Consider the following 144,179-nt stretch of genomic DNA (forward strand, 5'->3'; position numbering starts at 1 on the left):
AATTAATATCTTTCCTCTTTAATAAGCTGCTTTTAAAAATAAATTTATTTTTTTGGATTCAGAAATTCCAAAGACTTAAGAACTGAGATTTGATAGTCTGAGGTGGCCAGGGGAGGTCGGGACTAAATGGAGGTTGGGACTAAATCAGACATTCTTCCTGCTGAATTGAAAGGTCTTCATCTGCAAATCACTAGACCTCGTTGTCATTACAATCACCTGGACTCTCCACCTTCCCCACCCAAGTCTTAGCTTTATCTGTCTGGTCTCCATACCAATTAGAATAGGGTTTTTTTGTTGTTGTTGTTTTTAAGATCCTCAACAGTTTTTAAAATCCTTTTACGTACAGCATTCTTTCCTCAACATTGATCTACAGCCTGGAGGTGAATGGGTGGTAATCCTGTTTATTCAAAGGATTCCTACCGTGTACTGCTTTGTGATGAGGTTAAGAAAAAAAGTGGGGGGATGGAAGGACTGTTTCCAGACTAGATGAAATGCTTCTCTTGGGTGCCTACTTTGCTTACGTGTGTGTCTGACACCTCTGAGACATAATAGGCATCATTTAATATACCTTGAGCACCTAAGATGTACTGTTCTTAGTCCTAAATCCTCAGTCCTAAGTGCTGGGGATAAAATGCCATCTAAAAAAGAAAGAAAATCCTGACCCAAGTGGAGTTTACATTCTAACAGCGAAGAGAGTTGACAATGAATTTAATAAACCAATAAAGTAAGCGGTTATGTTAGAACATCACAGGCTATGGAAAAGACAGAGAGGAAGATTGTGAGTGTTGCAATGATGCAGTGGGTCTACTTGTCTGGAATTTTCTAGCTATTTAATTGCTTACTTCCCTGATTTCATGCAAGGCTGTCGATCACATCATGCCTCCTCATGGACACCTCCTCCAACCAGCTTTTCTTTTCTTTTTTTTTTTTTTTTTGCAGTCCGCGGGCCTCTCACTGTTGCGGCCTTTCCTGTTGTGGAGCACAGGCTCCGGAGGCGCAGGATCAGTGGGCCCAGCTCTCCGCGGCATGTGGGATCCTCCCGGACCGGGGCACAAACCCGTGTCCCCTGCATCGGCAGGCGGACTTTCAACCACTGCGCCACCACGGAAGCCCCCAACCAGCTTTTCTAAAATAGCAATTCATGATATTCACCTCCAAGCTGTGTCTTTATACTTAATATGTACAGCGAGCTGACATTATAAGCTCATTTGCTTATTTCTTTATCATCTGTCTCCACAACTAGAATGCAAGCTTGGTGAGGGAACGACATTTTCTGTTTTGTTCAGGGATGTGTGTACCACTGCCTGGTCCACCACAGACGTTCACACAATAAATGAATCAGATGTTCACACAGTAAATGAATCTGTCAAGTGAAAAAAAAAAATGATCAAGTCTGGGAAAACGCTAGAAACGGAGAGAAAATCCCTGTGAATGTGTATCTGTGTTATGATAATTTTACATTTGAAAAACGAAAACAGGACTTCCCTGGTGGCTCAGGGCCACAACTATGCAAGCCCACGCGCCTAGAGCCCGTGCTCCGCGACAAGAGAAGCCACCGCCATGAGAAGCCCGCGCACCGCAACAAAGAGTAACCCTTGCTCGCCACAACTAGAGGAAGCCCGCGCTCAGCAACAAAGACCCAGCGCAGCCAAAAATAAATCAGTAAATAAAGTAGTTTTTAAAAAGATGAATTAAAAAAAAAAAGGAAAGAAAGAAAAGCAAGAGCAAACCTCTACTTTTAGTAACACCCATTGTGAACCGAGCAGAAGCCTTTGGGAGGCATTTCAGAGGTTAATCACAGTCGCAGAGTGCTTGGGGTAGAGTGGGCTTGGAGTGACACAGCCCTCTTTGGGAATATTTTCTCAGGCATCTTTGTGAGTTCTGTCCTCGTTTTCTCCTTGATTATCTTGTATTTCCTTCAGGGTTCGGTACATTGTGTGGATAAGAAATCCAGTTAAAAAGTGTGAGTTGGGCTTCCTTGGTGGCGCAGTGGATGAGAGTCCGCCTGCCCATGCAGGGGACACGGGTTCGTGCCCTGGTCCGGGAAGATCCCACATGCCGCGGAGCGGCTGGGCCCGTGAGCCATGGCCGCTGAACCTGCGCGTCCGGAGCCTGTGCTCCGGAACCGGAGAGGCCACAACAGTGAGAGGTCCGCGTACCGCAAAAGAAAAAAAAAAAAAAAAAGTGCGAGTTTGTGTTTTTTTTGCCTGACCTACCATCTACATTCAAGCTTTTGGAGGATGGCCATTCCTTTTTTAAAATAAATTTATTTATTTTTGGCTGCATTGGGTTTTCGTTGCTGCGCACAGGCTTTCTCTAGTTGTGGCCAGCGGGGGCTACTCTTCATTGTGGTGCATGGTCTTCTCATGGCAGTGGCTTCTCTTGTTGCAGAGCATGGGCCATAGGTGCGCGGGCTTCAGTAATTGTGGCTCCTGGGCTCAGCAGTTGTGACTCCCTGGCTCTGGAGCGCAGGCTCAGTAGTTGTGGCGCAAGGGCTTAGCTGCTCCATGGCATGTGGGATCTTCTGGGACCAGGGCTCAAACCCGTGTCCCCTGCATTGGCAGGCGGATTCTTAACCACTACGCCACCAGGGAAGTCCAGTATGGCCATTCTTAATAATATTGGTGATGGAGTGTACATGATAGAGAAGAGAGAGGAAGGTATGAAAGATGAGATTCCAAGTGTCAGGAGTGTGCAAATGTGTGTTTGGAAGTGCTGTTGATTCACATGGATGAGAAAACATGCATGTGCCTTTAGGGGGGAGCGGAGTCATGAGTTTTAATTTTGAGTTTCTGAAGGCACCTTGTAAAATCTTGGAACCACCTAACTAATTGAATTATTCAATACACTTTCCCGAGTGTCTGTCAAGCTCCAGGGTCTGCCTGGGCTCTGAGGACACACATATAAACCATTCAGTACATATATATTTTAATCATGCCACTCACATCCTGTGTACTACTCCAGCCTCTGTTTTCCCATCCAACAAATCCCTCGGAAGGTTGAAGAAAGGGGATTGTTTCTATATCTGGGTAGCACTGTCTTTATGTCAGAGACTGTTCATCTCTATTTCCTTTTATCCAAAAGAGCAATTCAGCCTTACAAATCACTACTTTATTGATGGATGGTTAAAAAAAAAAAAATTCCATGTGAGAAAGAAAAAAAAAAGTAAGGAATTGCAATAGGGATTGTAAGGGAAGCAAACTTTTATGCTTTTAAAGTTCTTGCTGGCGGTTCCTGAGAGTTAAATTGACATAAGTTTGACCAGCAGGAGGAAAACATACACATTAAAAAAATACAGAATGCTTCATAATGTTGCGTGTCATCCATGCACAAGGCCTATGCTAATTACTCTGTATCATTCTGTTCCGATTTTATTACCCATGCTGTGGAAGCTAGCTCCATGCATATTTATTGAATACAAGTTTTACATGACACGGGAGCCTTCACAAGGACTCAAGACACAAGGAGATGGCAAGACTTATTTGCTTTTTTTTTTAAATCAGTAATCACTTTTTTAAAAATTGGAAAGTATAGTTGATTTACAATGTTGTGTTACTTTCAGGTGTACAGCAAAGTGATTATACATATAGCGCTGGCCAAAAAGTTCGTTTGGTTTTAAGGAAACAGACACATTTTTCATTTTCACCAAGAATTTTATTGAACAATGTATTCACTAACAGAATGAACTTTTTGGGCCAACCCAATATCTATATATTCTTTTTCAGATTCTTTTTCATTATGGTTTATTACAAAATGTCAACTATAGTTCCCTGTGCTATACAGTAGGAACTTGTTGTTCATCTATTTTATATATTGTAGTTTGTATCTGCTAATCCCAAACTCCCAATCCATCCCTACCCCCCTTTCCTCCTAAATTTTTCTGTGTCTGAGTCTATTTGTTTTGTAAATAAGTTCATTTGTGTCATTGTTTTTTGATTCCACATATAAGAGATATCATATGATAAAGCCTACTTGCTTTTACATTGGGTTATATAAGAGACATGTCTAGAACTCTCTCATTTACAACTTGTATTAAATAAATGTACATGGTTTTCTCAGCTTCTCATCCTTAATGACAAGAATGTGACTTCCTTCTGAATAAGAATCATCTGTCATCTGGGAATTTCACCTTCCACTTTTAGGAAAAAGAAGGAAGGTCAGAGTGTTTTTCCTGTATTTGCGGTTTCGGGTGCCTTTCACGCTAAATAGTCAGTATGCCAGAGCTGCATAGTTTGGGGTGGCCTGTAGTAAACTCCTTCAGGGTGAAGACTTTCTCAATAGGGGAGACGGACTGAGCGCATCTCCAGTTATAACAAGGAGAAATGGGGATTTGCAGCCACAGTGTATAGTGAGGGGATCAGTGGATGGAAAATCACTGAGAGCAGTTCCAAAGGTGGAATTCTGACTTAATGAGTCTAATAGGATTCTCGTTGAGGCAGGTCAAGGACTTAGACATTAAATGGAGGGATGAGAAACTTGATCAGATATCAAGGGTGGGGGAAATGATTTAGTCGAATTCTTTGCTAAGAAGGGGCTTGGGCATGTGGAAGGCAGGCCCAAGACCAAGGTCAAGGTCGTTATTCCCTCAATTACAAATGCGACCTGGGGGGCGAACGGAAAGACTATGGGGCCAGAGCTGGGGAAATTGATGCAAAAGTAAAGGGCAATGGAGGCGGGAGTGGGGGTGGGAATCTGAAAGGGAAACGGGGACTTGGAGGCAAGAATTCCTCCCTCCTCAGCAGGAAAGACATTCACACCCTCATTCAGTGCAAAGAATGAGATTTGACAGCTGCTTCAGAGAGCATTTTGAATATCAACAGAACACAAAGAGTAGGCATACATCTGTTAACAATGGTAAACAAACTTAATTCTATTTACTATGAAAGCCCTAGGGGTGGGGATTTGGGGGGGATGGGACATACTCTCATTCTTCGGATTTCTAAGAAATTACCGATCCAGAACAGTAGTTTTTTTTTTTAATTTAATTTTATTTATTTTTTATACAGCAGGTTATTAGTTATCTATTTTATACATATTAGTGTATATATGTCAATCCCAATCTCCCAATTCATTCCACCCCTCCCCCCCAACCCCCGCCGCTTTCCCCACTTGGTGTCCATATGTTTGCAGTAGTTTTTTTAAATAAACTTATTTTCTTTAAGACACTTTTAATTTTACAACAAGTTTAGATGTACAGCAAAACTGGAAAGAGTACAGAGTTCCCATCATACCCGCGACCAGTTTCCCCTGTACTTTAATACATTCTTAGTCCAACAAGGACCTGCTCTATAGCCCAGGGAAGTCTGCTCAATACTCTGTAATAGCCCAAATGGGAAAAGAATTTGAAAAAGAATAGATACATGTAAATGCATAATACCTGAAACTGCTGAAAATGCTGTATACCTGAAACTAACACAACATTCATAATCAACTATACTCCAATATAAAATAAAAATATTTTAAGGAATAAATTTAAAAATACATTATGAATACATGAGTATGGCAAATTTGTTACAATTGTTACCAATATTATTATTATTAGCTGCAGTTCATAGTTTATTCAGATTTCCTTAGTTTTTTTCTTTGTTTTTTCTTGTTTTAACCTAATGTCCTTTTTTCTGTTCCAGGATCCCATCGAGGACATCGTACTACGTACAGTTGTCACGTTTTCTTGGGCTCCACTGGGCTGTGAGGCTTTCTCAGACTTTCCTTATCTTTGACAACCTGGACAGTTTTGAGGCATTCTGGTCAGGTATTTTGTAGAATGTGTGCTTCAGTTGGGATTGGTCTCTTGTTTTTCTTATGATTAGATTGTAATCATGGGTTTTGGGGAAGAAGACCATACATTTCAGTGCCTTCTGATCACATTTCAAGGGTACATCCTTTTTTTTTTTTTTTTGGCCTCTCCACAAGGCTTGTGGGATCTTAGTTCTATGACCAGGGACCGAACCTAGGACCTCGGCATTGAAAACTCGGAGTCCTAACCACTGGACCGCCAGGGAGTTCCCTTAAGAATACGTACTGATCCAAGACGCTCTCCTTGACCAAACTTCAGTCAGGCTCCCCTGAGGCCTGTAGGGAAACACAACTGGCCATCCCGATATGCGTCTCTTTGGCACGCAGGTTATTTGGAGCTGAAAATAATCAAGGCCCCAAAGACTCAGGAAGAACATTTGACCTTCCCCCTAACTGCTTAAAGAATTAAAATGGTGGGTCTGTTCCCAGAATAGAGCTACGACCAGAGATGTCTGCAAAGAATATGAGCTAACAGTGGGGGAAACTCGGCAGGACCTGGAGATCAGAGTCCTCTTTGTTGCGTTGTCCCTGCCCGGCCCAGCAAATCTTTGCCTACCAAGGATTTGCTTTTCCATCTCCATGTGAGTTGTCTTCCTCCCCTTTCAGGTCCCAAACCACCAGCCCCAACATCCTCTCTTGTCTTTAGCTGAAGTTGGCATTTAAGATGACAGTGTTGGCCATTTTGACAAGTTACTCAGTTTTCCTGGGACTCTCCCATGTATCCAAGCTATTAAATGTTTGTTTCATTTTCTCTTGTTAATCTGTCTCATGTCAATTGAACCCTTAGATCAGCCAGAAGAACCTAGAAGAGTAGAAGCACACTTCTTCTTCCTGGACAATACTGACCAAGACTTTCTCTCTCTTTTTAAAAAAATCTTATTTATTCATTGATTTATTTCTGGTTATGCCAGGTCTTAGTTGCGGCCCACAAACTTTTAGTTGCAGCATGCATGTGGGATCTAGTTCCCCTGACCAGGGCTCAAACTGACGTCCCCTTCGTTCGGAGGCAAATTCTTAACCACTGCGCCACCGGGGAAGTCTGTGAAGACTCTCTCTTTGACCGAACTTCCGTCAGACTCCCTTGAAGCCTCTTAACTAGGCCTTGACCTTGGCCTTTGACCTGTCTGTGGCCTGCCCGGTCCAGTCTTAGCAAAGAATCTGGCTGCCTCCACGCCCATCCTTGATATCTGATAATTCCTGATATCTGATCAAGTTCCTCATCCTACACCCTTGATGTTTAAGTCCTTGGTCTGCCTTTAGCAAGAATCCTGTTAAGCCAGTTAGTAAGAATCCCCCTACCTTGATGTCTCCTCTTAGTAATTTTCTATCCACTGACCCGCGTTTACTCTGCTGTTGGCTCCGAGTCCCTGGATTTTAGCCCAATCTCAATCCCCTGTGGCAATGGTCACAACTCCTATTTATTTGTCTGAAATAGTCTTTACCAGTTCTTAAAATGTATTTTATTTTATATTGGAGTATAATTGATTTACAATGTTGTGCTAGTTTCAGGCCTACAGCAAAGTGATTCAGTTATACATATACTAGTATCTATTATTTTTCAAGTTCTTTTCCCATTTAGGTAATTACGGAATATTGAGCAGAGTTCCCTGTGCTGTACTGTAGGTCTTTGTTGGTTATCTATTTTAGATATAGTAGTGTGAACATGTCAGTCCCAAACTCCCAATCTGTCCCTTCCCCCCACCCCACTGCCCGCCCGCCCTCCCCAGCCGTAAGTTCATTCTCTAAGTCTGTGAGTCTGTTTCTGTTTTAAGTCTTTACCATATTTTTTCTTTTGTTGCCCACGCCATGCCACTTGTGGGATCTTAGTTCCCTAACCAGGGATTGAACCTGGACCCTCGGCAGTGGAAGCGTGGAGTCTTAACCGCTGGACTGCCAGGGAATTCTCAAGGCTTTACCAATTTTACAAGTGTCCAGTGGATAATTTTGTTTTCTTTAACACTTGTTCCAGAAACTTCACTGTCAAACACTCAGAGCCATACCATTTATTCCAGGATTCCATGCTCAGATGGGGTTTACTGATGGTGTACTTGTTTAAAAAAGAGAGTACATGCCAAAGCGATGAAGGGTTGGAGACAGGAGAGGGGAGAGATGGGCCATGAAGGACCTCTCTGGTCAGCATTGGGAAACTAACGTCTCAATAACTGTGTCCTGTTATTCGCCCTCTGGACTCATTTGTACCAGCCACTCTGTGCTGTCCAATACAGTAGCCATGTGTAGCTTTTTAAAATTAAATCAATTAAGAATTCAGCTCTTCACAACAAGGTCCTACTGTATAGCACAGGGAACTATATTCAATATCCTGAGATTAAACCATATGGGCAAGGATATAAAAAGGAATCTATAAGGAATTCCCTGGTGGTCCAGTAGTTAGGACTTCATGCTTTCACCACCAAGGGCCCAGGCTCGATCCCTGGTCAGGGAACTAGGGTCCCACAGGCTTCGCAGTGTGGAAAAAAAAAAAAAAAAGAATGTGTATATATATGTGTAACTGAGTCACTTTGCTGTACAGCAATTAACACAGCATTGTAAATCAACTATACTTTAATAAAAAAATACAATTTAAATTTTTTTTAAAAAGGTAGGGAAAAAAAAAAGAATTCAGCTCCTCAGTCTGGAGTTGCCAGGCAAAATACAGGATGCCCAGTTAGATGTGAAGAGCCGATGAAAAATGAGTGACTTTTTTTTTTTTTTTTTTTGCGGTACGCGGACCTCTCACTGATGTGGCCTCTCCGGTTCCGGAGCACAGGCTCCGGACGCGCAGGCTCAGCGGCCATGGCTCACGGGCCCAGCCGCTCCGCGGCATGTGGGATCTTCCCGGACCGGGGCACAAACCCGTGTCCCCTGCATCAGCAGGCGGACTCTCAACCACTGCGCCACCAGGGAAACCCCCAAGAGTGACTTTTGAGTATAATTTTTCAGTATGTAACAGGGAAGAGCTAAATCTGACTACACATTGAAACTGTATCTTTTACTTTAAACTGTGCTTCCCGTTGCTTTTGTTCACTAAAAGGATACTGTCTATACATAATGGCCTGCCTCCGGGAACCCTACCCATCTGCCTGAAGGTTAAACCAAAGTGCCTTTGTTCAGGGAAGTATCCTGACCCGGTCCACCTGTGGATGGCTGCAAGAAAGAAGAAATTAACACATCCCCTCCCCGAGGCTGGCCATTCCAGGAGATATTTGCAAACTTTATGGCCTTTTTCTTTACTTCCTCATCTCCTCCCCCTTTCTGTTCTATTTTTAAAAACTGGCATTCAAACCCAGATAAGATGGTTATGTTGAGACTTTAGTGTGCCGTTTTCTCGGTCTGCTGGCTTTTCTCGCCTCAACGCTTCGTCTCCCGATTTATTGGCCTGTAGTGCGCCGAACAGAGCGAGCTTGGACTCGGTAACAAGTATAAGTATGTCCCAAAGAGTGCGTGTTTATCTGAAATGCACATTTAACAGAGAATCCTGTATTTTTTTTGTCCTAAATCTGGCAACTCTCCCTCAGCTGCAGGAACCACATTTCAAGTGTTCACAGCAGATGCTGGACCCATGCCTACCATTGTTGGACAGCACAGATATTATATTATATATCTGCATCCTCACAGAAAATTTTACTGGACAGTGCTGATCTATAAAATGGCTTTTATGGAAAGAGTCAGGTCTGGGAGATGGGGAAGGACATCACAGAGGGAATGGAAATTGCAGTCAGGGCAAGCATAGGGGTGTGAAATAAAATTAACATTTTATGGCAAGACAAGACAAATTTAAACATAAAAAAAATTCTTCTCTGCCTCTTGTTCCCTCTCCCCCCACTGTGCATTGTATATCTGCATTACGCATCACCAAACCTAAAAGAGCAACGTTCTCCTAGCATCAAAGACAGCTCCTTAAAAGATAGGATTCCTTCTAGAGCTTATAAGGGGTCACATGACCCACCACGAAGTTGCTTAGATCTGGATTATGTAGACTGTCAAAAATACATCATATAATGTACAGCCCTCTGTAGCTAAAAACTCATATAACTGTGCCTTGTCTTCTAAGGGGCGGAACAGTTCTCAGAGCTTTCTGAGATGCTCTTCCCAGGCTATGATCCTCTAATTTGGAAATTTCCATTTCTTTCTTAGACCGACCAATTAATTTTTTGTTAAAAAAATCAGAGGAGAGGTCTAGAAATTAGGGGAGAGGTCTAGAAAATATGATTAGATTCCAAGGCATTGCAGCTTCTGGAAAAGAGATTTCAGGTGTCCAGGTCATTTCAAAGAATGGGTTCTCATGAGCTTGCTGCAAAGAGATATTTTCGACATAGAGCAATGACAGCTCACTTAGGGAATTCCTCTTGGATTACTGTAGAATCCTGAAGAGGATTGGGGTGGGGCATAATCTCATTTTCTTTATCTGCTTAGGATCTGTTAGGACAGTCTTTTAGTTTCCAAAATCCAGTTTCGCTGAATATTCCTGCAGATTTTTATTATTTTTTTAAATTTTATTTATTTATTTTTGGCTGCGTTGGGTCTTTGTTGCTGCGCGTGGGCTTTCTCTAGTTGTGGTCAGCAGGGGCTACTCTTCGTTGTGGTGCGCAGGCTTCTCATTGCGGTGGTTTCTCTTGTTGGCGAGCACGGGCTCTAGGCATAGCAGGCTCAGTAGTTGTGTCGCGCAGGCTTCAGTAGTTGTGGCTCGTGGGCTCTAGAGCGCAGGCTTATTAGTTCTGGTGCACAGGCTTAGTTGCTCCGCGCCATGTGGGATCTTCCCGGACCAGGGCTCGAACCCATGTCCCCTGCCGTGGCAGGCAGATTCTTAACCACTGCCTCACCAGGGAAGTCCCTTCCTGAAGATTCTTGTGAACAATTTATTTGTTCATTAGGTATTAGTTGAAATCTATTTTCCAGGTCCTAATTCATTGGTAAGAAAGGGAGATGCAATTCCTTGGTACTTGGAGTCCATGTCAAGGGTTCAGAACTTGAGAAGGCCAAGAGTTATAGTGGTTGGGTAGAGGGGTTCAGTTCAAGGGCAACTCCCTGTTGATTTGGGATCCTAGGAAAGAAATTCTAAAGAAAGCATCAGGAGGAAAACCTTTTCCTATTCCAAATCAGGTCTTGTAGTTGGAGGCCTGAAAATTAATAGGAGAAAAGACGTTTAGTAACAAGTACATGAAGGACCTCCCAGTAACGAGAAACTTTTATATATCAATTTAACTGAAGGAGGGGGCATTAGGATTTCAGTGGGAGGGTATGGAAATTTCTTTCGGGCTTTTTTTTTTTTTTTAATGCGGTACGCAGGCCTCTCACTGTTGTGGCCTCTCCCGTTGCAGATCACAGGCTCCAGATATGTAGGTTCAGCGGCCATGGCTCACAGGCCCAGCCGCTCCGCGGCATGTAGGATCTTCCTGGACCGGGGCACGAACCTGTGTCCCTTGCATTGGCAGGCGGACTCTCAACCACTGCGCCACCAGGGAAGCCCTCTTTCGGGCTTTTTGATGCTAAGAGAATGGGCAGTCTGTCTTGGCAGCAGAATTTGCAGGAAACTTCCCTTGGAGGGAATGGTTAAGGGCAGCTGTTTTTTGAGGCGGCAGATGAAGGAAGCTTATCTAAAGATTTATTTTTGCATCTTCAGCAGCTGAAATGTTTTCACTTTGGGATGAAGATAGCTTGGGGATAAAAGGAACTTCCCTGGCGGTCCAGTGGTCGACTCCACGCTTCCACTGCAGAGGACTAAGATCCTGCATGCCCCACAGTGTGGCCCCCGCCGCCCCCCTCCCCCCCAAAAAAGATAATTTGGGCATGAAAGATTGTTTCATAGAAACTCTGAGGGTCCATGTGGGCCCCCATTTAAAAAGGAGGTAAGACAGGCAAGCATAGTAGGGTGGGGAGGTATGTAAGAAGACGCTGTGAGAACCCGCATTCATAGGATAAAGAGTTTAATCTGAAAGGCTCTTGAGTGCTTTTTTTTTTTTTTTTTTTTTTTTTGCGGTACGCGGGTCTCTCACTGTCGTGGCCTGTCCCGTTGTGGAGCACAGGCTCCAGACGCGCAGGCCCAGCGGCCATGGCTCACGGGCCCAGCTGCTCCGCGGCATGTGGGATCTTCCCGGACCGGGGCATGAACCCGCGTCCCCTGCATCGGCAGGCGGACTCCCAGCCACCAGGGAAGCCCTTTGAATGCTTTTTTTTTTGGGCCACACTTGCAGCTTCCTTGGCCCTAGGCAGTGAAAGCGCAGGAGTCCTAACCACTGGAGCACCAGGGAATTCCCTCCTGAATGCTTTTCGAGGAACTCTTATGAGGCTGGAGGGTGGAATGGTGGTGCCCATGAGTAAAGCTGAAACTTCACAAATAGTAAGGAACCTGATCTCTGAAATAGAAGCTTCATGAGAGCAGAGAACAGGTCCGAATGAATCAACTGGTGTCTTTCCAGGGCAGTTGCATCTGTGCACGATATTTGAGTCAGTTATAGTGTCTTAAGTTTGATTTTTTAACGTGGGTGATTGGAAGTCAATAAAATGTTTTTCTATACAGGCTGCCACTGTACCCATTTCACAGATGGGCACACTGAGACCCCGGCAGAGTGTGGTCCCAGCTGCCAACTCAGGTAACTGGACCGGAGAGCACATTTTGGGTGAACATGGAGAAAGAAGAGGGGTTGAGTAGATGAGAAATAAACTTTGAGGAAGTGGTGTAAACCCCCAAGAAGACAAATGTCTGCAGTTACCCAGGACTTTCTTTTGGAGTGAGGACTCCTGTTTAGTGGGTGAGATCTGTGACTCCACACATGAAGTCCCTTGCTTGGGCCACCTGGGCTGTGACCACCTTCTGCATCAGAATAGAAGCACCTCAAGGGCAAAGCGTTAGGCAGACACGTCTCTCGTATCATTCAGCTTGGGTGCTGGCCTGCAGAAAGCTTGTTGAGTAGCTCAATTAATTATGGCTCCATTTAGCAAATCAGCATGCCAAGTGCTTAACAAGCATGCTTTCATTTATTTACCCCGGCCACGAGTAAGTCAATGGCTAACGCGGTTCTCATTGTGACTTGAGAACCTAGAGATGTCAAAGTCACTTGCTCAAAATCACGGAGCTTGGTTGGTACAAGCTAGGATTCACACTCAGGCAGTCGGAGTGAGACTCGAGATCTTATTCGTGTTCCTAGCTCCACCTACTGGAGGCTTCCGGTAATTTTATTTTACTTGTTGGCCTCGGCTTGGGGATCTTAGTCCCCCGACCAAGAATTGAACCTGTGCCTCCTGCAGTGGAAGCGTGGAGTCCCAACCACTGGACTGCCAGGGAAATCCCCTGGTAATTCTTAGTCTAATTCTTAGATACAAGGGCAGGCCTTGTATCTCGGTGTGATCAAAAAAAGTCCAGAAAGGCTCCCTTCCTGCCAAGATCAGAGCTAAGGGCCATGGAGTGTTTGCTTGGGGATTCGCTTTCAGTTAGTTCCCTGTGCTGTACAGTAGGTCCTTGTTGATTATTTTATATATATTAGTGTGTATATGTTAATCCCAACCTTCTCGTTTATCCCTCCCCCAACCCCAAAATTGGGATTTTTAATATCCCCATTTAAGAGATCAGCAAAATGAGGTTTGGCATAGGGGGAAATCATCTATGTAAAGTGATTAACATCATGTCTTACTTGTGATGAGATCTCATTAATTGGGAAACTACTATTATATCATTGTAGTGATAAGTAATACTATTGAAGTTTATTATTGTTTTTATAGTAATGTGTTACCATTATTATCACTATTTTTTGTTAGTATCTATAAGAATTACCACTATTATAAATATTGCTATTATAGTAATAAGCATTACTATTATAGTAATTAGTATTACTATAAATATTACTATAAGTATTACTATTATCACTATTGGTAGTGCTTAAAATGACTATTTATTGGGCTTCGTTGGTGGCACAGTGGTTGAGAGTCCGCCTGCCGGTGCAGGGGACACGGGTTCGTGCCCCGGTCCGGGAAGATCCCACATGCCGCGGAGCGGCTGGGCCCTTGCGCCATGGCCGCTGAGCCTGCGTGTCCGGAGCCTGTGCTCTGCAACGGAAGAGACCACGACAGTGGGAGGTTCGCGTACCGCAAAAAAAAAAAAAAAAAAAAAAAGAAGATGAAGACTGACATTAAAGGCATGCTGTAGCAGGACAAGTGGTGGTGCTAGGTTCTGACCCCAGGACCCTGGAACTTAAGCGGTCCCATCTGTCACGTAATACAGCCTTTAGAATTCTGGTTTCCTTTGTCTTGTCCACGTACCAGGCCAGAAAAGGAAATGTTTGCAGGGACAGCGTCTCAGCTTTGGAGGAAATGGCTTTGCTCGGAGCGCCCCCTGGTGGCCGGGGCGGGAAAGCGCGTCTCTGATGACTGCCATTTATTGTGTTTGCGAGGTACCCGCAGCATGTCGGAGAAAAGTCAATTTGGATTTAGGTCAAATTTGGCTTGTTGACCTGCATCCATAATCTTTTGTATACACTCCCACTCCTAGTAGACCACTCCATCTCCCCTACTACTCCAAGTCTATTTAAACTCACATTCCTGCTAAAACATTCACCCTGCAAACAAGTCCCTTCCCCCCACTGGCTCCCCCTGGGTGGTTACGTCTCACCCGGATGAGGAATCGGCGTCCTATGCGCTTGCCCTGCATCCACTCTGGCCTCTCTGGCATATGTTCTGAAGCTAGATCAGAATGTTCTTTTCAAAACGCAAATAATTATCCTGACATAAACCCAGGTCAAAAAAACCTAATGGACCCCAGTGTCCTTGTAAAGCCAAATTCTTACCAGCGCTTACAGGGACCTAAATAACCTTGTCTCTCTTAGTTCTGCATGGTAATTACTCTCTCTCTGCCTCATTAGATTTCAGCCATGCTGATTATCCCTTATTTCTTTTCTGACAGAGGGCTGTCAGCCTGATTCTCTCTGCCTGGAATGCTTTTTGCTAGCTAATCACCAGCCTGATTATCCCTTTTAAACGTAAATGCCATTTCCTCAGAAAATACGTTCCTGACAAGACCAAATTTCCCTCTTTTTTTGCAAAACAGACCACATTTTTTGGAGTCATACTCAGAAGCTTCTATTATAGCTATGCTTTTTTTTTCTTTTAAAGAGAGGAAATTTAAAAAAATAGGAAATCAAATGTTAAAAAATGAACAAGAAGCATACTGGGTATGCCGGTCTGAACCAGTACCTGATCCTGCTGTCAACTGGCAGGAAATAAAGACGTAGGATCATTGCACCAGGAAGGTGCAACCGAAAAAATCCAGACTGTGGGACATCCTTACAGGTCAAATGGCTCAGGTTCTACAACATAGATTATAACAAAGGGAATATAATATTCCAGAGAAGGGTCTGGGTGATCGGGAAGAATCAGAAGAGAAGGGAAAATTATTTCTGTGACTTTATTATGGCGTTTCATCAGTCTCTTTATTTAATGATGTATTTCTATATCTTACTGGGAACGTAAGATCCTTGAGGACAGAAGTTATTCTCGAATTCACACATCCAAACAGCAGTACAGTGTTTGGCATGGAGTACTGCCCCCAAATATTTTTCTCAATTAGTTCACTAAAAAAATGAATGATGGGGGTTTCCCTGGTGGCGCAGTGGTTGAGAGTCCGCCTGCCGAAGCAGGGGACACGGGTTCGTGCCCCGGTCTGGGAAGATCCCACATGCCATGGAGCGACTAGGCCCGTGAGCCATGGCCGCTGAGCCTGCGCGTCCGGATCCTGTGCTTCACAACGGGAGAGGCCACAACAGTGAGAGGCCCGCGTACCGAAAAAAAAAAAAAAAATGATGAGACTTCCATGGTGGCACAGTGGTTAAGAATCCGCCTGCCAATGCAGAGGACACAGTTTCGAGCCCTGGTCCGGGAAGATCCCACATGCTACAGAGCAGCTAAGCCTGCAAGCTACAACTACTGAAGCCCTCACACCTAGAGCCCGTGCTCCGCAACAAGAGAAGCCACCGCAATGAGAAGCCTGTGCACCGCAACGAAGAGTAGCCCCCGCTTGCCACAACTAGAGAAAAAACCTGTGTGCGGCAACGAAGACCCAACGCAGCCAAAAATAAATAAATAAATTTATATTAAAAAAAAAAGGAAGAGAATTTTAACACATGCTACAGCATGGATGAACCTTGTGGACATCCTACTAAGGGGAATGTTGCCAAAGTCTGGCTCCCTGTGCACCGTTGCCAAATAAAAATATGGAGACAGAGAATTGGAAGATAGGAGATAGAGAGGCTTTTTACTTTCTTTGCTAGGCAAAGGGAAGACACAGTAGGCTAGTGCCTCAAGAACTGTGCTCCCCCCCTTCCTGGGGAATTGCAGGGATTCTTATAGGGAAGTTCGCAGTCCGAAGCGAGTGATAAGGATCAAAATGGTGAAGGTCTTGCATTCTCATTCTTCTTGCATTATTTCAAAACAGTCATTGCTGGAGTCAGGCAACCCGGTAATTGGGTCCATTAGTCTCTGGGTTATCAGTCTGCAGACCTCCTTTCTGAAATGCAAACAGCTACAAGGGCTGATTTGCTACAAGAGTTTAGTAAAGAATAAATACCAGGTGCAGGATGTTAATTACCTAAATTACACAGGATTAAGGGGGACAGGTTAGCTTTGTGAAGGAGAAATCTAACTACAGACACTACAGATTAGTAACAGTTAAAACTAGGAAAAACAAAACAAAACAAAACTAGGATTAACTCAGGCCAGTTTATGTTCTCTAGCCTGTTCACTGCTCCCTTTATTTTCCTGTTTGTCAGGAGAGGAAAAAAAACCTCATTTCTATTTTTGTTGCAACAGAAGTAAGCCTGACAGGAAAGGACAAATATTATATGATTCCACTTAAATGAAGTACCTAGAGTCATCAGATTCATAGAGACAGAAAGTAGAATGATGATGGCCAGGAACTGAGGGGAGAAAGGGGGAACTGTTGAATGGGTACAGAGTTTCAATTTTGCAAGATGAAAAAAGTTCTGGAGTTGCATTGCACAAAATGCGAATGTACTTAACAGGACTGAACTGCACCCTTAAAGATGGTTAAAAGGGTACATTTTATGATATGTGTACTTTACCACAGTAAAGAGCATCTCAGAACCATCCCCTGAGGGTAACCATAGAAGAGTCCAGGGTTGATAGCAACACTGCAGGTACTCCCCACCCACCCAAACCTGTCCTGTTTTACTGAAAGCCTGCTTTCGGTTTTAAGGTTTGTTGGATTTGCTGGCAAAATAACCACTCGTCTCACACACATAAACAGCTTTTATCAATTCTTTAACGAAAGGTGATTTCACTTAATTTTAATATACAATCATTAGAAGGAAAAGAATAAGAATATTAGAAAAAACGTAACAGGGTACACATCACCGAATTGGGCCGACACCTACATCCAGATACAAACAGCAGCTGGGAACTTCTGAGTAACAGCAATCTGGAGCCCCAGGTGGGAAGGGCCCCAGGTTTGTGCGTCCATCCTACTGGTTAGATTTCCGATTGGCGTTCTCAGGGCTTCTGTTGTTTATAATTCCAGGCCTCAAACTGATATTATCAGTTTGCCCGCAAAAATGCAGCTCTGGTTCAATTATAACAATGCTGCTAATTTCACCATGCAAGTCACAAGATTTTCCAGACCCCGGGGCACTGGCCAGGTCTCCAGGGCTCAAGAAATTCTAAGACCCATTCCCTTTCTTATCATCCGTGCTGCTTGACTTGTAACAGTCGTTAGGTGTGCAGGCAAGCAGGCAGTCCAGGAAGGGTCACAGGTCGGTCAGAGGCCTGCTTCTGCTTCTGAAGCCTGGATAAGATTATTTTACTAGTTTTCCCAACACATCTTCACCCCCAGCAACCCAGGGGTTAAGGGTTGTCTTTTGTGCACAGGGACTCCCTGCTTTGGGTTTGTTTGTTTGTTTGTTTGTTTTTTGCAGTACTTGGGCCTCTCACTGTTTTGGCCTCTCCCATTGCGGAGCACAGGCTCCGGACGCGCAGGCTCAGCGGCCATGGCTCACGGGCCCAGCTGCTCCGGGGCTTGTGGGATCTTCCCGGACCGGGGCACGAACCCGTTCCCTGCATCGGCAGGCAGACTCTCAACCACTGCGCCACCAGGGAAGCCACCTGTTTTTTTTGTTTGTTTGTTTGTTTGTTTTGCGGTACGCGGGCCTCTCACTGCTGTGGCCTCTCCCGCTGCGGAGCACAGGCTCCGGACGCGCAGGCTCAGCGGCCATGGCTCACGGGCCCAGCCGCTCCGCGGCATATGGGATCTTCCCAGACCGGGGCACGAACCCGCGTCCCCTGCATCGGCAGGCGGACTCTCAACCACTGAGCCACCAGGGAAGCCCTGGTTTTTAGAAATGTATCAGCTCCAGCGCTACACAGCTTAAACTCAACGTCACTGGCTTTGATCCAGGGCTCCAGGCTCTACTCCAACGATCCAGTAAGTCTTGGGTAACCCCCTCTTCTGTAGGAAACCGGGCATTGAGTTCAGATCTTCCTAAAGAGACCTCAGCAATCCAAGTGTGCAATTGGGTCAGCCTGGCTTCTGACCCATTTTCTGCATGAAGACAGGAGCTGGGAGCTGTGGGTGTGTGTGAAAAGAGGTGTGTGTGAAAAGAGGTGTGTGTGCGCGTGTGTGTGTGTGTGTGTGTGTGTGTGTGTGTGATTGGATCAGTGTCCTGATGATCTATGACTATTTTTTGGCTCGTGTCCAACAATATTAATAATTACCCTTATACGGTGAATGTGACACGTGGACCACTGATTTCAGTCTTCTGTTTGCCCTCTGTGTCTGTGGGTTCCTCATCTGCAGATACAGGGGTGACTGTAAGGGACTTGAGCATCCGTGGAGTTTGGTATTCATGAGGGGTGACTGTACAGTGATTTACATTAAAACACTTTTGGGTTTGCTCCGCCCAGCAACTCTGAGAAGCTGGCTCTGTTATTTCTCATTGGTAGCAATTTTAAAAATGGTGGTAAAATACATATCACATAAAATTTACCATTTTAACCATTTTTAAGTGTACAGTTCAGTAATGTTAGGTATATCTACATTACTGTGCAACCAACCTCCAGAGCTCTTTTCATCTTATAAAACTGAAACCGTGTCCTCACCAAGAACTCCCCATTTCTCCCTCACCCCAGCCCCTGGCAAGCCACCATTCTCCTTTACGTTGCTATGAATTTGACTACTCTCAGTACTTCCTAGAAGTGGAATCATAACAATATTTGTCTTTCTGTGACTGGGTTATGTCACTTAGCATATCGTCCTCAAGTTGCGTCCGTGTTGTAGCATGCGTCAGAGTTTCCTGTCTTTTCGTGGCTGAATAATATTCTGCTGTATGTATAGACCACACTGTGTTTATCCATTTCTTCGTGGATGGCCATTTGGGTGGCCTTCATCTTTCAGCTGTCGTGAACAATGCTGCTGTGAACATGGGTGTATAAATATCTCCTTGAGACCTTATTTTCAGTTCTTTTGGATGTACACCCAGAAGTGGAATTGCTGGTGAAACTGTGCACCTCATATTGGGACTTGAACCCGGCCAAAACCCTGACAGGGACTTGAACCCACGGTCTTTTAATTAGAATCACTGGTCTAATTAGAATCACAAATTAGAATCCCTGGTCTCTGGACTCACTGAGGCTCAGATTCTCTGTGTCTCAGCGCAGAAGGAATTCCACGAGAGGCAAAGGAGAGTGTCTGACCTTACGAGGTCTGACTAGGACTGTCATAGCACTTATTCAACTCAGTAGAAGGGTGGTAACATTTTCCTTCCACCTAATGACCTGGGGCATATCTTGTGCTTTTATTTATGGCTTCATAGTTAAACAAGGCTGCTTCACTCCACAGTGTTCTGATAGCTTTCTTGAGCTGATGATCTCAATTTAAAAATCAGCATTCGTATCCACTCAACTCATACCAATTGAGCAGCTAGTGTGTGCCCGGCACTTTGCTGGAAGCTTTTGCTTCTGTAGGGGTGGAAAACTTGGCTTTCCATGTTCTTTGGCTGGTCTAATAATTAAATTGACATAAGGCAGATTAACAAGTTTAATTTGGTATGTATGGGAGCCCTGTATAAACTCTGAAGCTCAAAGACATTCAGGCAACTGAGACTTAAATGCTCCCCTGACCTAAGGGGAACTGGGTAGGGATCTGGGGCTTCAAAGGGAAGGAAGACATCCCACAGGAAGATGGGACGGGCAAAGGCTTGGTAAACAAATGTTTGCCACTCCTTGCAGGTGAGTCTTTTTTTTTTTTAACATCTTTATTGGAATATACAGGTGAGTCTTTCTGAGATAAAAAGTTCTCTCTGGTAATAGGTCTCTTCTTGCCATAGGCCTCCTAATGTAAATTATTTTGAGCAATTAAGTGAGAGGCAAAGAGCTTTCCCTGAGTCTGCAGGGTCTTGATTGCTTTCAGCTCAACACAACCCACGTGACAGAGTGGCAAATTGGGGGGAGACAGATTCTGCTCCCCCTCACTTCTCTTCAAGCAATCCTTCCGGTGACTTGGAAACATATTAGAAGTCTTGTTTATGTTTAAGAAACCAAAGCTGGGAGATGGAGAACTTGCCCAATGTGTCCTTTTACCAACTGCTCCCCATAACTCTTTTGCTCTATGGAATTGGATTCCCAGGGCCAAGGGTGGATGGACATTAAAAAAAAAAAAAATTAATTAACTAGGCTGTCCCAGGTCTTAGTTGCGGCATGTAGGATGTTCGTTGCTGCTTGCGGGATCTTCGTTGCAGCATTATGGGATCTAGTTCCCTGACCAGGGATCGAACACAGGGCTTCTGCATTGGGAGCATGGAGTCTTAACCACTGGACTGCCAGATAAGTCCCTCTCAGCAGCTCTTTTTAGCCTTCCCAACTGCGTCTAAGATGCTGTGTCAGAACGTCTGCCCATCTGTTCCAAAGCTGGTCTGCAGATGACTGCTGGAGCCCAGGGAGTGTTCTGAGAGTTCCACGGCTCCCTGTCTGAACACCCTCGACCTGGTGGCCTTGGGTGTGAGCAATACCTTGGGAGCTGGCGTGCACATCATGGTTGGTGAAGTGGCCAAGTACGTAGCTGGACCTGCAATGGTCATCTGCTTCTTGGTGGCCACCCTGTCTTCTGTGTTGTCTGGGCTCTGCTATGCTGAGTTTTGGACCTGGGTACCAGGTCCGTGTATTGCTACAGCTATGTCACAATGGGACAACGGTATGCTTTCATCATTGGCTGGAACCTCATACTCTCTAATGTCATTGGTGAGATGGTAGGGGTGGGGGCAACAAAGGACTTATTATGGGAAACTAGGAGGGGGGTCTTCAGTCATTCCTGAGAATTTGTTACCCACCTTGTGTGATGTAATATGTAACAGTGGCAGGAAAACCACACAACTTCATTCTACTGAGCTCTATCCTGCTTTCCTTAAATGGTGGACCAAGAACCTAGAGGGAAAGGGAGCTGTAGGGAAGGGGTAAGAGGGAGGTATGTCCCACAGGCTCATCCCCTCACCATTTTGAAGTTCTGGCTCAGCTGTTGCCTTCTTGGAATTTTCCCTTACACCTCAGTTTAAAATTTCAACACTTGGGCTTCCCTGGTGGCGCAGTGGTTGAGATGCAGGGGACGCGGGTTCGTGCCCCGGTCCGGGAAGATCCCACATGCCGCGGAGCGGCTGGGCCCGTGAGCCATGGCCGCTGAGCCTGCGCGTCCGGAGCCTGTGCTCCACAGTGGGAGAGGCCACAACAGTGAGAGGCCCGTGTACTGCCAAAAAAAAAATTTCAACCCTCATCTCCCAGACCGCCCACTCCCACTTAACCTGTTTTCTTTTCTTGAATAACATTGATCTCCTAACATATTAAATAAAATTAACCCATTTTTTTGGACCGCCTGGGTCTACTCTCACCACTCAATGAAAAGGAACTCTTTGGGATTAGGTATTTTGTCTGTTTTTGCTTTTTTGCTTTTTGGTTTCTTTGGCCGAGCCGTGCGGCTTGTGGGATATAGGATCTTAGTTCCTCGACCAGAGGTCAGGCCCGTGCCCCCTGCAGTGGAAGGGTGGAATCCTAACCACTGGACCACCAGGGAAAGTCCCATGCAGCGACTTACTTTTAATATTAAAATGTATTCACTCAATTAAATTCATTCTCAGCTTTGCCAGACCTGGTCATGAACAGAACTCTTTTCCCAGAGTTCCTTTTTCAGAAACTTTCTATAACTTCCTTCTCTACATTCAGATTTTATCCTGTGCTTCTCCCACCCTCCTCACTTTAACCTAGCTTTGGGACAAAATTAATTTCCTTTAACAAAATGCATGTCCATTCCTTATAACTTTTTAGAAACTTCCTTGCACACAAAGATGTTTTCCTTCTTAATTACATATATTAACCAGAATCTTAACCCTTAGAAAAGTTAATTTCTAGTAGAAACTAAGAAATGAGCAATTGTGAACTATTTGTTATGCTAGCATTTTTTAAGTTGAAGTACAGTTTATTTACAATATTACATCAGTTTCAGATGTACGGCCTAGTGATGCAGTATTTTTACAGATTATATTCGATTAAAAGTTATTACAAGATAATGGTTATAATTCCTTGTGCTCTAAGAGATCTCCTTGTTGCTTATCTAGTTTATATATAGTGCTTAGTGTCTGTTAATCCCAAACCCTTAACTTGCCACTCACCCTTCCCTCTCTCCACTGGTAGCCACCTGTTTGTTTTCTGAATCTGTGAGTCTGTTTCCGTTTTGCTATATACATTCATTTGTAATTTTTTTTTTTTTTAGATTCCACATATAAGTGATATCACCTAGTATATGTAAAAATACTGAGTCACTATGCTGTACACCTGAAAACTAATGTAATATTGTAAACCAACCAACTATATTTATAACTAAATAAACAAACACATCCATTCAGGAAGAAAAGCACCTTTGTGGGTGTTGTGGGATCTCGCACCATATGCCCAAAGAACCTGGAGAAGTCCCGTCTATCTGTGGATCTGGGAAACACCAGAAAGATGTCTATGTGGGCTACGGAACCTGCAGAGCCAGGGAACCTGCGCGGACCCCTCCTCTGGTGGTGAGAAGGTGGGGGGAACCTGGAGAGTACTGACTTGGGCAGATTCCCCAGCAGGAGAGAGAATGTACAAAAGTCCAATCTTCTCCAGTGGAGATTCCAACTGCCAAAAAAAACAGTCTGGTCAAAGCAAATGCGGCAGTAAGATGAACTTTCCCCTCCCCCCTCCAGGGAAACATCTCGTGGGGCTGATCTATCCAGAGGGCACCTCCCCCACCACAGAGGAGGAAAGTGGTGAGTGAGTGCGCAGCTACCCTAGTTACCCAGGACACCGCTGGAGACCCAGAGTACTGAGGCTGGACATCCCTGACAAGGGAGAGGAAGCGTATTGGGAAAGAGGCAGATAAGCATTTCAAAGGGTACTAAAGCAATTGCTTTCAACAGGGGGTCCTCTTACAAGCCTCTGGGAGTACTACATCTGGGAATCTCCCTACTGGGTCCACCAGCACCCTCAAAAGCCCTGATTGCTAAACCCACACCTCCCGCCACTCTTCGGAGGCTCCTTGTTTGAGCTTCCACCTGCAGCACCCAAGGGAGCTCTGGTTAGACAGGGCGCATGTTCAGAAAACTGGCCACCTGCCATGGGCAAGGGCGCCCACAAATTTGAGCTATAGCGCCACCTTCTGGAAAACCAAAAAGAGGCTTCCAGGAGGCTGTCTGCCGAGTTGTAAGACCAGAGAAGACGTAGAAGCTTAAGAATTCTCCACAAGAGGGAGCAAGAAGAATGGAACAGGTGTACTGATATAAAGAAAGCCGCGCAGATAACGCAGGACACCACCATGGAACACAGTACGCCAGCTGTGAAAGCACTGATGCAAAACTCCAAGGAAAGTAGAAAATAAAAATGTCATTACAAAAATAAAATAATACTTTTCCAACAGTTGAGCTCAAAGCCAGGACATTTTGTGATTTAGCAGTTAAAGAATTCAAAACTGCTGTTTTGAAGAAACTCAGTGAGCTACAAGAAAACTCAGAAAGAAAATTAAATGAAATCTTAAAAAACCCAAAAAACAAAACACACCCTATCAAAGTGGGATTTTTACCAATGAGATAGAAACCATAAAAAAGAACCAAACAACTTCTGGAGGTGAAGAACTCAGTGGATGAAATGAAAAATGCAGCAGAAAACATCTGTAGGAGAGTAGAGAAAGCAGAAAATAGAATAAGTGAGTTAGAGGATAGGAATTTTGAATAGAGGTTAACAAAGAAGAAAGAATGAAAAAGAGCAAAGAAAGCCTATGTGATCTATGGAGTTCCATCAAAAGTACTAATAGTAGAATAATTGGGAACCAGAAGGAGAAGGGAGGGAGAAGGGAGCAAATATTTATTTAAAGAAATATTAGCTTGGTGTGATGAATTGGGAGATTGGGATTGACATATATACACTAATATGTGTAAAATGGATAACTAATAAGAAGCTGCTGTATAAAAAAATAAAAAGAAATATTAGCTGAGAACTTCTCAAACCTGAAGAGAGAATTGGATATGCAAATACATGAAGCTCATAGGTCACCCTATTATCTCAATGTAAAAGACCTTCTCAGAGAAACAGTACAATGAAACTGTCAAAAATCAAGGACAAGGAAAGAATTCTCAAGGCAGCTGGGGAAAGGAAAATTGTAACCTACAAAGGAACCCCCATTAGGATATCAGTGGATTTCTCAGAAGAAGCCCAGGAGACTGGAATGACATATTCAAAGTGTTGAAAGGAAAAGATTCCTGGCCAAGAATATTCCATCTGGCAATGTAACCCTTCAGATATGAAGGAGAGAGGCTGGGAAATTAGGGTGTCATGAGGGGTGATGGTCATGACACTCTCAACTTGAAACACAGGGTAATGGTTGAATGAAAAAGGAAAAAAGAAAAACAGTGTAAGCATATCTCTTACATTTACCAAAGTCACTGTGAGATGAACTAAATATAATTGGGGCTTCCCTGGTGGTGCAGTGGTTGAGAGTCCGCCTGCCGATGCAGGGGACACAGGTTCATGCCCCGGTCCAGGAAGATCCCACATGCCGCGGAGCAGCTGGGCCCGTGAACCATGGCCACTGGTCCTGCGCGTCCGGAGCCTGTGCTCCGCAACGGGAGAGGCCACAACAGTGAGAGGCCCGCATACCGAAAAAAAAAAAAAAAAAAAAAAGGTAAATTATATTGGACATATGAGAGGGTGAGGAGAAGGAAGCAGAGGTGGAAGTGAGTTACATTCTCATGGATCATAGCAGGAAGATAATGCCTGACAGTTGGGGTCTTTTAAATTCTATATAATGTGATATTGGAGATAAACATCCTCAAGGATTAAATCTCTGTCCTTATATTATTTTAAACTCTTTGCATGGTTTCTCCTATTATGTTATGGTTGTTTTGAAAAGTTAGACTCCTTTAAGTATATGAAGTTTATTTCAGTGTAAGGTGTGTGGAATGGATTCCATATAAAGTGTCTCCAAATGTCCCGCTGTTGTTAAAGAGGGGAGTGCCCTTTACTTCTAAGTCCCTGGTGTCTATTTTAGTGCCTGGCACACAGTGGGCCCTTTGGCAGTGTTAGATGAATGAACTCTATACTCTACTTCTTTTACTTGGCCACACATTTTTTAAAATAAATTTTATTTATTTATTTACAGCTGTGTTGGGTCTTCATTGTTGTGTGTGGGTTTTCTCTAGTTGTGGTGAGTGGGGGCTACTCTTTGTTGTGGAGCACAGGCTCTAGGCACGTGGGCTTCAGTAGTTGTGGCACATGGGCTCCGTAGTTGCGGCTCACAGGCTCTAGAGCGCAGGCTCAGTAGTTGTGGTGCATGGGCTTAGTTGCTCTGCAGCATGTGAGATCTTCCCAGTTCAGGGATCGAACCCATGTCCCCTGCATTGGCAGGCGGATTCTTAACCACTGCGCCACTAGGGAAGCCCTTGGCCACATCTTATTCAGTAGCAGTGTCATAGTGTTGAAGCATTTAAACTTTGCCGCTGTTGGAGCAGAAAAACTTTCCCCCTCTATCCTCTTAGAGTCTTTGACTGGAGCTTACAAAAAAGACAGACCAAAGGCAAATTACCAGGAGAAATGATTATATACAGGACCTAACAAAAGTATAACTTGCTAAATGATTAAAGTTACAGGCTTATATACTCAACTTAGTAGGAGGAGGGGGTAGGGAGAAAAGGCTTCTATGCGAAGAACAAATGGCTTTCTTTGGGAAAGACAAATAAATTAAGAGAAGAAACTGGAGATGAGAAAGTTTGCAATAATGTTTGTGCAGATGTGAGTGGTCTTTCCACCTTCTTCAGGCTATAACACTGCGGGACAAGAGAATTACAGTAATAGGTTTATTCATATTTGCCTCTTTGGGAGTAGCCTCTCCCCAAGTGGGAGTTTCCGGCAGCCTTACTTACCAGAATTTTCTGCTGTGAGTCAGACAAGGGAAGCTCTGAGAAGTCGTTCTGCATCTGTTGCATCTCAATGTCTTCCCTTTGAAATCATCTTTCTACCAACTCTTGGGTTTTGAGCAGGTCCCCAACACAACCAACTAAAACGCTCCACAACAGCTTAAGCCAGTTCATTCCATCTTGTGTGGTTGGCCCTTCAAAAGTTAATGTAGGGGCTTCCCTGGTGGCTCAGTGGTTAAGAGTCCGCCTGCCAATGCAGGGGACACGGGTTGAGCCCTGGTCCGGGAAGTTCCCACATGCCACAAAGCAATGAAGTCCATGTGCCACAACTATTGAGCCTGCGCTCTAGAGCCCGCGAGCCACAGCTACTGAGCCCACGTGCCTAGAGCCCATGCTCCGCAACCAGAGAAGCCGCTGCAATGAGAAGCCCGTGCACCTCAATGAAGAGTAGCCCCCGCTCGCCTCAACTAGAGAAAGCCTGCGTGGAGCAGCGAAGACCCAACGCAGCCAAAAATTAAAAAAAAAAAAAGTTAATGTAACAGTCAACCATGACTGTTAAATCCCAGGTTGGTGCACAGTGTTTTAGCGTGTGTGTTATTTGATGCATGTCATAATCCTGTCAGGCCTCCACCAGCAGCCACCCAGCTGCAACACTCCCCTCTCACTCCCAGGTTTTTCCTTCCTTACCTCTTACATCCTATTTCCCTTCCCTGCCTGGGTTCTCAGCTCTCCCAGCAGAAGGGGCCCTTGAAGAAGAGGACTAAGTCGCACTCCCCTTTATCTTCTTCCGTCCCTTTGTGCAACGCTGGATGCAAGCACCATGCTTATTAAATGTTTTTGCTGCTTGAGTTAACATCAGAGATTTTAAGCTCCCCTTCTCCTGGTTGGGGCCCAGGTGGGCTTGGGGGTTCCCCACATTTGAGTGTCTCAGGCCATGGGCGGACTGTGCAAAGTCGAGTAGTATAAGAAGACTGGAGAGAGCAGGGTTGGAAAAAACAGTCGAATATTTTTAATAGAGGGTTATTTGTTTCAACCCAGTACATTCTCAGTAAATGTCTAATGTGTGAGGCCACTCTTTCTTGTTTGGGATCTATTCTGTAGTAGGCTGATAATACCACTTCATTGGTTTTCCTTTTTTCCAGTTTACTGATTCACAAAACTGCGTATATTTGGACTGTACAAAGTGAAGATCTCTTTAAGATGTCCAAAATGATGATTTAATACACATAGACACTGTGAATGATTACCACAATCAAGTTAATTAACTGTCATCTCCCATAGCTTCTACTTGTGTGTGTCTGTGTGTTGAGAACACAAGCAGTTCTCTCATACTAGACAGCAAAAATACAATACAGCAGTATTAACTATAGTCAACATGACATATATTAGGTACCTAGAACTTGTTTGTCTTTTAACTGAAAGTTTGTACCCTTTACTGATATCTCCCCACTTTCTCCACCACCTACTCCTTACAACTACAGTTCTAATTTATGGTGTTATAAGTTTGATTTACTTAGATTCCACATATAAGTGAAATCATACATTGTTTTTCATTGTCTGATGTATTTCAATAAGCATAATGTCCTCAGGTCCATTCACGTTTTCACAAACAGCAAGGTTTCCTTCTTTTAATGGCTGACTAATATTCCATTGTCTATATATACACACTACATTTACTTTTTTGTTGTTTTTATTATAATGTAAATTTTATTTAACAGTTATTGGAAAATAGAAAATGTTATTAAAAAAAATTCCATTCACAATTACATTCAAATTTTTTTTTTTTTTTTTTTTTGCGGTACGTGGGCCTCTCACCGCTGTGGCCTCTCCCGTTGCGGAGCACAGGCTCCAGACACGCAGGCCCAGCAGCCATGGCTCACGGGCCCAGCTGCTCCGCGGCATGTGGGATCTTCCCGGACCGGGGCACGAACCCGTGTCCCCTGCATCGGCAGGCGGACTCTCAACCACTGCGCCACCAGGGAAGCCCTACATTCAAATTTATATGGTACCCAAGGAAAAAAATTTAGAAAATAGTATTTAATACTTTTATAGAAGAACATGATAAAATCAAACAAGATAAAAACATTTTGTTAATGCATATACAAGCTCAATATCAGGGACATGTACTATAAATTATTACCAAAATTGACCTACAAAGTTAATATAATTCCAATAGAAAAAATCTCAATAGATTTTTTTCATGAAACTTGGTGAACTTATTTTAAAATTCCTGTGTATGAGAAGATGTTCAGGAAGAGGCAAGGCAGCTATGAGAAGAACTAAGAGAATTTGCTCTTCTAGATACCAAGAATTATTTTAAAGCTATAGTAATTAAAACAGTATGGAATTTTGTAGGGTTAAAAATAGATTAATCAGACAAACTCGAGAGCTTAGAAATAGACTCTGGCTTATATATGTATATTTGGTTTATGAGAAAAGTGGCCTCAACAACGGAAATTTATTGGAATAATTGGCTATCTGTATGGCAAGAAAGAGAATTAGATCATTGCCTCTATATAAAAAAAATTCCAGGTAGATTAAAGGCTTAAATTTGTTAAAAAATAGTTTTAAAATACAAGAGGACAATTTTATGATCCTGTGAAGAAAAATATGTTTAGATACATGGAAAAAAAGCACAAATTGTAAAGAAAATTGATTCATTTACAGTAAAATTTAAAATGCCTGCATGACAAAAGGTAACAAAGCCAAACGACAAAGATTTTTTGCAACATACATAACAGACAAAGAATCTCTCCAAAATATATAAAGAACACTTTACCACCAGTAGGATAATGAGAGTAGCTAACATTTACTAAGCAGTTACTATATGCCAGGATCTGTTCTAAGTGGTTAGTATGTATTAACTCCCTTAACCATCGGAGTAATCCTATGAGATACTATTTTTATCTCTATCTTACAGATTAAGAAACTGAGCCACAGAGAGGTAACATCCAAATACAAACAACGGTTAATGACACATTTGGAATCGAAACTAATGCAGTTCAGCGTGTCTGCTGCTAACCACTATGTAGAATTGTGCCTTTCCCCCCGCCCCCGCAAAAGAAAAGTAATTCAGCTGACCACCAGGCAAAGATGTGAACAGGTTATTCATAGAAGAGTTGCTGGAATTGCCAGTAAAGATGAAAATATGCCCAACTTCATTAATCAGAGAAATGCAGTTTATTTATTTTATTCTTATAAGTTTATTTCTTTATGTATTTATTTTTGGCTGTGTTGGGTCTTCGTTGCTGCGCGTGGGCTTTCTCTAGTTGTGGTGAGCGGGGGCTACTCTTCGTTGTCGTGCGTGGGCTTCTCATTGCAGTGGCTTCTCTTGTTGCGGAGCACAGGCTCTAGGCACACGGGCTTCAGTAGTTATGGCATGTGGGCTCAGTAGTTGTGGCTCATGGGCTCTAGAGCACAGGCTCAGTAGTTGTGGCACACAGGCTTAGTTGCTCCGCGGCATGTGGGATCTTCCTGGACCAGGGCTCAAACCCGTGTCCCCTGCATTGGCAGGCGGATTCTTAACCACTGTGCCACCAGGGAAGCCCAGAGATGCAATTTAAAATTTTAATCATGTTTCTCACCCATCAGGTTGGCAAAATTTGTAAAAGTCTGGGAATACTAAATGGTGACCAGATTTGACAAGATAGGAATTCATATATCCTGCAGAATAGAGTGTAAACTGGCACACAAACGTTGGAGAGCAAGGTGGCAATATTTAGTAAAACAGACCTATAGGTACCTGATGACCCAGCAGTTTCACTTCCAGGTAAACGCACATACAAAGAAAAATGTGTGTTATTATGTTTAATGCGTTTTTTTTAACATCTTTATTGGAGTATAATTGCTTCACACTGCTGTGTTAGTTTCTGCTGTACAACAAAGTGAATCAGCTCTATGTATACCTATATCCCCATATCCCCTCCCTCTTGCTTCTCCCTCCAACCCTCCCTATCCCAGCCCTCTAGGTGGTCACGAAGCACTGAGCTGATCTCCTTGGGCTATGCGGCTGCTTCCCACTAGCTGTCGATTTTAAAATGAAGGGAATTCTAACACATGCTACAACGTGGATGAACCTTATGGACATTCTGCTAAGTGAAATAAGCATGACAGGAAAGGACAAATATTGTTTGATTCCACTTAAATGAAGTACCTAGAGTCATCAGATTCAGAGACAGAAAGTAGAATGGTGATGGCCAGGAACCGGTGGAGGAGAAAGAGGAAATTGTAGTTTAATGGGTACAGAGTTTCAGTGTTTTTTTTTTTTTTTATTTATTATCAGAGCTTCAGTTTTGCAAGATGAAAAACTTTGGTTGCACAAAATGTGAATGTACTTAACACTACTGAACCGCACGCTTAGAAACGGTTAAAATGGTAAATAAATTTTCTGTTGTGTGTATTTTACCACACACAGACTCCAAATCTCAGAACCGTCCCCTGAGGGTAACCACTCACGCTCAACTGGCTGATAGTATCACTGCAGGCTTGCCCCGCCCATCCCCGAGCGTCCCCACCCATCCCCACCCTGGGATTGGGTTGTCTTTTATTGTGGCAGCGTTCCCAGATTTGGTTTTTAGAGATGTATCAGCTCCAGCCCTACACAGCTTAAACTCAACCTCCCTGACTCTGATCCAGGGCTCCAGTTTCTGCTCCAAGAATTTGGTAAGTCTTGGGCAACCCCTCTTCTGTAGGAGACTGGGCGCTGAGGTCAGATCCTCCTACAGAGACCTCTGCAATCCAAGTGTGCAGCTGGGTCAGCCTGGCTCCAGCCTGAGGGTGGCAAGACTCATTTTCCAGATGAAAGCAGAAGGAGCTGGGAGCTGTGTGTGTGGTTGTGTAAGAAGAGGTGGGGGAGAGGGAGGTTGCATCAGTGTCTGGAGGCTCTAAGACTTTTTTTTTTTTTTTTTTTTTTTTTTTTGCGGTACGCGAGCCTCTCTCTGTTGTGGCCTCTCCCGTTGCGGAGCACAGGCTCCGGACGCGCAGGCTCAGCGGCCATGGCTCACTGGCTCAGCCGCTCCGCGGCGTGTGGGGTCTTCCCGGACCGGGGCACGAACCCGCGTCCCCTGCATCAGCAGGCGGACTCTCAACTACTGCGCCACCAGGAAAGCCCCAAGAGTCAGTTTTTTGATTGGTGTTCAAACAATATTAAAGCTTACCCTTATATAGGGTTTATGACATGTGGGCCACTGATTTCAGTCTCGTGTATACTGTTGACCCTCCGGATCTGTGGATTCCTCCTCTGGGGGTACAAGTGGAGACGGTAAGAAACTTGAGCATTGCGGATATTGCGCCGAGGAGGAGGACTGTATGGTGATTTACATTAAATCGCTTTTGGGTTTGTTAACACCCAGCAGCTCTGTGAAGCTGGCTCTACTATTTATCATTGGCTGAACTTTTGTTTCTTTTTCTTTTTTTGCGGTACGCGGGCCTCTCACTGTTGTGGCCTCTCCCGTTGCGGAGCACAGGCTCCGGACGCGCAGGCTCAGCGGCCATGACTCACTGGCTCAGCCGCTCCGCAGCATGTGGGATCTTCCCGGACCGGGGCACGAACCCGTGTCCCCTGCATCGGCAGGTGGACTCCCAACCACTGCACCACCAGGGAAGCCCTTTTTAAAAAAAAATTAATTAATTAATTTTATTTTTGGCTGCGCTGGGTCTTCGTTGCTGTGCACGGGCTTTCTCGAGTTGCGACGAGCGGGGTCTACTCTTTGTTGTGGTGCGCGGGCTTCTTATTGCTGTGGCTTCTCTTTGTTGCAGAGCACGGGCTCTGGGCGCGTGGGCTTCGGTAGTTGTGGCACTCGGGCTCAGCAGTTGTGGCTCGCGGGCTCCAGAGCACAGGCTCAGTAGTTGTGGCGCACGGGGCTTACTTGCTCTGTGGCATGTGGGATCTTCCTGGACCAGGGCTCAAACCCGTGTCTCCTGCACTGGCAGGCGGATTCCTAACCACCGCGCCACCAGGGAAGTCCTTGGCTGAACTTTAAAAAAAATGGTGGTAAAATACACAGAACATAAAATTTGCCACCTTAACCAGTTTTAAGTGTACAGTTCAGTGATGTTAAGTATATTCACATTGTTGCACAGCCAATCTCCGCAGCTCTTATCATCTTGTAAAACTGAAACTGTGTCATTTCACAATGACTCCCCATTTCCCCCTCACCCCAGACCCTAGAAAACCACAATTCTACTTTCTGTCTCTAATCAAATGAGTTTGACGACTCTAGGTACTTCACAAAAGTGGAATCATACATATTTTGTCTTTTTGTGACTGGCCTATGTCACTTAGCATAATGTCCTCAAGGTTCTATCATGTTGTAGCATGCATCGGAATTTCCTGTCGTTTTTTTTTTTTTTTTTTTTTGGCTGTGCCACGCGGCATGCGGGATGTTAATTCCCAGACCAGGGATCGAAATGTGCTCCCTGCAGTGATATCATGGAGTCCTAACAACTGGACCACCAGAGAATTCCCTTTCCTGTCTTTTTGAAGCTGAATGACATTCCACTGTGTGTATAGACCACGATGTATTTATCCATTCCTTTGTGGGTAGACATTTGGGTTGCTTCCATCTTTCAGATCATATGGTAAATCCCTTGTTTAGTTTTCGGAGGAACCACCATACTTTATCTACAGCAGCTACTCCATTTTACTTTCCTACTAACAGTGCCCAAGGGTTCATCAGCAGCATTTGAAAAAGAAGAAAACAGAGGTCCAGAGCAGTAAATGACTTGTTCAAAGGCACAGGGGTGTTGGTAGAGCCAAGATTCTAATCGTAGTTTCTTGGCTTTTTGAATGCTTGCTCTTAACCAAAATGCAAAACTTGGAGTATCAGGTACCGAAGTGCCCTGATGATAACTTTTGTTCACTGGGTCAGCCTAGCCCTATACCCTTGTAGAGTGGAGACATTTCATGCCCCAAAGGAGCAGGAAACAGAGTTCCATCATTTCTGATTCAGAATGAAGATTAGTCCTCCCTCCCTCCAGGCAGTTGGGAGCCACTCTGGTTTGATGTTTTCCCTGGGCTGGGCTACAGTCTGTCCCTCCCTGCAAATTCCATCTCATTCTGCCCCAACTCAGAGTTCCAGTTCAGTTTCACTCTGCAAGCAATGAAAGAGGAAGCTTCAGGTTTCAGGATCCTTGGTGTAGAAATGCGTGGAGTGTGGGCTTGTTGTGGAATCCAAGTTCATGTGCCTGATGGCACAGTGAGGCCAGACAAATGGAAACGTTGGTGTTTGGAGCAGGGAAAGGTTTATTAATTGCGAGGGTGCCATGCCACCCTCTTGAGAAGGTGGGAGAAATAGGTTGATCTCAAATCCACCTTGCTGGCTGGCCGGGTTGCAAGGTTTCTAAAGAAAAGAAGAGGAAAGGGGAGGTGATCTTTGTGATTTTAGTTTCTGGATAAGATCTCAGTTGCAGACTTCCTGACGGCATTTTTGTGACTCAGTGGGTCATTGGTGATAGTGATTGATCTACGTGTTCCTGCAAAGCAAACTAGTACGTCAAGGTCCTGTGATCCCTTAACTTCTTTCTAGAAGAGAGCAAAAACAATGGTTGAGGCATTTTGTTATTTACTTAGAGCCTACGTGACAAGTTAAGAATTTCAAGCAGGTTGGTCCCTGCTGTTTTTTCCTTTAAGGCCACTGGTACTGCTTTCCCTTTGTTTCTGCATACCCTCACTTCCCTGACTAGTAAGTGCTGGAGTCTGCTCTTCGAACTTGGGAAGACCTGGGAGACAGAATCCTTTCTTTACAAACCAATGAGGGGACACGAAGAAACTTTTGTATGAGGAGGGTCCTGCAGGGTCCTGCCTGAGTTCAATCCCCCTTTTCTTTGGTACTCCTCAATCCTGAGGGGAACAGCGTTGAGACAAGAAAGGGAATAAAGTTTTGGATGGAGAGGTGAATCATAAACTCAGCAGGGGAACTCGGTTTTACAGGGACTTGGTTTCATCGCGCTGGTCACCGAGCCCCTTAAACTGTCACTTCACTCACATCAAGGAAGGGAGGGGATAAAGATGATAATAATAAATTTCCTTGTTTTATAGAAGAAAGGAGGACAAAGTGGTATATAGTTCATGCAAAATCAAACAAGCTACACATCACAGAGCTAGATTTGAACCAGCAGAGCTGGTTGATTCCTTTTCTTTTTTTTTTTCTTTTCTTTTCTTTTTTATTTTATTTATTTATTTTTCTTTCTTTAAAATTAATTTATTAAAAAAATTTTTGGCTGCGTTGGGTCTAAGTTACTGTGTGCAGCCTTTCTCTAGTTGCAGTGAGTGGGGGCTACTCTTCGTTGTGGTGCGTGGGCTTCTCATTGCTGTGGCTTCTCTTGCTGCAGAGCACAGGCTCTAGGCGCGTGGGCTTCAGTAGTTGAGGCTCACCGGCTCTAGAGCACAGGCTCAGTAGTTGTAGCCCATGGGCTTAGTTGCTCTGTGGCATGTGGGATCTTCCCGGATCAGGGCTCGAACCCATGTCCCCTGCATTGGCAGGTGGATTCTTAACCACTGCGCCAACAGGGAAGTCCAGTCTGCTGGGTCTTAATTGCCTTCAACTCAAAACAGTCCACATCCCCAAATGGCACATTCTGGGGATACATAATCTGCTCCCCCTCACTTCTCTTCGAGCAACTCTTCCAGTAACTTTGAAATACATTAAAAGTCTTCTTTATGTTTGAAGAAACCAAAGCTCAGAGACAGAGAACTTGCCCAATGTGTACTTTACCATCTGCTCCCCATAACTCCATTGTTCTGTGGAATTGAACTCCCAGGGCCAGGGCTGGATGGACATTCTTGATGGCTTTGTGTCTTGCTTTCTCAGCAGATTGTAGCCTCCTCAACTATGTCTAAGATGCTGTATCAGGATGTTTACCAATTTGGTCAGAAGCTGATCCGCAGGCGGCCTCTGGAGCCCAGGGAAGAGTCTGAGAGCCGCATGGCTCGTTGTCTGAACACCTTAGACCTGGTGGCCCTGGGCGTGGGCAGCACCTTGGGAGCTGGTGTGTACATCCTGGCTGGTGAAGTGGCCAAGGACAAAGCTGGGCCAGCGATTGTCATCTGCTTCCTGGTGGCCGCCCTGTCTTCTGTGTTGTCTGGGCTCTGCTATGCAGAGTTTGGGGCCCGGGTACCATGCTCCGGTTCTGCATATCTCTACAGCTATGTCACAGTGGGACAACTGTGTGCCTTCATTACCGGCTGGAACCTCATACTGTCCTATGTCATCGGTGAGATGATGGGAGTGGGAGGAAGGTGTGGGGCTTAATTAAGATCAGGAAATTAGGAGGTGGGATTTAGGTCTTGACTCATTCGTGAGAAATTTGTGATCCACCTTGTGGGGTGAAGTGGGTAATAGTGTCAGGAAACCCCCACAACTTCATTCTACTCTGCTCTATCCTATTTTCCTTAAATTACGGGGCCTAGAACAAAGAAGGAAAGCAAAGTGTAGGGAGTGGGTGAGAGGGAGGCATGTCCCGCAGGCTCATCCCCTCACCATGTGGAAGTCTCTCCTCAGTTGTTGCCTTCATGGGAGTCTCCTTTGCTACTTGATTTAAAATTTCAAACCTCATCTCCCAGACTTTTCACTCCCACTTAACCTGTTTTCTTTTTCTTTTTTGCATAACATTGATCTCCTAACATTAAACAGTTGACCTATTTAGTGGGTCATCTGGGTCTACTGTCCCCAGCCCATGAAAAGCAACTCTTAGAGATTAGGTATTTTGTGTGCGTCCCCCCCACCTCTCCCAAATGCACCCCATGACGCGTGGTAGGGGTTCAGTTAATGTGTGTTAATAAATATTCCTTCTGCTGCTGCAGGCACTGCCAGCGTGGCCCGGGCCTGGAGCTCCGCTTTTGACAGCCTGACTGGGAACCACATCTCTCAGGTGTTACGGGGAGCTTTCTTTCTGCACGTGCCCTACTCCCTGGCCAAGTACCCAGACTTTTTTGCGCTGGGCTTGGTACTGCTGCTTACGGGTGAGACGGGGTTCAGTGATAGGATGGGAAGAGTGGGGTGTGGGGGGAGAGCTGGGGTGGGAAAGGCTTGGGATGGAAGAATGGTGGGGGGATTATGACTGGGAAGAGGGGTCTGTGGTATGAGAGACAGGAAGGCAAGACGTAGACCATTGTTTCCCACTGTTGGCACCACTGACAATTGGGGCTGGATCATTCTTTGGTGTGTGGGGCTGTCCTGTGGAGTTTTTTTTTTTGGCCGCGCTGCGTGGCATTGCGGGATCTTAGTTCCCCAACCAGGAGTCAGACTTGTGCCCCCTGCAGTGGAAGCGTAGAGTCCTAACCACTGGACCTCCAGGGAAGTCCCAGGTTTTTTTTGGTGGTTGTTTTTTCTTTTTTTAAATCATTGTCGGATGTTGAGTAACATCCCTGGCCTTTATGTACTAAATACCAGGGTCACCCACCCTCCAAACTGTGTCAATCACAGTGTCTCCAGACATTGCTAAAAGTCCCCTGGGGGCCAAAATCACCCCAGGGGAGAATCATTTATTTAGACCAGTGAGTTTCTTCCTTTGTACTGAGATCAAAGATTTTTTTTTTTAATTGACAAGAAATTCGTATAGCATAAAATTAATCATTTTGTTATTTCCCCAGCTTTACTGACATATAATTGATACACATTGTATAAGTTCAAGGTGTACAGTGTGATGATTTGATAAAACTGTCTACTGTGCGATGACTGTCACAATAAGAAATTAACCATCTGAAGGTGTACGATTACGTGGCACTTAGTACGTTCACAATGTTGTGTCACCATCACCTCCCTCTAGTTCCAAACATTTCCATCACCCCGAAAGGAAATCCCATCCCCGCTGAGCACCCGCTGCCCAATACCCCAGCCCCTGGCAACCACGAGTCTGCCTTCTGTGTCTATGAATTTGGTTATCGTGCACGTTTCCTATTCCACCTTTCCCACAGGAGTGCTGGCTCTGGGAGCTCGCGAGTCGGCCCTGGTTAACAAAGTGTTCACAGGCTTGAACCTTTCGGTTCTCAGCTTCATGGTCATCTCTGGCTTCGTCAAGGGAGATCTGCACAACTGGCAACTCACAGAACAGGACTACAAATTGAACACATCTGGATCCAATGACACCTCTGGGTTAGGAGGGTGTCCTTGACCATAGTAATGCTGGTGGGGGCACGTGTGCAGAGCTGGGAATACGGTGGGGACTAAAGAGATCTGGGCTGAAGGATCCAGGCGATGGGGTCCTCCTGGAGCCCAGAACTTGCGGTATTAGCCAAAAAGTCCAGTACAGATGGCTGAACACAGCTCCCCCACATTCTTTCTTGCTCCTTCTCTCACCATAGATTGGGCCCTCTGGGTTCTGGAGGGTTTGTGCCTTTTGGCTTCGACGGGATTTTCCAAGGAGCAGCTACCTGTTTCTATGCATTTGTTGGTTTTGATGCCATTGCCACTACAGGTAACGTGGTCATTGTGTGTCCCATCAGGGGTTTGGTCACAGATAAGGCTGCCCTTGGGCATAGGGGTTTCTTTTGGAGGTTCAAGAGGAAAGTGAATTTTAAAAAAATTAATTAATTAATTAATTAATGGCTGTGTTGGGTCTTCGTTGCTGAGCGCAGGCTTTCTCTAGCTGCGGTGAGCCGGGGCTACTCTTCTTTGCGGTGCGCGGGCTTCTCATTGCGGTGGCTTCTCTTACTGGGAGTACAGGCTCTAGGCGTGTGGGCTCAGTAGTTGTGGCTCGCGGGCTTAGTTGCTCCGTGGCATGTGGGATCTTCCCGGACCAGGGCTTGAACCCGTGTTCCCTGCACTGGCAGGTGGATTCTTAACCACTGCGTCACCAGGGAAGTCCGGAAAGGGGATTTTGTATTTCATCACAGTGTGTTTTCCTGGCCCAATGCTTCCTCCCATCCTGCAGGGGAAGAAGCCCGAAATCCTCAGCGATCCATCCCCTTGGGCATTGTGATCTCGCTCCTCATCTGCTTTTTGGCATATGCTGGTGTCTCGGCGGCACTCACCCTCATGGTGCCCTACTACCAGATTCATCCTGACAGCCCCTTGCCACACGCTTTCCTCCATGTCGGCTGGGCCCCTGCCAGATATGTCGTGGCTGTTGGCACCCTCTGTGCTCTTACATCCAGGTCAGTGTCAGAGCTTTCTCCCCATCTACTGTCAGATGCTCAGGTATGCCAGCCCTTGGGATTGAGAGACAAGAGGGAAAGACACCTTACCCCACGTGGACTAGGGAGCAGACACCCCAGTCTGTCCTGCTTATCCACGTCCTCACACATGTTCCCATTTTCTCTTCTAGCCTCCTGGGTGCCATGTTCCCTATGCCTCGTGTCATCTACTCAATGGCAGATGACGGGCTCCTGTTCCGGGGACTTGCCCAGATCCATGCCCGTACACGCACCCCCATCATGGCCACCTTGGCTTCTGGAACTCTTGCAGGTACATAAACAGTGCCCATTCCTTCTTTGATCAGTTTTCTTAACTTGGATATTTCTACTGGATTTTCACTCCCTCTCCACCTTGTTTGTGCCCTCGTTCTAGGGGTCATGGCATTACTTTTCGAGCTCAGCGATCTCGTGGACCTCATGTCAATCGGAACCCTGCTGGCTTATTCCCTGGTGTCTTTTTCTGTTCTTGTCCTCAGGTGAGACTACGCTACACCTTGGCTGGGGGTCTTTGACTCGTGGGGGTTGAAGGGGAGATCATCGTCGTTTGCCTTCACGCTGCCTTCTAAACGTCCCGCTAGGCTTAAGTTGGGCGAGAGGTGGATTAGACCGCTTGACGCTGGATGAGTGGGGGCTGCTGTTCATATTGACTTAATACCTCTTATTCAGGTACCAACCAGACCAGAATTTAAGCGAGATTGAGAAAACAGAGAAAGAAACTGAGATGAAGCCTGTAGTTGAAGAAAGCCCTTTGGAATCTGTACCTGAAGCAGGAACCTCAAAGATTCTCAAGAGTCTGTGTGACCCTCTCCACACCATCCCCACCCTGAAATCTGGCCAGATTATCTATGGAAGTGCCTCACTCCTTGGTGAGCAGGGGGATTGCTCTTTGGTGGTCTTCTGAAATGGACAGGATAGGACGGGAGTGTGTATATTGGCAGTTGAGGCATCTTGGAGATAGGATGGCCCTTCGTGAGGTGGGCAGTTCTGGGAAGGGGCGTGACCCAAGGTCTTGAGCTATTTGACTTCCGGAGTTGAACCTGTTCTCCTCCACCCTGACCCTTGCAGTTCTCCTGCTGACGACCCTGAGCCTGATACTGGCCCAGTGGCCCAGCCACGTGTTCTCTGGAGACCCCATGTATACAACAGCAGCTGTGCTGCTGTTACTGCTCACCACTGGGCTCATTGTCATCATTTGGAGGCAGCCCCAGAGCCCCACTCCCCTTCACTTCAAGGTAGGTGACCTTACGTGCCCACCTGTCCACCTGAGTGAGTGAAGTCTGTCTGCATGCTTTGAGACCTAAACATCCTTTGCTGGACCAGGGAAGAAGGGGAGTTATTAAAACTAAGGGACCCTTCCCTGATGCACACTCAGTGCTTTCCATGCCCAACTGCAGTAGGCACTGAACACACAGCCTGAGTAGGACTGAAGTCTTCTCGGCCGTGTGGGGTAGAGGCCTGCCTTTCAGACGTCTGTGGTGTGTCCAGGGAATAACTGACTTTGCCCGCAGGTCCCTGCTTTGCCTGTTCTCCCGCTCATGAGCATCTTTGTGAATGTTTACTTGATGATGCAGATGACCTCTGGGACTTGGGCCCAGTTTGCTGTCTGGATGGTGATTGGTAAGTGGCTTTCTGGGATTAAAAAACCTCTTGAGTGGCTGAACCCAATCCTCTTTCTACTACCTCTCCCCGCAGACTGTGTCAGACACCATAATGGCAGGCCTGTTGGGCATTTGTAAGCGGGGAGAGCACCTACTTTTCCTTCTCATTGTCTTATTTCTCTACTAGGATTTGTCATATACTTTGGATATGGCATCCGACACAGCTTGGAGAAGAATAATCAACAGCCACCAGCCTCCAACTCCCAGACTTTTGACAAAAACATCCCTGGTGCTGAATCACCTTAACCACAGCAATAGACGCTGTGTGGAATCCCACCGTGCACTGGAGGTATCTTCTGGTTCAAGGGGCACTTTGAGGCTCTATGGAGTATGAAGGTGGGATGAATTTACAGCCCTATATTTAATGCCAGTGGACAAAATGACTTCTATGTTGTATAATTTTTAAGTAACCATTTCAAAGCATTATATATATATATCTACACACACACACACACACATTCAGAAAAGTGCATGCTTCATACCTGTGCAGCAAGATGAATTTTCACAAAGAAAGTACAAGGTAACCAGAAGCCAGAGAAAAAATAAAATATTAACCTGCATGTAAGAAGTGCCTTCTTGTGCCTTTTTCCAGCAAAAACACATAGATTTGCCACACGGGAAGAAAACATAGGTAACTATATATTGTGTCAAGAGTTGCACTGTATTTATTTACTTTTTTTGTGGTATGATTCTCCATTTTATTAATCTTCTTTAATGATATTCAATAACTCTTTTTTTTTTTTTTTTTTTTGCGGTACATGGGCCTTTCGCTGTTGTGGCCTCTCCCGTTGCGGAGCACAGGCTCCGGACGCGCAGGCCCAGCAGCCATGGCTCACGGGCCCAGCCGCTCTGCGGCATATGGGATCTTCCCGGACCGGGGCACGAACCCGTGTCCCCTGCTTCGGCAGGCGGACTCTCAACCACTGCGCCACCAGGGAAGCCCCAATAACTCTTTGTTATTATTTCCAAAGAGCTGAGTGGAAATTATTCCTAAATATTTTAAAATTTTGATGCTGTTGTATTATTATTTCTTTGGTTGCACCACACAGCTTGCGGGATCTCAGTTCCCAGAACAGGGATGGAACCTGGGTCACAGGTTCCCGAAATCCTAACCATTAGGCCACCAGGGAACTCCCAATGCTGTTATAATTTTTTCTCTCCTTTTTGTTACTGGTGAAATGAAAAACAATTTTGTGTGTTTATTTAAAACTTTCTTTAAAAAACTAAATATATACAATTTTTAATTTACAGTCATACCTCAGTAAAGCTGGAATACAAATAGGGACATTGGATGACTTTATCACATTCATCATTTATTTTTAAGATAACATCATACAGTGATTCTTAAACTTATTGGATTTTTGATACCTCCATATTTCCACTGGGATATTTTAATACACATCTGCTGTCTTCACACATTCATTTTTTAAAAAATGAGATATAGTTGATTTACAATATTAGTTTCAGGTGTACCACACAGTGATGTAATATTTTATAGATTATATTCCATTTAAAGTAATTATATATAATGGCTTTATTTTCCTGTGCTGTACAATATATCCTGTAGCTTATTTTATACATAGTAGTTTGTATCTCTTAATCCCTCCCCCCTATTTGCCCTAACCCTTCTCTCTCCCCACTGGTAACCACTAGTTTGTTCTCTTTATCTGTGAATGTGTTTCTCTTTTGTACACATTCATTTATTTTTTAGATTCCACACGTGATGCTATGCAGTATTTGTTTGTCTCTGACTTATTTCACGAAGTATAATAACCTCCAGGTCCATCCTGTTGCAAATGGAGAACTTCATTCTTTTTTTTATGGCTGAGTAGTATTCTATTGTATTTATACACCACACCTTTTTTATCCATTCATCTGTTGACAGACACTTGGGTTGCTTCTGTATCTTTTCTATTGTAAATAGACATGCGAACATTAATGCTGTGAACATTGGGGTGAATGTATCTTTTTGAGTTAGTGTTTTTTGCTTTTTTCAGATATATAACCAGGAGTGGAATTGCTGGGTCATACGGTAGTTCTCTTTTTACTTTTTGGGAAACCTCCATGCTGTTTTCCATAGCGGCTGCACCAACTTCAGTAGACATTCGCTTCCCATCTTCGGTGCCTCATCTCTTCTGTTTACCTGCAGGCTTGAAGCACAACTGTACTCTCTTTGTCTTCCATGCCAGTCTGGTTAATTCCAGCTAAGACTTCTGTCAAAGTATTTAAATACTCTTAATTTTTTCCATTATTTGAAATTTCACAGTTGGCTAGGTCACTCATTACATAATAATTTAAAAAAAATTTATTTGGCTGCATCGGGTTTTAGTTGTGGCATGTGGGATCTTTTGTTGTGGTGGGTGGGCTCTTTGTTGCAGCGCGAGGGCTCTCTAGTTGTGGTGCATGGGGTCCAGAGTGTGCGGGCTCAGTAGTTGCGGCATGCAGGCTCTCTAGTTGTGGCGCAAGGGCTCTGGAGTGCACAGGCTCAGTAGTTGCAGCACGCAGGCTAAGTCGCCTTGTGGCATGTGGGATCTTAGTTCCCTGACCAGGGGTTTGATCCCCAAGGCCCCTGATTGGAAGGTGGATTCTTAACCACTGGACCACCAGGAAATTCCCTACACAATAATTTAAAGAATATGAATTCTGTCTAGCAAAAGACGGCCTGTTCCTCCAGGATAACCACGTATAACCTAGATGTGGAAGTTTTCAATGCATTTGTGCATGAGTTTTGCTTCATATGGATACTGGAATAATCCCCACACCCTGCCAAAAGAAAAACGAGAAACAAAACAACACAGCAAGTCAACAATGTGATTTTCGCTAAGGAGCTCCTGAGAATAAGAGGAGGTTCTTTGGGGAAGGTGATATGTGTCTATGGAAAATTTTCTTTTAAGTGATTAAAAAAAAATTTTTTTTTTTTTTTGGGCCGTGCTGCAGGGCTTGTGGGATCATGGTTTCCCGACTAGGGATTGAACCTGGGCCCCTGGCAGTGAAAGTGCAGAGTCCTAACCACTGGACTGCCAGGGAATTCCAATTTTTTTTTTTTTTTTTTTTTTTTAGGTAAGAAGTCGATTTATTTAGAGGGAAACACACTTCCCAGACAGACTGTGGGTCATCTTGGAAGGTGAGAGAGGCGGCAGGGGTACGGGGCTGTCGGTTTTTACAGGGGTGGGTAATTTCATAGGCTGAGTGGGAGGAGTATTCCAGCTATTTTGGGGAAGGGGTGGGGATTTCCAGGAATTGGGCCACTGCCCACTTTTTGATCCTTATCAGTGTTGGAGCTGTCACGGTGCCTGTGGTTACATCATTTAGCTTGCTGATGTGTTACAGTGAGGGTATGCTGTATACTGAGGTTCAAGGTCTAGTGGAAGTTGACTTGTCTACTATCTTGGAGCGATTTGGTTCTAGTCAGTTTATGTCATGTCCTCAGGCTATGTCATTCTTTCAAAGGTTATGCCCTGCCCCTTTCCCTCCTATTTCATTCCCCTCTCAGATTTTACTCCCTATTCTTATGGGAAGCAGAGGGGTGATGGTCATCTGTAACTGCTTCAAGGCTGAGTAGGGACAATGACCCTTCCTGTCAGTAAAAAATCTCTGGATGCCTGATCTGGGGGCCCAGGGGCAGGACAGCTCCTTGTTTTAAGTCAGTATGGGCTGGAATCCTCACATAGCCATACATCTTGATGTGGAACTGCTGTAACTGCTTCCATAGCCTTTCTATGATCTCCTTGATGATGAAGCACTTTTTCTAACAGCATTAGAGCACAAAACTATCTATAAATGACGAGAGATTTTAGATGCTATCCCTTCCCAGGCAGTCTCCCAACCAGGTGTTAGAGTGCCCAAAAAGTTGTCTCAAAGAAATGGCACAGAATGTGCCCCCAGTGGTGTTGACGATGAGAGGGAGTTGGTCTAGCTTATCACTGTCCCTTCGTGGCTTGCCAGCTGAAACCGTGGAACTCAGATTTGGGACTTGAACCCACACACCGGGAATTGAACCCAGCCAAAACCCAGACTGGGACTTGAACCCAAGGTCTTTATATATTTATTTTTTTTGCGGTACGCGAGCCTCTCACTGTTGTGGCCTCTCCCGTTGCGGAGCACAGGCTCCGGACGCGCAGGCTCAGCGGCTATGGCTCACGGGCCCAGCCGCTCCGCAGCATGTGGGATCTTCCCAGACCGGGGCATGAACCCGCGTCCCCTGCATCGGCAGGCGGACTCTCAACCACTGCGCCACCAGGGGAGCCCCCAAGGTCTGTAAATTGAGATCACACACCTGGTCTCAGGACTTAATGAAGTTCAGGTTCTTGATGTCTCATCACAGAAAGAATTCAGTGAGAGACACAGTGATAGGTAAGAAGTGGATTTATTTAGAGAGAAACACACTCCACAGAGTGTGGGCCGTCTCAGAAGGCGAGAGAGGCCCTGAAAAATTTTAATTAATGCTGTAAAATAGTATATTCTTTTAAGTGGGAATGTTGAGTCAAAGACATGCACTTTAAAATGTTGCCAAATTTCAGAAGAAACAAATACGACATCCACACAAGTAATTAAAGTATTTCTGGTATCACATTAAACAAGGAAAAAGAAACAGACACAGTTACTTTATTCAGTTCAGGATATCCAAAATGTTATCATTTAAACGTATCATGTAAAACTCACTAATGAGATATTTGACCTTTTTTACTTCTGAACAGTCTTCAAATCTCAGTGTGTGTTTTACACTTACTTTACCACCTGGCCACACTTGAAGTGCTCAAGGTTGTATGTGGCTGTTGGTTACCAAACTGGAGAATGCTGACCTAGAATCTTTGCCCCAGCTTACCCATTGGTTTAGTGCAGCAGTCAGGTAAACTCTGGTCCATAGCTCAAATCTTTTGACTGTGGCCCTGATTCTGTTTGGTTTAGAGGCTGAGTGGTTTCTATTCTTAAAAGGTTGTAAAAAAAAAAAAATAATAAAAATAAAGAGGAACATGTGGTCCAGAGCATACGTGGCCTGCAAAACCTAAAATATTTATTGTTTGGCCCTCAACAGAAAAACTCTGGCGAACCCTGGTCTGGTGTAACCGAATACACAGGTTTATTCTATTTATTTGCAATGTCAGTGCGTTCAAGTTGCTTTGCTTTTGTGACGTTTCACTTTAGCCACACATACCTAGAAGAGACTGGAAGCATCTCTAGTGACCTTTGACTTCTCTTTGCATAGCTTTTTCCCCCCTTGGTCAATCTAGCTAAAGCTTTGCTCATTTTGTTCATCTTCTCAAAGAACCAACTTCTGGTTCTGCTGATTCTTCGTATCATTAAAAAAATTCTCTATTTCACTTTACTCTAATCCCTATTATTTTCTCCCTTGTGTTGCTTTTGGTTTTGTTTGTTCTTTTTTTTTAGCTTCTTACCATGTAGAGTTAGTTTATTGATTTGAGGTCTGTCTTCTTTTTCAATGTAGGCATTTCCTGCCATAAACTGTCTTCTGAGCGTGCCTTTCACTGCATCCTGTAAGTTGTGGTTTGTTTGGATTTTCACGCCTATATGTATTTTCTAATTTCCCTTATGATTTCTTCTTTCACCCATCTGTTGCTTAAGAGTGTGTGGTTTAATTTCCATATAGTATTCTTGTTTTCCTTCTGTTGATTTCTAGTTTCATTACACTGTGGTCAGGTTTCAATCTGTGCTTTTAATCTTTTCAATTTGTTGAGATTATTTTGTGGCCTAACATAGGGTCTATCCTGGAGAATGTTCTATATGTGTTCTGTTGTTGGTGGAATGGTCTGTATATGTCTGGCATCCCTCTCCCCAAATATGTTCCATGTTCCCTCATTCCCTCCCTGCCGAGAATCCAAATCCTTAACCTAACCCTAACACTAAGGTATACGTAACCCAAGGACAGAGTAACTTGAATTGAAATGTAACCCCAACCCTGAGATAAACCAAACATAAGGCCTACGTCAACCTGATTCTGAACCCTCTGTCGGCCCTCATAAGGCACTCCTCTGGGCTCTAACCACACTGGCATCCCCTGTGCCACAGTTCTCCCACTGGCTGTAGCACCCACCCTAGATCTCCCAGGCCACATTCATGGATAGCATTCAAGTTCTCCAGCTCTCAGAGGCTCCCCTCCTGGACTCTCTCCTTTTCTCCAGCCTCCCAGGACCTGTCTGAGATCAAGCCCCTCCCTCCTAATGCACCAGGCCCTCCCATGGCCATCAGCCCCACCCCTAGCTTTTCAAACTCACTCCCATGGGCTCTAGTCCTCTCCCACCCATACTCTTAGATTCCCCACCATGGGTTCAAGTCCCTTCTCCAAGACAACCCACTTTCTTCACTCTAGGACTGACCCTCTTAAGACAGCTCAGGTCCCTCCAGAGTCTGCTCCCTGAGCTCTCTCAAGGACTTGATCCTGGGCCCTGGCCCCTTCCCCAGGGCAAATCCACCTGCCTCCCTTGAGTATCAACTCCAGGATTTGGAGAGGTCCAGTGCTGATTCTGTTCCTTCTTTTTTATAAATTTATTTATTATTTATTTATTTTTGGCTGCATTGGGTCTCCGTTGCTGCGCGCAGGCTTTCTCTAGTTGCGATGAGCGGGGGCTACTCTTGATTGTGATGCGTGGGCTTCTCATTGCGGTGGCTTCTCTTGTTGCAGAACATGGGCTCTAGGCACATAGACTTCAGTAGTTGTGGCACGCGGGCTTCAGTAGTTGTCACTCACAGGCTTAGTTGCTCCGCTGCATGTGGGATCTTCCCGGACCAGGGCTCGAACCCATGTCCCCTGCATTGGCAGGAGGATTCTTAACCACTGTGCCACCAGGGAAGCCGCTGTTCCTTCTTGAACAGGCCATGTTTGAACAAAGACACTGGCTTATAAGCCATTTTAACGTCAGCCATTCTGGTGCGTGTCTAGTGACATCACGTGATTATCTTACTTTGCATATCCTTGAGTGATGACATTCAACACATCTGCACTTACTTATTTGCCATTTGGTGATCTTAAGTGCTTATGTAAGTCTCCCTCCACCTTTTAATTGATTTGTTGTTTTATTATTGACTTGAAGGATTCTTTTTATCCTTTCTTTGTGAATCCTTTGTCAGGTTTATGTAAATATCTTCTCCCAGTCTTCTTGCTTTTTCACCACCTTCATGGTGTCATTTGATGATCAGAACTTTGTACTTTTGATGAAGTCGAACATAATAACTTTTAATTTTTTGTGTAATGTCTTCTGTACACTAAGAAATGCTGCCTACCCCAATGCTGTGACAATAATCTCCTAAATTTTCTATTTTTTTTTTTTTTTGGCCATGCCGCACGGCTTGTGGGATCTCAGTTCCCCAACCAGCGGTCAAACCTGTGCCCCCCTGCAGTGGAAGTGCGGAGTCTTAACCACTGGACCACCAGGGAATTCCCCATATTTTCTTCTAGAAGCTTGATAGTCTTTTCTCAGCTCACTGAACCCGCAGGGGGTCTTCTTGTAAAAATTCACTAATAGCAATGTTAATGGTAACGAGAACAACAAAAACAGCTAATATTTATTGAGCTTACACAACATTTCAGATACACGTTCAAGGAGCTTACATGTACCAAACTCATTTAATCACCACAACAGCAGTATTAGGTAGGTGGGATTATCGCCATTTCACAGATAATGCACAGAGAGTAATAGATAATTTTCTCAGTGCCTCACAGGGAGTAAAGAGGTGGGATGGTGATGGAAACAGGTAGCAGTATATACCACGAGAAAAGCTCTCCCACATATGCTCCATTAGCAGAGTTTTACCTTAGAACAAATCTGAAATACGACAGAGATGAAATGGTATTGGAAGGTTTCTATGCATTCAGGAAACTAACCTATCCAGTAGAAAATAGTCTACAACTGAGTATGTTGTGATCGATAAGAAAAAGTGATTTCTCCAATACTCCAAATTCACCTCTCATATGACTTCTGATATTCTATAAGCAGAAGAGGGACCAGTGAAGGCTTTCTTGCGTTAAGTCTTATCATGGATTTTCCTCTTGTCGTGGAAGAAATGAATGTTGAATAGAGGCCTCTGTATGCTCTTTGTACCCAAAAGGTTTCTCAACAGCATGAATTCTCTGATGTTCTGGAGGATGGTCTACACGTTTACATGCCTTTCCACATTCCTTACACTCAGAGGGTTTCTCACCAGTATGAATTTTCTGATGCTGTGTAAGTTGATGGCCGTGACTGAAGGCCTTCCCACATTCTTTACACTCGTAGGGTTTCTCCCCTGTATGAATTCGCTCATGTTTGACAAGGCTTGACCCATAAATAAAGGCCTTTCCACATTCCTTACATTTGTAAGGCGTTTCACCAGTGTGGATTCTCTCATGCTGAGTAAGGTGATAGCCACAGTTAAAGGCCTTCCCACATTCTGTACATTTATATGGCTTCTCACCCGTATGAATTCTCTCGTGTTTCACGAGACTCGAACCCCAGCGGAAGGCCTTCCCACATTCCTTACACTCATGAGGTTTCTCACCAGTGTGAATTTTCTGATGCTGAGTGAGATAATTGACGCGAGTAAAGGCCTTCCCACATTCTTGGCACTCATAGGGCTTCTCCCCGGTGTGAATTCTCTTATGTTGAACGAGGCTGGAACCACAAATGAAGGCTTTCCCACAGTCCTTACATTCGTAGGGTTTTTCACCACTGTGGATTCTCTTATGCTGAATTAGTTTATACACACGGCTAAAGGTCTTCCCACAGTCTTTGCATTCATAGTCTTTCTCACCGGTGTGAAATCTCTGATGCTGAGTGAGCTCATCACCGCGTCTGAAGGCCTTCCCACAGTCTTTACATTCATAGGGCTTCTCACCCGTATGAATTCTCTTATGAATAACGAGGCTTGAACCCCACCGAAACGCCTTCCCGCAGTCCTTACATTCATAAGGTTTCTCACCAGTGTGAATTTTTTGATGTTGAGTAAGTTGATTACCCCAACGGAAGGCCTTTTTACATTCTTTACATTCGTAGGGTTTCTCACCAGTGTGAATTTTCTGATGTTGAGTAAGTTGATAGCCTCGGCTAAAGGCCTTCCCACATTCCTTACATTCATAGGAATTTTCCCTGTTATGAAGTCTCTGATGTGGTCGGACAGAGGTATTTTCTCTGCAAGTGGGCGTTTTCCCACAGTTGATTTGATTGATATATCCCTCTTGTGGGGCCTGTGGTCCTTCAAACTCACCTTCACACATCCAGTCAAGGCCAAGGGATTTACTTTTTCTATTTGAGTTCTGTTTGGAAAAATTTATCTCATAAGTGCCCTTCTGTGTAGGTAGACTCTTGGTCTCATATGGTGATTCCAAATCTGAAAAAAACAAAACGAACAAAAACCCCCAAAAACCCCAACATATTTTGTTTCTTTTTAAGAAAACAAAAACAAACCTAATCATAAACTAAAACCTTCTCTAACAGAAATAAAACTCCTCCAGTGGGAAAAATATGAATCACCTAGGGCTCTTATTAAGATCTAGATTCCACGTCTAGCATCACAATACTTAATGAGGAAACACTGGAGACATCCCTGCTAAAATCAAAAAAGGCACTTACTATCAGCGCTACTGTTTCCTACCAGCTGAAACAATTAAGCAAAAAAAAAAATTAGAGGGACAAATCTCAAAAATGAAGATGAAAAAGTACAATTTATAGATGTGATGACAAACCTGGAAAACCAAGAAAATCAAATCTAGAACTATTGTAGGAAAATAAAAAGATACAGTTGGATAGTTGTGTATACACACAAAAACACAAGTAATATCATTAAAAGTAATTCTGGATACAAAGATCCAACATTCAAAAGATGTGTGTAGAATTAAATTTAATAATAAAAATCATGAAACAGGAGGAAATGTTTAGAAAAATCTGAGCATTAATAAGGATGCTAGGGGCTTCCCTGGTGGCGCAGTGGTTGAGAGTCCGCCTGCCGATGCAGGGGACACGGGTTCGTGCCCCAGTCCGGGAAGATCCCACATGCCGCGGAGCGGCTGGGCCTGTGAGCCATGGCTGCTGAGTCTGCGCGTCCGGAGCCTGCGCTCCGCAACAGGAGAGGCCACAGCAGTGAGAGGCCCGCGTACCGCCAAAAAAAAAAAGGATGCTAACTCAAGGGACTGTAAAACATGTTTAAATTCATGAGTTCGTTCAGATACTAAAACATGTTAAATGGCCAACTTTGGAGCATGCTAGGAAACCAGCCCTTTGTTATTAAAAACTGATAGTTTTTTTTCTTTAAAGAACAAAGTTTTCATCTTTCTTATCCAATATGAGCAGTTCCACTACACAACCAATTAGCAGGTGGGTCAGTTTCTCTTCAAAGAATTATTTATAGTGAATAAATGAAGAGGCAATGATAGAATACCACCATTTTGCACCCCCAATGAAATACTGAATCTAGGTACTGAGTGTCAGTGACTGCTAACACAGCATCAAAAGAGACATAAGCAGATATTGCTTCGTGATGGAAGAACAGAGAACCCAGGAAGCAGTATCACCAAAAAACAGATACAAAGGAAAAAAGCACATGAAGCTAGGATAACAACCGACTTTTGGAAACTGAATGGCACAGGGTCCTGTTTTCTACGCCCTTGCTACTCAGTAGGGGTGAAACATGAGAAGGAAAACAAATTGAGACGGGAATGGGGTGAAGATAAAGTTCAAGGTGGTGACTTCTTCCTCAGAGGCCTTGGGCCTGAGACCTTTGTAGGGAGCTCTGCAAACACCTCAGGGGTGCAGCTGCCCCCTGCCCAGCTGGGCCGCTTGTGGTAATGATGGCTTTCCCGAGCCGGGCTGGCTGTCGCTCTCCTCTGCACCACTTTAGTGTCTTTTCTCCTCAACTATCGAAGCTCTCTCCCTTGCTTCCATAAGACAATTGTGTCTGGTTTAGAAATGAGATGTCTTGCTTTCAAAAACAGAAATGCCACATGATGTGAACTTGGGAGAAAACTGTTGGCTTAAGGTTTTTTGATTGCACTTTAGTCAAATTTGTGTAACAACCTAAAACTGACTTCGGGAAAAGAGAACGGCCTGGAGGACAAACAGGAAACCAGATGGGTAGGGAAAAGGGCTATTTTATTCTATTCTATTTTACATTTACTTCATTTTTTAAAACAGTTAAAAAAATTTATTTATTTTTATGTTTATTTTTTGGTCTTGTGTCGAGGCTTGCAGGATCTTAGGTCCCCGACCAGGAATTGAACCCAGGCCCACAGCAGTGACAGTGCCGAGTCCTAACCACTGGGAATTCCCGAAAAGGTCTTTATTTAAACTTCTGGAGGCAAGCAGAACCGGGCAGTTGAGAGTACAGATTCTGGGGCCAGAATTCTTAGGTTCCAGGTTTGCTTCTGCTTCCTTGATTAAGTCACTTTGTGCCCTAGTATGCTCATCTACGAATTAGACGTAATAATTTCCTAGCTCATGAACTTGTGAGAACGGAATGAAACGTATTTGTACATATACATACACACCAGGCTCAGAATGTTTTCTGGCGCAGAGCAAGCACAGTATTTATTAGCCATTAATATTATGGCCGTTATTTTGCTAATAGAAAAACAAGAAATTTCCTTACATATTTATCATCCAATATTTAACTCAGAATTCATAGATTATAACTTTCGACCTCACTTCGGGTACAATGTGTAGGGAATGCAATATGCTCAGTGTGGTTTTACAGATTCTGTTCATTCATCCCACCTCTACCTCAAACACAGAGTCTGGTTTGCCAGAGAAAATCAAGTCACTGTGTAGAGCCATTTCCCCTAAAGGTGGGTCCCCAAAGTACCATCGACAGCAATTTGGGTGTAAACATAGGCTCACAGCATGAAGCCTGGTTTCTTTGAAGATGGTCATGAAATAAAATAAATACGTTTATTCTAATAAATAACTCTAATCAGTCCTTTGGCCAGTAAGGAAGAGAGGTAATTACAGGAGGGGCCAGACAGAGATGGGAAGATCACTGATGGATGAGGAGGTGAAGGTGCATGCGTAACGCCCATTTCCAACTGCACAAAGCTCAAAACATCCCTTGGGTGCAGGAAGAAAGAAATTCAACTAGTATCTTGAAAGGTGGTCCTGAAAGGAGAGAGCTGACTGTGCAGGGAGCAGAGTCCAGATTATCTGAGGCAGGCAACTTACCCAGCGAGACCAAGTTACTGTAGTTCTCCAACATCACGTCCCAGTACAGGTCTCTCTGCGTAGAGTCCAGACATGCCCACTCCTCCTGAGAGAAGTCTATGGCTACATCGGAGAATGTCACCAAACCCTGGAAACGCAAACCCACACGTCTCTGATGAAACGAAAGCACAGAGTTTCCAGATGGAGGAGGGGGGAGGAAGGGCTCCGCTCTGTGCAGGGGTGGATACAGCAAGTAGATTAAAAGCCTGTGATATGGGGAGGGGTCAGTGAGGACACGACGGTGGCTGAAGCCCCTCCTGCTGCAGGGGAAACCACCTACACCCTGGGGAATTCTTTTTTTAAAAAATTTTTTATATATTTTATTATATTATTATTATTTTTTGCAGTACACCTGCCTCTCACTGTTGTGGCCTCTCCCGTTGCGGAGTACAGGCTCCGGACGCACAGGCTCAGCGGCCATGGCTCACGGGCCCAGCTGCTCCACAGCACGTGGGATCTTCCTGGACCGGGCCACGAACCCGTGTCCCCTGCATCGGCAGGCGGACTCTCAACCACTGCGCCACCAGGGAAGCCCTTTATTTATTTTATTCTTGGCTGTGTTGGGTCTTTGTTGCTGTGCGCAGGCTCTCCTCTGGTTGCGGCGAGCGGGGGCTACTCTTCGTTGCGGTGCGCGGGCTTCTCATTGCAGTGGCTTCTCGTTGCAGAGCACGGGCTCAGTAGTTGTGGCGCACGGGCTTCGTTGCTCCACAGCATGTGGGATCTTCCCGGACCAGGGCTCGAACCCGTGTCCCCTGCCTTGGCAGGCGGATTCTTAACCACTGCGCCACCAGGGAAGCCCCTGGGGAATTCTTAATCATGCCAACCTGTCAGGAAATGGACAAGCCAATTCCAGTTTTCCTCTGTTGCATAAGCACAGAGCCTGCTAACGGGCCTGTCTCACGAATTTTCAGCAAGCATGGATTCTTACAGCATCCTTTTCTCCTTAAGGAGAAAGAAAAAAAATGTCTGGGGTTTACTTCCCAAATGTAATATAAGATCTTTTATCTTAGAAAATCGGGTTTGCATGTTTGAATGTTTTCAAGTCTCAGGTTCATCATTTTGCCAGGTTATCTTTTAAGCAGTCCACCTTTGTAATGACAAAAGCATTTTTTTATTCCATCATAGAGAAGGATTAGATTTAATTATGATAGTTACACACTTAGGTTGAGCAAAATGTCTAAAGTTTCCCCAATTCCAGGAGTATATGATCATTACTCTTGTATGAAATGACCTTCTTACCTGTTACCATCCGCTAGCCTTGCCTTTTCTTTGTTCCTGATTTAGAGGAAACTGGTATCAAATGATTCAGGAGCATACAGACAGGTCTGTGCAAAACAAAATTTATCTCCCGGGTCCCCTGGCAGGAACATGATCTCTGAGTCCACAGCTCTACGCAATTCTAAAAGCTTCGTAAAGTGTGAGCTTTCACTACACACTAAGACTGAGACCAAAGAATATGAATGTTCCCTCTTATCTGCCTGGGAAAAAGATCAGTGGAGATGAGTGAGGAATTCTAGTTTTCTCGTGTGGTCAAATGGGACCAATGTCTCCAACTCATCAAATCGTAGACTGGACTCAACTATTTCTCCAAAGGTAGTTTCTGCTTCCACTGTTCCAATTACTCTTGACAAAAAAGTGAGTACATAAGAGACACTGAGTAACTAGCTCAAGGGTTAAGTGAGCATTAGTCACAGAGGCGGGCAATAGGCTATGTGGCGTTATTATTCACTGGAACAGGGAGAGCTGGGAAGTAGGTACTTGGATGGGACTCACTTGGGCAGGAGCCTTCATGATACTTCAAAGAAGTATCCACAGGACCTAAATATCACAATTCAAGAAGGAAAGAGAAAAACATACTTACGTGGGCCATGGTTTTAGAATTCAAGACCTGATCGGTCCTCTTGGGGTCTCCTTTACTGAAGACACAAAATCCAGAGAAGCCAGATCTAGACAAGGAAAAAGAGGCATTAAAATAAGTGCACCTTGGTCCCCAAATGACTTAATACAACCTTTTCACTCCTCCATCTTTTCTTCCAAAGAATGCTCATCTTCTTCCCCCCCAAGGCCCCCCACATAAACACAGCACATCTGAAGATTAAAAGGATTCTGGAAAAAAACAAAACAAGTTTTCCCTGAAACCCCAGGAAAGCCAGCTGCACAGACAGGACAGAGGAACTTTTATTTTTTGTCTTGAAGTCAGATCCAGAAATTTCAGTGGGAGGATTCCTGGCCGGCTCCCTGATGGGGGAATATGGATTAAGAATTTGGCTTTGGGGCTTCCCTGGTGGCGCAGTGGTTGAGAGTCCGCCTGCTGATGCAGGGGACGCGAGTTCGTGCCCCGGTCTGGGAAGATCCCACATGCCACAGAGTGGCTGGGCCCGTGAGCCATGGCCGCTGAGCCTGCGCGTCCGGAGCCTGTGCTCCGCAACGGGAGAGGCCACAACAGTGAGAGGCCCGTGTACCGCAAAAAAAAAAAAAAAAAAAAAAAAAAAAAAAGAAATATACCTTAAGATAGTCCCAAATTTTTTAAAAAAATTAACAAAGAAAAGGACTACAGTTATGAGGGGGCAGGTATGTTGCAGCCATTAAGTGAACTTTGAATAGACAGGTCTGTGGTAGGCAAAAGAACAGTCTCCCAAAGATGTCTACGTCCTAATCCTGGAACCTGTGAATATGTTACATTACACAGCAAAAGGGAGTTAGGTTGCAAAGGGACTTAAAGTCCTGAATCATCTGACCTTAAAATAGGGAGATTATCCTGAATTATGCCAGGTGGGCCCCGTGTAATCACGAGGGTCTTCAAAAGTGAGTAAGGGGGATGAAAGAGGAGAGAAAGATGTGAGGACAGAAGCAGAGTCAGAGTGACAAGGGTCTAGTACTTGGGGTTTTGAAATATGCAGTTGTCACTCAGGGGGACACAGTCTTTGAAAAAAAGGAATAACTTTACAGTGGAGGAAACTGACAAACACTACCTAAGCCAGATGATCAAGTTCAACCTCACCAATCACAAATCTTGTTGATAGTATGTCTTCTTGCTATGATGTGATGAAAGTGGTAATTTACTGCTGTGATCTTCCACCCCCAAACCCATAAACCCAGTCTAATCATGAGGAAAACATCGCATTCCAATAGAGGGTCATCCTACAAAATACCTGACCAGTACCACTTAAAAATGTCACAGTCGTCAGAAACAATGGAAGTCAGAAATGGGCACAGCCAAGAAGACCTTAACGAAACATGACAACGAAATGTAATGTGGTATCCTGGACGGGATCCTGGAACAGATGAAAACCATTATGTAAAAAGTAAGGAAATCTGAATAAAGCAAAGACATCAGTTAATGATAATGGTTCAGAACTGAGTTGTTAATAATAGAAGAAACTGGGTGCAGGGTACCTGGGAATTCTCTGTATTATCTTTGCAATTTTTCTTTAAATCTAAGACCATTCTAAAAAATAAAATCTATGAAAGAAGAACAATATGTAACCACACGTAGCCCACAAAGCATGAAATATTTAATATGTGACCCTTTAGAGAAAAAGTTTGCCAAACCCTGCTCTGGATCCAAAACTTGTAATCAGCATCAAACCATACTGCTTCTCACAGTTCATACAAAGATATAACCGAAACATATGGACACTGTCAGACCTCAAATAAGACCTGGCTAATACAACAAATTTCTATTTATTGATTACTGAAAAAAAAAAAAAATCCTTGCCTTTGATGACAAAGACCTTTGCTCAAACCCCACCCTTAAAAGCCTCGCAGGGGGCTTCCCTGGTGGTGCAGTGGTTGGGAGTCCGCCTGCCGATGCAGGGGACGCGGGTTCGTGCCCCGGTCCGGGAGGATCCCGCGTGCCGCGGAGTGGCCGCTGGGCCTGCGCGTCCGGAGCCTGTGCTCTGCAACGGGAGAGGCCACAACAGTGAGAGGCCCGCGTACCGCAAAAAAAAAAAAAAGAAAAAAAGCCTCACAAAGCTGGTAACTTTGTCATTAACTGACTAAAACAATCAAACCTTCTCTTTTCTCACTGGGCTCTGAAAGTCAGCCCTGTGGAAAAGACCAAGATATCTAGCCTTTGATTCCACCTAAAAATTTAATATCCTCCTTAGCAAATCACACACTAAACGTGCTAACAGTAACCTCCCAGTAGTATTCCTCGATCCTAGCGGAGTCTTGGAAGACCACACAGGAGGATGTGGACAATTTGCTTATTGAATATATGAGTACCATTGAGACGGTTGGTCAATGGGGAATACACATTCACGACTCTTGTCACACCTCTTGGGAAGAAATTACTGGGTCAAGTCACTATTAAAAAGGACATTTCGGGGCAAGGAAAGCAAATATTCTTAAGTGCTATAAACACAAATCATTTACTGAACAAGAAGGTAACTCATCTGAACCTTGATTTCAAGATCTGTGAGGATGATTCTTTCTCCTTGGGATGCTTTTTCTGGAGGACAGCTGGCCTGGAGGAAAGAGAGGTCAGAATGAGACATTAGGACTTTTCTGGAGCACAGACTACATCCGAAAATGCCCTCTGAGGCCACACCTGCTCCCATGTCTTATCTAAAACCGATCAGAAATAAGAGGGCACCCACATCTGAGTATTTCAGAGATTCGTGGAAACTAGACTCTAGGAATTGGGGTACCCCCACCTCCTAGGTCAGGGACCTCTCCTTTCCAAAAAAGAATCTTATTCCGGAGGCCCTTCCATTCCGTCATTCAGGCAGCCTGAATTTTAGATGGAGAGCACCTCTAGCTCCAAAGCTGCCATCTCATAACCATGTCTGTGCCATTCTTGTCATTTTCACTACAGCATTCAGGCTCTGACTTTCCTTTCGGGCCACTGTGCCCAAACAAGTACCCGCATGGTTGGAACGTGAAGGGAGAGGAAGCAGCAGAGACATCAGAGCTACACACTCAATCCGGGGCCACACACCCAAGAACAGTCCTGCACCTGTCACAGCTGAACAATCACATACACCTAGGCTCTGTCACACTGGCTGACGCCCACGCCAGAGACATGGTACACGGCTGCGCCAACCCCACAGAAATGCAACGGCACATCTCATAGCCTCGGGGACACATCTGGGCCCCGCCACCCCCGCAGAGCCCACACGCATGTAACTCACACAGAGCACAGTGGAGGAGTCACAGCCCGACCGCGTCACCGCTACAGATGCTCACACGCACAGGACTCACACAAACCGGGAGGGGCCGCGTCTCGTCCCCCCGCTACACACACTCACGCGCAAGTGCGTCACAAACACAGGGACCAGGCCTGTCTCCCTCACCGACGCCCACGCGCACATCTCAGTCTGCAGACATGGCCGAGCCCCTGATCACACACACAGACATACACACACGCACACGCTCGCACTTCCTCCGCAGCGCTCCCGAAGCCAGAGGCCGAGGTTCCGTTTCGGGCCTCTTCTCCTTCTCCCTCATCGCCATCGCTCGCCGTATTCCGCTCTGTTTTCCTCATGGGATGCTAATTACTCACCGCTTGGGGCCCAACAACCGACGGCGTCGGGAGGGAGCGCCGGCGTTGAGGTTACCTCCGGACAGGGTCACCGGCAAACCAAAGCTTCAATAAAAATCCTTCTGGCAGAAAGCGCATCTCCCAGCATGCAACTCCCCGAGCTGCTAATGGGGCTGTGCCCCAGAGCCCTCTGGGAAACGTAGTCCATAAACCCGGGAATCCGCGGAGCTGAAAACGCACGGCCTCTCTTTCCCAGCATGCAACTCCACAACACAACGGCACTAATAGAGCTGTGCCTCAGAGACTTCTGGGAAATGTAGTTCGCACCTTGGGTAATACACAGGCCTTCGGAAGGCATCTCGCCCTGCCTCTAGAGGAGCTGTGACTTGGGAGGGAGCGTATTTCAGAGTCGCAGAATTTGTAAATGCTGGGAGACCTACCAGCCGTTCAGATTTCTTTTCTTTTTAAAATTATTATTATTATTATTATTTTAAGGGGAGAAAAGCATGCAAATTTTATTAAATTTCTACATGTACATGAGAGCTTTCAGAAGAGAATGAAGCCCTGAAGAAGTAACCAGAGCAGGAAGCTTTTATACCTTTTAGACAAAGAAAGGATAATTTTGTGAAGTACTGACAGTGCAATGGGCTAGTGATAGTCCAATTAGGGCCCGGTAATCCTTATCTTCATTTAATGAGGTTTGTTTGCAGATTCCTCTGGTGCCATCTGTGGACTGGTAAGAGTCTATCTCCATTAAAAGAAGAATTTAGTTCCTGCCTTTGGACAGAGAAGGGAGATCTTTCTGTATGTTTACCGCTTCTTTTTTTTTTTTTTTTAACATCTTTATTGGGGTATAATTGCTTTACAATGGTGTGTTAGTTTCTGCTTTATAACAAAGTGAATCAGTTATACATATACATATGTTCCCATATCTCTTCCCTCTTGCGTCTCCCTCCCACCCTCCCTATCCCACCCCTCCAGGCTGTCACAAAGCACCGAGCCAATATCCCTGTGCCATGCGGCTGCTTCCCACTAGCTATCTACCTTACTACGTTTATTAGTGTGTATATGTCCATGACTCTCTCTCGCCCCGTCACAGCTCACTACCGCTTCTTAATTGCCTTCAGCTCAAAATAATTTTTATGTCAAAGAGGCATATTTTAGGCTGACATACCTGGTTTCCATCAATTATGATACAGGCATTGCTTGCAATAAGGAAGGCCAAGAAATCTTTCAGTAAGTGTTCTCTTTTTGTATATCATGCTGTTTTATACTGTTTATGTATTAGTTTAATTTAGGTCTATTTGCTGTGAGTCAGTAATAGTCATATTTACTTTCTAAGGTGCCTACGAATTTTGTGCTAAGATCTCATCCCATCTTACTAACACCTCTACTATGAAAGAGCTCAGTTTCTATGCTGGGGATTTGCCTGCCTCCCATAAATTGTTTTTGTTGTTTTTCAAACAGGTTTTATTGATCTTCTAATGGGACCAAGTGAAACACAGAGGCATTTAACATAAACCAATACTCTCAATTGTTTATGCATTTTTGTGTAGGGATGGCATTTCCCTAGAGTATTCTAATCTTTTCTTTATTTTTTATTCTAGTTGATTTACATATTATATTAATTTCAGATGTACAACATAGTGATATAATATTTTTATAGATTATACTCCATTTAAAGTTATTAAAATATTGGCTATATTCCCTGTGCTGTACAATATATCTTTGTATCTTATTTGTTTTAAACATGGTAGTGTGTACCTCTTAATCCACAACCCTTATCTTGCCCCTGCCGCAGTACTCCTCCCACTGATAACCGCTAGTTTGTTCTTTCTGTATGTGTCTTATTTCCATTTTGTTATATTTATTCATTTGTTTTCTTATTTAGATTCCACATGTAAGTGACAGCGTACAGTGTTTGTCTTTCTCTGTTTGACTTATTTCGTTAAGCATAATCCCTCCAGGTCTATCCATGTTGTTGCAAATAGCTAAAATTTCATCTTTTTTATGGCTGAGTAATATTCCATTGAATATATAAACCACATCTTGTTTATCCATTTATCCATGGATAGACACATAGAGTTGCTTCCATATCTTGGCTGTTGTAAATCATGCTGCTATGAATATTGGGGTGCATGTATCTTTTTTAATTAGTGTTTTTATTTTCTTAGATATATACCCAGGAGTGGAATTGCTGGATCATAGGGTAGTTCTATTTTTAGTTTTCTGGGGAACTTCCATACTGTTTTCCATGATGGCTACATGCACCAGTTTACATTCACATCAGCAGTGTACTAGAGTTCCCTGTTCTCCATACCTTGGCAACATTTGTTATTTGTGGTCTTTTTGACCGTAGCCATTCTGACAGGTGTAAGGTGATATCTCACTGTAGTTTTGATTTGCATTTCCCTGATGATTGGCAATGTTGAGCATCTTTTCATATGCCTTTTGGCCATCTGTAGGTCTTCTTTGGAAAAATGTCTATTCAGGTCTTCTGCCCATTTTTTAATTGAGTTCTTGTTGTTTTTGATATTGAGTTGTATGAGCTGTTAATATATTTTGGATATTAACCCCTTTTCAGACATATCATTTGCAAATATTTTGTCCCATTCAGTAGGTTGTCTTTTCATTCTGTTGATGTTTTCCTTTGCTATGCAAAGCTTTTAAGTTTAATTAGGTCTCGTTTGTTTGTATGGTAGGGAAGTCCCTACCATACTGTTTTGATTACTGCAGCTTTGTAGTATAGTCTGAAGTCAGGTAGTGTGATACCTCCAGCTTTGTTCGATTTTCTCAGAATTGCTTTGGCTGTTCAGGGTCTTTTGTGGTTCCACATAAATTTTAGTCTTATTTGTTCTAGTTCTGTGAAAAATGTAATGGGTATTTTGATAGAAATTGCCTTAAGGACTTCTCTGGTGGCGCAGTGGTTAAGAATCTGCCTGCCAATGCAGGAGACACGGGTTCAAGCCCTGGTCCGGGAAGATCCCACATGCCGTGGAGCAACTAAGCCCATGTGCCACAACTACTGAGCCTGCGCTCTAGAGCCCACGAGCCACAACTACTGAGCCCATGTGCCACAACTCCTGAAGCCTGCAGGCCTAGAGCCTGTGCTCCAGAAGAAGAGAAGCCACCACAATGAGAAGCATGCCCACCGCAACAAAGAGTAGCCCCCGCTCTCTGCAACTAGAGAAAACTGGTGGGCAGCAACGAAGACCCAGCACAGCCAAAAATAAATAAAATAAGTAAATAAATTTATTTAAAAAAAAAAGAAATTGCCTTAAATTTGTAGATTGCTTTAGGTTGTATGGCTATTTTTACACTATTCTTCCAATCCATGAATACTGGATATCTTTCCACTTCTTTGTATCATTTTCAATTTCCTTCACTAGTGTTTTATAGTTTTTAGAATATAGGTCTTTCACTTCCTTGGATAAGTTTATTCCTAGATATTTTATTCTTTTTGTTGTGATTTTAAATGGGATTTTTTTTTACTTTAGCTTTCTGATAGTTCATTATTAGTGTATAGAAAAGCAATAGATTTCTGTATATTAATCTTGTCTCCTGCAACTTGCTGAATTCATTTATTAGTTCTAATAGTTGTGGGTAGAGACTTTAGGGTTTTCTATATAAAGTATCATGTCATCTGCAAATAGTGACAGTTGAACCATCCTCGTGACCCTGGAAGAAATTCAACTGGGTTATGGTGTATGATCCTTTCAATATATTGTTGGATTCCAGTTTGCTAATATTTTGTTGAGGATTTTTGCATCTATATTCATTACAGATATTGACCTATATTTTCTGTGGCTTAACATGTGATCTGTTCTGGAGAATGTTTCATATATACTTGAAAATAATGTATATTCTGCTGTTTTTGGATGTAATGTCCTGTAATGTATCTACTAAGTCCAACTGGTATATTGTGTCATTTAAGGCCATTGCTGCCTTATTGATTTTCTTTTCTTTTTTTCTAAATTTAAATGATACATTTATTGAGCTGTGCCTTTTCTACCACACTGGATTAAATAAACTTGTCAAGAAGTATGGTTTTTGTCACCTTCTGGGACATTTAGTAATTTGCTGTTCTTTCTTTTATGTACCTCTGTTAGTACATATGGCCAACTGGTCACCTGTAACAGGTAGGTCTCATGTTATTAGATACACAGGTAAGGAAAGTTACATTCATTATGTCCTTGGTTCAAAGCAACAGGGGCTCCCTAGCACATAAATCTTTGCAGAATCAAGTGTCTACTATTTTATATATACATATTAAAAAAGAAGCAAAGGCACTAGACTACTTGGATTAAACACTCTGTCCAGAGGGATAATGACAGGCTTTGCTTTTCCTCATCTGTAGTAAGTTTCAGGTCCTTGACAGAAACAATGTCTGCTTACATTCTCTGTTCAAGAATTTTTTACCACACTGAATTGGAAGATGTAAGCAGTGTCTCTCACTGGGGCACAGGGCAGAATAATTGCCTAACTAATATAATAAAGATAATGACTCCCTCTGATCAAATATTGGGCAGGATTGCTTGCAACTCATTTTAAGAGATTGGGGTATCTTGAACTAAGGAATCCTCAGCTGTGATCCAAACCTCTCCCATGCACAGCATCCACCTGGATCTCTTTGCATCACCCTGTGGAATTCGGGGTGGACAAGGTGAACATAGATAATCATGAAACTCTAGCTGCCTGTTATGTCATGAAAGATAAAGTATTTTGTATCATATTAAGGCATTTAAATTTTATTTATTTTTGCCCAAACCCATGAAATTATCAGGCTAACATGTTGTCTTTGCAAATATGGTAAAATCAAAGACACCTCAAATTTCTTTCCAGATTCTCCAAATTTCTTTTCTTTGGTGATAATGGGATACCCAAAGAGACATGACTTTCTTTTTTTCCATTTTCTCCAAGATGAAAAAAAAATGCAAATTAGAGGGGATAATGTTTCTTCTCTTTTTCTCTTCACTCTAGTAAACCCTAATTATCACCTGCAGCAATAGGTAATATTTCCCCTTTAAATGAACCAGTGGAAGACTCCCCTTCCAATAGCCACCAGGGCACTTCCTGTGTGCTCACACCTTGTTCAGTTCAACGTGAAGAATATTTATGGACACACAGACTGTGGGGGATAGAAGACACAATTATGCCCTCTGGAGGTTTATGGCGGAGGTGGGGAGCTAGAGACGTGACTTCCTTAAACACAGTGAATAAAGCCTCTTCCTAGAGCTGAGGACTAGGAGAATAGTCCCAGTAAAAAGTAGCAAATTCTCTAGTCCAAATAGTGTGTGAGGCAGAAATATGTGCCTCCTATTGTTCTGTATGTTAATACAGCTGATTATAAAATGTAAGGATGAAACAAGCAGCCTAAATGTCCTCAATTTTTGTTTGTTTTCTTACTGGTGGAAGGAGTAAAGATCAATGAGTTACCAACATTGATGTAGAGTTTTGGGTGATTCAAAAATATTGCAAGTTTATTGGCTGAGCTGCAATTAGCCAATAGAGTGCTTGAAACTAAACAGAAATGCATCTTGCTGGTATTTGTGTGTAGTTACTGTCTTCTTGGTGTACTCTGATACCTCACTATACTTATATACCGACTTCAGATGTATTCATCAAAAAGCTACATCTATTCATTGGAATTATGAGTAGGGGGAAACGGAAATATTTTAGCTTGTTTTATACAGTTATACATGTCACCATCCTATTTTATGCTATGTCATGAAGGGAGGGGATACTAGGAACAGGGGAGTCTGGAAGCACCAAAGACTGTGCGGTTAAGCATGGTTGCACTCATGGGCAGATAGAGTGAAGCCTCTTATCCTGGTCACTCTCTAGATGGTGGTAGCTACAAAGAGAAATAGGCAACAGAGATCTCAGGGTGAAGAGCCCAAGGAAAATGAAATCTCCCTGTTCCCTTAGGCAGCCCTTCCTGGTAGCCTCCCATAACTAGCCCTTTGAATCCTTGTACACACTTGGTCATTGTAATATTGCTAGAGCATCTGACATTTTCAGATGTTAAAATCCCTGGTGACCACTTAGGAAAAAAAAAAGAAAACCCAAAATACATTCAACTTATTGTTTTCGGAAAGGGTTCACGCCAGGGGAGGAAGCTACCATAACAAAGCAGACAGACTTTTTAGATGAATTCAACATCCTGTTATTTTTTGCTGCTTCAGAATTTATAGCAGGCATTGATGTGTACCATGATGTATTTCCCTGATTTATGAATTTTAGAGGGCGTATCCTCATTACGGAGAAGTGCAGGTAGAGGAGTGTTAGTGAGACCAACTCCCTCACTGTCTGCCAGCAGTGGGCGTGATAGAATAGGATGTAGCCTGAGTACCTCCGTCCTTTCACATCCCAAGTTTTCACCATATACGTGATCTGTTTGTTGGCAATTCAGATGGCTTGATCTCAACGTCTCTATGAAAAAGTGTTATGTCTGCCAGTGAGAGTAGCTCATGAAACTTAGCAAAATTGGGAGTCCTGCTTACCAATCAAGGTTTATTGGGACTATTTAAGCAAACTTACAATGTTCAAACCTTCTCAGAGAATCAGGCTGACAGACCTTGTGCTTCTAGAAGTTCCCGCCCCAAATCCTCACACTACTCAGAGGTCTCAGGTGTGTTGTGTGATATCTCTAGGTCAGTGCTACTGAAAATGGGTCTTGGGGGAGGGACATCATTACCAACAGGAAACTTGTTAAAGGTGTCATTTCATGGGCACCACCTCAAACTTGCAGATTCACAACTTCTTAGAATGGGGTCCTGATCCCAAAGAGATTTCTATTCATTTTCAAGGTTCAGAAAAAAATGTTTAGCTAAGTGGTTCCCATCTGGTTTCCCATTAGGATCAGATGACCAGTATTAAGAAATAACATCACCTGTGCCCTCCCCACAGCGTCCATCTATTAGTCCTGTGGGATCATCAGTGTTATTTTAATTAAGTGCTCCAGGTGATTCTAAGGTGAGGCCAGGGTTAAGTACGTGGGCTTCTGGGTATATTTGTGGGAGTTCAGAGCAAGCTTTAGTCCAAGGAGAGGCAGTAAGTTTTGCTCTGCGTCGGCTTTCAAGGGGCTAGTCGGTGAAGCCCACATACCCCGTGTTAGCAGAATTTTGGGACATTTATATGAAGAGAGAAGAAGTGTAGACAACAAAGAAAAACTCATAGATTGGTCTCCATGTAGGAGCTGATTGTTCCTGAATCTCTCCTGAGATGAAGGACAGGAGAGGTTGGCTTTTTCAGCATTTCAAGGTCCTTCTGCCTGTGGCTGTGCTGGGAGCAGGTGAAGGAGCTGTGCTGACGCCGTTGAAGGCATATTCTCAAGATGCTGGTGTGATTCCTCAACATAATATTGATGAGAAAAGGACCCAGTGCAGGAGGAAGAAGAGGAGGAATGGCAACTTCTCAGGTAAGTGTCCTGTCCTGGGTCAGAGGCTGGGTTTGCTTTTCCTCCTGAAATGTCATGGATCGAGAACCTGCAAACCGTTAATTATCTACTTTTGGTGTTCTTGCCTAGCGAGGTTGTTTTCAACTACTTTTTTTTTTTTTTTTTGCGGTACGCGGGCCTCTCACTGTTGTGGCTTCTCCCGTTGCGGAGCACAGGCTCCAGACGCGCAGGCTCAGCGGCCATGGCTCACGGGCCCAGCCGCTCCGCGGCAAGTGGGATCTTCCCGGACCGGGGCACGAACCCGTGTCCACCGCATCGGCAGGCGGACTCTCAACCACTGCGCCACCAGGGAAGCCCCTCAACTACTTATTTTTAACCATTTATTCTTATGATAGTCAAGATCATGTCTTTAGACTACTTCTTCCTTATGTCCCAGAGCCTTCTCTCTATTGTTTGCATCCAAGCTCCCTGTAGAGCATGAAGAAGTCTCAATATGATTTAATGAATTTCAAGTATTGAAAATATTTCCTTTGTGAGAGATGAACATGGGAAGGCATTAGTATGCAAGATTCCCATTGGGATGGGGTCGGGTGTTGGTATCTTACTGAATTTGGGGAAAGTGGAGTGGTTACCTTACATCTGGATGCACCATCATCTCTTTAGAAAAGGATTAAGAAAATGCACGTATAAACAGGATGATCTTAGTGGTCCAAAATTCCTTACAAAGTTCTGAAAAAAATTATAGACTGTTCTCTACTTTGGTAACAAAGACTTACTACTTAAATGCACTATTATGAATACAGAACAAGGGAGGTATTTATGGATTGAAATTTGCATAAAACTGACATTTTTTTCAAGATAGTTTCAGATTTCCTTATTTTTGCCAAAAATACCCAAGCAGTGACAATGTGTCCTCCTGAGTGTTTCAGTCACCTGAAACCAATTTATCCCAATTATACCTGATCACTGATTCAGGTGTTTTCTGCCAGGTTCCTGCACTATGAAGTTCCTATTTTCCCCCTTTTTTCTTTAATAAAGGTCTTGGAAAGATTTAGTGAGGGATGTCCCAGTTAATGTGGCAACTCCGTTTCTTCTTAGTTTCTCTTTGCTTCTAGTTTGCTTTGAAATATGAGCACTCAACTGTGTTTAGTAGAGATATTGAGTTTTGTAAGTGGAGGTTTTCATCAGTCAGGACTGGGTTTGGATAGTTTCCATTATGCTCCATGCTCACGTTACAGACATACTCTTCTTTATCATTTCTTTGTGTTCTCCAAAAAGTTTCCGAGGATAGTATTACTAATATATGTTCAACTGTGTCAATATTCATAAATATAGCTCAGCACAAATTATAAAGATCTGTAAAGCAATAAAAGATTCAGAACCAATAGCTCTAATTTATTTTATATCATTGTACACGTTTGCATCATAGTGTATTTTAAAAATACAAAGGATATCTTCCAAAAATAGATTTATAAGATTTACTCAGTAAAAAATAACACTAATTTCATTGCTATGAATATTTTCTTCTATATAACTTTTGGTATGTACAAAGTCGCCATTTTTATGTATATCTGTGTACATTGTGTTAACATTATCTGATCCATTTTTTCTTATTTCTATTCTTCCTAATTACAGACACTGATATAAACATTCATTAGGATTGTCTCTGTGTACTTGTGTTCTTTGTAGATAACTTCTAGCTCAGGTAAACTGGAGTAAAACCCAGGCTCTGACATTTACTGAATGGTTGACAAATATGCTCAAGAAAAGAGGAACAGCAATGTCATGTTTCTTAAACTATTTATGTGGTGCATTCAATGCTATGTAAAAAAAAAAAAACAAACTAGAAAGTATATAGTAAATATTCAAAAAGGATTGTTGTTGGTGTGCTTACTATCCTATTAGACCTGTAAAATCCATAAAACACTTTCAGTTCAAGATTAACTATAAATTCTTACCTTGCCGTTCTACCTTTTTTTTTTTTTTTTTGGTACGCGGGCCTCTCACTGTTGTGGCCTCTCCCGTTGCGGGGCACAGGCTCCGGACGCGCAGGCTCAGCGGCCATGGCTCACGGGCTCAGCCGCTCTGCGGCATGTGAGATCTTCCCGGACCGGGGCACGAACCCGTGTGCCCTGCATCAGCAGGCGGACTCTCAACCACTGCGCCACCAGGGAAGCCCCGTTCTACCTTTATGTTATCAAAATGTGTGGTACATGGACCAGAGACACTGGCATCACTAGTGAAAAATGAACTTGTTAAAAAATGTGGAACTCAGGCCCCACCCCAGAATTCCTGGATCAGATTCTGCATTTTAACAGTATCTCCAGTTTGCTTGTTTACACATTAAAATTGGAAAGTTTTACTTCTGACTCATCATGTATATTTACTGAGAAATATACACAATTTATTCTGTATAATAAAAGTACAACACTCAGAAATGCAATGCCTGTGTTGATGCCATCATTTTATAATTTCTCTTCCAGATAATTGTAGTCCCTATAGTGGTGTTGTGGATCGTATGTCATCTTTTCTTGGAGTTAGAAATACAATAGAGAATATTACTGTGTAAAAATTATTTTATTGGATAATTCAAGACACTCTCCTAAATCAAACCACTTCTTTTAATACTCTCTTGGGCCAAATTATGAACTCTTCCTGTTGTGACTCAACAAATGCACGTTTTATTTTAGGGCCTGTTGACATTCAGAGATGTGACCATAGAATTTTCTCAGGATGAGTGAGAATGCCTGTACTCCCTCCAGCGGAATTGTACAGGGATGTGATGTTAGAGAACTATAGGAACCTGGTCTCCTTGGGGAGGATAACTTCCTTCCAAAATTCTTTATTCACCCACAGGGTTTTGGTTCCTTCATTTGTAGAATGTCTCCTGGAATCTTCTGCTTCCCACAGTAGAGTTTCAGATCCCTGCTTTCAAGGAAAAAATGGGAGTTTGTGGGTATAGACAGAAAGGTTTCATGATGATTCATCATGATTCTAACCTTCCTCTTTCTTGAGGTAATCAGCATCTTTCGCTCTAGATTAATGGTAATTCTATAAATTTTCAGTGGTATAAAATAGTGCTGCCCGGGACTTCCCTGGCAGTCCAGTGGTTAAGACTCCACACTTCCACTGTAGGGGGCACGGGTTCAATCCCTGCTCGGGGAACTAAAATCCCACATGCATCACAGTGCAGCAAATAAATAGATAGATAAATATTGCTGTCTGCGTTTTTAAAAAAAATTATTATTTTATATTTATTTATGGCTGCATTGGGTTTTCGTTGCTGCACAGGGGCTTTCTCTAGTTGCGGTGAGTGGGGGCTACTCTTCATTGTGGTGTGCGGGCTTCTCATTGCAGTGGCTTCTCTTGTTGCGGACCACGGGCTCTAGGCATGCAGGCTTCAGTAATTGTGGCGTACAGGCTCAGTAGTTGTGGCTCGCAGGCTCCAGAGCACAGACTCAGTAGTTGTGGCACACGGGCTTAGTTGCTTTGCGGCATGTGGGATCTTCCTGGACCAGGGCTCAAACCCGTGTGTCCTGCATTGGCAGGTGGATTCTTAACCACTGCGCCACCAGGGAAGTCCTGTCTGCATCTTAAAAATAGATTTTCAGCCCTTATTTTTGATTTATTTGTACTTGGACAGAATCTCAGAATATGATTTTTAACTGTTGCTTGGTATAGTAAAGGTGCTTTCAAAAAACAGTATTTGGGGAATCAATCTCTAGAATATGTTAACATTTTACAATGCCTTCTCTTCTCACCTGGGCACAATACTGGATTGGAATATAGAGGATCTCTAGCAAAACTTATGTCTTTTTCTTTTAATTGAGGTACAGTTGATTTACAATGTTGTGTTTGTTTCAGGTATACACCAAAGTGATTCAATTTTACATACATATATATTTTTTTCAGATTGCTTTCCCTTATAGGTTATTACAAATATTGAGTATAGTTCCCAGCCCTATGCAGTAGGTCCTTGTTGGTTATCTATTTTATCTTTTTTTAAAAAAAATTTATTTGATTTATTTTATTTTATTGGCTGCATTGGGTCTTCGTTTCTGCACACAGGCTTTTCTCTAGTTGCAGCGAGCAAGGGCTACTCTTCGTTGCAGTGCACGGGCTTCTCTTTGCAGTGGCTTCTCTTGTTGCAGAGCATGGGCTCTAGGCACGTGGGCTTCAGTAGCTGTGGCAAGCGGGCTCTGTAGTTGTGGCTCACAGGCTGCAGAGCGCAGGCTCAGTAGTTGTGGTGCACAGGCTTAGTTGCTCCGTGGCATGTGAGATCTTCCTGGAGCAGGGCTCGAACCCAAGTCCCTTGCATTGGCAGGTGGATTCTTAACCACTGCACCACTGGAGAAGCCCCGTTATCTATTTTATATATAAGTAGTGTGTATATGTTAAGCCCAAACTCCTAATTATGTTTATTCTTCTAATGAACATATGGCCCTAATGGCGCCCTTTTTGGAGTAAAAGGAGAATCACTGGGCTAGGTGTGACTGAGTGAATTAGATGATGCAGGTGAGAGGTCCAAAGATCACAGAAGAAGCCAGACTTAAAAATATGGTTTGGAAAGATCTGCTTCACTAGAATTATTTTTGAGAAGCCTAGGCTTATTTCTTTTTTTTTCATTTTTCTTTTCTTCTTGTTTATTTTATTTACTTATTTTTTTAGAGATTTCAATTATGCAATGTTTCCAGTTTTTCTTTTTCTTTTATTTTTTAATTTTTGGCTGTGTTGGGTCTTCGTTTCCATGCAAGGGCTTTCTCTAGTTGTGGCGAGCAGGGGCCACTCTTCATCGCGGTGCGCGGGCCTCTCACTGTAGCGGCCTCTCTTGTTGTGGAGCACAAGCTCCAGACGCGCAGGCTCAGTAGGTGTGGCTCACGGGCCTAGTTGCTCCGAGGCATGTGGGATCTTCCCAGACCAGGGCTCGAACCCGTGTCCCCTGCCTTGGCAGGCACATTCTCAACCACTGCGCCACCAGGGAAGCCCTCCAGTTTTTCAATGAGGGATACAGGAGTAAAAGCCAGGGCCTCTTCCCGCAGAGTTTATAATCTGGGGAGAGAACAAGAGAGATACCACATAAAAGAGACAAATAATTCTAGGAGATAAATGTCCATCAATGCGTTTTTCAAAATACAAGTTCTTTCACAAACGTGTAACTAAATACTGACTCCATGGTGCTTCAGTTATATCTGAAAGGGCTTTGAGAAAATAAGAAATCCTGTTACTGGGTAAAACTAGTGGTCCATCTCGCCTTTCCAGTGGCACCAAAGGAAGTTGTAGGGAGAGCAGAGGTTAACTGCCAAGACAGCTTTGTGTGTGTGTGTGTGTGTGTGTGTGTGTGTGTGTGTGTGTGTGTGGTACGCGGGCCTTTCACTGTTGTGGCCTCTCCCGTTGCGGAGCACAGGCTCCAGATGCGCAGGCTCCGGACGCGCAGGCTCAGCGGCCATGGCTCCCGGGGCCCAGCCGCTCCGCGGCATGTGGGATCTTCCTGGACTGGGGCACGAACCCGCGCCCCCTGCATCGGCAGGCGGACTCTCAACCACTGCTCCACCAGGGAAACCCCAAGACAGCTTTTAATGTGTAAATTTATCCAAAGTTTGAAAATATCACGGAGAATCTTAGGAATCCCAGTAGTCAGTGAATGGGCTATCTGTATGTCCATTACATCTACAGACTCCACACACACCCACTCAGATGATTCTCAGAATGCTGGTATATGAGAAGTTAACTCTCATGTCTGGCTTCGTCGTTCTTTGCCTTTCCCTCTCATATCTTCAATCACCTGTGTCACAGGACACATATAAGTAGTTGGGAAGTGTTAAACTCTGACAGCAAAGCAAAATCAGAGTTAAAGGCAAATGTTTAATGAATCATGTTCAAACACAAGCTAGTCAGTGAAGAACTTTAGGTTTAAAGGGGCAGATATTCTGCATTCCCAAGAAATCACAATCAGCTTCTCGTTCTGGTTATTTTCACATTGCATTTTGCGGCCATAAAATTAGTTGTACATTTTTGCGCATTGATCTACCACTAAAAGATTCGAATTAAGAGACTGAAAGAAAACATTTTGTATCTGTGTATTTTTAAAAAATCTGTCGATGAATGATGAGCCAGGCATCAGTTTCCTATGGGGGGAACGTTATCATGGAGTACTGTAAGGCCAAGTCAGTCCACTTCATTTCTTTTTAAAAAAAATTTATTTATTTTTGTCTGCGTTGGGTCTTCATTGCTGTACGCAGGCTTTCTCTAGTTGCGGCGAGCAGAGGCTACTCTTCATTGTAGTGCGTGGGCTTCTCACTGCGGTGGCTTCTCTTGTTGCGGAGCATGGGCTCGTGGCACACGGGCTTCAGTATTTGTGGCATGCGGGCTCAGTAGTTGTGGCACATAGGCTTAGTTGCTACGTGGCATGTGGGATCTTCCTGGACCAGGGATCGAACCCATGTCCCCTGCATTGGCAGGCAGATTTTTAACCGCTGTGCCACCAGGGAAGTCCCAGTCCACTTCATTTCTTGTTCTTTAACAGATTCTGTGGTGCCGCCATTGTCCTGTTCAGGTTCAGGAAGCTCATTCAGTGGTATTGCAACATCCTCATAAGGCAGCTTGTCTTCTCGCCTAGCATCGTCAATCAAATCCAAGATCCTTCCATCTCTCTGTACCTCATTGTCCGTTCTCCTGCAGCTTTGATCTTGCCAGATATTGTCCATCACAGGGTCTTCCCAGACAGGCGGTGCGTACGTTCCCCGGGGCAGGGCAGTTTTACCCATCTCTGTTTTGGAGCTCTGTAAACGTGTAGTTACAGTAGCAAAGCTGGAACGCCTTTTTCCGCCCCTAGGTTTATTTCTGTTTCTGTAAAAGAGGGACATGTCCTGCCCCATTCTTTTTTTTTTTTTAAACATCTTTATTGGAGTATAATTGCTTTACAATGATGTGTTAGTTTCTGCTGTATGACAAAGTGAATCAGCTTTACAATCTTCCATGTATTCTTCAGCTCCAGTGATTTTTTCCCTCACATTCACAATGAGAGCCAAAATCTTCCTCGTGGCCTGTGAGGACTTGCATGATCTGGCTCTTCCCAATTTTCTTTTACTTTGAACGAACATTAGACATTTTAAGTGTATTTGCCCCAATTCTTTAATTTAGTATACCTATTAACTTACAGAATTCTTAAATATATTAATGCTTAAATATATTAATTAATTAATTAATGCTTAAATATATTAATTCTTAAATATATTAATTAATATATTATTAATTGTAACATTGCCCACCATATTTTAAAGTCTCAATTGTTATAATATCATAGTTATTAAGAAATTAAATAAGTTTCTCTTATTTAGTATGAAGCTTATGGGTACTGTATCCTAGTTTTTCACTTTCTGATTAGTTCTATGTCAAAATCATATATGATTTTACATTCAAAAGATCTAATATAACAAGCTCAAATAAAAACATGTTTGGAAAGAAGTGAGTTAGATAATTAGTAGGTATCCATATTTATGAAAATGTTTGGTTCACTTCAAGCAAAAAGTAGTCAGATTTTTCATTTACTTTTCTCAATGTGTGAGAATCATGATATAATTTAATCACAACAGTTTATGTATCAGTGATTCTTTGCATATTTTACAACTTTCATATTCTTTTATTTATAAATAAGGTTTTATTTTTTTCTGAAGAATGGTTTACAGACTTGATATTGTGTATGTATAGCAACAATATATTAATAATATGATAAATTTCTCTACTGTCATTTAAATAATAATTCATTCAAATTTTTCATTAGAGACTTAATAAATGATTGTAATGCATTTTCCATGAAATTCTCCTGCCTTGCAACATGTACCAGTGACTCAAAATGGTTGCTTTAATGGGTGCCCATTCACAGTTGAAAATATACTTATTTAGAAGGATTGTTTTTTAATAGTACATGTATATTATATTCAGAACTGGGGGGATAAAATTTGTCTTATTCTTGTTTAGCAATTTCAAAACAATTTTCTTTTTTTTCTATGATAGGTTCCCTGAAGTTAGTTAATTGCATTTTTGTTTTTACCTATATTTCATGAATGTAAATGATAATTTTTAATTCAGTATTCTTAAGATAGTGTGGTGTTGAATTCAAATTTGAATCTCCCATGTGTCTCCTGCCAATAAAATTATGTCTGTGTCTTTTAATTATTACCTCTATTGCATTCATGACTTAATTTATTTCTCTTCTTGGTTAACGAGCAATATTTGTTTTATTCTGCCTTGGTGAGCAGTTATAGAAATAGTCTTGGGCTTCCCTGGTGGCGCAGTGGTTGAGAGTCCGCCTGCCGATGCAGGGGACACGGGTTCGTGCCCTGGTCCGGGAAGATCCCACATGCTGCGGAGCGGCTGGGCCCGTGAGCCATGGCTGCTGATCCTGTGCGTCCGGAGCCTGTGCTCCGCAACGGGAGAGGCCACAACAGTGAGAGGCCCATGTATCGCAAAAAAAAAAAAAAAAAAGAAATAGTCTTAATTTAACATCTATTTATTGATGAATTTATATTATTATCATTTTTTTAATTTTTAAATTGAAGTATAGTTAATTTACAATGTTGTGTTAGTTTCAGGTGTACAGCAAAGTAATTCAGAGATAGATATATATGTTCTTTTTCAGATTATTTTCCCATATAGGTAATTATAAAATATTGAGTATAGTTCCCTGTGCTATACAATAAGTCCTTGTTGTTTATCTATTTTATATATAATAGTGTGTATATGTTACTCCCAAATTCCTAATTTATCCTTCCCCCTGCCTTTCCCCTTTGGTAACCATAAGTTTGTTTTCTATATCTGTGAGTCTGTTTCTGTTTTGTAAATAAGATTTCATTCCTTTTCATTCTATTCCATTTTTTTGCCACGCCATGCATCATGCAGGATCTTCCCCCACCGGGGATCGAACCCATGCCCCCTGCATTGGGAGTGAGGAGTCTTAAGCACTGGACTGCCAGGGAAATCTGTTTGTATCATTTTTTTAGATTACACATATAAGTGATATCATATGATATTTGTCTTTCTCTGTCTGACCTACTTCACATAGTGTGTTAATTTCTAGGTCCAACAGTGTTGCTGTAAATGGCATTATTTCATTCTCTTTCATGGCTGAGTAGTATTCCATTATATATATATATATATATATATATATATATATATATATATATATTCGCTTCTTTATCCATTCATCTGTTGATGGACATTTAGGCTGCTTGCATATCTTGGCTATTGTAAATAGTGGCTGCAATGGGCATTGGGGTGCATGTATCTTTTCGAATTATGATTTTCTCTGGATATATGCCCAGGAATGGGATTGCTGGATCATATGGTAGTTCTATATTTGGTTTTTCAAGGAGTCGCCATACTATTTTCCACAGTGGCTGCACCAATTTACATTCCCACCAAACAGTGTAGGAGGGTTCTGTTTTTTCCACACCGTCTCCAATATTTATTATTTGTAGACTTTTTGATGATGACCATTCTGATTTTTTTTTTTTTTCGGTACATGGGCCTCTCACTGCTGTGGCCTCTCCCGTTGCGGAGCACAGGCTCCAGACGCGCAGGCTCAGCGGCCATGGCTCACGGGCCCAGCCGCTCCGTGGCATGTGGGATCTTCCCGGACTGGGGCACAAATCTGTGTCCCCTGCATTGGCAGGGGGACTCTCAACCACTGCGCCACCAGGGAAGCCCAACCATTCTGATTGGTGTGAGGTGATACCTCATTATAGTTGTGATTTGCATTTCTCTAATAATTAGCAATGTTGAGCATCTTTTCATGTGCTTTTTGGCTATCTGTATGTCTTCTTTGGAGAAATGTCTATTTAGATCTTTTGCCCATTTTTTGATTGGATTGTTTGTTTTGATAGTGAGTTGTATGAACTATTTGTATATTTCAGGGATTAATTTCTTGTCAGTTGCTTCATTTGCAAATATTTTCTCCCATTCCACAGGTTGTCTTTTTGTTTATGGTTTTCTTTGCTGTGCAAAAGCTTTTAAGTTTCATTAGGTCCCATTTGTTTATTTTTGCTTTTATTTTCATTAGTCCAGGAGATGGATCCAGAAAGATATTGCTGCAATTTATGTCAAAGAGTGTCCTCCCTATATTTTCCTCTAGGAGTTTTATAATATTAAGTCTTACATTTAGTTCTTTAATCCATTTTGAGTTTATTTTTGTGTATGGTGTTAGAATGTTCTAATTTCATTTTTTTACATATAGCTGTCCAGTTTTCCCAGCACCACTTTTTTTTAAACATTTTTATTGGAGTAAAATTGCTTTACAATGGTGTGTTAGTTTCTGCTTTATAACAAAGTGAATCAGTATACATATATCCTCATATCTTTTCCCTCTTGCATCTCCCTCCCTCCCCCCTCCCTATCCCACCCCTCTAGGTGGTCACAAGGCACTGAGCTGATCTCCCTGTGCTATGCGGCTGCTTCCCACTAGCTATCTATTTTACATTTGGTAGTGTATATATGTCCATGCCACTCTCTCACTTTGTCCCAGTTTACCATTCCCCCTCCCCATATCCTCAAGTCCATTCTCTAGTAGGTCTGCGTCTTTATTTCTGTCTTGCCCCTACGTTCTTCATGACCTTTTTTTTTTTTTTAGATTCCATATATATGTGTTAGCATACAGTATTTGTTTTTCTCTTTCTGGCTTACTTCACTCTGTATGACAGCACCACTTTTTGAAGACTGTCTTTTTTTCCACTGTATATTCTTCCCTCCTTTTTTGTAGATTAATTGGCCATAGGTGGGTGGGTTTATTTTTGGTCTATCTGTACTGTTCCATTGATCTATGTTCCTTTTTGGGGGGCAGGGGGTGGCTGGTACCATACTGTTTTGATGACTGTAGCTTTGTAGTATAGTCTGAAGTCAAGGAGCCTGATTCCTCCAGCTCAGTTTTTCTTTCTCAAGATTGCTTTGTTTATTCAGGGTCTTTCGTGTTTCCATAAAAATTTTACAATTTTTCGTTCTAGTTTTGTGAAAAATGCCATTGGCAATTTGATAGGGATTGTACTGAATCTGTAGATTGCCTTGGGCAGTATAGTCACTTTGACAATATCGATTCTTCCAGTCCAAGAACATGGTATATCTTTTCATCTCTTTGTGTCATCTTTGATTTCTTTCATCAGTGTCTTACAGGTTTTGGAGTACAGGTCTTTTGCCTCCTTAGGTAGGTTTATTCCTAGGTATTTTATTCTTTTTGATGTGATGGTAAATGGGATTGTTTCTTTAATATCTCTTTCTGATCTTTTGTTGTTAGTGTATAGGAATGCAAGATATTTCTGCATATTAAATTTGTATCCTGCCACTTCACCATATTCATTGATGAGCTCTAGTAGTTTTCTGGTAGCTTCTTTAGAATTTTCTATGTATAATATCATGTAATCTACAAACAGTGACAGTTTTACTCTTTTTTTCCAACTTGGATCCTTTTTATTTCTTTTCTTTCTCTGATTGCTGTGGCCAGGACTTCCAAAACTATGTTGAATAAGAGTGGCAAGAGTGGACATCCTTGTCTTGTTCCTTATCTTAGCAGTAATGCTTTCAGCTTTTCATCATTGAGTATGATGTTAGTTGTGCGTTTGTCATATATGACCTTTATTATATTGAGGTAGGTTCCTTCTATGCCCACTTTCTGTAGAGTTTTTTAAAAAATCATAAATAGGTATTGCATTTTTGTCAAAAGTTTTTTCTGCATCTACTGAGATGATCGTATGGCTTGTATTCTTCAATTTGTTAATGTGGTGTATCACGCTGATTGATTTGCAGATATTGAAGAATCCTTGCATCCCTGGGATAAATCTCACTTGATCATGGTGTATGATCCTTTTAATGTATTGTTGGAATCAGTTTGCTAGTATTTTGTTGAGGATTTTGCATCTATTTTCATCAGTGATATTGCCCTTAATTTTCTTTCTTTTTTTTTGTGGTATTTTTGTCTGGTTTTGTTACTAGGGTGATGGTGGCCTCATAAAATGAATTTGGCAGTGTTTCTTCCTCTGCAATGTTTTGGAATTGTTTCAGAAGGATAGGTGTTAACTCTTTTCTAAATATTTAGTAGAATTCACCTGTGAAGCCATTAGGTCCTGGACTTTTTTTAGAGATCAATGTGGTTTTTATTTTTATTTAAATTATTTATTTATTTATTTAACATCTTTATTGGAGTATAATTGCTTTACAATGGTGTGTTAGTTTCTGCTTTATAACAAAGTGAATCAGCTATACATATACATATATCCCCATATCTCCTCCCTCTTGTGTCTCCCTCCCACCCTCCCTATCCCACCTGTCTAGGCAGTCACAGAGCACCAAGCTGATCTCCCTGTGCTATGCGGCTGCTTCCCACTAGCTATCTATTTTATGTTTGGTAGTGTATATATGTCCATGCCACTCTCTCACTTTGTCCCAGCTTACCCTTCCCCCTCTGCGTGTCCTCAGGTCCATTCTCTACATCTGCATCTTTATTCCTGTACTGACTCTAAGTTCTTCAGAACCTTTTTTTTTTTTTTCTGGCTTACCTCACTCTGTATGACAGACTCTAGGTCAATCCACCTCACTACAAATAACTCAATTTCGTTTCTTTTTATGGCTGAGTAATATTCCATTGTATATATGTGCCACATCTTCTTTATCTATTCATCTGTTGATGGACACTTAGATTGCTTCCATGTCCTGGCTATTGTAAATAGAGCTGCAATGAACATTGTGGTACATGACCATGATCAAGTGGGGTTTATCCCAGGAATGCAAGCATTCTTCAATATACACAAATCAATCAATCTGATAAACCCTATTAAAACATTGAAGGAGAAAAACCATGTGATCATCTCAATAGATGCAGAAAAAGCTTTTGGCAAAATTCAACACCGATTTTTGATAAAAACCCTCCAGAAAGTAGGCATAGAGGGAACTTACCTCAACATAATAAAGGCCATATATGACAAACCCACAGCCAACATCATTCTGAATGGTGAAAAACTGAAACCATTTCCTCTAAGATCAGGAACAAGACAAGGTTGTCCACTGTCACCACTATTATTCAACATAGTTTTGGAAGTTTTAGCCACAGCAATCAGAGAAGAATAATAAATAAAAGGAATCCAAATCAGAAAAGAAGTAAAGCTCTCACTGTTTGCAGATGACCTGATACTATACATAGAGAATCCTAAAGATACTACCAGAAACTACTACAGCTAATCAATGAATTTGGTAAAGTAGCAGGATACAAAATTAATGCACAGAAATCTCTTGCATTCCTATACACTAATGATGAAAAATTGGGTCCTGGACTGTAGTTTGTTGGGAATTTTTAAATCAGAGTTTCAATTTTGGTACTTGTAATTCGTCTGTTCATATTTTCTTTTTCTTCCTGGTTCAGTATTGGGAGATTGTACCTTTCTAAGAATTTGTCCATTTTTCTAGGTTGTCAAATTTAGTGGCATATAGTTGCCTCCAGTAGTCTCTTATGGTCGTTTGTATTCCTGTGGTGTCATTGTAACTTCTTTTTCATTTCTAATTTTGTTTGGGCATCTCCCTTTTTTTCCTAATGAGTCTCATTAAAGGTTTATCAATTTTGCTTATCTTTTCAAAGAATGAGCTTTTAGTTTCATTGATCTTTTCTATTGTGTTCTATTGTGTTCTTTTCTATTGTTTTCTTCATGTATATTTCATTTATTTCTGCTTTGATCTTTATGATTTCTTTCCTTCTACTAAATTTGGGTTTTGTTTGTTCTTCTTCCTTTAGTTGCTTTATGTGTAAGGTTAGGTTGTTTATTTGAGATTTTTCTTGTTTCCTGAGGTAAGATTGTATTGCTATAAACTTCCTTCTTAGAATTGCTTTTGCTGCATCACATAGGTTTTAGATCATCGTGTTTTTGTTGTCATTTGTCTCTAGGTATTTTTAGAATTCCTCTTTGATTTCTTCAGTGATCCATTGGTTGCTTAGTAGCATATTGTTTAACCTCCACGTGTTTGTATTTTCTTTTTTTGCAGTTTCTTTTCTTGTAGTTGATTTCTAGTCTTATAGTGCTGTGGTTAGAAAAGATGCTTGATGTGATTTAAATTTTCTTAAATTTACTGAGGTTTGCTCTGTGGCCCAAGATGTGATCTATCCTAGAGAATGTTCCATGTGCACTTGAGAAGAATATGTATTCTGCTGCTTTTGAATAGAATGTTCTATAAATATCAATTAAATCCTTCTGGTCTAATGTGTCATTTAAGGCTTGTGTTTCCTTGCTGATTTTCTGTCTGGACGATCTGTCCATTGATGTAAATGGGGTGTTAAAGTCCCCCATTATTATTGTGTTACTTTCAATTTTCCTTTAATATCTGTTAACATTTGCCATATATTGATGTGCTGTTCTGTTGGATGCATACATATTTACAATTGTTATATCTTCTTGGATTGATCCTTTGATCATTACAGTGTACTTCTTTTTCTATTTTTTTAATTTAATTTATTTTTTAAATTTATTTATTTATTTTTGCGGACGCAGGCCTCTCACTGTTGTGGCCTCTCCTGTTGTGGAGCACAGGCTCCGGATGTGCACGCTCAGCGGCCGTGGCTCACGGGCCCACCCCCTCCGCTGCATGTGGGATCTTCCTGGACCAGGGCATGAACCCATGTCCCCTGCATCAGCAGGTGGACTCTCAACCACTGCACCACCAGGGAAGCCCTGTTTCCCCCAGTTTTGTCGAAGGCCTGCAATCAAATCCCAGTAGGCTTCAAAGTCTGATTCTCTAGGAATTCTTCTTCCCATTGCCAGACCCCCAGGTTGGGAAGCCTGATGTGGGGCTCAGAACCTTCACTCCAGTGTGTGGACTTCTGTGGTATAAGTGTTCTGCAGTCTGTGAGTCACTCACCCAGCAGTTATGGGATTTGATTTTACTGTGATTGCGCCCCTCTTACTGTCTCATTGTGGCTTATCCTTTGTCTTTGGATGTGTGGTATCTTTTTTGGTGAGTTCCAGTGTCTTCCTGTCAATGATTGTCTAGCAGCTAGTTGTGATTCTGGTATTCTCGCAAGAGGGAGAGAACCATCTCTGCCATCTTGGTTCCAATCTTCCCTAGCCACTTTGTAAATGTACTTTTTATTTCAGAGAGAGTTGATATTCCAGGATGTGGCCATAAAATTTTCTCAGGATGAATGGGAATTTCTGAATGTCACTGAGTGGAAATTGTACAGGGATGTGATGTTAGGGAACTATAGGAACGTGGTCTCCTCGAGTGAAGATAACTTCCAGAATTCCTTACTTGGCAGAGTTTGGGTTCCTTCATTTTTAGAATATCTCCTGGAATCTTCTGCTTCCTCCAGTAGAGTTTCAGATCACTACTTTCAAGGGAAAAATGGGAGTTTGTGGGTATAGAAAGAAAGCCTTCATGATGATTCAACATGATTCTAACCTTCCTCTTTTTTGAGGTAATCTCCATCCTTCACTCTAGATTAGTGGTAATTCTATAAGTTCAGTGATATAAAGTCATGCTTCCCTCCTCTTAAAATCAGACTTCCACCCCTTATTTTTTTATTACTATTTTTTTTTGCGGTACGCGGGCCTCTCACTGTTGTGGCCTCTCCCATTGTGGAGCACAGGCTCTGGACGCGCAGGCTCAGTGGCCACGGCTCACAGGCCCAGCCGCTCCACGGCATGTGGGATCTTCCCAGACCGGGGCACGAACCCGTGTCCCCTGCATCGGCAGGCGGACTCTCAACCACTGCGCCACCAGGGAAGCCCCCACCCCTTATTTTTGACTCAGTAGTAATTAGATGTGGATCTCAGGAACTCATTTTTGCCTGTTGCCTAGGGATATTAAATGTGCTTTGAAAAATAGTATTTTTTGAAATCATTTTCTAGAACATTTTAACATTCTACAGTGTCTTCTCTTCTCACAAGGGCACAATACTGTATCAGAAATTGTAGAATGTCCAGCAAAACTTATGTTGCTTTTTCCAATGAACAGGTCTTATTGTCTCTAAGCCAGACCTAGTCACATTTTTGGAGCAAAAGAAGGATCCCGGGGATGTGAAGGGAAAGGAGACAACAGCCATACACCCAGGTTATTGTGAATAGATGAAGCAGATGACACAGGTGAGACCTCCAAAGATCATGGAGGAAGTCAAATCTTATAATAAAGTTTGGGGAGATCTTTTTCACTAGAAATTATTTTTGATAAGCCTAGTTTATTTCTGTTGTCTTAGAGGCATACCTCCTACCTTAATCTTGTGGTCTTAAATCCTCCATGTATTCTTTCCAACTCCAGTGATTATCCCTCTGATTCACTGAGAGCCAAAATCCTCCTCTTGGTCTGTGAGGTACTACATGATCTGCCTGTTCTTCCACTGCTAAACGGAATCTATGAAAAACTGTGCACATTTCTGAGTAACTCTATGCTAAGCCATTTATTTTTTTAAGCTCTACTTCAAGTCAGAAGAGTATGAGAGGAGTCCTGGAGATACTGGGGTTTGGTACCAAAATTCCAGGAATACTGGGGATAGATGTTATATGTTTTCTGCTTTATAGTATCCAACCTTATGGACACTTCAAACATCACCCTACAAATTTCATTCTTGGTAATTCCTTCAGACTGTCAAGCACCTTCCTAAAATGTAACCATGTAATCCTCAATTTAACTTCAAAATTTCCCTTTCCTTGTACAAACTAACATTAGATATTCTAGGTGTATTTTGCACCAATTCATCAATGCTAAAATAATTTATCTAGTTAAGTCATAGAATTTTAAGATTAATAACCTAGGGGAGCTTAGAACCTTGCACAGTTTATTTTAAAGTCTCAAATCTAATTTAATTTTTTAATAACTATCATTTCATAAGTTTGTCATATTTAAGATGAAGCTTGCAGGGACTGTTTCCTATATGTTTTCACTTTCTGATTAGTTCTATGTCAGAATCATCTATGATTTTAGATTCAAAAGATCTAATAGGGGCTTCCCTGGTAGTGCAGTGTTGAGAGTCCACCTGCCGATGCAGGGGACATGGGTTCATGCCCCGGTCTGGGAGGATCCCACATGCCACGGAGCGGTTGGGCCCGTGAGCCATGGCTGCTGAGCCTGCGCGTCCGGAGCCTGTGCTCCGCAACGGGAGAGGCCACAACAGTGAGAGGCCCACATACTGCAAAACAAACAAAAAAACAAAAAAAACCCCAAAGATCTAATAAAACATGCTCAAATGAACAGATGTTTGGTAAGAATTGAATTAATTAGTAGGCATCACATATCTGTAAATTGTTTGGTTTATAAATATAAGATTATTTCAGTTAAAAAGTAATCATTAGGTTTTTCATCCAGTTTTCACGTTTATCTGAATCATAATAATTTACACATAAATATTGTATTTTATTTTTTATAAATTTATTTATTTTTGACTGCATTGAGTCTTTGTTGCTGCACATTAGTTTGCTTCCTTTTTTATGATAGGTTCCAAAAAATTACTTGTTTGCATTTTTGTTTTTATTTATATCATGGATATAAATGACAATTTGCAACCCAGTATGTAAGAAAGTTCGTTGTTTAATTCAACTTTGAATCTCCAATGTGTCTACAGCCAACAGAATTATGTGCTTGTCTGTTTAATTATTTCCCCTACTGTGTTCATGACTTACCTACTTTATTTCTCTTCTTAGTTAATAAACAATGTTTGTTTTATACTGTCTTGGTCAGTAGATATAGAAATTGTCTTAATTTCATATCTAATTATTAATGAATTTTTTGTGTGAGACAGACATTTTTAAGTTGAAAGTAATCTTTGAAAAAGTTTATAATTCTATTTTAGGTATTATTTTCATTTTTAATTCTGAGAAAAAAACACAGGTAGTTAACCATTTTAAACATTTTTAACTGTATACTCCAGTGTTGTAAGTATATTCACGTTGTTTTGCCATTGACATCTGAAATTTTCATCTTGAAAACTGACTCCATAATTCATTTATTTATTTATTTAAGATTTATTTTTGGCTGTGTTGGGTCTTCGTTGCTGCACACGGGCCTTCTCTAGTTGTGGTGAGCGGGGACTACTCTTTGTTGTGGTGTGCAAGCTTCTCATTGCAGTGGCTTCTCTTGTTGCAGAGCATGGGCTCTAGGCATGTGGGGTTCAGTAGTTGTGGCACGTTGGCTCAGGAGTTGTGGCTCGAGGGCTCTAGAGCACAGGCTCGGTAGTTGTTGTGCACGGGCTTAGTTCCTCCACGGCATGTGGGATCTTCCCAGATCAGGGCTCAAACCTGTGTCCTCTGCATTGGCAGGCGGATGCTTAACCACTGAGCCACCAGGGAAATCCCGTGACTCCATAATTCTTAAACAACTACGTTATTTCCTTCTACTACAAGCCCGTGTCAAGTACCATTCCAGTTTTTTTTCTATGAAGTTGAGTACATTATATTACTCACATAAATGAAATCATATCGTGTCTTTTTCTTTGTGACTCTCGTATCTCACAACATGGTATCTTCAAGGTCTATTCATGTTGTACCATGTGACAAGATCCATGCCTTTTTCAAAGCTAAATAATAATCTCTTGTATGTATATGACATTTTTTTAATCACTTCATGTATCCATGAACGTTAGGTTGCTTCCATCTATTAATGGTTTTGTGAATAATGTTGCAATGTACCTGAATGTGCACATAGCTCTTGCAGATCCTCCTTTTTTTTTTTTTTTTTTTGCGGTACACGGGCCTCTCACTGTTGTGGCTTCTCCCATTGCGGAGCACAGGCTCCAGATGCGCAGGCTCAGCGGCAATGGCTCACGGGCCCAGCCGCTCCACGGCATGTGGGATCTTCCCAGACCAGGGCACGAACCCGTGTCCCCTGCATCGGCAGGCGGACTCTCAACCACTGCACCACCAGGGAAGCCCACAGATCCTCCTTTGAAATCTTTTGTGTATATACCCAGATGCAGGGTGACTGGATCATCATTTCATTCTATTTTTAATTTTTGAGAAACCTCCATAGTGGTTACACCATTTTATATTTCCTTTAACAGTGTGTAATAATTCTGATTTCTCCACATCTTTGCCAAATTTCATGTAATTATATATATAAAGTTATTATATATACAAAATTTGATAGTGGTTATCCTAATGGGTGCTAGGTGATATCTCATTGTGGTTTTGTTTTTTATTTCTCTAATGATTATTGACTTTGAGAATCATTTACATTTTTGTTGTCCATTCGTATGTCTTACTTGGAGTGATGTCTATTAAATCCTTTGCCCATACATTATGTTATTTGTTTTATGATGTTGTTGTGTTGTACGAGTTCTTTATATATTCTGGGCCTTAACTCCTTATCAGATATATGCCTTGCAGTAATTTTTTCTTATTCCAAAGGTTGACTTTTTACCCGCTGATTGTTTCTTGTAATGTGCACAAGTTTTTACATTTGACATAATCCCATTTGCTTTTGTTGACTGAGCTTTTGGTTTCATATCCAAGAAATTATTGCCAAATCAAATGTCATAAAACTTTCCCCCTATGTTTTCTTCCAGGAGATTTTGATTTATAGGTTTATATATAAATTTTCAGTCCCTTTAAGTTAATATTTGTTTGTGGTGTTAAGTAAGGATCCAGCTTCATCCTTTCACATGTGAACAGCCAACTTTCCCAGAATCATTTGTTTTAGAGATTATCCTTGTCCCGTTGTGTGGTATAGAACTGTTGGTGAAGATTCTTTGACCATAAACATGAGAGCTTATGTCTGTGTTCTGTATGCTGATCCACTGTTGTCTTTCTGTATGTTTCTACTATTCTTTTCTGATAACTACAGCTTTGTAATATGTTTTAAAATATAGAAGTGTCTTGCCTGTAACCTTCCACTTTCTTAACCAAATTATTTTGGATATTCACTGTTTTGTGATATTTCACATATATTTTAGAAGCAACTTTTCTATTTTGCCAAAGTTTTCATTGGTATTATGAAAGTGCTTGCTTCAAATCTGTGGATCACCTTGGGTAGTATTGACAATTAATGATATTAAGCATTTGAGTCTGGGAACATGGAATGTGTGTTTATTTATATCTTCTCTAGGTTCTACCAATGATATTTTATAATATCCATCAGAAAACACTTTTACCTCCATCTGTAAATTAACTTCTAAGAATTTTTTTGTCTTTGATCCTAGTATAAATGTAAATTTATCCTTAATATCTTTCTTTAATTATTTTCTGTTAGTGTATAACACACAACTAATTTTTATGTTTGATTTTGAATTTTGCTAAATATATGAGTTCTGTATTTTAATGTGGATGTTTTAGGGTTTTTTACATAAGATTTTTGTCATCTGTGAAGAGAGATCTTTACTCCTTCCTTTCTGGCTTAGATGTGGATGCCTTTTTGTATTCTTTGCTTGAGTGTTTTGACTAGTAAATTCAATACCATGTTGAATCAAAGTTCCTAAGTTTTCTTGAATATAGAAAAATGCCTTCAGTCTTCCACTGTTGAGTGTAATGAAATTCTGGGCTTAGCATTTATGATCTTTATTACAGTCCGGTAGATTCCATCAATTCCAATTTTGAGGGGTTTTTTATCATGAAATATTATTAAATATTATCAGTTTATCTGCATCATTATGTAATTATGTGGTATGGATTTCATTCTGTGGATGTGACCTTTTTAATTTACATTTTTAACAGGTTTTAACTGTACTAATACTTCCTAATTTTTTGTGGTGCATAATTCTTCTAGTGTGCATTTATATATATATATATATTTTAGGAGTCCCAAGTGCTTTATTTATTTAATTAATTAATTTATTTTAACATCTTTATTGGAGTATAATTGCTTCAGTGTTGTGTTAGTTTCTGCTGTATAGCAAAGTGAACTAGCAATATGTACACATATATCCACATATCCCTTCCCTCTTGCATCTCCCTCCCACCCTCCCTATCCCACCCCTCTAGGTGGTCACAAAGCAACGAGCTGATCTCCCTGTGCTATAAAGCTGCTTCCCACTAGCTATCTATTTTACATTTGGTAGTGTATATAAGTCAATGCTACTCTCTCACTTTGTCTCAGCTTACCCTTCCCCCTCCCCGTGTCTTCAAGTCCATTCTCTACATCTGCGTCTTTATGCCTGTTCTGCCCCTAGGTTCATCAGAACTTTTTTTGTTTTTTTTTAGATTCCATATATATGTGTTAAAATATGGTATTTGTTTTTCTCTTTCTGACTCACTTCACTCTATATGACAGACTCTAGGTCCATCCACCTCACTAAAAATAACTCAATTTCGTTTCTTTTTATGGTTAAGTAATATTCCATTGTATATATATGCCACATCTTCTTTATCCATTCATCTGTTGATGGACACTTAGGTTGTTTCCATGTCCTGGCTATTGTAAATTGTGCTGCAGTGAACATTTTGGTACATGTCTCTCTTTGAATTATGGTTTTCTCAGGGTATATGCCCAGTAGTGGGATTGATGGGTCATATGGTAGTTCTATTTGTAGTTTTTTAAGGAACCTCCATCCTGTTCTCCATAGTGGCTGTATCAATTTACATTCCCACCAACAGTGCAAGAGGGTTCCCTTTTCTCCACACCCTCTCCAGCATTTATTGTTTCTAGATTTTTCGTTGATGGCCATTCTATCAGTGTGAGGTGATATCTCATTGTAGTTCAGATATGCATTTCTCTAATGATTATTGATATTGAGCATCCTTTCATGTGTTTGTTGGCAATCTGTATATCTTCTTTGGAGAAATGTCTATTTAGGTCTTCTGCCCATTTCTGGATTGGGTTGTTTGTTTTTTTGGTATTGAGCTGTATGAGCTGCTTGTATAGTTTGGAGATTAATCCTTTGTCTGTTGCTTCGTTTGCAAATATATTCTCCCATTCTGAAGGTTGTCTTTTCATTTTCTTGATGGTTTCCTTTGCTGTGCAGAAGCTTTTAAGTTTAATTAGGTCCCATTTGTTTATTTTTGTTTTTATTTTTTTACTCTAGGAAGTGTATCAAAAAAGATCTTGCTGTGGGCTTCCCTGGTGGTGCAGTGGTTGAGAGTCTGCCTGCCGATGCGGTGGACACGGTTTCGTGTCCTGGTCTGGGAGGATCCCACATGCCGTGGAGTGGCTGGCTTGGTGAGCCATGGCTGCTGAGCCTGCGCGTCCAGAGCCTGGGCTCTGCAATGGGAGAGGCCACAACAGTAAGAGGGTCGCGTACTGCAAAAAAAAAAAAAAAAAAAAAAAAAAGAGTTTTATAATATCTCGTCTAACATTTAGGTCTTTAATCCATTTTGAGTACTTTTGTGTATGGTGTTAGAGAATGGTCTAATTTTATTCTTTTACATGTAGTTGTCCAGTTTTCCCAGCACCATTTATTTTTTATTTTTATTTATTTTTTTTACATCTTTATGGAGTATAATTGCTTTACAATGGTGTGTTAGTTTCTGCTTTATAACAAAGTGAATCAGTTATACATATGTATATGTTCCCATATCTCTTTCCTTTTGCGTCTCCCTCCCTCCCACCCTCCCTATCCCACCCCTCCAGGTGGTCACAAAGCATCGAGCTGATCTCCCTGTGCTATGCAACCGCTTCCCACTAGCTATCTACCTTATGTTTGGTGGTGTATATATGTCCGTGCCTCTCTCTCACTTTGTCACAGCTTACCCTTCCCCCTCCCCATATCCTCAAGTCCATTCTCTAGTAGGTCTGTGTCTTTATTCCTGTCTTACCCCTAGGTTCTTCATGACATTCTTTTCTTAAATTCCATATATATATATGTTAGCATATGGTATTTGTCTTTCTCTTTCTGACTTACTTCACTCTGTATGACAGACTCTAGGTCTATCCACCTCATTACAAATAGCTCAATTTCGTTTCTTTTTATGGCTGAGTAATATTCCATTGTATATATGTGCCACATCTTTATCCACTCATCTGATGATGGACACTTAGGTTGTTTCCATTTCCGTGTTATTGTAAATAGAGCTGCATTGAACGTTTTGGTACATGACTGTTTTTGAATTATGGTTTTCTCAGGGTATATGCCCAGTAGTGGGATTGCTGGGTCATCTGGTAGTTCTATTTGTAGTTTTTTAAGGAAACTCCATACTGTTCTCCATAGTGGCTGTATCAATTTTCATTCCTACCAACAGTGCAAGAGGGTTCCCTTTTCTCCACACCCTCTCCAGCATTTATTGTTTCTAGGTTTTTTGATGATGGCCATTCTGACTGGTGTGAGATGATATCTCATTGTAGTTTTGATTTGCATTTCTCTAATGATTAATGACATTGAGCATTCTTTCATGTGTTTGTTGGCAGTCTGTATATCTTCTTTGGAGGAATGTCTATTTAGGTCTTCTGCCCATTTTTGGATTGGGTTGTTTGTTTTTTATTGAGCTGCATGAGCTACTTGTAAATCTAGGAGATTAATTCTTTGTCAGTTGCTTCGTTTGCAAATATTTTCTCCCATTCTGAGGGTTGTCTTTTCATCTTGTTCATGGTTTCCTTTGCTGTGCAAAAGTTTTGAAGTTTCATTAGGTCCCATTTGTTTATTTTTGTTTTTATTTCCATTTCTCTAGGAGGTGGGTCAGAAAGGATCTTGCTGTGATTTATGTCATAGAGTGTTCTGCCTATGTTTTCCTCTAAGAGTTTGATAGTTTCTGGCCTTACATTTAGGTCTTTAATCCATTTTGAGCTTATTTTTGTGTATGGTGTTAGGGAGTGATCTAATCTCATACTTTTACATGTACCTGTCCAGTTTTCCCAGCACCACTTATTGAAGAGGCTGTCCTTTCTCCACTGTACATTCCTGCCTCCTTTATCAAAGATAAGGTGACCATATGTGCATGGGTTTATCTCTGGGCTTTCTATCCTCTTCCATTGATCTATATTTCTGTTTTTGTGCCAGTACCATATTGTCTTGATTACTGTAACTTTGTAGTATAGTCTGAAGTCAGGGAGCCTGATTCCTCCGGCTCTGTTTTTTGTTCTCAAGATTGCTTTGGCTCTTTGGGGTCTTTTATGTTTCCATATAAATTGTGATATTTTTTGTTCTAGTTCTGTGAAAAATGCCAGTGTAGTTTGATAGGGATTGCATTGAATCTGTAGATTGCTCTGGGTAGTAGAGTCATTTTCACAATGTTGATTCTTCCAATCCAAGAACATGGTATATCTCTCCATCTCTTTGTACCATCTTTAATTTCTTTCATCAGTGTCTTATAATTTTCTACATAGAGGTCTTTTGTCTCCTTAGGTGGGTTTATTCCTAGATATTTTATTCTTTTTGTTGCCATGGTAAATGGGAGTGTTTTCTTGATTTCACTTTCAGATTTTTCGTCATTTGTGTATAGGAATGCCAGAGATTTCTGTGCATTAATTTTGTAACCTGCTACTTTACCAAATTCATTGATTAGCTCTAGTAGTTTTCTGGTGGCATTTTTAGGATTTTCTATTTATAGTATCATGTGATCTCCAAACAGTGACAGTTTTAGTAGTTCTTTTCCAATTTGGATTCTTTTCATTTCTTTTTTATCTCTGATCACCATGGCTAGGACTTCCAAAACTATGTTGAATCATAATGCTCGGCACCTTGTCTTGTTCCTGATCTTAGCGGAAATGTTTTCAGCTTTTCACCATTGAGAATAATGTTTGCTGTGTGTTTGTCATATATGGCCTTTATTATATTGAGGTAGGTTCCCTCTGTGCCCACTTTCTGGAGAGTTTTTTTTTTTTTTATCATGAATGTGTTTTGAATTTTGTCAGAAGCTTCTTCTGCATCTATTGAGATGATCATTTGATTTTTATTGTTCAAATTGTTAATATGGTGTATCACATTGATTTGCATATATTCAAGAATCATTGCATCACTGGAATAAATCCCACTTGATCACGTTGTATAATCCTTTTATTTTTATTTATTTATTTATTTATTTATTTAGGGTATGTGGGCCTTTCACTGTTGTGGCCTCTCCCGTTGCGGAGCACAGGCTCCGGATGCGTAATCTCAGTGGTCATGGCTCACGAGCCTAGCTGCTCCGCAGCATGTGGGATCTTCCCGGACCGGGGCACGAACCTGTGTCCCCTGCATCGGCAGGCGTACTCTCAACCACTGCTCCACCAGGGAATCCCCTTTTATTTTTTTATAATTAACATTTAATATTTTTTACATCTTTATTGGAGTATAATTGCTTTACAATGTTTTGTTGGTTTCTACTGTATAACAGAGTGAATCAGCTATATGTAGACATATATTTCCATATCCCCTCCCTCTTTAGCCTCCCACCCTCCCTATCCCACCCCTCTAGTTGGTCACAAAGCATTGAGTAGTGGTCCCAACACATCTTTTTAATGTGTTGCTGGATTCTCTTTGCTAGTAGTTTGTTGAGGATTTTTGTGTCTAAGTTCATCAGTCATATTGGCCTGTAATTTTCTTTTTTTGTGATATCTTTGTCTGGTTTTGGTATCAGGGGGATGGGAGCCTTGTAGAATGCGTTTGGAACTGTTCCATCCTCTGCAATTTTTTGGAAGAGTTTGAGAAGAATAGGTGTTAGCTCTTCTCTAAATGTTTGATAGAATTCACCTGTGAAGCCACCTGGTTCTGAACTTTTGTTTGTTAGAAGATTTTTTAGTCACAGTTGCAATTTCATTACTTGTGGTTGGTCTATTCATATTTTCTGTTTCTTCTTGGTTTAGTCTTGGAAGGTTGTACTTTTCTAAGAATTTGTTCATTTCATCCAGGTTGTCCATTTTATTGATATATAGTTGCTTGTAGTACTCTCTTATGATCCTTTGTATTTCTGCAGTGTCAGTTGTAACTTCTCCTTTTTCATTTCTAACTTTACTGATTTGAGTCCTCTCCCTTTTTTTCTTGATGAGTTTGGTTAAGGGTTTATCAATTTTGTTTATCTTCTCCAAAACCAGCTTTTAGTTTTATTGATCTTTTCTATTGTTCTCTTCATTTTTACTTAATTTATTTCTTCTCTGATCTTTATGATTTCTTTCCTTTTACTAACTTTGGGTTTTGTTTGTTCTTCTTTCTCTAGTTGCTTTAGGGGTAAGGTTAGGTTGTTTATTTGAGATTTTTTCTTGTTTCTTGAGGTAAGATTGTGTTGCTATAAACTTCCCTCTTAGAACTGCTTTTACTTTATCCCATAGGTTTTGGATCGTTGTGTTTTCATTTTCATTTTTCTCTAGGTATTTTTTAATTTCCTTTTTGATTTCTTCAATGATCCATTGGTTGTTCAGTAACATTCTTCAGCCTCCATGTGTTTGTGTTTTTTACAACTTTTTTCCTGTAATTGATTTCTAATATCATAGTGTTGTGGTCAGAAAAGATGCTTGATATGATTTCAACTTTCTTAAATTTACCAAGGGTTGATCTGTGGCCCAAGATGTGATCTATCCTGTAGAATGTTTCATGTGCATGTGAGAAGAAAGTGTATTCTGCTGCTTTCAGATGGAGTGTTCTGTAAATATCAGTTAAGTTCAATTCGTGTAATGTGTAACTTAAGGACTGTGGGGTTTTTTGTTTGTTTGTTTTTGATTTTCCGTCTGGATAGTCTGTCCAGTGATGAAGGTGGGGTGTTAAAGTCCCCTACTATTATTGTGTTAATGTTGATTTCTCCATTTATGGCTGTTAGCATTTGCCTTTTATTTTGAGGTGCTCCTTTGTTGGTTGCATATATATTTACAATTGTTATGTCTTTTTCTGGGATTGATCCCTTGATCACTATGTAGTGTCCTTCTTTGTCTCTTGTAACAGTCTTTTATTTTTTCTGGGATTGATCCCTTGATCACTATGTAGTGTCCTTCTTTGTCTCTTGTAACAGTCTTTATTTTGTTTATTTATTTTAAAATTTTCATTGGAGTATAGCTGATTTACAATGTGTTGTATTACTTTCTGCTATACAGCAAAGCGAATCAGTTATACATATATAGATATCCGCTCTTCAGATTCTTTTCCCATATAGGTCATTACAGAGTATTGAATACAGTTCCTTGTGCTATACAGTAGGTCCTTATTAGTTATCTACTTTATATATAGTAGTGTGTATATGTCAATCCCAATCTTTCAATTTATTCCTCCCCTCCTTCACCCCCTGGTAACCATAAGATTGTTTTCTACATCTGTGACTCTTTTTCTATTTTATATATAAGTTCATTTATACAATTTTTTAGATGTAACATATAATCAATATGATAAGATATTTGTCATTCTCTGTCTGACTTACTTCACTCAGTATGAGAATCTTTAGGTGGATCCATGTTGCTTCACTTAACATGATTTCTTTCTTTTTTATGGCTGAGTAATATTCCAATGTATATATGTAAAACATCTTTATACATTTGTCTGTCAATGGACATTTAGGTTGCTTCCATGTCCTGCATATTGTATAGAGTGCTGCATTGAACACTGGCATGCATGTATCTTTTTGAATTATAGTTTTCTCCAGGTACATGCCCAGGAGTGAGATTGCTGGATCATATGGTAGCTCTATTTTTAGTTTTTTAAGCAACCTCCCTACTGTTCTCCATAATGGCTGTACCTATTTACATTTTGAACAACACTGTATAAGGGTTCCCTTTTCTCCACACCCTCTCTTGCATTTATTGCTTGATGATGGTCATTCTGATTGGTGTGCGGTAATACCTCATTGTATTTTTTTAAATTAATTTTTAAACTGGAGTATATTTGATTTACAATGTTGCATTAGTTTCTGCTGTATAGAAAAGTGAGTCAGTTATACATATATCCACATTTTTTAGATTGTATTCCCATGTAGGTCATTACAGAGTATTGAATAGAGTTCCCTGTGCTACACAGTAGGTTCTTAATATTTATCTATTTCATATATAATAGTGTGTATATGTCAATCCCAATCTCCCAATTTATCACTCTCCTCACTTTGCCCCTTGATAATCATAAGATTGTGTTCTCCATCTGTGACTCAATTTCTGTTTTGTAAATCAATTAATTGGTACCATTTTTGTAGATCCCACATATAAGCGATATCATATGATATTTGCCTTTCTCTGAGTTACTTCACTCATTATGACAATCTCTAGGTCCCTCCATGTTGCTGCAAATGGCATTTTTTTGTCCTTCCTTATGTCTGAGTAATATTCCACTGTATATATGTACTACATCTTCTTTATCCATTCTTCCATTGATGGACATTTACATTGCTTCCATGTCATGACTATTGTAAATAGTGCTGCAATGAACATTGAGGTGCATATATGCTTTCTAAGTATGGTTTTCTCTGGATATACGACCAGGAGTGGGATTGCTGGATTATATGGTAGATATATTTTTAGTTCTTTAAGGAATCTGCATAGTGTTCTCCATAGTGAAGAACAATTTACATTCCCACCAACAGTGTAGGAGGGTTCTCTTTCCTCCACACCAGCTCCGGCATTTATTGTTTGCAGGTTTTTTGATGATGGACATTCTAACCAGTGTGAGGTGATATATCATTGTAGTTTTGATTTGCATTTGTCTGATAATTAGTGATGTTGAGCATCTTTTCATGAGCTTTTGGGCCATCTGTATGTCTTCTTTGGAGAAATGGTTTTTTAGATCTTCTGCTTTTTTTTTTTTTTTTTGATTGTGTTGTTTGTTTTTTGCTATTGAGCTGCATGAGCTCTTTGTATATTTTGGAGATTAATCTTTTCTCATTCGATTCATTTGCAAATATTTTCTCTCACTTTGTGGGTTGTCTTTTCATTTTGTTGATGGTTTCCTTTGCTGTGCAAAAGCTTTGAAATTTAATTAGTTCCCATTTGTTTATTTTTATTTTCATTACTCTAGGAGGTGGATCAAAAAAGATTTTGCTGCAATTTATGTCACAGAGTGTTCTGCCTATGTTTTCCTTTAAGGATTTATAGTATCCGGCCTTACATTTAGGTCTTTAATCCGTTTGGAGTTTATTTTTGTGTATTGTGTTAGAGAGTGTTCTAATTTCATTCTTTTACATGTAGCTGTCCAGTTTTCCCAACACCACTTATTGAAGAGACTGTCTTCTCTCCATTGTACATTCTTGCCTCTTGTGTCATAGATGAATTGACCATAGGTGTGTGGATTTATCTCTGGAATTTCTATCCCGTGCCATTGATCTACATTTCTGTTTTTGCACCAGTACCATACTGTTTTGATTACTGTAGCTCTGTAATATAGTCTGAAGTCAGGGAGCCTGATTCCTCCAGCTCCCTTCTTTTTCAGGATCGTTTTGGCTATTTAAGATCTTTTTTATTTTCATAGAAATTTTACATTTTTTGTTCTTCTGTGAAAAATGCTATTGGTAATTTGATAGGGATTGCATTGTATCTGTAGATTAAGTTGGGTAGAATAGTCATTTTTACAATATTGATTCTTCCAATCTAATAACTTGGTATATCTGTCCATCTGTTTGGGCTGTCTCTGATTTCCTTTGTCAGTATCTTATAGTTTTCTGAGTACAGGTTTTTGCCTCCTCAGGTAGGTTTATTCGTACATCCTATGTATTTTTTTTTCTTCTATGAAACCCTTTTATAGGAACATTTTTGCAAAAGCCTCAGAGTACACACAGAACTGTCTGTAAATGACAAAAGACTTAAAAATGACCATGGTTAAAGATTTGATGAAAGCTCATAATAATGCAATTGACAAGGAAATTTAGTTATTTCTGAGATACAGTTTAAAGTAATAACTAGAATTATGACTTATAACATTATACCAGAACATAAAAAATTTTTAGAAATTTCATGTAATGTCTGAAACATTTATATTGACATATTTCCATACAAATAACCCAAAGAAAGTTTAGTATTAGTTGTTTTTTGTTTGTTTTTTTATACTGCAGGTTCTTATTAGTCATCAGTTTTATACACATCAGTGTATACATGTCAATTCCAATCTCCCAATTCAGCACACCACCATCCCCACCCCACTGCAGTTTTCCCCCCTTGGTGTCCATACGTTTGTTCTCTTCAACTGTGTCTCAACTTCTGCCCTGGAAACTGGTTCATCTATATCATTTGTCTAGGTTCCACATACATGCATTAATATACGATATTTGTTTTTCTTTTTCTGACTTACTTCACTCTGTATGACAGTCTCTAGATCCATCCACATCTCAACAAATGACTCAATTTCTTTCCTTTTTATGGCTGAGTAATATTCCATTATATATGTACAACATCTTCTTTATCCATTCATCTGTCGATGGGCATTTAGGTTTCTTCCATGACCTGGCTATTGTAAATAATGCTGCAGTGAACATTGGGGTGCATGTGTCTTTTTGAATTATGGTTTTCTCAGGGTATATGCCCAGTAATGGGATTGCTGGATCATATGGTAATTCTATTTTTAGTTTTTTAAGGAAACTCCATACTGTTCTCCATAGTGGCTGTATCAATTTACATTCCCACCAACAGTGCAAGAGGTTTCCCTTTTCTCCACACCCTCTCCAGCATTTGTTGTTTGTAGCTTTTCTGATGAAGCCTATTCTAACTGGTGTGAGGTGATACCTCATTGTAGTTTTGATTTGCATTTCTCTAATAATTAGTGATGTTGAGCAGCTTTTCATGTGCTTCTTGGCCATCAGTATGTCTTCTTTGGAGAAGTGTCTATTTAGGTCTTCTGCCCATTTTTGGATTGGGTTGTTTGTTTCTTTTTTTTTTTTGCGGTACGCGGGCCTCTCGCTGTTGTGGCCTCTCCCGTTGTGGAGCACAGGCTCCGGACATGCAGGCTCAGCGGCCGTGGCTCACGGGCCCAGCCACTCCACGGCATGTGGGATCTTCCCGGGCCGGGGCACGAACCCTTGTCCCCTGCATCGGCAGGCGGACTCTCAACCACTGCGCCACCAGGGAAGCCCTGTTTGTTTCTTTAATATTGAGGTGCGTGAGCTGCATGAGCTGTTTATATATTTTGGGGATTAATCCTTTGTCCATTGATTCGTTTGCAAATATTTTCTCCCATTCTGAGGCTTGTCTTTTCATCTTGTTTATGGTTTCCTTTGCTGTGCAGAAGCTTTGAAGTTTCATTAGGTCCCATTTGTTAATTTTTGTTTTTTATTTCCATTACTCTAGGAGGTGGATCAAAAAAGATCTTGCTGTGATTTATGTCAAAGGGTGTTCTTCCTATGTTTTCCTCTAAGAGTTTTATAGTGTCAGGCCTTACATTTAAGTCTCAAATACATTTTGAGTTTATTTTTGTGTATGGTGTTAGGGAGTGTTCTAATTTCATTCTTTTACATGTAGCTGTCCAGTTTTCCCAGCACCACTTATTGAAGAAACTGTCTTTTCTCCATTGTATATCTTTGCCTCCTTTGTCATAGATTAGTTGACCATAGGTGCATGGGTTTAATTCTGGGCTTTCTATCTTATTCCATTGATCTATGTTTTTGTTTTTGTGCCAGTACCATATTGTCTTGATTACTGTAACTTTGTAGTATACTCTGAAGTCAGGGAGCCTGATTCCTCCAGCTCCGTTTTTTCCCCTCAAGACTGCTTTGGCTATTTGGGGTCTTTTTTGTCTCCATACAGATTTTAAGATGATTGGTTCTGGTTCCGTAAAAACTGCCATTGGTAATTTGATAGGGATTGCATTGTATCTGTAGATTGCTTTGGGTAGTATAGTCATTTTCACAATATTGGTTCTTCCAATCCAAGAACATGGTATATTTCTCCATCTGTTGGTATCATCTTTAATTTCTTTCGTCAGTGTGTTATTGTTTTCTGCATTCCAGTCTTTTGTCTCCCTAGGTAGGTTTTTTCCTAGGTATTTTATTCTGTTTGTTGCAATGGTAAATGGGAGTGTTTCCTTAATTTCTCTTTCAGATTTTTCATCATTAGTGTATAGGAATGCAAGAGATTCTGTGCATTAATTTGTATCCTGCAACTTTATCAAATTCATTGATTAACTTTAGTAGTTTTCTGGTGGCATCTTTAGGATTCTCTATGTATAGTATCATGTGATCTGCAAACAGTGACGGTTTTACTTCTTCTTTTCCAATTTTTATTCTTTTATTTCTTTTTCTTCTCTGATTGCTGTGGCTAGGAATTCCAAAACTATGTTGAATAGTAGTGGCAAGAGTGGGCATCCTTGTCTTGTTCCTGGTCTTAGAGGAAATGCTTTCAGTTTTTCACCATTGAGAATGATGTTTGCTGTGAGTTTGTCATATATGGCCTTTATTATGTTGAGGTAGGTTCCCTCTGTGCCCAGTTTCTGGAGAGTTTTTATCATATATGGGTGTTGAATTTTGTCAAAAGCTTTTTCTTCATCTATTGAGATGATCATATGGTTTTTATTCTTCAATTTGTTAATATGGTGTACCACACTGATTGATTTGCATATATTGAAGAATCCTTGCATCCCTGGGATAAACCCCACTTGACCATGGTGTATGATCCTTTTAATGTGTTTTTGGATTCTGTTTGCTAGTATTTTGTTGAGGATTTTTGCATTCTATATTCATGAGTGATATTGGACTGTAATTTTCTTTTTTTGTAGTATCTTTGTCTGGTTTTGGTATCAGGGTGATGGTGGCCTCATAGAATGAGTTTGGGAGTGTTCCTTCCTCTGAAAATTTTTGGAAGAGTTTGAAAAGGATGGGTGTTAGCTCTTCTCTAAATATTTGATAGAATTCACCTGTGAAGCCATCTGGTCCTGGACTTTTGTTTTTTGGAAGAGTTTTAATCACAGTTTCAATTTCCTTACTTGTGAGTGGTCTGTTCATATTTTCTGTTTCTTGCTGGTTCACTCTTGGAAGGTTATACGTTTCTAAGAATTTGTCCATTTCTTCCAGGTTGTCCATTTTATTGGCATAGAGTTGCTTGTCTCTTAGTCTCTTAGGATGCTTTGTATTTCTGCGGTGTCTGTTGTAACTTCTCCTTTTTCATTTCTAATTTTATTGATTTGAGTCCTCTCCCTCTTTTTCTTGATGAGTCTGGCTAATGGTTTATCAATTTTGTTTATCTTCTCAAAGAACCAGCTTTTAGTTTTATTGATCTTTGCTGTTGTTTTGTTTCTATTTCATTTATTTCTTCTCTGATCTTTATGATTTCTTTCCTTCTGCTAACTATGGGTTTTGTTTGTTCTTCTTTCTCTAGTTCTTTTCGGTGTAAGCTTCAATTGTTTACTTGAGATTTTTCTTGTTTCTTGAGGTACACTTATATAGCTATAAACTTCCCTCTTAGAACTGCTTTTGCTGCATCCCATAGGTTTTGGATCATCATGTTTTCATTATCATTTGTCTCTAGGTATTTTTTGATTTCCTCTTTGATTTCTTCAGTGATCTCTTGATTATTTAGTAACGTATTGTTTAGCCTCCATATGTTTGTGCTTTTTACATTTTTTTCCCTGTAATTCATTTCTGTAATTCATTCATTTCCCCCTGTAATTCATTTTTTCCCCTGTAATTCCCTGTAATTCATGGTCAGAAAAGATGCTTGATATGATTTCAATTTTCTTTTTACTGAGGCTTGATTTGTGATGCAAGAGTTGATCTCTCCTGGAGAATGTTCCATGTGCACTTGAGAAGAAAGTGTAATCTGATAATTTTGGATGGAATGTCCTATAAATATCAATTAAATCTATCTGGTCTATTGTGTCATTTAAAGCTTCTGTTTCCTTATTTATTTTCATTTTGGATGATCTGTCCATTGGTGTAAATGAGGTGTTAAAGTCCCCCACTATTATTGTGTTACTGTCAGTTTCCTCTTTTATAGCTGTTAGCAGTTGCCTTATGTATTGAGGTGCTCCTATGTTGGGTGCATATATATTTATAATTGTTATATCTTCTTCTTGGTTTGATCCCTTGATCATTATGTAGTGTCCTTCCTTGTCTCTTGTAACATTCTTTATTTTAATGTCTATTTTATCTGATATGAGTATAGCTACTCCAGCTTTCTTTTGATTTCCATTTGGATTGAATATCTTTTTCCATCCCCTCACTTTCAGTCTGTACATGTCCCTAGGTCTGAAGTGGGTCTCTTATAGACAGTATATAAATGGGTCTTGTTTTTGTATCCTTCAGCAAGCCTGTGTCTTTTGGTTGGAGCATTTAATCCATTCATGTTTAAGGTAATTATTGATATGTATGTTCCTATTACCATTTTCTTAATTGTTTTGGGTTTGTTTTTGTAGATCCTTTTCTTCTCTTATGTTTCCCACTTAGGGAAGTTCCTTTAGCATTTATTGTAGAGCTGGTTTGGTGGTGCTGAATTCTCTTAGTTTTTGCTTGTCTGTAAAGCTTTTGATTTCTCCATCGAATCTGAATGAGATCCTTGCCAGGTAGAGTAATGTTGGTTGTAGTTTCTTCCCTTTCATCACTTTAAGTACATCATGCCACTCCCTTCTGGCTTGTAGAGTTTCTGCTGAGAAATTAGCTGTTAACTTTATGGGAGTTCCCTTGTATGTGATTTGTCATTTTCCCCTTGCTGCTTTCAATAATTTTTCTTTGTCTTTAATTTTTGCCAATTTGATTACTCTGTGTCTCTGTGTGTTCCTCCTTGGCTTTATCCTGTATGGGACTCGCTGTGCTTCCTGGACTTGGGTGGCTATTTCCTTTTCCATGTTAGGGAAGTTTTCAGCTATAATCTGTTCAAATATTTTCTCAGGTCCTTTCTCTGTGTCTTCTCCTTCTGGGACCCATATAATGTGAATATTGTTGTGTTTAATGTTGTCCCAGAGGTCTCTTAGGCTGTCTTCATTTTTTTTCATTCTTTTTTCTTTATTCTGTTCTGCAGCAGTGAATTCCACCATCCTGTTTTCCAGATCACATATCCGTTCTTCTGCCTCAGTTATTCTGCTATTGATTCCTTCTACTGTAGTTTTCATTTCAGTTATTGTATTGTCCATCTCTTTTTTGTTGTTCTTTAGTTCTTCTAGGTCTTTGTTAAACATTTCTCGCATCTTCTCGGTCTTTGCCTCCATTCTTTTTCTGAGGTCCTGGATCATCTTCACTATCATTATTCTGAATTCTTTTTCTGGAAGGTTGCCTATCTCCACTTCATTTAGTTGTTTTTCTGGGGTTTTATCTTGTTCCTTCATCTGGTGTATAACCCTCTGCCTTTTCATCTTGTCTATCTTTCTGTGAATGTGGTTTTTGTTCCACAGGCTGCAGGATTGTAGTTCTTCTTCTTATTTTATTCTTTTTGATATGATGGTAAACAGGATTGTTTTCTTAATTTGTGTTTCTGATATTTTGCTGCTAATGTATAGGAATGCAAGTGATTTCTGTGTATTAATTTTGTATCCTGCAACTTAACTGAACTCATTGATGTGATGTGCTCTAGTAGTTTTCTGGTAGCATGTATAGGATTTTCTATGTATTGTGTCATGTCATCAGCAAACATTGACAGATTTCCCTCTTCTTCTCCAGTTTGCATTCCTTTAATTTCTTTTCCTTCTCTGATTGCCGTGGTTATGACTCCCAAAACTATGTTGAATAAAAGTTGAGAGAGTGGACATCCTTGTCTTATTCCTGATCTTAGAGGAAATGCTTTCAGTTTTTCACTGCTGAAAATAATGTTTTTTTGTGGTTTTGTTGTATACAGCCCATAGTATGTTGAGGTAGGTTTCCTCTGCCCGTTTCTGGAGAGTTGTTTGTTTTTTTAAAATCATAAACTTGTTTTGAATTTTGTCAAATGCTTTTACTGCATCTTTTGTGATGATCATATGGGGTTTATTCTTCAGTTGTGAATGTGGTGTATCACCTTGTTTGATTTGCAGATATTTAAAAATTCTTTCATCCTTGGGATAAATCCCACTTGATTGTGGTGTATGATCTTTTTAATTTGTTTTTTGATTTGGTTTGCTAGTATTTTGTTGAGGATTTTTGAGTCTATGTTTATTAGTCATATTGGCCTATAATTTTCTTTTTTTTTGTGGTATCTTTTAATGTTTTTGGTATCACGGTGATGGTGGCCTCATAGAATGAGCTTGAGAGTGTTCCTTCTTCTGCAGTTTTTTGGAATAATTCCAGAATGATAGGTGTTAACTCCTCTGAATGTTTGATAGAATTCACTGGTGAATCCATCTGTTCCTGGACTTTTGTTTGTTGTAAGTTTTTTTGTTTGTTTGTTTGTTTTTGCCACACCACACAGCATGCGGAATCCTAGTTCCCCAACCAGGGATTGAACATTTGCCCCCAGCTGTGGCATAGGGGATTCTTAACAACTGGACCATCAGTGAAGTTTCTTGTTGGACAGTTTTTGTATGTTTTTAAATCACAGTTTCAATTTGAGTACTTGTCATTTGTTTGTTTATATTTTCTCTCTCTTCCTGATTCAGTTTGAAGGTTGCACCTTTCTAAGAATTTGTCCTTTTTTTTCTAGGTTGTCCATTTTATTCCTGTATAGTTGCTTGTAATAAGCTCTTATGATCCTTTGTATTTCTGTGGTATTATTTGTAACCTTTTTTCATTTCTAATTTTATTTTATTTATTTATTTTTTTTGCGGTACGTGGGCCTCTCACTGTTGTGGCCTCTCCTGTTGCAGAGCACAGGCTCCGGATGCACAGGCTCAGTGGCCATGGCTCACGGGCCCAGCCGCTCTGCGGCATGTGGGATCCTCCCAGACTGGGGCACAAACCATGTCCCTTGCATCAGCAGGCGGACTCTCAACAACTGTGCCACCAGGGAAGCCCTCTAATTTTATTGATGTGAATCCTCTCCCTTCTTTTCTTGATGAGTCTGGCTAAAGGTTTATCAATTTTACCTTCTTAAAGAACTAGCTTTTAGTTTCATTGATCTTTGCTATTGTTTTCTACATCTCTATTTCATTTATTTCTGCTCCGATCCTTATGATTTCTTTAATTCTACTAACTTTGGGTTTTGTTTGTTCTTCTTTCTCTAATTGCCTTATGTGTAAAGTTAAGTTGTTTATTCGAGATTTTTCTTGTTTCCTGAGGTAAGATTGTATTACTATAAACTTCCCTCTTAGAACTGATTTTGCTGCATCCCATAGGTTTTGGATCGTTATGTTTTTATTGTCATTTGCCTCTAGGGTTTTTTTGATTTCCTTTTTGATTTCTTCAGTGATTCATTGGTTGTTAATAACATAATGCTTAGCCTCCACGTGTTTGTGGGTTTTTTTTTAAACAGTGTTTTCCCCATAATTTATTTCTAATCTCAAGGCCTTGTGCTCAGAAAAGATATTTGATATGATTTCAATCTTCTTAAATTTACTGAAGTAAATTTACTTGAATTTACTGTGGCCCAAGATATGATCTATCCTGGAGAATATACTGCACACACTTGAGGAGAATGTGTATTCTGCTGCTTTTGGATGAAATGTCCTATAAATATCAACTAACAGTATCTGGTCTAATGTGTCATTTAAGGCCTGTGTTTCCTTATTGATTTTCTGTCTGGATGATGTGTCCATTTTTGATATTGGGGTGTTAATGTCCCCCACTATTATTGTGTTACTGTCAGTTTCCCCTTTTATGGCTGTTATTATTTGCCTTAGGTATTGAGATTCTCCTTCGTTGGGTGCATATATATTTACAATTGTTATATGTTCTTCTTGGATTGATCCCTTGATCATTATGTAGTGTTGTTTTTTGTCTCTTGTAACAGTCTTTATTTTAAAGTCTGTTTTGTCTGGTATGTGTATTGCTATTCCAGCTTTCTTTTGTTTTAAATTTGCATGGAATACCTTTTTCATCCCCTCACTTTCAGTCTGTATGTGTTCCTAGATCTGAAGTTGGTCTCTTGTAGACAGCATATATACGGGTCTTGCTTTTGTATCCATTTTTCCAGTCTATTTCTTTTGAATGCAGAATTTAATCCATTTACCTTTAAGGTAATTATTGATATGTGTGTTCTTATTGCCATTTTGTTTTTGATTTGTTTTTAAAGGTCTCTTTTCTTCTGTTCCTCTCTTGTTCTCTGTGGTTTGATGTGCATATTTCGAGTTGTATTTGGATTTTTTTTTCTTTTTTGTGTGTGTATCTATTGTAGATTTTTGGTTTGTTGTTCCCATGTGGTTTTTTTTTTTTTTCCCATGTGGTTTTGATATAGTAGTCTATATATATACAAGATTGTTTTAAGTTTCTGGTCTCTTAATTTCCAATGCATTTCCAATATCCAGCATTTGTACTCTCCTCTTCTCATGATTGCTTGTCTTGATATCATATTTGCATGTGGACAGTTTCCTATCTTTACTTTATATTTACCTTTACTTGTGAGCTTCCTCATTTGTAATTTTTTTGATTCTAGTTGTGGCCTTATTTTTTTCTGCCTAGAGAAGTTCCTTTAGGATTTGCTGTATGCTGGTTTGGTGGTGCTGAATTCTCTCAGTTTTGCTTTTCTGTAAAGCTTTTGATTTCTCCATCAAATATGACTGAGAGCCTTGCTGGGTACAGAATTCTTGGTTGTACGTTTTCCCCTTTCATCCCTTTAAATATATTGTGCCACTCCCTTCTGACCTGCAGAATTTCTGCTGAAAATTAGCTGATAACCTCATGGGAATTCCATTGTATGTTACTTGTTGCTTTTAATATTTTTTCTTTGTCTTTAATTTTTGCCAGTTTGATTACTATGTCTCTCAGTGTGTTTTTCCTTGGGTTTATTTTGTATTGGACTCTCTGCATTTCCTGGACTTGAGTGAGTGCTTTCTTTCTCATGTTAGGGAAATTTTCAGCTATTATCTCTTTAAAAATTTTCTCAGGCCTTTCTCTCTCTCTTCTCCTTCTAGGACCCCTGTAATGTGAATGCAGGTGCATTTAATGTTGACCCTGAGGTCTTTGAGACTGTCCTCATTTCTTTTCATTCTTTTTTCTTTATTCTGTTCTGTGGCAGTGATTTCCACCATCTGTCTTCCACCTCACTTATTTGTTCTTCTGCCTAAATATTCTGCTATTGATTCCTTCTAGTGTATTTTTCAGTCCAGTTGTTGCATTTTTCATCTGTGTTTGTTCTTTAAATCTTGTAGCTGTTTGTTACACGTCTCTTGTATCTTCATGATCTATGCCTCCATTCTTTTTCTGAGATCTTTACTATCTTTACTCTAAATTCTTTTTCAGGTAGTTTGCTTATTCCCACTTCATTTAGTTGTTCTTGTGGGTTTTTGTCTTGTTCCTTCATCTGCAACATATTTATCTGCCATCTCATTTTGTCTAAACTTCTGTGTTTGTGATCTCCTTTCCATTGGCTGCAGGATCATAGCACCTCTTGTTTCTAGTGTCTGACCCCTTGTGGGTGATTTTGGTTGTGGGTCTTGCACAGGCTTCCTTGTGGGAGGGACTGTTGCCTGCCCACTTGTGGGTGGTGCTGGGTCCCTGTGGCGGCAAGGCCATCTCAAGGGGTGTGTTTATACGTGGCTGAGAGCTCAGTACGGCTTTAGGCAGCCTGTCTGCTAATGGGTGGGTCTGTGTTCCTATTCTGCTGGTTGTTTGGCCTGAGGCGTTCCATCCCTGGAGCCTGTAGGCCATTGGGTAGGACCAGATCTTGATGCCAAAATGGTGAACTCTGGGAGAATTCACACTGATCAATATTCTCTGGGGCCTCTGCCACCAGTGTCCTTGTTCCCCACGCCCCAGTGAGCCACAGCCAATCCCCGCCTCCCCAGGAGACCCTCCAAGACTCATATGTAGGTCCAGCCCAGGATCCTATGGTGTTACTGCTTTGTGCTGTGTCCCAGTGTACGTGAAATTTGTGTGCACCCTCTAAGCATGGAGTCTCTGTTTCCCCCAGTCTTCTGGAATTCCTGCACTCACGCCCCACTGGCCTTCAAAGCCAAATGCTCTGGGGGTTCCTCCTCCCAATGCCAGACCCTAAGTCTGCAATGCCTGATGTGGGGCTGAGGACTCTCACTCTTGTGGGAGAACCTCTGCAATATAATTATTTTTCAGTTTGTGTGTCGCCTACCTGGTGGGTATGGGATTTGATTATGTTGTGGAAACGTCCCTCCTGCCATCTCATTTTGGCTTCTTCTTTGTCTTTGAATGTAAAATTTCTTTTTTTGTAGGTTTCAGTCTTTTTTTGATGATGCTTGTTCAGCAGTTAGTTGTGATTTTGGTGTTTTCATGAGAGGAGGTGAGCTCAAGTCCTTCTACTCCACCATCTTGTCTGGAATCAAGGGGCAGCTTTTAGTTTGGCTGCCTCTTTCCTCAACCTGTGCTGGCCATTATCCCTTTGATATGGGGTGTGAAGGTGCAGCGGCCCTTGTGCACTCCCGGAATGGCTGGGGCAGTGCTTGATTCCTGTTTGCAGATCTTGTAGGAGCAGCTGCTGTCTGCACACTCCCAGGACAGTGGGAGCAGGGCTTGGCCCCTGCTCACAGGTCACTTAGTGGAGGCTGTGGTCCATGCACTCCTGGGACAGCGGGGGCAGGGCTTGGCGCCTGCACTCAGGTCTCATAGTGGCAGCCTGTGCCTGCCTCTGGAGCCCACGATGGTGGCAGTGACTTTTGCCTGCCCCTGGAGCTCCTGTAGGCTGTGTCCTGTTTCCTGGGATTACTCACAGGGCTCTGCTTATGTGCCTCCCAGTAATGGTGCCTTGCCTATCTGGCAGGCCCAGGCTTCTTCCAAGTACACCCACAGTTGCCACAGTCCAACCTCTTCAGGGTGTCTTCACACAGCCAACCCTGGCCCTCTCCCTGGGTCTGACCTCTGAAGCCTGAGATTCAGTCCCCAGTCCCCACCCACACTGACAGACGAGCATCTCAGACTGGGGAGTACAGGGCAGCAATGCCGACCTTCTATGAGGGTTACTGTTCATTTTGCCTTCCTCAAACTGGTTGCTGCACTCTCCTCCTAGGCTCTGAAGCTCCCCCTCCATCAAGGCTGATCTCCTGCCAGTGAGGGGACTTTCCAGAGTGCGGGAAACTTTCCTCCTTTACAGCTCTCTCCCTGAGGCTAGGTCCCATCCTGATTCCTTTCTTTTTCTTTTTCCTTTCTTGCTCTTTTGGAAGTCTGAGTTCTTCTGCTGGTGTTTAGTGGATGTTCTGTGTGAATCATTCCACTTGTAGATGTATTTTTAATGTTTTTATGGGAGAAAGTGAGCTCCAATTCCTATCTTTTGCCATCTTGACCCCATTTCTCACTGAGGTTTCTTATAATGGCATTTTAAAATTATTTATTAGGTAGATTGCAGATTTCCAAGTCTTTGGGATTGATAACTGCAAGACTTTTGTGATCTTTTAGTGGTGTTACATTACTTTGATTTTAAAAAATGTTCCTGGAGATTTGTGCTGCTGTCTTTACTTTTGAAGTAGCAACCACCTGCTCCAGCATTTACTAATTGTCTTCAGGAGAGAAACACCTTCTTCATCCCTCTAGAATTAGAGATTCTGAGGCTTTCTCAGACCTTCTATGGATAAACCTGTATCATGCTTCTTATTACATCTTTTGGTAGAATTCTTGAGATTATATGTCCTCTTTTGATCTTGCAACACAATAAGCTGGTTGCTGACAGTCCCCCTTTTCTTCTCCTAAGGGTGGTATTAACACACAAATGTATGGTCTGTCTCTGGCCTGCAGATGTGAGCCAACATTCTGTGTGTGTTTCCAAGCTGTCTGCCAAAGCTTGCGCTCACTGTCTTGGTTGGGAGCACACACAGTGAACTGGCCACAGTTTGGGGATTTGTGTTGGTAAGGTGTGCAGAGCACTGAGGGTGCCCAATGGCCAGTTGGGTGGATCCATGGTTGAGGAATTCCTATTGATTCATGGGTGGTCTTCTTGATGGAGTCTGTGATTACAGCTAATAGAATCTGCACCACTTTAATGCCTTCCAAGAATCCTATCTGCTACCTTTTCCCACACCCCCCACTCATGAAACTCATAATTCAGCACTCTGGACGGGGCAAGAAAACAACGGGCCTTTTTGGCAGCATCCTGCAGAGTTTGAGAAGCTACATGCTAACTCATATATTCTCACTTGCCCCTGCAGGAGAAATCATTGGCCAGGAAGGTCTCTCTTGGCCTTAAGTTGTGCATTCTTGGGGGAGGCATGATGTTGGAAAGGGAAACTATTCCTTTTACTTTGTCCAATGCATCCAAACTCATATATATTTATATTGCTCCAACAGTGTGCTAGTACTTCTCTGCTAGAAACCTGAATATCCACACAAAAGCTCTCTTGTTCATGAATGATTGTCTAAAACAGTATTTTCCAGGTGTACTTGTGCTGTAGCCAAGAGGGTATGGAGCTGGTTAACAGATGACCACAAGGTCCAGAGGTGGGATTTAGGCCTCTATGCCTATTAACCCATGCAAAAATTGGTGAGATTCCTCCTGGGCCCCTTAATGTATGATGCTGGATCCCACAGCTCCCACAAAGACACCTCTGTCTGTGAATGAAGGCAAATTGTTGTTGAAGGGGGACGTAATGAAGCACATCTTATTCAACCATAATGCTGATGTAACTCCTCACTGAAATATATTCAAGTCAAATTCAGTAATTCAACCTGAGCTTCCTTTACTTTGCTTTTATCTATTCATTGTTCTTGAAACCTCAACCAGGTCACCAGGAATCTCACATTCCTCACTCATTAAGGGAAGAAGTCCTAGAGAGAGAAAAAAGCTCTCCTGAGACAGATTCTCACATGAAAAAAATGATGAGGGTCTTTGCTCCTTCTAATAGAATCCCACTCTCTATAAAACCACCCACACTTTATTCACCCAGGTCAGAGTTTCTTCCCATGCTGGAAAAAGACAAGAACAATTCAGCGAGCTGTTTCCTTTGCTCTTCACCTCCAGGAGTTCTCATACTTTGCCTAGTATCACTATTACTTGGAAAACATTTTAAAATTCCCATGCTCAGGACTAAAAAGGATTCAGTAAATAGTATTTCTGGGCATCAGTATTTTTAAAAGATCACCAGGTTATTCAAATTTGCTGTCAAATTGAGAATAAGTACATTTGCCCTACTTAGTGGGGAAAAAACGTGCATGTGAGTCCCCTGAAAATATTGTTAAAATGCAGTTTCTGATTCAGGAGGCCTGAGTTATGCCTAAAAGTCTGAAATCTGAACACAATTCAGGGACAATAGACTACACTGAGACTACTAAGGTCTTCTTTTACACTCAAGTAAATAAAAATTGGCGACAAATAAAATCTTACAAGAGGTGAATGGAAGTGAAAATATCTGTACAATATATGACATTGAGAGCATCTCATTATCAAGAAGAAACTAACCAAATATCATTTCCAGTGATTTTTTAATAACCAAAATGTGTAAGATGAAGACAATATCCTCCATTATGGTTTTCAGTAGAACTCTCAGACACAAAAATTCTAGTTTCAAGAAAGGCTCAGCTTAAAAAAATACAGGTGTCTATTTTATGCAGAGTTTCCCAAATTCCAGTCACTTGCACACTGAATACAAATAAAATTTAATTAATTAATAACTTCCTACTGACATTACAGTTTAATATTTTCCAATGTGTTAACTCAGTTTCTTATTAATTTAATAATATTTTCTTTTATTTTCTTTAAGTTTTATTGAGATATAGACATACTGTACTGTAGAAGTTGGAGGTATACAGCATAATGACTTGACGTATTGTGAAAGGATTAGCACACAATTTAAAATTTTTCTAATTTACTAATTAGTACCTATGACAGTTTGGTAACCTCCATTTAAAACATAAGTTAAAAAAAACATAAGTTAAATGTACATAATTCATAAAATTACTTGAAATGGGCTTTGAAACCTCCAATATTATTTGGTGTTCTGAAATTTTTGCATAAACCACAGCTATGGGAGTGCTGATTTATTGATTCATGAGACAAATTCTTCTCTTTGCTTCTTTCTCTTACTGGAAGCTGACTTGTTAGACTGAAGGTTGCCTTCTCTGCCATGGGGGGGTGGGGGGTGTGTGTCTCTCCTCAGAGGAGGAGACCAGGGGTCCTCATGGAGAACATGGATGGGGGCATGAATCAGTGTCAATCAGATTCCTCTAAGATGTGAAACATCTGACTTGTAGGCTTCTCAGGAGGATGAAATGAAAGAGTTGTTCTGATCCTGGAGCACCTCCCTACATCCTTGTCCCATCTCATGAAGACAATTGTGAAGGGTTTGTCTGGAACATGCGTAGATGGTGGGGTCTCTGGGACAGTGCGGGACTGGATTGGCCTCAGGTGAGGTGAGTTGTGGAGAGGCTGGTAGTCAATGCTTAGCATTGGGGCAGGTGTCCTTATGGTCATTTGGTGTGTCTGTTTGTATCCAAGTCCAGTTGTACAGGGAAGAGAATGGATATGATGGACAACTCCATAGATCAGGTCTCTGAGTATCCTCAGAGGATAAAAATGACCTGAGTCTTAGTTTTTCTTGGGGGGGGGGGTTGGGGGAGGTTCTAGCAAGTCTCGATGGAGACTCAAGCAGAGCTCTTGTCTGGTGCCTCAGTTTGGAGTCCTGGCCACATTTATGTCTGACAGGCTCTGGTCTGGGCATTGAGTCTACTTCAGGACACTTGAGTTGTTCCTTGTGATTGAGGACATGGTCCAAACCAAATGTCTTTGTCGCAAGCCTGGGGAACATCATAGATACTAGGCCTGTTGTCTGCCAGCATGGCAATAATGTTTGAGCATTGGCCAATGTGCTTGGGTGCAGGTTGTGAGGTAATAATGATATCCTTCTCCTGTCCTTTATCTGGTCCACAAGTTGAGAGCAAAGAGATCAATACAGATCTCTTGATGTAAGGCTATGCCAGGAAGCCTCATATCAGGTGTGTTGAGTGGTGGATGATCCGTGAAAACAAGTTCCTTGACAAATTTTTTTTATTAAATGTGTGGACAGTAATTGGCTTGGAAGAATGCTGTGGGAGAAGACACCACATATATAAAATATATTTGAATTGCCTCTCAATTGAGAAAAAAAATAGATGTGACCAAATAAAAATGTTTGAAACACATGAAATTAAATTTCTCTGTAAAATAAATAAAAATGTTTATTTTACATATGAAGAGGCACCCAACCTCAATGATGGTCAGGGGAAAATACACTACAATGTCAATATAATAGGTTTTTCCCCCCATTATATTGGAAACTTAAAGAGCCTTTGTAGTATCTCTTGTTAAAATCAGGGGGAAGAAGCCCTTTGATATACTCTTACAGGGGATATACATGACTAATGTCCTTTTTAAGGTAGATTGTCCTGTCTGTTGCTTCTTCAGGTTCTGGACTTTAGGGGTTACGTGGGGCTGATATTTTTGTGATGACCTTGATATCTGCTGTGTCCTTGAGCCTCTGGTCAGTCTCCTTCAGGCATTGATCATTTGATTTCCTGAAGTAGAAGAAAAAAGGCAAAAATTTCATATAGACTCAGAGAAAAAAGTTCTTCATATACATATTTCTCCATGTGGGGATGAGATAGAATACTACTTCATCACTAAATAACATCCCACAATCTTCTGCCCTTCCCCCAATTAATGCTCATTTTGTGTACGTGTCCAAACACTATCTAATTCTGCATTTTTTGTTTTCAGTCAAATATTTGTTTCTGAAAAATTACCCTCTTGACACATGTATCTCTAGGTCATTGGGTCTCATTGTTGTTTATTTACATAGATACAATGCTGAATATTTCCCTTTCCCTTGTAATGCTGCTATGAATAATTTTGGGCATATCTCTTTGTCATTATAAATAGAATGTGAGGAGTAGAATTTCTGTTGCATCATTTCTGTGAATCTTCAAGTTTACTCCATCTTACCAATTTGTCTGTCTTCCAAAATGGTTAAGTCCATCCCACAACCACTAACCCTGGAGGAGAGTCTCCATTTTCCCACATCAACACCCCTCTGGTTAATGTCCAAATTTTTATGAATTGAATGTATATGATATGTTATTGTTGATTTTAGTTGCAATTTTTCATTACTAATGGTGCTGTTTATAATGCAATATATTGCCCACCACCTGAAGTTACTTCTCTGTAAATTGCCTGGTCATAGTCATAATTCTATTATTTGTGAGTAATTTTCAATTGTTTATAAAATTTTATTTAAAAATTTTATTCCAGACCTTATTTTGTTCTGTGTGATGGGCATTTACAATATATCCTTCTGTTTTAAAGATTAAACTTCTGTTTTGAGACAGAATTCACTATTTTTTTTTTACATCTTTATTGGAGTATATTGCTTTACAATTGTGTTAGTTTCTGCTTTATAACAAAGTGAATCAGTTATACATATACATATGTTCCCATATCTCTTCCCTCTTGCGTCTCCCTCCCTCCCACCCTCCCTATCCCACCCCTCCAGGCGGTCACAAAGCACCGAGCTGATCTCCCTGTGCTTTGTGGCTGCTTCTCACTAGCTATCTACCTTACGTTTGGTAGTGTATATATGTCCATGCCTCTCTCTTGCTTTGTCACAGCTTACCCTTCCCCCTCCCCATATCTTCAAGTCCATTCTCTAGTAGGTCTGTGTCTTTATTCCTGTCTTACTCCTAGGTTCTTCATGACATTTTTTCCCTTAAATTCCATATATATGTGTTAGCATACAGTATTTGTCTTTCTCTTTCTGACTTACTTCACTCTGTATGACAAACTCTAGGTCTATCCACCTCATTACAAATAGCTCAATTTCGTTTCTTTTTATGGCTGAGTAATATTCCATTGTATATATGTGCCACATCTTCTTTATCCATTCATCCAATGATGGACACTTAGGTTGTTTCCATCTCCGGGCTATTGTAAATAGAGCTGCAATGAACATTTTGGTACATGACTCGTTTTGAATTTTGGTTTTCTAGGGTATATGCCCAGTAGTGGGATTGCTGGGTCATCTGGTAGTTCTATTTGTAGTTTTTTATGGAACCTACATACTGTTCTCCATAGTGGCTGTATCAATTTTCATTCCTACCAACAGTGCAAGAGGGTTCCCTTTTCTCCACACCCTCTCCAGCATTTATTGTTTCTAGGTTTTTTGATGATGGCCATTCTGACTGGTGTGAGATGATATCTCATTGTAGTTTTGATTTGCATTTCTCTAATGATTAATGATGTTGAGCATTCTTTCATGTGTTTGTTGGCAGTCTGTATATTTTCTTTGGAGAAATGTCTATTTAGGTCTTCTGCCCATTTTTGGATTGGGTTGTTTTTTTGTTGTTATTGAGCTGCATGAGCTGCTTATAAATTTTGGAGATTAATCCTTTGTCAGTTGCTTCATTTGCAAATATTTTCTCCCATTCTGAGGGTTGTCTTTTGGTCTTGTTTATGGTCTCCTTTGCTGTGCAAAAGCTTTGAAGTTTCATTAAGTCCCATTTGTTTATTTTTGTTTTTATTTCCATTTCTCTAGGAGGTGGGTCAAAAAGGATCTTGCTGTGATTTATGTCATAGAGTGTTCTGCCTATGTTTTCCTCTAAGAGTTTGATAGTTTCTGGCCTTACATTTAGGTCTTTAATCCATTTTGAGCTTATTTTTGTGTATGGTGTTAGGGAGTGATCTAATCTCATACTTTTACATGTACCTGTCCAGTTTTCCCAGCACCACTTATTGAAGAGGCTGTCCTTTCTCCACTGTACATTCCTGCCTCCTTTATCAAAGATAAGGTGACCATATGTGTGTGGGTTTACCTCTGGGCTTTCTATCCTGTTCCATTGATCTATCTTTCTATTTTTGTGCCAGTACCATAGTGTCTTGATTACTGTAGCGTTGTAGTATAGTCTGAAGTCAGGGAGCCTGATTCCTCCGGCTCCGTTTTTCGTTCTCAAGATTGCTTTGGCTATTCGGGGTCTTTTGTGTTTCTATACAAATTGTGAAATTTTTTGTTCTAGTTCTGTGAAAAATGCCAGTGGTAGTTTGATAGGGATTGCATTGAATCTGTAGATTGCTTTGGGTAGTAGTGTCATTTTCACAATGTTGATTTTTCCAATCCAAGGACATGGTATATCTCTCCATCTATTTGTATAATCTTTAATTTCTTTCATCAGTGTCTTATTTTCTGCATACAGTCTTTTGTCTCCTTAGGTAGGTTTATTCCTAGATATTTTATTCTTTTTGTTGCAGTGGTAAATGGAAGTGTTTTCTTGATTTCACTTTCAGATTTTTCATCATTAGTGTATAGGAATACCAGAGATTTCTGTGCATTAATTTTGTATCCTGTTACTTTACCAAATTCATTGATTAGCTCTAGTAGTTTTCTGGTAGTATCTTTACGATTCTCTATGTATAGTATCATGTCATCTTCAAACAGTGACAGCTTTACTTGTTTTCTAATTTGGATTCCTTTTATTTCCTTTTATTCTCTGATTGCTGTGGCTATAACTTCCAAAACAATGTTGAATAAGAGTGGTGAGAGTGGGCAACCTTGTCTTGTTCCTGATCTTAGTGGAAATGCTTTCAGTTTTTCACCATTGAGGACGATGTTGGCTGTGGGTTTGTCATATATGGCCTTTATTATGTTGAGGAAAGTTCCCTCTATGCCTACTTTCTGCAGGTTTTTTATCATAAATGGGTGTCGAATTTTGTCAAAAGCTTTCTCTGCATCTTTTGAGATGATCATATGGTTTTTCTCCTTCAATTTGTTAATATGGTGTATCACGTTGATTGATTTGCATATATTGAAGAATCCTTGCATTCGTGGAATAAACCCCACTTGATCATGGTGTATGATCCTTTTAATGTGCTGTTGGATTCTGTTTGCTAGTATTTTGTTGAGGATTTTTGCATCTATGTTCATCAGTGATATAGGCCTGTACTTTTCTTTCTTTGTAATATCCTTGTCTGGTTTTGGTATCAAGGTGATGGTGGCCTCATAGAATGAGTTTGGGAGTGCTCCTCCCTCTGCTATATTTTGAAAGAGTTTGAGAAGGATAGGTGTTAGCTCTTCTCTAAATGTTTGATAGAATTCACCTGTGAAGCCATCTGGTCCTGGGCTTTTGTTTATTGAAAGATTTTAAATCACAGTTTCAATTTCAGTGCTTGTGATTGGTCCATTCATATTTTCTAATTCTTCCTGATTCAGTCTTGGCAGGTTGTGCATTTCTAAGAATTTGTCCATTTCTTCCAGGTTGTCCATTTTATTGCCATAGAGTTGAGAATTTACTATTTTTAATATGTCAGAGTATTAATCTACTCCTTTGTAGTTTGTATTTTTATTTCCTAAATACATTTTCTCCTGCTCTGAAATAATACAGTGTTCATTTAAAAATTTTCATTGAATATTTTCATGTTTTCAAATTTCATTCTTATTATTTGATCCATCTAGCATTCATTTATATAAATAATTTAATGTAGGAATATATTAAAGTGTTTTTTTTTTTTTTTTTTTTTTTTTTTTTTTTTGCGTTACGCAGGCCTCTCACTATCGTGGCCCCTCCCGCTGCGGAGCACAGGCTCAGCAGCCATGGCTCACGGGCCCAGCCGCTCCGCAGCATGTAGGATCTTCCCGGACTGGGGCATGAACCTGTGTCCCCGGCATTGGCAGGCGGACTCTCAGCCACTGCACCACCAGGGAAGCCCTAGAAGTTTTATGCATTCATGAATATTTACTATCTATTATTTCCTTACTGATTAGAACCACTTTATATATTTCAGCATTTATTATATATGAATGCCTGTTTAAGGGCTATGTATTCTATTTCGTGAATCTTAGGGTTAATGTTATTCCATCATCACCTTTTTTTCATTACTATTTTGTTACAACAGATCACAGTATATGGTAGGGTGAGTTCTTTATACTGTTTCTTCAAATATTTCTTTCCTATTTTTGGCCATCTGCTTTTGTTAATTTTTCAAAAATCTGGTCATTTTCCAGAAAAATTCATGGATATGTTTGATTGGAACTGATTGAATCACACATTGGTTTGGAGAGAATTATTTACTACTTTTCCTAAATAGGGATCTGGGTCACTCTCTACTTTTTTAATGTTTATGTCTTCCAGAAATATAATTTTCTTCATAATGCTTGGCACAGCTCTTCTGAGGTTTATTCTTAAAACATTTAAATATGATGCTAAATAATATTTTAATGAGTTGGAAATATATGTACTTTTCATGGATGGATCTTACACCCCACAATTCTGTTGAAATATCCTGTTCTCACAGGTTTTGTATCATTTTTCCTTAGATTTGCCATGTAGACCATCACATCTGCCAATAATGAAAGCACTTGCTTATGACTTCCAAAATTACACGTTGTACTGTTTTTATTCCACAGAACACTGACTGAGTCTGCCAGAACAATATTAATGAGAAATGATGATTTGGGGCTCTTTTTTATGTTTATCTGTGTTTAAGAAGCACTAAATATCACCATGAAGATTCATGTCTTCAGTAAGGTTTGATTACAGGGAATACATAGTATTCTAGCAGTTTGTTTTCTTTTCCTTTCACAATAATTGTGTTTACCTCCATGAAGATTCATGTCTTAAGTAAGGTTTGATTACAGGGAATACATAGTATTCTAGCAGTTTGTTTTCTTTTCCTTTCACAATAATTGTGTTTACCTCTATCAAATTTTAAAATTTTGCCTGTAATAATTTAATCATATTTTTCCCCTTCAAATGAATATATGACTATTACATTAATAAATTTTACACTATAATAGTATAACAATTGCACATGTGTCTTTTCTGGAGAGGTATTTTTTTTATTTCTATGTGTAAATATTTGAAGTATTCTCAAACTGTATTTACCTTTAAAAATTGATTATTGACATATAATGTTGTATTAGTTTTAGGCATAAAATATAAAGGTTTGAAATATGTATATATTGAAAAATGATTACTACAACGTTTATATATTTTGTCCCCTTTACCCCATTTTGCTCACCCCTCACAACCTGCCTCTGGCAATCACCGATCTGTTCTCTCTATCTATGATTTCAGGTTTTGTTTTTTTTTTAAAAAAGATTCCAATAATGAGTGAGGTGTTACAATATTTGTCTTTCTCTGTCTAACTTATTTTACTTAGCATAATATCCTCAAATTCCATCCATGTTGTTGCAAATGGCAAGATTTCCTTCTTTTTTTATGGCCGGATGATATTCCTGTGTGTGTGTGTGTAGGATTTTCTTTAATTATTCATCCATTGATGGGTACTTAGGTTGTGTTCTTGTCTATTGTAAGTAAGGCAGCAATAAACACAGGAGTATAGGTATATTTTTGAAATAGTGACTTTACTACCTTGGCATAAACACCCAGATGTGGAATTACTTGGTCATATGATAATTCTATTGTTAAATGTTTGAGAAACCTCCATACTGTTCTCCATAGTGGCTGCACCAACTTACATTCCCACCAACAGTGCACAAGACTTCCTTTCTCCATATTCTTGCCAAAATTTATTATTTCTTGTCTCCTTGATCACAGTCATTCTAACAAGTGTGAGGTGATTTCATTGTGGTTTTAAATTGCATTTCATTTAATGATTACTGATGTAGAGGACCTTTTCATGTATCTGTTGGCCATTTGTAGGTCTTCTTTGGGGAAAATGTATATTCAGATCCTCTGCCCATTTTTAAATTGGAATGTTTGGTTTTTCTTTTTCTATTGAGTTGTATGAGTTCTATCTATTCGTCTGTTCACAGACATATATTATTTCCATATCTTTGCTATTATGAATAATTCTTCAATAAACACGAGAGTACATACATTTCTTAAAGATTCTGATTTCATTTTCTTTGCATATATATACAGAAGTGGGATTTCTGAATTAAATGGTAATTCTATTTTTAACATTTTGAAGAATGTTAATAAATACTGTTTTCCACAATGGCTGTGCCAATTTACATTCTCACCAACAGTGTACAAGGGCACCTTTTTTTCCTCCACATCTTTGACAACATTTATCTTTTGTGTTTTTGATAATAGCCTTTCTAACCAGTGTGAGGTGACATCTCATTGTGATTTTTAACTTGCATTTCCTTATTGATCAGTGATGTTGAGCACCTTTTCATATGCCTGTTTGACATTTGTATGTCTTATTTTTTTATTGGAGTAAGTTGATCTACAATGTTGTGTTAGTTTCTGCTGTACATCAAAGTGAGTCAGTTATACATATATCCACTCTTTTTTAGATTTTATTCCCATGTAGGTCATTACAGAGTATTGAATAGACTTCCCTATGCTATACAGTAGGTTCTTAATAGTTATCTATCTTATATATAATAGTGTGTATACGCCAATCCCGATAACCCAGTTTATCCCTCCCTCCCTTTCCCCTTTGGTAACCATAAGTTTGTTTTCTACATCTGTGACTCAATTTCTGTTTTGTAAATAGATTCACTTGTACCATTTTTTTTTAGATTCCATATATAAGTGATATATGATATTTGTCTTTCTCTGTCTGACTTACTTCACTCAGTATGACAATCTCTAGGTCCCTCCATGTTGCTGCAAATGGCATTCTTTCATTCTTTTATATGGCTGAGTAATATTCCATTGTATATATATACCGCATCTTCTTTATCCGTTCATCTGTCGATGAACATTAAGGTTGCTTCTCTGTCATGGTTATTGTAAATAGTGCTGCAATGAACACTGGGATGCATGTATCCTTTTGAATTATGGTTTTCTCCAGGTATATGTCCAGGAGTGGGATTGCTGGATCATATGGTAACTATATTTTTAGTTTTTTAAGGAATCTCCATACTGTTCTCCAGAGTGGCTGTACCAATTTACATTCCCACCAACAGTGTAGGAGGGTTCCCCTTTCTCCACACCCTCTCCAGCATTTATTGTTTATAGGTTTTTTATGATGGCCATTCTAGCCAGTATGAGGTGATACCTCATTGTAGTCTTGATTTGTATTTCTCTAATAATTAGTGATGTTGAATACTTTCATGTGCCTCTTGGCCATCTGTATGTCTTCTTAGGAGAAATGTCTATTTAGATCTTCTGCCCATTTTTTCATTAGGTTTTTTATTGAGCTGTATGAGCTGTTTGTATATTTTAGAGATTAATCCTTTGTCAGTTGCTTCACTGCAAATATTTTCTCCCATTCTGTGTGTTGTCTTTTTGTTTTGTTGATGGTTTCCTTAGCTGTGCAAAAGCTTTTCACTCTTATTTATTTATTTTTGTTTTTCTTTTCATTACTCTAGGAGGTGATAAAAAAAGATACTGCTGTGATTTATGTCAGAGTGTTTCGCCTATGTTTTCCTTTAAGAGTTTTATAGTATCCAACCTTACATTAGGTCTTTAATCAATTTTGAGTTTATTTTTGTGTATGGTGTTAGGGAGTGTTCTAATTTCATTCTTTTACATGTAGCTGTCCAGTTTCCCCTGCACCACTTATTGAAGAGACTGTCTTTTCTCCATTGTATATCTTGCCTCTTTTGTCATAGATTACTTGACCATAAGTGTGTAGATTTATCTCTGAGCTTTCTACCCTGTTCCATTGATCTATATTTCTGTTTTTGTGCCAGTACCATACTGTTTTGATTAGTGTAGCTTTGTAGTGCAGTCTGAGGTCAGGGAGCCTGATTCCTCCAGATCCATTTTTCTTTCTCAAGATTCCCTTGGCTATTAAGAGTCCTTGATGTTTCCACACAAATTGTATAAATTTTTGTTCTAATTCTGTGAAAAATGCTATTGGTAATTTGGTAGGGATAGCATTGAATATGTAGATTACTTTGAGTAGTATAGTGGTTTTGAATATATTGATTCCTCCAATCCAAGAACATGGTAATGTCTCAATCTGTTTGCATCATCTTTGATTTCTTTCATCAGTATCTTATAGTTTTCTGAGTACAGGTCTTTTGCCTTCTTAGGTAGGTTTATTCCTAGGTATTTTATTCTTTTTGATGCAATGGTAAATGGGATTGTTTCCTTAATTTTTCTTTCTCATATTTCGTTGTTAGTGTTTAGGAATGCAAGAGATTTCTGTGTACTAATTTTGTATCCTGTAACATTACCAAGTTCATTGATGAGCTCTACTAGTCTTCTGGTAGCATCTTTAGGATTTTCTATGTATAGTATCATGTCATCTGCAAACAGTGAAACTTTTACTTCTTTTCCAATTTGGATTCCATTTATTTCTTTTTATTCTCTGATTGCTGTAGCTAGGACTTCCAAACCTGTGTTGAATAACAGTGGCAGAGTGGACATCCTTGTCTTGTTCTTGATCTTAGAGGAAATGCTTTCAGTTTTTCACTGTTGAGAATGATGTTTGCTGTGGCTTTGTTGTGTATGGCCTTTATTCTGTTGAGGTTGCCCACTTTTTGGATAGGTTTTTTTTTTTTTTGCAGTACGCAGGCCTCTCACTACTGTGGCTTCTCCCGTTGTGGAGCACAGGCTCCAGAGGCGCAGGCTCAGCGGCCATGGCTCACGAGCCCAGCTGCTCTGCAGCATGTGGGATCTTCCCGGACCAGGGCACGAACCCACGTCCCCTGCATCGGCAGGCAGACTCTCAACCACTGTGCCACCAGGGAAGCCCTAGGTTTTTTTTTTTTTTTATCATAAGTACTTGTTGAATTTTGTCAAAAGCATTTTCTCCATCTATTGAGATGACCATGATTTTTATTCTTCAGTTTGTTAATGTGGTGTATCACATTGATTGATTTACATATGTTGAAGAATCATTGCATCCCTGGGAGAAATCCCTCTTGATCATGGTGTATGATCCTTTTAATGTGTTGTTGGATTCTGTTTGCTAGTATTTTGTTGAGGATTTTTGCATCTATGTTCATCTGAGATATTGGACTGTAATTTTCCTTTTTTGTGATATTTTTGTCTGGTTTTGGTATCAGGGTGATGGTGTCCTCGTAGAATGAGCTTGGGAGTGTGCCTTCCTTTGTAATTTTTTGGAATAGTTTTAGAAGGATAGATGTTAACTTGTCTCTAAACGTTTGATAGAATTCACCTGCGAAGCCATCTGGTCCTGGACTTTTGTTGGAAGTTTTTAAATCACAGTTTCAATTTCAGTAGTTGTGATTGGTCTGTTCATGTTTTCTATTTATTCCTGGTTCAGTCTTAGAAGGTTGTAGCTTTCTAATAATTTGTCCATTTCTTCTAGGTTGTCCATTTTATTGGCATATAGTTGCTTGTAGTAGTCTCTTATGATCCTTTGTATTTCTGTGGTGTCAATTGTAACTTCTCCTTTTTCATTTCTAATTTTATTGATTTGAGTCCTCTCCCTTTTTTTCTTTTTAATTTAATTTAATTTATTTTTGTCTGTGTTGGGTCTTAGTTGCTGTGTGCGGGTTTTCTCTAGTTGCGGAAAGTGGGGGGGTCCTCTTCATTGCACTGTGCAGGCTTCTCATTGTGGTGGCTTCTCTTGTTGCGGAACACGGGCTCTAGGCACATGGGCTTCAGTGGTTGTGCTCAGGGTCTCAGTAATTGTGGCTCACAGGCTCTAGAGTGAAGGCTCAGTAGTTGTGGTGCATGGGCTTAGTTGCTCTGTGGCATGTGGGATCTTCCCGGATCAGAGCTTGAACCTGTGTCTGCATTGACAGGCAGATTCTTAATCACTGTGCCACCAGGGAAGCCCTCCCACCCACCTTTCTTTCTTGATGAATCTGGCCAAAGGTTTATCATTTTTGTTTATCTTCTCAAACAACCAGCTTTTGGCTTCATTGATCTTTGCTATTGTTTTCTACGTCTCTATTGCATTTATTTCTGCTCTGCTCTTTATGATTTCTTTCCTTCTACTAACTTTGGGTTTTGTTTGTTCTTCTTTCTCTAGTTGCTATAGGTGTAAGGTTAGGTTGTTTACTTGAGATTTTTATTATTTCCTGAGGTAAAATTGTATTGTTATAAACTTCCATCTTAGAACTGCTTTTGCTGTATCCCATAGGTTTTGGATTGTAGTGTTTTCATTGCCATTTGTTTCTAGGTATTTTTTGATTTCCTCTTTGATTTCTTCAGTGATCCACTGGTTGGTTGTAACATATTGTTTAGCCTCCATGTGTTTGTGCATTTCTTTACAGTTTTTTTTTCCTGTAATTGATTTCTAATCTCATAGTGTTGTGGTCAGAAAAGATGCTTGATATGATTTCATTTTTCCTACATTTACTGAGGCTTGATTTGTGACCCAAGATGTGATCTATCCTGCAAATTGTTCCATGAGCACTTGAGAAGAAAGTGTATTCTATTGCTTTTGGATGGAATGCTCTGTCAGTATCAGTTAAGTCCATCTGGTCTAATGTGTCATTTGAGGTCTCTGTTTCCTTATTGATTTTCTGTCTGGGTGATCTGTCCATTGGTGAAAGTGGGATGTTAAAGTCCCCCACTATTATTGTGTTACTGTTGATTTCTCCCCTTATGGTTGTTAGTATTTGCCTTATATATTGAGGTGCTCCTATGTTGGGTGCATATATATTTCCAATTGTTATATCTTCTTCTTGGATCGATCCCTTGATCATTATGTGGTGTCCTTCCTTGTTTCTTGTACCAGTCTTTATTTTAAAGTTTATTTTGTCTGATATAAGTATTGTTATTCCAGTTTTCTTTTGATTTCCATTTGCATGGAATGTCTTTTTCTGTCCCCTCACTTTCAATCTGTATGTGTCCCTAGGTCTGAAGTGGGTCTCTTGTAGACAGCATTTATATAGGTCTTGTTTTTGTATCCATTCAGCCAGTCTATGTCTTTTGGTTGGAGCATCTAATCTATTTTCATTTAAGCTTATTATCAGTATGTATGTTCCCATTGCCATTCTCTTGTTTTGGGTTTGTTTTTATAGATCTTTTTTCTTCTCTTCCTCTTTTGTTCTCTTCTCTTGTGGTTTGATGACAGTCTTTAGTGTTGTGTTTGAATTCCTTTTTCTTTTTTGGGTTTGCTGTTCCCAAGAAGTTTCGATTGACTAGTCCATATATGTACAAGTGTGTTTTAAGTTGTTGGTCTCTTTCCCGACTAGAGAAGTTCCTTTAGCCTTTGTTGTAAGACTGGTTTGGTGCTGTTGAATTCTCTTAGGTTTTGCTTGCCCATAAAGCTTTTGATTTCTCCTTCAAATCTGAATGAGAGTCTTTCTGGGTAGAGTATTCTTGGTTGTACATTTTTCCCTTTTATCACTTGAAATATATTGTGCCACTCCCTTCTGGCCTGCAGAGTTTCTGCTGAAAAATCAGCTGATAACGTTATGGGGATTCATTTGTATATTATCTGTTGCTTTTCCCTTGTTGCTTTTAATATTTTTTCTTTGTGTTTAATTTTTGTCAGTTTAATATGTGTCTTGGTGAGTTCCTCCTTGGGTTTATCCTGTATGGAATTATCTGCACTCCTGCACTTGAGTGTTTCCTTTCTTATGTTGGGGAAGCTTTCAGCTGTAATATTTTCAAATATTTTCACAGGACTTTTCTCTTTCTCTTCTCCTTCTGGTACCCCTATAATGTGAATGTTGGTGTGTTTAATGTTGTCCCAGAGGTCTCTGAGACTGTCTTAATTTATTTTCATTCTTTTTTCTTTATTCTGTTCTGTGGCAGTGATTTCCACCATCTGTCTTCCACCTAACTTACTCATTCTTCAGGGAATTCCCTGGTGGTCCAGTGGTTAAGACTTTGCCTTCCAACGCAGGGGGTGCAGGTTCAATCCCTGGTTGGGGAGCTAAGATCCCACATGCCTTGGGGCCAAAAAACCAAAACACAAAACAGAAGCAATATTGTAACAAATTCAATAAAGACTTTAAAAATGTCCACATAAAAAAAATCTTTAAAAAATAACTTATTCTTTTGCCTCAATTATTCTGCTATTGATTCCTTCTAGTCTATTTTTCAGTCCAGTTACTGTATTGTTCATCTCTGTTTGTTCTTAAATCTTCTAGTTCCTTGTAAAACATTTCTTGTTTCTTCTCAATCTGTGTCTCCACTCTTTTTCTGAGATTTTAGATCATCTTTACTCTCATTACTCTGAGTACTTTTTCAGGTAGATTGCCTAGATCCTCTTCATTTAGTTGTTCTTTAGGGTTTTCGTCTTGTTCCTTTGTTTGCAACATGTTTCTCTGTCATCTCATTTTGTCTAACTTTCTGTGTTTGTGGTCTCCTTTCCACAGGCTGCAGGATTATAGTTCCTCTTGCTTCTGGTCTCTGCCCCCTGGCAGGTGAAGTTGGTCCAGGGGCTTGTACAAACTTCCTGGTGGGAGGGACTGATACCTTCCCTCTTGTGAGTGGAGCTGGGTCTTTTCCCTCTGATGGGCAGTGTTGTGTCAAGGTGTGTGTCTTGAGGTGGCTGTGAGCTCAGTATGACTTTGGGCAGCCTTTCTTCTGATGGTTGGGGCTGTGTTCCTTTCTTGGTGGTTGTTTGCCCTGAGTATTTCCAGCTCTGGAGCCTGCAGGTTGTTGGGTGGTGTTGGGTCTTGGTGCTGAAATATGGATCCTTGGGAGATCTCACTCTGATTTATATTCCATGGAACTTCAACTACCAGTGTCGTTGCCCTCACAGTGAGCAGTAGTTGACATTAGCCTCCCCAGGAGACCCACCAAGACCCCTAGGCATGTGTAACGCAGGTTCCTATGGTGGTACTGCCTTGTGCTGGGTCCCAGTGTCTGTGAGACCTTGTGTGCACCCTCCAAGAGTGGAGTCTCTGTTTTCCCCAACCCTGTGGAGCTCCTGCACTCAAGTATTGCTGGCCTTCAAGGCTAAATGCTCTGGGGGTTCTTCTGCCCAATGCCAGACACACAGACTGTCTTGGAGCACTATTTTATGTGGGAAGTCCCTGTGTAGCCAGTGTGGGTTTAATAGTTTTTGATGTGAGAGTTGTTTTTAGTATAGATGTCTACCAACTCTTTCCTCACGGTATGCTGGCCATTATCCCCTTTATAGGAGGTGTGACTGACGTTGTGGTGATGACAGCCTGCACTGGATCTTGAGCAGGGCCTCCCATTTGCTCTGTGGTTGTCACTGCCCTGTCAGAGGTGGGGCCTTCTCCCTAGTTGTTGGAATAGAGACCCCCAGATCTGTTTCTTAGCTGTGTTTCTGATCTGCAGTGCAAGGTAGGTGGGATTGGAGCAGTCCCACTGGGAGGGAAGCCACTGAGTATTCCTCCTCTGGAGCTGTTCACCTGTGGGTGTGCTCTGCTATGTCACCTTTCACCCATTGTGTGAGCTCTCAGATTACACTGTTGTTGGCACTGCTTTTGGCCCCACGTTAACTGTGGGTATGCTGGCAGTTGACCCTGGTGTCTCTCAGTTGTTGTTTTCACCAGGCCACCAGCATAGATCCACAGAAGTCAGGTCCCAGGATTGCAGTAATCATTGATCTGGACCCACTGTGGGTGCTATAGGGGCAGTTCTGACTCTAGCCTGGCCCAACCCCCCACATGTGTGGGCCCACAAAGTCTACAGCTGCTAAAGCTAGGCCCATCTTGGCTGCAGGAGCACTCCTTGTCCATTCAGATGTTCTGTAGGTGTTGAGTTTACAAGGCCATTTGTGCGGGTGTCAATTCGTGATTTGTGTAGCTGCAAGGAGCGATTTCAGCTTTTCTTTCTTAGTTTCACAGCCCCTGGGGCTCAGCTGTGGTTTCAGCCCTGCCTCTGCAAGGAGGCCACCCACAGGCACCTGCTCCCAAAGCTACCATGGAGCACAAGATTCCACCCCAGTAAGGAGAGGGTGTGGAGGCAGCATGGTGGCTGGGGTCACAGGAACCCTGGTGGTAATGGGTGTATGGTGGAGCTGGCAGCCATGGGGATGAGACAGCCGGCCCTGGTGGGGGTCCTTCCTAGTACCCAGTCCCAGATGTGAGAGAACCGCCCTGCTGGGGGCCCTTCCTAGTTGCCATGGAGGCAGGGGCTGGCACGTGGGGAGAGAGGCTGCAAAGGTGGCTCTGCCCCTGTGTGTCGCTTAACAATGGCGCTTTGCTTCCATGGCAGTCCAGATTTCCTCCATAAGCATTTCTGGTTGTGGATTTCCTCACTCCCATCCCCTCAGGCTGTCTCCTTATAGCCAACAGCAGTCCTCTCCCCAGGCTTGCTCTCCAAACCCCATGTTCCAGCCCCCAGCCCCCATCTGCACCGGGGACACATGTCTCAGGTTGGGGTGCACAGGGCCGTGGCATGGACTGTCTATGTAGGTCTCACTCTGTCCTGCCTGCCATAGACCAGTTGCTGCACTCTCTCTGAGAGCTCCTGAAGCTTCCCTTCTGTCTCAACTGATCTCCTCGCCTGTAAGGGGACTTCCCCAGATGCGGAAACCTCTCCTCTCCTTCAGCTCCCCTTTCCAGAGGTGCCGCTCCCATCCCACTTCTTCTCCTCCTCTTTTTCCCTTCTTTCTCTCTTCCTACCCAGTTACATGGGGATCTTTCTTGTCCCTTTAGGTGTCCAAGGTCCTCTTCTAGTGTTCAGCCAGGGCTCTGTGAGAATTGTTCCATTTATATATGTATTCTTTTTTGTTTGTTTTTTTTTTGGTATGTGGGCCTCTCACTGTTGTGGCCTCTCCCGTTGCAGAGCACAGGCTCTGGATGCGCAGGCTCAGCAGCCATGGCTCACGGGCCCAGCCGCTCCGCGGCATGTGGGATCCTCCCAGACCGGGGCACGAACCCATGTCCCTTACATCGGCAGGTGGACTCTTAACCACTGTGCCACCAGGGAAGCCCTGTAGATGTATTCTTGATGCATTTGTGGGGAGATATGAACTCCATGTCCTCCTCCTCCTCCTCCTCCATCTTGACCACCCTTCCCCCCATGTCTTCTTTTGAGAAATGTCTATTCAGGTTCTTTGTCCATTTTAAAGATCAAGTTATTTGTTGTGTTTGTTTCTATTGAGTTGTTTGAGTGTATTATATATTTTACATATTAGATATGTTTTTCAAATATTTCTTCCTATTTTGTAGGTATTCTCTTCTCCCTGTAAATGGTTTCCTTTGCTGTTCAAACCTTTATAGTTTAAAGGGGTTATTTTTCAGAAAAATTTTGCTTTTCTTGCTTGTGCTTTTGGGGTCATATCCAAAATCCATTGCCCATACCACTGTCAAGAAGTTTCCCTCCCCCCTCTTTTGTTCTTCCATTAATTTTACACTTTCAGTTCTTATATTTCTCTAAACCACATTGAATTAATTTTTGTATATAGTATGAGATACAGGTCTAATTTCTTCCTTATGTTTGTGAATATTCAGTTTCCCACTAATTTATTGAAGAGGGTATCCTTTCTTCATGTATGTTCCTGGCACTTTTGTCAAAGATAAGTTGACTGTAATTGTGTAGATTTGTTTGAGGTATTTCATTCAGTTGTTCTATTTGTTCATTTTTATGCTATTACCATACTGCTTTGATTACTATACTTGGTAGTATAGCTTGAAATTAGGAAGCGTGATGCCTTCAGCTTTGCTCTTTGTGCTCAAGATTGTTCTGGATATTTTCGGTCTTTTGTGATTTCATATGAATTTTAAGATTTCTTCTTCTGTTTTCTGTGAAAAATGCCCTTGGAATATTGACATGGATTGCATTACATCTGTAGATTGCTTTGGGTAATATGGACATTTTTAACAGTATTAATTTATTCAATGCATTAACATGGGTTATCTTTCTATTTATTTGTGTCTTCTTCAAACTCATTCATCAATATTTTATAGTTCTCAGTGTACAGATCGTTCACATTCTTGGTTTAATCTATTCCTGAGTATTTTCTTCTTTTTGATGCTATTGTAAATGGAAATTTTTTGTTAACTTTTTCTGATAGTTTCTGTTGTTAGTGTATAGAACCACAAATGACTTTTGTATGTTGATTTTATATCCTGCAACTTTATCAGTTTAAAAGTTTTTTGGGGGTGGCATTTTTAGGGTTTTCTAGACATAAGAATATGTCATCTGCAAATGAAGGAAATTTAGCTTACTTTTATGATTTGGGTTTATTTTATTTCTCTTGCCTGTTTGCTCTGGCTAGGAATTCCAGTACTATGTTGAATAGAAGTGGCAAGAATAGGTAAACTTGTCTTGCTCCAGATCTTAGAAGAAAAGTTTTCAGGATTCATAATTCAGTATGTTCTTAACTTTGGGCTTGTCATATGACTTTTAATGTGTTGAGATATACTCCTTCTATAACTAATTCTTGACAGTCTTTACCATGAAAGGAAGTTGGATTTTGTCAAATGATTTTTCTGTATCTATTAATATGATCATATATTCTCTTTATTCTCTTAATGTGGTATATCACATTTATTGATTTACATATGTTGAGCTATCCTTGCATACAGGCATAAATCCCACTTGATCATGGTGAATGACCCTTTTAATGTGCTATTGAATTTAGTTTGCTAGTATTTTGAGTCTATTTCTTCTATGTTTTTCAGGGATATTGACCTGTAATTTTCTCATAGTACCCTTGTCTGGTTTTGATATTGGGGTATGCCTCATAAGATTGTTTGAAAGTGTTCCTCCTTCTTTAATTTTTTGGAAGTATTTGAAAAGTATTGGCTTTTCTAAAAAATATCTTTATTGGAGTATAATTGCTTTACAATGTTGTTAGTTTCTGCTATATATATATCAGATATATATATATATATAAAGTGAATCAGAAATATATATATATAAGTGAATCAGATATATATATATATAAAAATATTTATATTTATATATATCCATCTATATCCCTTACCTCTTGCTTCTCCCAACCACCCTCCCTATCCCACCGCTCTGGTGGTCACAAAGCACCGAGCTGATCTCCCTGTGCTATGCAGCTGCTTCCCACTAGCTATTTTACATTTGGTAGTGTATATATGTTAGTGTTACTCTCTCACTTCATCTCAGCTTACACTTCCCCCTCCCTGTGCAGTCAAGTCCATTCTCTATATTTGCTCCCTTATTCCTCTCCTGCCCCTAGGTTCATCAGAACCTTTTGTTTTATTCCATTTTTTTAAATGGAAGCATTATTATTTATTTAGCTGTGACACCTTAAGTAACTTTTGAAAAATTTAAGAGGATGAAAATAGAAGGCATTTTGAAAATCCTTACAACCCTTCAAAGCATTATGTTCAGGGTTATATTTGAACCTCTCTTTGTATTTATTTTTCTTTTTAATTTGATCCTGCCACACACATGTGAGCCATGTGATGAGGCTTTCTCCCTCAGCTCACCAGTGTCTTTTTTCTTTTTCTAACATCTTTATTGGAGTATAATTGCTTTACAATGTTGTGTTAGGTTCTGCTTTATAACAAAGTGAATCAGCTATACATATACATATATCCCCATATCTCTTCCTTCTTGCATCTTCCTCCCTCCCACTCTCCCTACCCCACCCCTCTAGGTGGTCACAAAGCACCGAGCTGATCTCCCTGTGCTATGCAGCTGATTCCCACTAGCTGTTGATTCTACATTTGGTAGTGTATATATGTCCATGCCACTCTCTCACTTTGTCCCAGTTTACTCCTCCTCCTCCCCATGTCCTCAAGTCCATTCTCTAGTAGGTCTGCATCTTTATTCCCATCCTGCCACCTAGGTTCTTCATAAACATTTTTTTCTTCTTTTAGATTCCATATATATGTGTTAGCATATGGTATTTGTTTTTCTCTTTCTGACTTACTTCACTCTGTATGACACTGTCTAGGTCTATCCATCTCACTACAAATAACTCAGTTTCGTTTCTTTTTATTGCTGAGTAATATTCCATTGTATATATGTGCTACATCTTCTTTATCCATTCATCTGTCAGTGGACACTTAGGTTGCTTCCATGTCCTGGCTATTGTAAATAGAGTTGCAGTGAACACTGTGGTACATGACTCTTTTTGAATTATGGTTTTCTCAGGGTATATGCCCAGTAGTGGGATTGCTGGGTCGTATGGTAGCTCTATTTTTAGTTTTTTAAGGAACCTCCATACTGTTCTCCATAGTGGCTGTATCAATTTACATTCCCACCAACAGTGTAGGAGGGTTCCCTTTTCTGCACACCCTCTTCAGCATTATTTACTGTTTGTAGATTTTTTGATGATGGCCATTCTGACTGGTGTGAGGTAATACCTCACTGCAGTTTTTTGTTGTTGTTGTTGTTGTTTTTTATGTGGTATGCAGGCCTCTCACTGTTGTGGCCTCTCCCGTTGTGGAGCACAGGTTCTGGACGCACAGGCTCAGCGGCCATGGCTCTCGGGCCCAACCACTCCTCGACATGTGGGATCTTCCCGGACCGGGGCATGAACCTGTGTCCCCTGCATCGGCAGGCAGGCTCTCAACCACTGCACCACCAGGGAAGCCCCTCACTGCAGTTTTGATTTGCATTTCTCTAATGATTAGTGATGTTGAGCATCCTTTCATGTGTTTGTTGGCAATCTGTATATCTTCTTTGGAGAAATGTCTGTTTAGGTGTTCTGCTCATTTTTGGATTAGGTTTTTTGTTTTTTGTTTTTTTTTTTGCAGTACGCAGGCCTCTCACTGTTGTGGCCTCTCCCATTGCGGAGCACAGGCTCCAGACACGCAGGCCCAGTGGCCATGGCTCATGGGCCCAGCCGCTCCGCGGCATGTGGGATCTTCCCGGACTGGGGCACGAACCCATGTCCCCTGCATCAGCAGGCAGACTCTCAATCACTGCACCACCAGGGAAGCCCAGGTTGTTTGTTTTTTTGATATTGAGCTGCATGAGCTGCTTGTATATTTTGGAGATTAATCCTTTGTCAGTTGGTTCGTTTGCAAATATTTTCTCCCATTCTGAGGGTTGTCTTTTCATCTTGTTTATGGTTTCCTTTGCTGGCAAAAAGCTTTTACGTTTCATTAGGTCCAGGAGGTGGGTCGTTTTTATTTCCATTTCCATTTCTCTAGGAGGTGGGTCAAAAAGGATCTTGCTGTGATTTATGTCAAAGAGTGTTCTTCCTACGTTTTCCTCTAAGGGTTTTATAGTGTCTGGCCTTAAATTTAGGTCATTAATCCATTTTGAGTTTATTTTTGTGTATGGTGTTAGGGAGTGTTCTAATTTCATTCTTTTACATGTAGTTGTGCAGTTTTTCCAGCACTGCTTATTGAAGAGGCTGTCTTTTCTCCATTGTATATTCTTGCCTCCTTTAAGAAAGATAAGGTGACCATATGTGTGTGGGCTTATCTCTGGGCTTTCTGTCCTCTTCCATTGATCTATATTTCTGTTTTTGTTCCAGTACCATACTGTCCTGATTACTGTAGCTTTGTAGTAGTGAGAGTGGGCATCCTTGTCTTGTTCCTGATCTTAGAGGAAATGGTTTCAGTTTTTCACCATTGAGAACAATGTTGGCTGTGAGTTTGTCATATATGGCCTTTATTATGTTGAGGTAGGTTCCCTCTATGCCTACTCCCTGGAGAGTTTTTATCATAAATGGGTGTTGAATTTTGTCAAAGGCTTTTTCTGCATCTATTGAGATTATCTTATGGTGTTTTTGTAGACAGCATATATATGGGTCTTGTTTTTGTATCCATTCAGCTAGTCTATGTCTTTTGGTTGGAGCATTTAATCCATTTACAGTTAAGGTAATTTTTGATATGTATGTTACTATTACCATTTTCTTAATTGTTTTTGTAGGTCTTTTCCTTCTCTTGTGTTTCCTGTCTAGAGAAGTTCCTTTAACATTTGTTGTAAAGCTGGTTTGGTGGGGTAAATTCTCTTAACTTTTTCTTGTTTGTAAAGGTTTTAATTTCTCCATCAAATCTGAATGAGATCCTTGCTGGGTAGAGTAATCTTGGTTGTAAGTTTTTCCCTTTTATCACTTTAATTATGTCCTGCCACTCCCTTCTGGCTTGCAGAGTTTCTGTTGAAAGTTCAGCTGTTAACTTTATGGGAGTTCCCTTGTATGTTATTTGTTGCTTTTCCCTTGCTGCTTTTAATATTTTCCTTTGTATTTAATTTTTGATAGTTTGATTAATATGTGTCTTGGCATGTTTCTCCTTGGATTTATCCTGTATGGGACTCTCTGTGCTTCTTGGACTTGACTATTTCCTTTCCCATATTAGGGAAGTTTTCAACTATAATCTCTTCAAATATTTTCTCAGACCCTTTCTTTTTCTCTTCTTCTTCTGGGACCCCTATAATTTGAATGGTGGTGCATTTAATGTTGTCCCAGAGGGCTGTGAGACTGTCCTCAATTCTTTTCATTCTTTTTTCTTTATTCTGCTCTGTGGTAGTTATTTCCAGTATTTTATCTTCCAGGTCACTTATCCGTTCTTCTGCCTCAGTTATTCTGCTTATGATTCCTCCTAGAGAATTTTTAATTTCATTTATTGTGTTGTTCATCCTTGTTTGTTTAGTTCTTTAGTTCATCATCTTTAGTTCTTCTAGGTCCTTTTGAAAGGTTTTTTGTATGTTCTCCATTCTATTTCCAAGATTTTGGATCATCTTTACTATCATTACTCTGAATTCTTTTTCAGGCAGACTTCCTGTTTCCTCTTCATTTGTTTGGTCTGGTGTGTTTTTACCTTGCTCCTTCATCTGCTGTGTATTTCTCTGTTCTCATTTTGTTTAACTTACTGTGTTTGGGGTCTCCATTTCACAGGCTGCAGGTTTGTAGCTCCTGTTGTTTTTGGTGTCTGCCCCCAGTGGGTAAGGTTGGTTCAATGGCTTGTGTAGGCTTCCTGGTGGAGGAGACTGGTGCCTCTGTTCTCATGGGCAGTGCCATGTCTGGTGGTGTGTTTTGGGGTGTCTGTGAACTTATTATGATTTTAGGCAGCCTCTCTGCTAATGGGTGGGTTTGTGTCCCTGTCTTGCTAGTTGTTTGGCATGGGGTATCCAGCACTGGAGTTTGCTAGCCGTTGGGTGCAGATGGGTCTTAGCGTTGAGACAGAGATCTCCGGGAGAGCTTTTGCCATTTTACATTATGTGGGGCCAGGTGATCTCTGGTGGTCCAATGTCCTGAATTTGGCTCTCCCACTTCAGAGGCTCAGGCCTGACACCAGGCTGGAGCACTAAGACCCTGTCAGCCACATGGCTCAGAAGAAAAGGGAGAAAAAAGAAAAAAAAATAAAATAAAAATTAAAGGAATTATTAAAATTTAAAAAAATTTAAAATTATTAAAGTAAAAAAATTAAAAAGTAATAATAAAAAAGAGAGCAACCAAACCAATAAACAAATCCACCAATGATAACAAGCACTAAAAACTATACTAATATAAACATAAAATCAGAAACAAGTCAGTCACAGACAGAAAACGCCAAGCCTACAGTTGCTCCCACAGTCCACTGCCTCAATTTTGGGATGATTTGTTGTCTCTTCAGGTATTTCACAGATGCAGGTACATCAAGTTGATTGTGGGGATTGAATCCACTGCTCCTGAGGCTGCTGGGAGAGATTTCCGTTTCTCTTCTTTTTTCGCACAGCTCCCGGGTTTCAGCTTTGGATTTGGCCCTGCCTCTGCGTGTAGGTCGCCTGAGGGCATCTGTTCTTCGCTCAGACAGGACGGGGTTAAAGGAGCAGCTGATTTGGGGGTTCTGGCTCCCTCAGGTCGTGGGGGAGGGAGGGGCACAGAGTGCGGGGCAAGCCTGTGTTAGCAGAGGCCGGCATGACGTTGCACCAGCCTGGGGCGGGCCGTGCGTTCTCCCGGGGAAGTTGTCCCTGGATCCCGGGACCCTGCAGTGGCGGGCTGCACAGGCTCCCGGGAGGGGAGGTGTGGATAGTGACCTGTGCTCGCACACAGGCTTCTTGGTGGTGGCAGCAGTGGCCTTAGCATCTCATGCCCGTCTCTGGGGTCCGCGCTTTTAGCCGCGGCTCGCGCCCGTGTCTGGAGCTCCTATAAGTAGCGCTCTTAAACCCCTCTCCTCGCGCAACAGGAAACAGAGGCAAGAAAAAATCTCGTCTCTCTGCAGTTCCAGACTTTTCCCGGACTCCCTCCCGGCTAGCCGTGGCGCACTAACCCCTTCAGGCTGTGTGCACGCAGCCAACCGCAGTCCTCTCCCTGGGATCCAACCGAAGCCCAAGCCTCAGCTCCCAGCCACGCCTGCCCCAGTGGGTGAGCAGATGAGCCTCTCGGGCTGGTGAGTGCTGGTTGGCACCGATCCTCTGTGCGGGAATCTCTCCGCTTTGCCCTCCGCACCCCTGTTGCTGTGCTCTCCTCCACAGCTCCAAAGCTTTCACCCTCCACCACCCACAGTCTCCGCCGGCGAAGGGGCTTCCTAGTGTGTGGAAACCTTTCCTCCTTCACAGCTCCCTCCCACTGGTGTAGGTTCCGTCCCTATTCTTTTGTCTCTGTTTTTCCTTTTTTCTTTCGCCTTACCCAGGTACAAGGGGGAATTTCTTGCCTTCTGGGAGGTCTGAGGTCTTCTGCCAGTGTTCAGTAGGTGTTCTGTAGGAGTTGCTCCACGTGTAGATGTATTTCTGATGTATCTGTGGGGAGGAAGGTGATCTCTGCATCCTACTCTTCCACCATCTTTTCCTGTCTCTATATGTCTCACCTTTTTATCCATTTATCTAACATTGAACATTTAGGTTGCTACCATATATTGGCTATTTAAAATAATGTTGCAGTGAACATAAAGGTGTATATATCTCTTTAAATTAGTGTTTCATTTTGTTTTCTTTGGATAAATAACCCAAAGTGGAATTGCTAGATCATATAGCAGTTTTATTTTTTATGTTTTCAGTACCGTCCACACTGTTTTCAATAGAGGCTGCACTGATTTACATTCCCACTAGGAGTGCAGGTGAATTCTCTCTTCTCTACATCCTCCGCAACACTTTTTTTTTTTTTTTTTTTTTTTTACAGTACGCGGGCCCCTCACTGTTGTGGCCTCTCCCATTGCAGAGCACAGGCTCCAGACGCGCAGGCTCAGTGGCCATGGCTCACGGGCCCAGCCGCTCTGCAGTATGTGGGATCTTCCCGGACTGGGGCACAAACCCGTGTCCCCTGCATTGGCAGGCAGACTCTCAACCACTGTGCCACCAGGGAAGCCCTCTGCAACACTTCTTAATTGTCATTTTCATGATAGCTATCCTGAGAACTGTAAGGTTATATCTTTTTGTGGTTTTGATTTACATTTCCCTGTTGATTAGTGATGCTGACCATGTTTCCATGTGCCTTTTGGCCATCTCTCTATTTTTTTTTTTTTTTAAGCAAAATATGTATTCAGCTCCTCTATGCAATTATTTTATTTTTTAAAATTATATTTTATTTACAATATAATATTAGCTCCAGGTGTACAGCATAGTTATCCAGTATTTTTTACAGATTATACTTGATTAAAAGTTATTATAAGATAATGGCTATAATTCTCTGTCCTATACAGTATATATTTGTTGCTCATCTATTTTGTACATAGTAGTTTGTACCTCTTAATCCTATATGCCTAATTTGCTCCACCCCCGACCCCTCTCCACTGGTAATCACTAGTTTGTTTATATACCTGTGAGTCTGTTTCCATTTTGCATATACGTTTGTATTATTTTTAGATTACATATATCACACAGTATTTGTCTTTCTCTGATTTACTTTATTAAGCACAGTACTCTCTAGGTCCATCCATGTTGCTGCAAATGGCAGAATTTCATTTGTTTATGGCTGTGTAATATTCCATCTATCTATCTATCTATATATATATATAACATATTTTTGTTATCCATTTGTCTGTTCATGGGAATTTGGGTTGCTTTCATATCTTGGCCACTGTCAGTAGTGCTGCTCTGAACATTTGGGGTTTATGTATCTTTTTGAATTGGTGTTTTCATCTTTTTTTTGAATATGTGCCCAGGAGAGTTACTGAGGGATCATATTGTAGTTCTGTTTTTAGCCTTTTGAGGAACCACCATACTATTTTCCATCATGGCTGGAACAGTTTACAGTCCTACCAGCAGTGTACAGGGTTGACTTTTCTCCACATCTCCAAAGTTTGTTATTTGTAGACATTTTGATGAGAGCTGTTTTGACAGGTGCGAGGTTGATGTCTCATTGTTTTGAATGGAACTTCTCTAATAATTAGTGATGTTGAGCATTTTTTCATGTGTCTATTAGCCATCTGTATGGCTTCTTTGGAAGGATGCCTATTCATATCTTCTGCCCATTACTGATTGTGTTGTTTGTTCTTTTTTGATATTGACTTGTATGAGCCATTTATATATTTTGGATATTAATCCTTTGTCAGTCATATCATTTGCAAATATTTTCTCCCATTTTGTAGTTTGACTTATTTTCTTGATGGTTTTCATTGCTGCACAAAGACTTAAGTTATTTAGATCACATTTAGTTTTGCTTTTATTTCTTTTGCCTTACAAGACTAATCAAAAAAAATATTGCTACAATTTATGCCAAAGAGTGTTCAGCGTATGTTCACTCCTAGGAGCTTTTGGGTTTGGGGTATTACATTTAGGTCCTTAATCCACTTGGAGTATTTTTGTGTATGGTGTGAGGAAATGTTCTAATCTCATTATTTTACCTGTAGTGTTCCAGTTTTCCCAGCACCATTTATTGAAGACACTGTCTTTTCTCCATTCTTGATTCCTTTGTAGTAGATTTATTGACCGTAAGTGTGTGGGATCCTTTCAGGCCTCTATCTTATTCCATTGATCTCTGAGTCTGTTTTTGTGATTATTGTAGCTTTGTAGTCAGGGAGCATGATATCTCCATCTTTGCTAAAGCAATCCTGACAAAAAAGAGCAATGAGGGTATTTTGTGGTTCTATATTTCTTTTAGGATTATTTGTTCTAGTTCTGTGAAAAATGTCTTGGGTATTTTGATAGGGAATGCTTTATATCTGTAGGTTGCTTGGAGAAGTATGGCTCTTTTTAACATATTAATTATTCCAATCCAAGAGTATGAGTTATCTTTTCATTTATTTGTGTTATCTTCCATTTCTTTCATTGATCTCTTATACTTTTCAGTATATAAATCTTTCACATCTGTGGTTAAATTTATTCCTAGGTCTTTTATTATTTTAATACAATCAATATTTTTCTTAATTCCTCTGATAGTTTGTTATTGGTGCAGGAAAAAATAACAGGTTTCTGTATATTGTATATACTTCAAATTTACTGAATTTATTCATGCTAATACTTTGTGGGTGAAATCTTCAGGGTTTTCTCTATGTGTCATGTTCAAACAGTGACAGTTTTACTTCCTTTACAAACTAGATCCCCTTTTTTATTTTTGTCTTTTTGCTGTGGCCAGGATTATTAATACTGTGTTGAATAAAAGTGGTGAGAACAGTCATCCTTGTCTTGCTCCTGTTCTTAGGGGAAATGCTTTCAACTTTTCATCATTGAGTATGACGTTAGCTGTGGTTTTGTCATATATGCCCTTTATTATATAAAGGTATGTTGCCTCTATACCAACTTTGTTGAGAGATTTTCTCATAAATCAGATTTTGAAGTTCATTGAATTTTTGTCAGTTGCTTTTGCTGGAGCTATGATCATTTGGTTTTATCCTTTGTTATGCTAATCTGGTGCGTCATTTTTTAAAAAATAAATTTTATTTATTTTTGGCTGTGTTGGGTCTTTGCTGCTGCGTGCAGTCTTTCTCTAGTTGCGGCGAGCGGGGGCTACTCTTTGTTGCAGTGCATTGGCTTCTCATTGTGGAGCATGGGCTCTAGGTGTGCGGGCTTCAGTAGTTGTGGCACACGGGCTCAGTAGTTGTGGCTCATGGGGTCTAGAGTAGTTGTGGCTTAGTAGTTGTGGCACATGGGCTTAGTTGCTCCACGGCATGTGGGATCTTCCAGGACCGGGGCTCGAACCTGTGTCCCCTGCATTGGCAGGCGGATTCTCAACCACTGTGCCACCAGAGAAGCCCCTAATCTGGTGTGTCATTTAACTGATTTGCATATATTGAATCATCCCTGCATCACTGAGATAAATCCCACATGATCATGGGGTATGGTTCTTTTAATGTATTGTTGAATTCAGTTTGCTAATATTTTGTTGAGGATTTTTGCATCTGTGTTCATCAGGAATATTGGCCTGTAATCTTTTTTTTTTTTTTTTGTAATATCTTTATCTGGTTTTCATATATGGGTAATGCTGGTCTCAGAAAATTAGTATGGAAACACTCCTTCAATTGTTTGGAATGGTTTGAGAGGGTAGTTGTTTAATAGTTGAGAGGGTAGTTGTGCTTTATCAGTGAAGCCACCTGACCCTGCTTTTGTTTATTGGAAGTTTTTTGATTACAGATTCAATTTCATTAATAGCAATTGATCTGTTTAGATTGTTTTATTCCTGATTCAATCTTGGAAGAATTATAATTCTAGGAATTTATCCATTTCTTATAGGTTGTCCAATTTTTTAGTGTGTAATTGTTTGTAGTAATCTCTTATGATACTTTGTTTTACTATGGTGTCTGTTGTAACTTCATCACTTTCACTTCTGATGTATTTGGGCCTTCTTGTTCTTTAAAAAACGTACATTTGTCTTATTAAGCTTTTGAAAAGAATAAGTGTTTAATCTCCTACTCTTACTGTATGTATACCTTTTCCAGTGAGATTTTTACTTTTGTGTGTTTTCTTGTTACTAATTAGTGATACTAATTTTAAGCTTAAATACATTTCTTCAACATTTCTTGTAAGCATGTTTTATTAGTGATGAATTCATTTAGCTTTTGCTTGTCTGGGAAACACTTGATCTCTCTTTCGATTCTGAATAATAATCTTGTTGGTACAGTATTCTTGTCGTAGCCTTTTCCCTTTAAGCCCATTGAATATATCCTGTCATTCATTTCTGGTCTGCAAATATGTTGAAAAGTCACCTGATAGTATTATGAGAACACCTTGCACATAACCAGTTAATTTTATTTCACTGCTTCTATGATCCCTCTTTGTCTTTAATTTTTGACATTTTATCTATGATATGTCTTGGTATGGATCTGTTTGTCTTCAGCTTATTTGGCACTCTGTTTTTCTGGAACTGGATGTCTGTTACATTTACCAGGTCAGGAAAATTGTCAGTTATTATATCCTCTAATAAGTTATCTGCCTCTTACTCTCTTTCTCCTCTTTCTGGGACCCCTATAATGCTAGAGTTAGTATTCTTGATATTGTGCCAGAAGTCCCTTTATCTATCATTTTAATTCTTTTTTCTTCTTGCTATTCAATTCGGGTAAGTTTCACTACTTTGACTTCCAGATCGCAGATCTGTTCTTCTGTATTATATAATCTAACATTGCTTCCCTTTAGTGTGTGTGTGTGTGTGTATGTGTTTTCATCTCAGTTATTGTAGTTTTCAGCTCTTCGGTCCATTTGTTACATTTTATTACGTTCTCACTGTGTTTATCTATTCTTCTGACTTGAGTGAGCATCATAATCATTACATTGAACACTTTTTTTCAGGTAGAAAGTGTTTCCCTGTTTTGTCTAGTTCTTCTTCTGATGTTGTGTCTTGTTACTTCATTTGTAATATATTCATCTACTCCCTTATGTTTCTTAATTCTTTGTGCATTTCCACTCACTAGGTTCAGTTCATGACATTTTTCAGTCTTGGAGAAGTGGCCTTATATAGGAGATGGCCTACAGGGCCCAGCAGCACATTCTCCTCTGGCCAGCACAGCCAGATGCTGCAGGGATGTCCCCTATGTGCCCTGAATGTCCCTTTCTGTTGTAGAAGGGTCAAATGTTGTGCACAAGCTGTTAGGTGGGGTTGGACCCTGGTCTAAATGTCTGTGAGGTCCTGCATTATGTGATTGCTGTGGGTGTGCTCATAGGCAAGGCAGCCCTCCATTATGGGTCTGCTCCAGGTGCACAGGTGGGTAGGGAAGGCCCCCAGTGTGTTTGCTTGTGAGGCCTTGTGGTGCAGGAGCGCTGTAGACCCCGTAGTAGATGGGGCAGGCCCCTGATACTAATCAGTTAGAAGGAAGATTCTAAAATGTTGCCTGTGAGTGTCTCCGTCCCTAGCAGGAGTCCAAGCTGCCTCTTGCTTTCTGGGATTAGCATGTGGGTCTGACCCAGATGTCTTTCAGACTACTGGCTCTGCACAGAGATTGAGAACATGTGAGGTTTGGTGTGTGCCCTTTAAGAGTGGAGTCTCAATTTCCTTTAACTTCCAGCTCTCCTGAAAGGAAGCCCTGCAGGTTTTCAAAGCCAGACCTGCTGTGTTCTTTCCTTCCCAATGCAGGAACTCTGGGTTGGGCAGCCTGATGCAGGGCTCAGACCCTTCCCTCCTTGGGGAGGACCTATGCAGTTGTGGTATCTGTAAATCGTGGAGCACAGTGCTGAAGGTGTGGGTTCTAACTAGACTGTGTTTCCAATCCACTTACATGCCTTGTGGTTTCTCATTCTTTATAGCTTGAGTTGTGGAAAATTTTCTCTGCTAGTCTTCAGGGGATTCTCAGAGATAACTTCTGTAAGCAGTTGTAATTTTGGTGTGCCCATGGGAGGAGGTGAGCTCAGGATCTTCCGTACTCCATCCTCTGGCTCCCCTCTCCCCTTTTGTAAAATATATGCATTTCTCACTGTAAACACATCTCTCTGAATTGTGTTTACTATATTCCATATGTTTAGGTACTTTGTGTTTCCACATTTGTTTGCTTTAAGATATTGTTTGATATCCCTTTTGATTTATTGTTGCATGCATTGGTTGTTCAATAGCTTGTTGTTCACTATCTAAGTGCTCTTGAATTTTCAGTTATTCTTCCTAATACTGAATTTCAGTTTCATAGCATTGTGGCTGGAAAAGATACTTGATATGATTTTAATCTTCTTGGATTCTTGAAGCCTTGTTTTGTGGTTTAATATATTATCTGCTAGGAAATATTCTATGTACACTTAAGAAGAATGGGCGTTTCACTGCTGTTGAGTGGAATGTACTATATACGTCTGTTAGGTTCACTTGATAGCGAGTGTAATGTTAAGCCCAAAGTTTCCTGAGTGTATAGACCATCTAGGCTGAATATCAATGTTGAAAGTTGGGTAGTGAAGTTTCTTACCATTCTTATATTTCTGCACATTTTCCACTTCATATCTGTTAACATTTTCTTTCTATATTTAGAGGCTCCAGTGCTGGATCCATACTTATTTATAACGCATTATTTCTTAATGCATTAATCCCTATATCATTATATAATAACCTTTGATTCTTTGAGAGGTTTGTCTTAAAGTCTATTTTGCCTGATACTAGATTATTCTGTAATTATCATTTGCATGGAGTATCTTATTTCCAGTCTTTCAATTTTATCCTATCTATGGCCTAAAGTTAACACAGATTTCTTGTACACAGTATATAATTAATCTTGTTAAAAAAAATTCATTCAAACACAGTAGGGAGATTTTAAATTGAAGTATAGTTGATATATAGTATTATATTAGTGTCAGGGGTACAACATAGTGGTTTAACATTTTATAGATTATACTCCATTTGAGGTTACTACAAAATAATGACTCTATTTCCTTATGTTGTACAATACATCCTTGTTTATTCTGTACATAGGGGTATTGGATCAAGAGATAAAAGCTACCCTCTCTCTCTCCCCCTTCACTCTCCCAACTAGTTACCCCTAATTTGTTCTCTGTGAGCCGATTTCTGTTTTCTTATATAAATTCCTTTGTTCTAACTTACATGTGGAATCTAAAAAATTGTAGAGTATTTGACTGATTTCACTAAGTATAATACACTCTAGGTCCATCCATGTTGTAGCACATGGCAGTATTTTTATATTTAATGGCTGATTAATGTCCCATTATATACATATATATTTAATATATTTTATCCATTCATCTGTTGATAGTTTGCTGCCATATCTTGGCCATTGGAAATAATGCTGCTATAAATATTGGGGTGCATGTATCTTTTCAAATTGGTGTTTTCACTTTCTTTGGGTATATACCCACCAGTGGAATTGTTTTTTTTTTTAACATCTTTATTGGAGTATAATTGCTTTACAATGTTGTGTTAGTTTCTGCTGTATAACAAAGTGAATCAGTTATATGTATACATATATCCTCATATCCCCTACCTCTTGCATCTCTTTCCCACTCTCCCTGTCCCACCCCTCTAGGTGGTAACAAAGCACTGAGCTGATCTCCCTGTGCTATGTGGCTGCTTCCCACTGGCTATCTATTTTACATTTGGTAGTGTAGATATGTCATTGCTACTCTCACTTCGTCCCAGCTTACCCTTACCCTTCCCCCTCCCGGTGTCCTCAAGTCCATTCCCTACATCTGTGTCTTTATTCCTGTTCTGCCCCTAGGTTCATCAGAACCTTTTTTTTTTTTTTAGATTCCATGTATATGTGTTAGCATACGGTATTTGTTTTTCTCTTTCTGACTTACTTCACTCTGTATGACAGACTCTAGGTCCATCCACCTCACTACAAATAACTCAATTTCCTTTCTATTTATGGCTGAGTAATATGGAATTTTTTCTTAATACAGTAGGTCTCATTTTAGTTTTTTGACAACCTCAGTAATATTTTCATAGTGGTTGCACCAATTTACAATCTCACCAACAGTGTACTAGGGTTCCCTTTCCTCACAATCCCCACTAACATTTGTTATCTTTAGACTTTTTGATGAGAGCCATTTTGACAGATGTGAGGTCATGTCTCATTGTGGTTTTGATTGCATTTATCCAGTGATTAGTGATATTTAGCATTTTTTCATTTGCCTGTTGGCTATCTCTATATCTTCTGTGGAAAAAGTCTATTACGGGTTTCTCTCCATTTTTCATCTTTTTTTGTTTTTTGATACTGAGTGGATGACCACTTTATATAATTTGTTTTTGTTTTTTTTTTTTTTTGCGGTACGCAGGCCTCTCACTGCTGTGGCCTCTCCCGTTGTGGAGCACAGGCTCCAGACGCGCAGGCTCAGCGGCCATGGCTCACGGGCCCAGCCGCTCCGCAGCATGTGGGATCCTCCCGGACCGGGGCACTGAACCCGTGTCCCTTGCATCGGCAGGCGGACTCTCAACCACTGCGCCACCAGGGAAGCCCCACTTTATATAATTTGGATATTAACCCCTTCTCCATCACATCCTTTGTGTATATTTTTCTCCCATTCTGTAGGCTATCTTTTCATTTTGTCTAACATTTCCTTTGCTCTGCAAAAGATTTTAATTAGGTCTCATTTGTTTCTTTTTCCTTTTATGTCTTTTCCCCTCAGGTGACAAATCCAAAGAAAGTGTTCCCATTTGTGACAAAGAGTGCTCAGCCTACGTTCTCTCCTAGGAGTTTTAGGGTTTGAGGTATTCCATTTAGGTCCCTAATCATTTTGAGTTTGCTTTTGTGTATGGTGTGAGGAAATGTTCTAATCACATTATTTTTATTTTTTTTTGCGGTACACGGGCCTCTCACTGTTGTGGCCTCTCCCGTTGCGGAGCACAGGCTCCGGACGCACAGGCTCAGCGGCCATGGCTCACGGGCCCAGATGCTCTGCAGCATGTGGGATCTTACCGGACTGGGGCACGAACCTGTGTCCCCTGCATCGGCCAGTATTTCCAGCACCACTTATTAAAGAGACTATTTTTCTCCATTGTATATTTGTGTTTCTTTTTAGTAGATTTGTTGACCATAGGTGTGCGGGTTCCTTTCTGGGCTCACTATACTATTTCATTGATCTGTATGTCTCTTTTGTGATTAGTTTAGTTTTGTAGCCAGGAAGTGTGATATCTTCAGCTTTGGTGTTTTTTCTCAGGATTGCTTTAGCAATGGGGGTCATTTTTGGTCTTATATTTATTTTAGGGTTATTTGCTCTAGTTCTGTGAAAAATGTCATGGGTATTTTGAGAGGATTAATTTAAATCTATAGGTTGCTTGGAATATTATGTGGCTCTCTGAAAAATCTTAGTTATTCCAATCCAAGAGGATGGAATCGTTTATTTGTGACATCTTCCATTACTTTCATCAATGTCTGTTTTTGTGGCAGTACGATATTATTTTGATTACTGCTACAAAAACAGACACATAGATCAAAGAAATATAATAAAGAGCCTACATAGGAACCCACATCCCTATGGTCAATAAATCTACTACAAAGGAGGAGAGAATATGCAATGGAGAAAAGACAGTCCCTTCAATAACTGAGCTGATCAAACTGGAAAGCTATAGCTAAAAAATGAGATTAGAACATTTTCTCACACTGCACACAAAAACAAACACACTTAGATATATAATCAATTTTGTATTACCCCAAACAAATCTCCTAGGAGAGAACATAAGAAGAACGCTCTTTTGCAATAAATGGGAACACTTTCTTTTTTGGATCTGTCTCCTCATGGAAAAAGACATAAATATTCCATTGTATATTGGACCTAGACCTAGAGTCAGTCATACAGAGTGAAGTAAGTCAGAAAGAGAAAAACAAATACCATATGCTAACACATATAGATGGAATCTAGAAAAAAAAATGGTTCTGAAGAACCTAGGGGCAGGTTAGGAATAAAGATGCAGATGTAGAGAATGAACTTGAGGACAAGGGGATGGGGGAGGGTAAGCTGGGACGAAGTGAGAGAGTGGCATGGACATATATACACTACCAAATGTAAAATAGATGGCTAGTGGGAAGCAGCCACATAGCACAGGGAGATCAGCTCAGTGCTTTGTGACCACCTAGAGGGAGGGGTTATGGGGATATATGTATATGTAGAGCTGATTCACTTTGTGATACCGCAGAAACTAACACACCATTGTAAAGCAATATACTCCAATAAAGATGTTAAAAAAAGACATAAAAACAAAAATAAACCTAAATCAATTTAAAATCTTTTGCAGAGCAAAGGAAACATTAGACTAAATGAAATAGAGAGTGAAAAATATACACAAAGTATATGATGGAGAAGAGGTTAATATTCAAATTACATAAAGAGCTCATCCACTCACTATCAAAAAACAAAGGATGAAAACATAGGGAGAAACGCCTACTAGACATTTTTCCACAGAAGGTATACAGATAGGCAACAGGCACATGAAAAAAATGCTAAACATCAGTAATCACCAGATAAATGCAAATCAAAACCAGAATGAGACATCACCTCACATCTGTCAAAATGGCTCTCATCAAAAAGTCTACAGATAACAAATGTTAATGAGGATTGTGAGAAAAGGGAACCCTAGTACACTGTTGGTGGGATTGTAAACTGGTACAACCACAATGAAAATATTATGGAGGTCGTCAAAAAACTAAAAGGAAAACTATTGTATTAAGAAACATTCCACTGCTGGGTATATATGCAAAGAAAATGAAAATACCAATCTGAAAATATGTATGAACCCCAATATTTATAGCAGTATTATTTCCAATGGCTAAGATATGGGAGCAAAATAAATGTCCATCAACAGATGAATGGATAAAGAAGCTGTGACATATATATATATATATATATATATATATATATGTGTGTGTGTGTGTGTGTGTGTGGGGGGGGGGTTGTGTGTGTACAGATAGACAGATATACATATTACTCAGCCTTAAAAAAATAAAAATTCTGCCACGTGTAACAACATGGATGGATGTAGAGTGTATTAAATTAGTGAAATAGTCAGACAAAGACAAGTACTCTATGTTCTGACTA

At 40.9% G+C, this 144,179-nt stretch overlaps 2 protein-coding genes, 1 non-coding gene and 1 pseudogene across 3 annotated transcripts; 1 reads left to right on the forward strand and 3 right to left on the reverse strand.

Annotated features, from left to right (window-relative positions):
• Nucleotides 1-3,288: 3,288 nt before the first annotated feature.
• Nucleotides 3,289-3,391, reverse strand: LOC132417401 (U6 spliceosomal RNA). The gene has a single exon (XR_009517836.1). It is a non-coding gene; the product is annotated as a U6 spliceosomal RNA (small nuclear RNA).
• A 27,700-nt stretch (nucleotides 3,392-31,091) lies between these two features.
• On the forward strand, nucleotides 31,092-40,247 carry LOC132417162 (cationic amino acid transporter 3-like). Its single transcript, XM_060000812.1, has 12 exons — nucleotides 31,092-31,470; nucleotides 35,024-35,423; nucleotides 36,013-36,171; nucleotides 37,126-37,303; nucleotides 37,513-37,625; nucleotides 38,082-38,304; nucleotides 38,475-38,614; nucleotides 38,717-38,819; nucleotides 39,010-39,209; nucleotides 39,409-39,575; nucleotides 39,852-39,960; nucleotides 40,129-40,247. Exons 1-12 carry the CDS (start codon nucleotides 31,387-31,389, stop codon nucleotides 40,245-40,247), a joined length of 1,995 nt encoding a protein of 664 aa, XP_059856795.1. The 5' UTR covers nucleotides 31,092-31,386.
• A 4,048-nt stretch (nucleotides 40,248-44,295) lies between these two features.
• On the reverse strand, nucleotides 44,296-57,753 carry ZNF331 (zinc finger protein 331). Its single transcript, XM_059999200.2, is given in 6 exon segments — nucleotides 44,296-48,049; nucleotides 48,052-49,322; nucleotides 52,142-52,292; nucleotides 54,042-54,126; nucleotides 56,584-56,649; nucleotides 57,687-57,753. Coding segments are annotated over 4 exon segments (1,563 nt in total). The 5' UTR covers nucleotides 54,051-54,126; nucleotides 56,584-56,649; nucleotides 57,687-57,753; the 3' UTR covers nucleotides 44,296-47,917.
• A 13,428-nt stretch (nucleotides 57,754-71,181) lies between these two features.
• LOC132416981 (anaphase-promoting complex subunit 13 pseudogene) lies at nucleotides 71,182-71,828 on the reverse strand (annotated as a pseudogene).
• Between the last annotated feature and the right edge of the window lie 72,351 nt (nucleotides 71,829-144,179).

This window comes from Delphinus delphis, chromosome 20 (assembly GCF_949987515.2).
Source record: "Delphinus delphis chromosome 20, mDelDel1.2, whole genome shotgun sequence".
NCBI lineage: Eukaryota > Metazoa > Chordata > Mammalia > Artiodactyla > Delphinidae > Delphinus > Delphinus delphis.

Bases quoted from the DNA above. Each gene is read 5' to 3' on its own strand.
- LOC132417162 (XM_060000812.1), top strand. From the start codon at position 31,387: ATGTGGGCCACTGATTTCAGTCTCGTGTATACTGTTGACCCTCCGGAT. The intron at 35,424-36,012 runs GTGAGATGATGG...CTGCTGCTGCAG, and splicing joins CATACTGTCCTATGTCATCG to GCACTGCCAGCGTGGCCCGG. The intron at 37,626-38,081 runs GTAACGTGGTCA...CCCATCCTGCAG, and splicing joins TGATGCCATTGCCACTACAG to GGGAAGAAGCCCGAAATCCT.